Genomic DNA, 144179 nt, shown 5'->3' on the forward strand with positions numbered 1-144179 from the left:
CCTGCTTTTAGCTAGAGCCTGCTATCAAAGTCTCGCAACACTATTATACCTGGTTTTCGGGCGATTCTGGGCGACACTATTATACCCGGTTCTCGCCCAATTCCAGGCGACATCTGGTTCTCTCCCGATTCCGGTTGACACTTTTATACCCGCCTCTCGCCCATTTCGTGGTGACACCCGGTTCTTGCCCTATTTCGGGCAAAACCTTATACCCGGCTCTTAACCGATTCCGGGCAACACCTTTATTATACTAATTATACTCAGTTCTCGCCCGATTCTGGGTGACACTTTTATACCCGCCTCGCGCTCGATTCCGGGCAACACTCGGTTCTTGCCCTATTTCGGGCAACACCTTTATACCCAGCTCTCACCCGATTCTGGGCAACACCGTTATTATACTAATTATACTCGGTTCTCTCACGATTCAGGGCGACACTTTTATGCTCGGTTTTCACCCGTTTCCAGGCGACACCTTTATATCTGGGTCTCGCCCAATTCCAGGCAACAACTTTATACCCGGCTCTCCCGATTCCGGGCGACACCAATTATACCCGGTTCTCGCCCGATTCCGGGCGACAATTTTATACCCGCTTCTTGCCCGATTCCTGGCGACACTTTTATACCCGCTTCTTGCCCGATTCCTGGCGACACTTTTATACCCGCTTCTCGCTCTTTTCCCCACGAGAACTGTATGTCACCGATTCCTGGCGACACCTTCGGCCTCGGCCGAAACAGGGCATTGCATTTATAACCGGCTCTTGCCCGATTCCAGGTGACAGTATTATACCCGGTTTTCGGCTAATTCCGGGCGACACCCGGATCTTGCTATACCCAGCCCTCGCCCGATTCCGGGCGACACTTTTATACCTGGCTCTCGAATTTCTAAAAGATCAAAGTTTTGCTGGTCTTTTTTCTAGTAACAGTGCAAGGGAATGGTAGGTCAGCAACATGGGGGCAGGACATTTGGCCTTGGCCATAAAAATAACACCAGTTTGTTTGCATGTACCACTCGTATTTTGGCTCCTTAGCTCTGCATTCAGTGTGATGAATACGACAGAATTAAGAATGAGACCGAATAAAAGAGAATATAACTTTATGGTGCATTTTGCAGACACTGAGTTACTTCATATTCTGATAAGGGGAGAAAGCAGGCTTATTTTTCCAAACCCATTCATGATATTAACATGCATTAAAAACATGTGCACATTTATTGTATCGTTCACACAGGCTGCTGGGAAGAAGGCAGAGCAGAAAGCACCTTTAAACAGGCACATGGATACTGGCAATCTCATTGGATGTTTGGACACATCTTACTGTTTACATACAATATGACATGGCTTGGTGCAAATATTGGCTTCCAAACCAGGCAAGCCAAACTACTGTTCTGGGGATGCATGAAGCCCTTTCCCCGATGTTGTGGCCCTTAGCTATTTCCCACATTAAATGTGGCCCCTGACCTTTTTCTCTCCTCTCCCCAACTAAAAAGGGATGTTACAGTAATAACATCTGAGTTTTCTAACCTGATGTTTGGCAGCTTCGTTAAATATTGAAGTAAAAATGAATTTCCAATGTATTCAATTAAAAATATATTTAGTGCATAATAGACATGAAAGGCTTGTGAGCCCCATAAGGCATTAGAATTATAGCCATGTTACTTCCATATCTGTGCCATGGCTATTCCATGCCACATTGTGACCCCATGACCTAAAACCACCAAACAGAACTCGTGGCACTTGAACAAATACAATAAAAGAGCTAAGACATGAACCTCACAGCTTATCATTAATTCTGAACAGGGTCCAGAGATGTTTGTCTGCCCTAAATACAAACTTAACATTTCAGTTGCCATTAGAAACATGGCATGTGGTATTTAAATTAAAAGAAAAGCAAAATATAAATATTTTTCACTGTACAATTTCACAGTCCCATCCCAAACCCGTTGTATTCACATTTTTTTCCATTATTTTCTCTTTTATAAAAAAAGATCCAATTTATCTTTAAAATCATTAAAATATATATATATATTTATATATATTTATATATTTGTTCTTATTTAAAATTATTTACACTGGAAGGACACAAGTTCCATTTTTGCTGGGTCATGAAGAGTCTGTGCATGGAGAGGGCGGCGGGGGGTAGAGGTGGAAGTAGCTCCGCTCTGTGGTGGGGGAAGGGGGGCAGCTTTCCTCAGCTGACATATACTGACTACGTGGCGTGGGTGGTGGAGGGTAGGGATCCGAGTCCGAATTTAGATCCATATAGTATTTATTAGCTTTCCATCTGCTTGTGGTGTAATCACTGTCACAGACATCAGTACTGCAGGGTGTCGTTGGAGGAGCAATCCCTCGTATAAGGTAAGGTCTGAAACAGAAGCATAATATTCTTAGTTACCCGGCGAGAAAGTGACCACTAACCACTTTAAGGGCACTGGCACACGGGGATATTAGTCGCCCGCGACAAATCTCCCTGTTCGTGGGCGACTAATCTCCCTGAATTGCCATCCCACCGGCGAAAATGTAAGTCGCCGGGATGGCACACGCTGCGCAGGCGATTTCGGCAAATCGCTGAAGTTGCCTTGCGAGGCATTTTCGGCGATTTGCCAAAATCGCGCCGTGGCGAAAATGTAAGTCGCCGGTGGGATGGCAACTCGGGGAGATTAGTCGCCCACGAACAGGGAGCTTTATCGCGTGCGACTAATCTCCCCGTGTGCCAGAGCCCTAAAGGAGCAGGAAATGTTGAATCACTGGAGGTGCCAAAATTTTCGGCCCCCCAGTAACTGTATTTAATTACCTGATACCCTGGGCCGGTGCCCCTGTTAGCAAAATACCACACCAGCCCGGTGTACATGTGGGACAGTGTTATTTTCTTGTTCCGGCTGTGTATGCGCAGTAGAGTGAAAAGCCGAACTTTAACAATAAAAAGCTGTCTCTTTTACTGTACTGTGCATGTGCGGGCCCCGGGATTGCAGCGAAACAAGAAGAAAGGAGGATTGCTCGCCTACATGTACCCTGGCTTTTTGTGATCAGGTAAGTGATTACAATCACTCGGGGGAGCCAAACATTTGGCAGCCTCCAGTGATTTTTAACTTTGCTTCTCCTTTAAACTGAAAACAGTAACATTCTTAAATTAATGCACTACTGCCCTGCACTGTTAAAAGCCCTACACTGCTATGGCTTATATAAATAAGCTGCTGTGTTGTCATGGGGGCAACCATTCAAGCTGGAAAAAAGCAGAAAAGGCACAGGTTACATAGCAGAGAACAGATAAGTTCTGTAGATACAATAGGAATATACACAGATTATCTGTTATCTGTTATGTAAGTCTGAATGGCTGCCCCCGGGCTACACAGCAGGGCATTTATATAAACTATAGTAGGGTTTCTGAAGAAAACACACAACTTTACCAGTGCAGGGAAATAGTACATAACATATATATTACTATATATATTATATATACACTTAGCATAGATGAATGGAATTGAAGCAACTGCAGTGAATCTCTTATTTACTTGAGTGCATTCTCTATCTTGTCAGGAGAAGCTCAGAGTGGGAAAGCAAAGCCTTACCTGTAGGATCTAGTGGTAGATGGACTGTTTGAGGAGTAAAAAACTTCTGTGTTGTATAAGGAGCGATCTGTCGCTGGTGATGGAGGTGGATTCAATATCTTTAAAGGAGAAAGAAAGGTAAAAACTAAGTAAGCTTTATCAGAAAGGTCTATGTAAATACATCCATAAGCACTCACAGAAACACTGCACTGACTTCTCTGAGAAAAGATTTGTTGTGTCTGTAATTCCTGTGCCAGAGACATGCAGCTCTCTGCTCCCCCCTCCCTCAAGAATGCTAAGAATTCCCCCCCTCCCCTTAGGAATATGGATCTGAGCCAATCAGCAGGAAGCTGACTCATAGTCGTTTGAAACTTAAAAGGCACTATACAAGGGATTGCACTCAGGAGACTGTAAGTACCCAGTGGCAATATGAGTTGCAGTATGATTGCTGGTGTGACTCAGTGTGCATCTTGCCGCATGTATGTGGTCCTGGAGCAGCAGTTCCATGCAGCATTTACTTGTGGAATCTGAGGTGCAGAATCTAAGGGGGGAACTGGCAGCACTGAGGGCAGCTGCAAGCATGGGGGAGAACAGGAGGCTCACTGAGCAACCACTGGCAGGGGCCGGTGTAGTGGGGGGTGGAGAAGGGACAGTGGAGGTTAATTAGGGAGACAAATTTGTAACAGTTAAGAGGGGAAGTAGGGGACACAAGGGTAGGGGGGCTGGTTCACAGCTTGTACAAACCAACAGATTTGCCGCTTTAGGTGAAGATGCTGGGGAAGACAGCGCTGAGCTAGCATGTATGGAGCGGGCTGACTCTCAGAGCACCCTGGGAGCCGGCACCTCTAATACAGGTGGGGGGAGTAGTACTAGGAAGGGAAGGCAGGCTATAGTTGTAGGGGATTCAATTATTAGAAAGGTGGATAGGGTAATTTGTCGCAAAGACCCTACATGCCGAACTGTGTGTTGCTTGCCTGGTGCTAGGGTTCGGCATGTGGTGGAACGAGTGGACAGATTGTTGGGAGGGGCTGGGGAAGACCCGGCGGTCTTGGTACACATAGGTACCAATGACAAAGTTAGAGGAGGGGGGGAAGTCCTCAAGAACGATTTTAAAAAGCTAGGTGCAAAGTTGAGGGCGAGGACTTCCAAGGTAATTTTCTCAGAGATATTACCTGTGCCACGAGCAACATTAAGAAGGCAGCGGGAGCTTAGGGAGATTAATGCGTGGCTGAGAGATTGGTGCAGGGAGGAGGGCTTTGGGTTTCTCCAGAACTGGGCTGATTTCTCAATCGGCTACAAGCTCTTTGCCAGGGATGGGCTGCACCTCAATGATGATGGGGCAGCTGCTTTGGGGGAAAAGATGGCTAGAGGGTTGGAGGAGATTTTAAACTAGGAGTGGGGGGGGGGAGGTTGCAGCGGGAAATTCTGTGGTAGACAGGATAGATGAGGTAGTGGGCATAGTAAGGGAAAATGGGGGAGGAGACTTGCTTCGGGATACTGATAATGGCAGGGAGGCCCATAAGTTGTTTACACGTCATTCTCACGCCGGAACCAGTATTAAATGTATGTTTACCAATGCAAGGAGTCTGACTGGTAAAATGGGAGAGCTGGAGGTACTGGCGTTGGAGCAGAAATATGATGTGATTGGAGTTGCTGAAACTTGGTTGAATGAGTCTCATGACTGGGCTGTTAATATTGGGGGGTATACATTGTTTCGGAGGGACAGGGGCAATAGAAAAGGAGGAGGAGTGTGTCTGTTCATTAAGCAGGAATTAAAAGCAAATATTAAGGAGGAAGTGATGGGGTTAACAGAGGGAGCTGAATCCTTATGGGTTGAGCTTCTCACAGATAGTAAAGAATCTACCAAACTAATTTTAGGGGTATGCTATAGACCCCCTAATGAAAGCGAAGAGGAGGAGGCCCAGCTCCTGTTGCAAATAGAAAAGGTTGCTAGGAAAAATAATTTTAATTACCCTGATATTGACTGGGGCAATAGTACTGCCAGGACAGTAAATGGGAACAAGTTTATAAACTTGCTGCATGACAACTTTATGTCACAAGTTGTTGAGGAGCCAACCAGGAACCATGCTATACTAGATCTAGTGTTCTCTAATGACCCAGAACGTATAGCAAATGTGCAAGTGGTTGAACCCCTGGGTAATAGTGACCATAATGTTATTTCATTTGATGTTTGGTGCAGGAAACAAATTTACACGGGGGCAACAAAGACACTGAATTTTAGGAAGGCAAATTTTAGCTCCTTAAGGGCAGCGCTTCAGGGCATAGATTGGGGCATTATGTTTTCTGATAAAAACACAGAGCAGAAATGGTTGTCATTTAAAATGACATTAAATCATTACTGTTCTCAATTCATTCCATTAATAAGAAAAAGTAGAAGTGTTAAGAAGCACCCTATGTGGCTTAACTCTGAGGTAAAGAAGTTAATAGGGAGAAAAAGGAAAGCTTTTAAGAAATATAAGTCAGAGGGGACAGTAGCTGCGTTTAATGAATATAAACACTATAACAAGTGTTGTAAAACAGCAATCCGGAAGGCAAAGATAGAAAATGAGGAGCGCATCGCGGCCGAGGCCAAGACTAACCCCAAAAAGTTTTTTAAGTATATTAATAGTAAAAAGATGCAGGTTGAGGGTGTGGCCCCATTGAGTTATAATAACAATATGGTTACAGCGGATACAGAAAAGGCAGATGTGCTTAACCAGTTCTTTTCTTCTGTGTATACAGTAGAGGAGCCAGTGGGCCAAGTCCCACCCAATAGCTGCACTGTTGCCTCAGCTCCAACTACACAGTGGTTGGCACAGGATATGGTGCTTAAAGGGTTACACACGAAAAATGTAAACAAGGCACCTGGGCCAGATGGAATACACCCTCGGGTACTGAGAGAGCTAGGGGCAGAATTACAGTGGCCCTTGTTTCTGATATTCTCAGACTCTCTTTCATCAGGTATGGTACCTAGGGATTGGAAGAAGGCGAATGTCATTCCCATATTTAAAAAGGGAGTAAGATCTCAGCCTGGCAATTATAGGCCTGTAAGTTTGACATCCGTGGTGGGCAAGTTATTTGAAGGCTTGTTAAGGGATCACATTCAAAATTATGTAGTGGAGAATGCCATTATGAGCAGTAATCAGCATGGCTTTATGAAGGACAGGTCATGTCAGACCAATTTAATTGCTTTTTATGATGAGGTAAGTAAGAAGCTGGACAGTGGGGATGCAGTAGATATAATCTTTTTGGATTTTGCCAAAGCATTTGATACCGTTCCCCACAAACGACTGCTTTCTAAGCTAAGGTCTATTCTATCTTAGTGAAGTCGTTTGCACATGGATAGAAAACTGGCTACAGGATCGGGTACAGAGGGTGGTTGTTAAAGGAACAGTAACACCAAAAAATGAAAGAGCTTTAAAGTAATAAAAATATAATGCACTGTTGCCCTGCACTGGTAAAACTGGTGTGTTTGCTACAGTAACACTACTATAATTTATATACTAAGCTGCTGTGTAGCCACGGGGGCAGCCATTCAAGCTGGAAAAAAGGAGAAAAGGCACAGGTTACATAGCAGATAACGGATAAGTTCTGTAGAAAACAATAGTGTTTTATCTGTTATCTGCTATGTGCCTGTGCCTTTTCTCCTTTGAATGGCTGCCCCCATGGCTACATAGCAGCTTATCTATAAAAATTATAGTAGACTTTCTGAAGTAAACACACAACTTTTACCAGTGCAGGGCAGCAGCACATTATATTTTAGTTACTTTTATACACTTTCATTTTTTGGTGTTACTTTTCCTTTAATGGTACATTCTCTACTTGGAATAAGGTCCTCAGTGGGGTCCCTCAGGGTTCTGTACTGGGTCCACTTTTGTTTAATTTGTTCATAAATTACCTAGGGGAGGGTATTATGAGTAATGTATCAGTGTTTGCAGATGACACAAAACTCTGCAGACCAGTCAATTCTATCCAGGATGTGACATCCCTGCAGCAAGATCTTGACCAACTGGCAATCTAGGCAGCTAAGTGGCAGATGAGATTTAATGTGGATAAATGTAAGGTCATGCACCTGGGATGTAAAAATATGCAAGCCCCGTATACCCTTAATGGGACTGCACTAGGCAAATCCATAATGGAGAAGGACCTTGGAGTCCTTGTAGATAATAAACTTGGCTGTAGCAAGCAATGCCAGGCAGCAGCTGCAAGGGCAAACAAGGTTTTGAGCTGTATTAAAAGGGGTATAGATTCACGGGAGGAGGGGGTTATTCTTCCCCTTTACAGAGCGCTGGTAAGGCCCCATCTAGAATATGCTGTTCAGTTTTGGGCTCCAGTGCTCAAACGGGACATTACTGAGTTAGAGAGGGTCCAGAGAAGGGCAACTAAGCTGGTAAAGGGTATGGAAAGTCTCAGTTATGGGGAAAGACTGGCCAAGTTGGGTCTGTTTACACTGGAGAAGAGACGCTTAAGAGGTGACATGATAACTATGTATAAATATATAAAGGGATCATATAATAAACTAATGTTTTATTTACCAGTAGGTCCTTCCAACAGACACGAGGGCACCCACTCCGTTTAGAAGAAGGGAGGTTCCATTTAAACATTCGGAAAGGATTTTTTACAGTGAGAGCTGTGAAGTTGTGGAATTCCCTCCCCGAATCAGTCGTGCTGGCTGATACATTATATAACTTTAAGAAGGGGCTGGATGGATTCTTAGCAAGTGAGGGAATACAGGGGTAGGGGAGATAGCTCTTAGTACTAGTTGATCCAGGGACTGGTCCGATTGCCATCTTGGAGTCAGGAAGGAATTTTTTCCCTCTGAGGCAAATTAGAGAGGCTTCAGATGGGGTTTTTTGCCTTCCTCTGGATCAACTAGAAGTTAGGCAGGTTATATATAGGCATTATGGTTGAACTTGATGGACGTATGTCTTTTTTCAACCCAACTTACTATGTTACTATAGTCTAACTAACTGAGCATGTACACTCGGTCTCGGTGCAGGAGTGAGGCATTATGGGAACTTTCTTTACACAGCTCAGCATTTTTTCTTCCTGTTTGGCTTCTGATCTTCTGAACAGGTGAAATATGGGGAGACTTAAGGGCACTATTGAGACAACTGAAGGTATGCCTGCAGCTTGAGATTAACTCTTTATTTTATTTTATTAACCCCGGCGAGGCAAGGACCATATTGGCTCGTTGAAAAAGTCATTACCCAGGGGCTCTGTATCACTGAGGGACAAATTATTGGATCAAAGCCACATCACCCACTTTAAGGTATCTTGTTGGGCAGCCTCACCAATGGTACGATTTTTCAATGTGTGGCCAGCTTTACAATAAAGTGTTAATTTTAAGGTAACCCTATTGGCCATCTACAGTGGTACTTGAAAGTTTGTGAACCCTTTAAAATTTTCTATGTTTTTCTATGAATGTGCCTAAAACATCATCTGATTTTTAAACAAGCCCTAAAAAAAAAAAAAATCTAGTTAAACAAATGAAACAAAAAATATTATATTTAGTCATGTATTTGTTGCAAAAAAATGTCCCAATAACATATCCGCGTGTGGCAAAAGTAAGTGAATCCTTATATTATCATATAATTTGAAGGGGAAATCAGAGTCTGAGTTTTAAGTCAATGGCAGGACAATCGGGTGTGAGACCCTGTTTTATTTAAAGAACCGGGGATCACAGGGTTGTGAACCTGAATGATAATTTAGTATATATTCCCTGGAATTAAAAATTTCCCTTCATAAAGAAATGTAGTAAAATCAACTAATTTCCACATTTAACAAAAGACATGGGTCACATTCAAACTTCTACTTCTAATGCCACCATTGGCTGTTAGTTCTGCTAGCCACTCTTAACTGTTACAGAAATAGCAAATACTTCTTCATGCAGTACTTCTCCGAATTATATTTCCATAAAATAAAGGTTAAGAGAACATCTCAGCCAAAGACCTACCTGAGGGTACAATGTGGCCTTAGTGCTGGAAGAGCTGCTAGAGGAGGCTCCCGTTACATGGTTCCTGTCATAAAGTGGCGCTCCGCTACTGCCTCCCATGATGCTCATTGAGCCAATCATTGGCTTGCCATAGGAAATGCCTGAGCAAATACAAAGTGGAAATATATTTGATATTTGTGCATTTTCTATACAAATGAAAGGTATAAAGTGGTTACAAGATGTGAGCCATAATCCTTGTTGCACTTTGTTGCCAATAAATGTGACTCCTGTGTAATACTGGTATAATTAATTTATTAAACTCATTCAGTCCACTTCACCAGCCCAGAGAGGGAATGATATATAAGGCATGATATTTGATTGCTGTGGGTGCAGAACTAAATTCCACACAGTTGTCAACTGCATGGTAAATGATGGTTACATGAATAAATCGAGTGTGGTTACAGGAAAGCACTAAGAAACCGCCATTTACATGAAAAAGATGGGAAGATTTTTATCTTAGCTAAATCAGCCCTTAATTAGGCCTTAATCCTAGTGAGAATTTAACATGGAATGAATGAAATCTTTGAGTCGCCAGTCTGACTCTTCGCAAGCGCTGCATCTATAATGAGATGCATTAACTCATTATGGAACAATATAATCCAATAGGAAAAGTTATATCAATGTTTCTGTAAAAGGGTTCATGTGAAACAGGACCAAGGATGCATCTAACAAAGTAATCCTGTGACTCAATTCAAATGTTATCGGATAAGGTTTCAGCTGATCCTACATTTCTGCTCTCCAGCTGCCATGACAGATTCTTTAAGAGCTACATAAGCAGTGCCCTTTCAAAACATATGCACAAGCCTTGATTGTTTACCACAAACTATAGAAAACTATAAAATAAAGAGCAGTCTCTACAGCTGTAATTGAAATCCCGACTCTATATCTCTCCCAAGGGAACAGGCCAGATTCCCAGTGCTTAATAGGCAAAGAGCAGCAAGATAAGTATCCCAACAGCCAGCCGAGGGGTCACTTTTCAGCACAACAAGCTTGTCTAGAGAAATACATTAATAGCAACAAAGATAATGATTGGCCATTATAGTCATAATAGGCCCTGGCATTCCAAGTACAGAGGCCCAAACAGCCCTTCACAGGTCCAATTAAGAGTGACTGTCTGTGGCACCTTACAGCAGCCCCTCTGGCATTTGCCAGAACCCACAGATTGCCAGTCCGGGCCTGTTTAAGGCTTAGAAGGACATCTAGCTCCTAGCAGGCCTTTTTGGCACTGTGATGACTGGAAAAAAGGAAATACTGGGGACTTCACTGAAAGTTTCTCCTTCTATCAACACCAGGTTATCAGGCTGGTAACAGTCTTTACAATATCAACCTGAGTGGTTTTTTTTTCAAAGAAAATAACATTTGATTTTTCAGTGATGGAAGAGCATTAATCCCTCAAAGGTTTAATATATAGAGAATATTGTAACCCTATGGCAAAATAGTCTGCCTGAACAATCAGAACCATAGCAAAGAAGTCATGCAGTGTATCAGGTCTGTTTAATAATTGGACAAAAAGGGCATTTGCCTGGGGCCACCATGAAATATTTGATCTGGTATAACTTTTGCAGAAGCAGCTCCCAGTCATGGCAGACCCTTATTTTAATCATCTTGAAGAACTCTACATTATTGCTATTTTCTTTTGCTATGTAGCAATTTTATTTATCCACTCCCATGGCGGCACACCTGGGGGATCATGTTTATTTCACTAAGCACAAACCATTTCTTCACTGTCTGCACTGGAGGCCCACCAATGAAATCTTTTCCCTGGGCCCTTCATATGGAATCCATCCAATTGTCCCAGGGCCAGTCTGTTACCTACGAAGACTGGCCATTGTATAGCAAACATATTTTATTATTATAGAGAAAAAGGAAATTATTTTTAAAAATGTAAAATTATTTGATTAAAATGCATAACTGATTTCATACCCTTATCTGCAATGTCATATATACTGTTTTGCCATCTAGTTTTTGTCCCAGGGACCTGTCATTTATACATGATGTTTGGAATTAGGGGAAAACCAAAGGCAAAGAAACAGCCATTTCTACCCCGTGTTGTGCAGTAACAGACAAAAATGGTAGCTACCATGGCAGGGAAAGGGTTACTGTGATTAAATCAGCCATATAGATTTTTTTCCCCAATAATAAAGATTTTAATTTTTAACTTTCATGACTTTTGGTTCTAGATTGGTCCTGCATTCACACAGTTAAAAGATACTTGTAATGACGTCGCAAACAGGCCTCATAATACAGTATATTTACAAATAAGCTAAACTCTGTGCTTACCAGTATAAGTGTTAGGCTGAGAGCTTCTTGTTGTTATAAAATTGAGAGGGACATGTGGAGTTCCACTTATATACTCGTGAGGAAAGGGTCCATTTGGCCCCGTATACCTGTGACAGACCACTCGCTGGCACACAAAATACAGGCCGCCCATGACAAAGACAGACAGAATAATGCCAATAACTGGTCCAATGGCACTGCTGTGAGATGGGGTCTTCTCCGAAGGGGGCTTGTCTGAAAGTTGACGAGAAAAGACAATTTCTAGTTTAAAAATCCTAACGGTCACAGATGTCTCATTTTCTATTTGGGGATAAACAATATATGCGCTGTCAGGCAACTGCAATGGTGAAGATAATAATCCTCCTGATTCAGATAATCCCCCTACCACTATGAATATATTCCAACCTCTTATATGTGCCCCTATACAGACACTTTGCAGAAATATACTGCTGAATGACCCAGCTAAGGTCCCCCTGTGAAAAGCAATGTTCTGAAAAAGTAAGAAGATCACTAAGGGCAGTGGCATAAGGGGAGATTGGCCTGCATGTCCCCAACATGTCATCCAACCGGCAAGAATGTAAATCGCCGGCGGGATGGCATACACATCGCTTCGGTTTTCTGAATTCGGCCAAAGTTTCCTTGCGAGGCATCTTCGGGCGACCAAAGCAATGCGTATATCAACCCACCGACTATTTACATTCTTGCTGGTTGGATGGCATGTCGGGGAGATTAGTTGCCCGCAATAGTGAAGATTTAATGCGGCCACTGCTGTAAAAGGCCATTTATGACTGCAGTGTGCAAAGTGCATTTTTGGATGCAAATCAATGCTAACTACGGCCATGCAGGGAGTTTCCCAGAAGTAATTAAAAAGACTCACAATACAGGTGTGCAATTAGCTTGCTATTTTGGCAACACTGGATGATTATTTTCACTATCACATCTTTTCCCCCACTAATGCATGTGTGTGTGTGTATATATATATATATATATATATATATATATATATACACACTCACCTAAAGGTTTATTAGGAACACCTGTTCAATTTCTCATTAATGCAATTATCTAATCAACCAATCACATGGCAGTTGCTTCAATGCATTTAGGGGTGTGGTCCTGGTCAAGACAATCTCCTGAACTCCAAACTGAATGTCAGAATGGGAAAGAAAGGTGATTTAAGCAATTTTGAGCGTGGCATGGTTGTTGGTGCCAGACGGGCCGGTCTGAGTATTTCACAATCTGCTCAGTTACTGGGATTTTCACGCACAACCATTTCTAGGGTTTACAAAGAATGGTGTGAAAAGGGAAAAACATCCAGTATGCGGCAGTCCTGTGGGTGAAAATGCCTTGTTGATGCTAGAGGTCAGAGAATAATCCTTTAGGTGAGTGTAGATATATGTATGTATAAAATAAGCAAACTTTAAAAATAACTTTAACAAGCACCTGAAAAACACTACCCACAATAAGTACAACTCTACACTAATGTCCCTACACTGTACTGGTGGTTTATTTAAAAGTTTTATATGGTTTATCTGGTTGATGACACCTGACTGTCAAAAACTAAAATAGTATAGCATAGATAAACAAGCTTCTGTGTAGCAATGGGGGCAGTTGAAATAGGGCTAAATTGCACATGTTAAATAGCAGATAACAGATCAACTCTGTAGAATATAATGGCGTTCTGCATAGCTTATCTGTTATCTGCTATGTAACCTGATCCTTTTTCCAATGAATGGCTGCCCACAAAGCTACACAGCAGCTTAATTATACAGTCTATAGTAGTGTTTCTGAAGCAAACACCTGTTATACCAGTGCAGGTTAACAGTATATTATACTGTTATTACTTATACATACGCTTTCATACACTTTGTACTATTTCATGCCCACGAGTGGCCAGCCGAATTCTTGGAGATAACCTTGTAACAGATAGCTATTATGTGCCAGTATAGTTGTATATTATATATATTTATTTTCCTTTTTTGACGCCATTTTGCCATTCTTTTCATGCATCTTCTTTCATCTGTCATGGCAGTATGTTTACCCAGTAACTTATAAATATGAGTGCTTTCATGCAAATTATTTGGTGTGCATATTGCATTGTGATTTTTTCAAAATTCCTATGAATCCAAAGAAACATTTTTACAACTGATCGTACTTGGGGGGGGTACTTACCACAAATAAGCTCATCGGAGCTATCGCTGCAGTCGGGGAAGGTGTCGCACTGCTGACTCATCATTATACACTGACCATTGGCACAGCGGAACTGATCAGGAAGACAGATAGCTGGAATGATAGTAACAGGAGTTTTTTTTCAATAATAAATCATAACTAGATAACAAATTGCACTTTATACTAAATAACTGGTCATGCATTTAATGGTGAAGTATAGATTCCCATAAATATTTAGTGAGTTTTCCTTTCCATGACATGAAATACAGCAAAATAATCAGTTTAACTGCTTTGAAGTCCACCTCAAGGTTATAAAAGCTGCCAACAAATTTACTACCAGGATACCTAGTTGGAAACAATGTTGGCAGCCTTTACTCAGTTTCCCCAGGTGCATCAATATGCAATGCTGCAGGCTGCTCTGTATAGCACAATATTCATCTGACATGAGCACAGTAACGCAATGAATTGTTTCTTAGCAGTTATAAGAAATATAATATCTCACAGAGATAAGGAACTGACACCCAACTGCAAGAACCAGTTGCTAGTCTGGCAAGTATAACTTGTACACTAACAGGGTAAAGTACTGCTACAAAACAAAATCAATACAGTAGTATGCTCTATAGCTAAATGGGCAAAAAAGAACAAACTTAAAAAGACAACAGCAACACCTGTACAACAAATATAAATTATAAGTCCTACTTACAGTCACAGTCCAATTCATCTGACTTATCCTGGCAATCAATCTCCCCATTGCATTTCTGACGGGCATCAATGCACTGTCCCTTCTCACATTGGAATTGGTTGCTTGAACAAACGGGGCAGTTTTCTTCATCACTATTGTCATCGCACTCTGAAAAGCCATCACAACGCCAGGCCATAGGAATGCAGTCAATGTCCCCTGTTGCACATGTGAACTGCTCTGGGGAGCAAGTGGGCGGCTCTAGAAACGGTGTGATACATTAATTTTAGTGATATGAACTGGAATTTATCATATAAGGCAAATACAGGTATAGGATCTGTTATTTAGAAACCCATTATCCAGACAGCTTTAAAACTACAGGAAGGCCATCTATCATAGAGCCCATTTTAAGTTTTTAAAAATCATTTTCTCTTTCCCTGTCCAGGTATGGGATCCCTTATCTGGAAACCCGATAAACAGAAAGTTTCGAATTATAGAAACTATCACCCATACACTCCATTATAAAAAAAATACATTTTTTTTAATGCTTTTCTTTGTCTCTGTAATAATAAACCAGTATACTTGTACTTGATCCCAACTAAGATTAATTAATCATTACTGGAGGCAAACAATCCTGTTGGGCTTATTCAATATTTAAATGATTTTTAGCAGACTTAAGTTATGGAGATCCAAATTATGGAAAGATCCCTTATCCAGAAAACCCCAGGTCCCCGAGCATTCTGGATAACAGGTCCCATACCTGTAATAATAAAACAGTACCTTGTACTTGATCCCAACTAAGATATAATTAATCCTTATTGGAGGCAAAACAGTCCTATTGGATTACTCAATAGTAAGAAATCCAAGTCCAGCTTGGGACTCCTCCAGTTACATGGGAGTGGGAGAAACAATAGGATACATGAAAGCAGCTCTAATGTGTACCGCTGGCTCCTTCTGAAAGCTCAGACTCAGGCACAATGCACTGAGATGGTGCCTACACACCAATATTACAGCTAAAAATACATTTGTTGGTTCAAGAATAAGATTTTAAATGGTAGAGTGAATTATTTGCTATGTAAACAGTATAATTTAGAAATAAAAAGTACACCATAAAAATAATGACAGTATCCCTTTAACAGCATACACCTAAAATAGGCCCAACAGCATGATATCGCACAAAGATTGCACTTTTATTTTAACCCTTAGGAAGTCAGTGTAGCTGGCGAAATGCGTAGTTTATATCATCTCTCCAATGGACTGGCCAGCTTACTAACATAAGGACCATGCACAGATCTGCAGCTTTTGGGATTCCTTACAAGCAAAACAGAACTAGGGATAGTAGAAATCCAAGAGGCTTTTATTATCTGACACACTTTGTGCAATTTTATCTCGACTTTATGAAAATAATTTTTCAGAAACACATTAAGGGTTTGCACCAATCTATACATTTTGTTTTAGATGTCTGAGAAAGTATCTCTTACCCTAACATAAATATGTCTAAGCACCTGAAATATTCTTTAAATGAAATTACTCCTTCCCCCTGAACAACAATACTAACTCTTAGCAACAAATAAGCATTGGGCACCAGTTCTTCTTTTACCCATTCTATCTACCTCCTCTTCCATTTTCTCCTGTTTGGGCCCCCTTAACTTATATCATTTCGCACAAAGATGACTGCATCTGTCCAGCTGTAGTATATGAAGTATGATATCAAAAAGACTGAATATTATGCTATGCAAGATACAGGTATGGGACCCATTATCCAGAATTCTTGGTCTTTCCGTAATTCGGACCTCCTACCTTAAGTCTGCTAAAAAAAATTATATAAACATCAATTCAGGCCAATAAGATTGATTTTTTCTCTAATAAGGATTAATTATATCTTGATTGGAATCAAGTACAAGGTACTGTTTTATTATAACAGAGAAAAAGGAAACCATTATTAAAAATGTGAATTATTTGATTAAAATGGCCTTTCTGTAATTCAGAACTTTCTGGATAATGGGTTTTCAGGTAAGGGGTTTGATACCTTTAATATGAAACAAATATTCTTTATTCTACACCAGTAGAACTCAACTATTTATCTGCTCCATCTTTAGAACTTTGCAATTTATGTGTTACATCAGCATAATGTTATTATTAATCTGCTACATCTGTATAACCTTGTAACTAATCTGCATCCATAAATATAGATAACCCCTAAAATAGTACTGATTCATTTTCCTCAGGCAGTAAGCTTTAACATAAATGGGAACTGAGTAAAATGTAGATTTTTCTTGAAAAAAATATATAATATAGAGTGAATGTAGAGCAAAACCATAGTGTTGACAAAAAAGTTCCACATTGCTGTGCAATGCAACATTCCTTTGTAAGGCTTAGATGGCCGTCACTTTATCTGCAGATGCCACTCCTACACTTGTGGATTAGATTATAAACTGACCCAGGTGACAGATATCCAGATTCCCCAAGTATGTAGCAAAACTGAATCCAAGGGCCAAATAAACAGATGACTAGGAAGTGCACAAGCGCATAAATGCAGATCTGTACCAACGTAGACCATAAATGAAACATGGACATGGTTTAAACTCATATCCACTGGGGGTAAAAATAACTAACCTACCTCCACATGTTAGAAGGTTCTGAAGTAAGACCAGATGGACAGGACAAGAACATCTAGGGGTACCATCTCCTTTGGTAATGCAGATGTGAGAGCAGCCTCCATTGTTACGAGAACACGGGTGAGCAGCTGCAAATGAAAAATGAATATACATATATATATAATAATACCTACTGTTACTATAGACATTTATGCAATCTCTGCATAAAGGGCAGTATCCCCCCTTGTTTAACATGTACAATGAAAAATTATTTCTTAAACTAAACAGGGAAACTAAAGCTACACCATTTTTGGTATTTGGGAGGTAGATAGGATGTTCAGCAAAAGTTCCATTTATTGAGTGCATGATGAACAATGGGGTGTAATGGCCATTTTGGGTTTTCACATCTCAATGGGGGTAATCAATTACCACGGAAGGTTTCATAAAGGAAGGATGTGACTATGATAGATAAAGCAGCCAGAGGATGGGGAAATGTAAGAAGACAAAGAAGATTGGAAAATGGGCAACAGAATGACCAGGGAAAGGGTTTCTACAGAAGAAGGTATGGACAAGGGTTTAGGAGAAGTGCACAGAGAGCACAGAGAGGGAGTAAATATCTAGACTTATAACAAGTTTTGAGTCCATGCTATAAATATATGCTTATGCCCTTATGGATTGATTAGTCACCTGCGATAAATCTCTATCAGGGGCGACTCTGAAATGCCTTTCCGCCAGTAACAGAGAATTGCAGGTGGAAAGGCACACACCTTGCTTTGTTTTCCGAAGTCGTGCGAAGTTGCCTGCAGGAGGAAACTTTGTGCGACTTCAGAAACACAAAGCGTCGCATATGCCTTTCTACAGATGATTTACTGGTCAAAGGTTTCCCAATTCACCCATTAAAAACAATAAAAATGCCCATATTGCTTTGTACTTTCAGATGGTTGGCCAAACAACACCTCCATCTGTCCTGCCAAGATCCTTTCGGGATGGAGTTGTCCACTTCTTGGTTTAGCAACCATATGATTTATAAATAATAGAGATATAGCATACATATCAGCACATGCACACCCCAACAAATGAGCTTTAGGCTTGCTAGTAAAGACTTAACAGGCTGTGCCTTCAAAGTAGATGTTTACAGGCTAAAAGTGCACATTCCGTGTTAATAAAATAACAATATTCCAAAGACTGTGAGAATATTTTTAGAGATTAATAACCTCTTTGCTTGAAAGTCAAACAGAAAAATATGAAGGATTTTAGCCAGTCCTGTATCCCAGCTATCATAAATCCCAGATTGCCGACAATTATAATGTGCTCAGAAAAGTTAAGTAGATTCTTCATATTTCCAATATGTAGTTGGGAACGACTCTGTGCTTTACACTGTAGTGAGGACCCCACCATTTTCCCAATATGCAGTTGCTACTACCAGGGTGTTCATGTGACATCTGGGTGCAACAATATTTAACACCCCTTGCCGTAAATAATGAAATATTACATGTGTTTAGACACACAATAAGAACCTTTATGATTCAATTATTTCTTAAAAGTAAAAATGTATTGATTTTCCCCTACTAAAAGAAGTAGTAAAACAAATTACATTGTACTTTACAGTCTCTTTGAAAGTCAACACCTCTGTACCAGAGGTACACCTCTAATCACTACCCAAAGTAAACGATTCTTTAATAATACTTGATAATAGTTCTGGATAAAACATAATAGTACAGTGTGCTCTTGAGGATTCAGAAGCGTGAAACGTATAGAACTTACAGAACTCATTCATGTCGACACTCTCCACGGCATGAATACCAGTGGGGTGAGCAATGCGACCTTGAATCTTCGTTCTTCTGATGCCATTTGTTTTCTCCACCCTCTCAATCATCTGCTGCTGCTTATCGATCCAGTACAGGTGATCCCCAAGAATGGTAAGCCCCATCGGCTGAAGGATATTGGAGTCCTCTAACGTTACACGATTGGCTCCTGGAAAGAGAATGGAACATTCCTTACAGTGCTCTGGTGTCTGCTAAACAGAAAGCACACACTGCAAAAGACTACACGTGATACCCACATGAAGTAAACATCAAAAGGATCTTTCAAAAGGCTTCACGTTTTTTGATTGATCAAAAAAACACCTTGATAATTATATTTTTTTACTTAAGTTGTTTTTTTTTTTTGCTGTAGCTTTTATAAGTAAAATCAACATCCCTTCCTTCCCAATGGTGGTTTCTATTTTCTCTGTGGACAGCGCATATCTGCAAAACTAAAACAGCCAGAAGTGAGCCTGTATCTCTCCTTAGTCTCAATGTGAATACACAGCATATGCTCTGAGCTCCTGTCAGATTCCTGACCTTAGGGTTAAGTTCACTATATTTTTAGATAGTAAGCTCTTTTGAACAGGGCCCTCTTCACCTCTTGTATTGAACAGTATTTGTATACATTTTTACGTTTGATGCATAGACTCTTTAATGGTATAGCACTGCAGAATATATTGTTGCTGTATAAACATATACTTCTACTACTAATATAAAGCATATATATCTACTGTATAATAATATATAATACGTACACTCAATCATACATGACTGAAGCATCAGATCCTCTAACCTAACTTTCTGTCAATATTTTGATGGCATTAGTGCAGAGCCACTGGCACTAAAAATAAGGCCTACCAAAATCCAACAATTTTGGGTTGGATTAAAATAACAGGGGCCCAGGGCAAACATCACATTAGCCCGACACTGGTTACAGAGCTGCTGAATCTCTGGGCTTGTACAGCATTTCTAACCATATTTTTCAGGCTATAGGGTAGGGGCACACAAACCAGATCATGTACATTCCTCCGCCTGCGCTTTGTGCCAAATGCATACTGTGCTTCTGCCCTGATATCCCCTCTCTGTAGCTCCTCACAGGCTGACGCCGTGCCTGTCAATGGAGCTACAGGAAAGATGTGCATGATAGGGGATCCGCTTTCCTCCGCTTGGGTAAAAATGCAGGGGAAAGAAACATCCCATGTTCCCTTAACCTTAGGCTTCGGTTCTCTTACAAGAGGCCATTAAAAACTAAAATCAGTGGTACAAGTAACATAGTAACAGCAGGATTCTATTGATAACAATTAATGCACTGTCGGGTACTTGCACAGCCTGTGTTACAAGGCATGTCTATTGCCATATCAAATATTTGTACTGGCAGCACTTAAAGCGAATTTCAGCAGCAACTTAAAAGGTTTATAAATATCGAGCCTTGACAGACTAGTTCATCCGTGCTTAATTTGTGGCCATCTGGTTAAAACCTTTACATTGAGACCAGGTTGGAATTGTTTGCTGTTCTTTACACAGTTAGAGTCTGCTGGCTGCAAAGAATAATAACCGTGATTGTAGTGCATCACAATGAGCAAAGTAATAAAGGTGTCTGTTTTTACAATTCTTTCCAGCAGATGGCATTATAATACACAAACACAAGGCAACATGATTGTTTATACATTTGTAATGAGCTAACAGATGTAGAACAATGATGGTCATTGACTGCAAAACAAGGTAATTCTTCTGCTTTAAGTTAATGCAAAGTGTTGATACCTGCTAAAGATTCTGGCTGCATATTTGTTTTTCCTTCATCGCACTGGCATCCCAGTGGCCTATGCATGGGACTATAATGATCGCCAAGATAATGATTGGGCTCGGCAGTTGTCTGCACTACACTTTGCAAAGTATAGTCTAATTCACAGGCAGCTCTTGTTTTTAATAAGAAAGCACAGAAGGTTGCCTATCCTTGTCCTATGTGAAATATGGTGGCCGGCCAGCATTCCCACTAGAAATACATGATTAAGCTACTTGCCGGTTACTTTTAAAACGGTACGCACATATTTAAAAGCTATTATAGTAAATCATCTGCAAAACCGATCATAAAAACAATTTTAGTGTCCCAACACACAATACATTGAGGCAAGGGTTTAAATGAGGAAACATCAGAAGGTAAAACATTATCCAGAAAAGCTGCTCAGGGTTGGACTGGGTCAGTGGGAGACCAGGAAAAAACCCGGTGGGCTCCGTGGCCTTTACTGGCCCAGCCTGCTCCTCATCTGCAGCCCCCATTGGCCCAGCCTGCTCCCTCTGGATCGCTCCTCACCACCGTGCACCTGCGCTCCCCCGTCTCGTAGTCTGAAATGGTGTGTATGTGGGTGGTGAGAGCAGTATGCAGTGCACAGGGGTAGTGTGCGACTGGGATGGGGGGGCCCCCAGGCAGTAGCCCCGGTGGGCCCCCATCACACCAGTCCGACACTGCAGCTGCTCCAAGGACATGTAGTATATGGCATTCAAGCATCAGCTATGGGGCTGGGAAATCCTTCCTACTGTGTCTCTTGCCATATGGCACTTAATCTCTGTGTATTTATACTTATTTGTTGCATTATCATACTTGTCCTCCCTGCGTGTACTTTTGTACATTGCAACACCGAGGGCTTGTACCTTGTTTACAAATAAATACATATGCGGAATGCTGTTCAACTGGAGGGTCACGGTCTGGATGCTGGGCTTGTATGCTATAATGACTATGTTATTTGCTATAATGATTATGTTATATGCTATAATGATTATGTTATAATCCTGACCCTGAACAGGGTAATTGGCCTAATATGACCCAATATGGCCCAGTGGTATTAGAATATTTCCACAGATTTTTCTTCTCTTAGTTATTATGGTTGATGCAATAAAAGAAGCTGCTTTGTTGCTATTGGTTGGTACTAATTTAAGTAATACAAGTAATTTAAGTAATATAAGGAACTGTACATTTAAAATTGTCACTAAACTTGCTTCCCTTGGCTAGCTATGGTCATCCTAGAACCCTTGCTCCTTCAGTGGTTATAGGGTGCTCACTCCTTATATTCTCTGTGACAGATAAACCAACACTCATCCATATTGCTGCAACAAGGCACTGCCATAGGGAGCATTTGGAGGCTTCTAGTGGCATTTAAATGATGACTTATTCCTGGCCCTAGACTGCTGTGACACATAATTACATTTTTATTATACAATTTGGTCAGTTTCCAATCCCATTTTGTGACTGGCCCAAACAGAAAGCCAGACTGAGATAGAAAATAATTAGTAGATAGAGGGACTGAGGGACTATTCTTATGGGAGGTAAGCTTTTAGGGGGTGGGGGCATTAGTTTACACCAGAGGCAGTCCTGTTATGAGGCAAGGTGAACCATAAATCACTGCTGCAGGTATAGAAATGTCGACAGAAAGCTCCTTATTAAATGTTCCTACCAATTTAAATTGCCATTCGGTGTAGGTTGAATTCAGGGTGCTTAAAGGAACAGTAACACCAAAAAATGAAAGTGTATAAAAGTAACTAAAATATAATGTGCTGCTGCTGCCCTGCACTGGTAAAAGTTGTGTGTTTACTTCAGAAAGTCTACCATAATTAAATAAATAAGCTGCTGTGTAGCCATGGGGGCAGCCATTCAAAGGAGAAAAGGTACAGGCACATAGCAGATAACAGATAAAACACTATTGTATTCTACAGAACTTATCTGTTATCTGCTGTGTAACCTGTGCCTTTTCTCCTTTTTTCCAGCTTGAATGGCTGCCCCCATGGCTACACAGCAGCTTATTATATAAATTATAGTAGGGTTACTGTAGCAAACACACCAGTTTTACCAGTGCAGGGCAACAGTGCATTATATTTTTATTACTTTAAAGCTCTTTTATTTTTTGGTGTTACTGTTCCTTTAAGAAGAACAGTTAGGCAAAGCAGTGGCTATAAAGTGCCCAATGTTAAGAAACACATATATTACCATAGAACCCACAGTTATACATTCAAACCTGCCCCAGTTGCATAACTTGTGGATAATATCCCACTCAGTCACAAGTTATCAAAAGAAGTTGTTTCACTTACCAGATAGATCACTGCTTTCAATTCTTTTCAAGTCGGCATCAACCCAGAAAAGTTTGCCCAGTTTGTTGTCAACAACTAAAGCAACTGGCCGTATGAGACCTGTAGAAAACAGCACTTCTCGCTCCGTCCCATCGAAGGCTGCCCTCTCGATCTTTGGGGACCGCTCTTGCATGTTAGTAAAATACAAGTACCTGTAAATATTCAAAAAATATTAGTCAGCTCAACATGGTGACTCAATGTCATTTCCATTTATTCATCTTTAAGGAGAAAGCAGCCTATGAACGGAGGCTTCTGACTGCAGATGCCTTTATTACAGGGAAGCCTTATGCCATCTTATACATGCCTCTCCAAAAAACAAATTTCAGGGGAGCACTTTGCAATCATTTACACCCCCTTTAGACTAAACTTCCATTCAACTGCCAATTGCAACCACACTGCAATTCTTTTTTATGCTACACTAATTTGATAAAAATATCCCGGCCATTAAATAGGTCATACAGAGACACGTCACACTGTCCCCAAATCAGTCGATTCTGAGCCATGGGTACTGGAACCCTAGGTGGAATGTGCCACCAAGGCAACACATTGTGCTTCACTGTGCACACAAGAACATTTTTTCCATGGATGTTCCCAGTTAACTATAACAATATGTTAATAAAATATAATTATACACAGTGTATGTATTAAAGATTTTACTAAGTAAAATAATTAGCGCAATATTAATATTTGCTTTTTCATGTTTTTGTCAAAGGGCTTAGTCCAGTTAAAATATCAAACCTCATTCATTTGTTTTACATATGGCTAAAAAAAATGCAGCCCATCTCAAGCCCCTAACCAGCTGGCCAACACATGGTTTTCATTTTGTCTGCATGTTTATCTCTGTTCAGGGAATTAATGAAAATTCCATACTTTCCTCCAAACCTTGACAGGCAGAGTGAAAAACCCATATACATGACATTCTATGAAGTGTCACATGAGCAGGCACACTCAGGGTCTGTGTACATATAGGTGGGGAAACGATTTGTATTTTTTGTTTGAAGCTACAGAGCACTAAACGCTTATCTGATGTTCTCTAGTTGAACATATTCATTCAATTATCTATGGCAGATAAACTGTCTGCTTCCAAGAATACAAAAAAAAAATAAATCCAAGAAACATCTTCCCCATATGTTAACCTCCATCGGCCACTCCCTTGTTATCACTGTTAATTTTGAGAGATCTTTTAAGCGTACACACATGGAAGTATATTGCTATTTGGTGAGGCCGACAAGCAGTTTGGCCCCAATGTGGCCACTGAGGCAGATTGAAATATTTGCCCTTCAATTAAAGACTCATTTAAATCAAGAGGCCTATGCAGACCTGCAAGGTGAGGACAACTGAATATTGGTTGGCTGCCATTTTGACTAACTGCAATGGCCAATAAGCTGCAAACTTGGTCTGGTGTCACCAGTTTGGTAGTCTTGTTGATCCCTGTATGACTAGCTTTAAACTGGGTACATGTGGGCAGATATTGCCAGCCAATTTGACAGATATTGAATAATTATCAAACTTTTGGGGTTATGCAGTATATATAGTATATATAGTAAATAGTTTCTTGGGATCTGACTGCTCAGATTGATCCATGTTACAGTATTGGTGCAATATAGACATCCATGGCTCTAGCCAGTTTTTGAAGGATGTCAGAGATTCTTTATTTTGTAAAATACACATAGGCCAATGTCACACAGCAGCACCTGACCTTTCTCAGCCTAAGAAAAGCATGTGTGACTGTGTAAGGTATAACTTACCCTCGCTCTGCATTCACAGCTATGGCTCTAGGCTTGTCATGGTCTCCTCGAAGGACAACTCCAATAGACTCTCCATTAAGCTTATTGGCATTGATGGTGTTTGTGCCTTCACAAGTCCAGTACAAAGTGTGGCTGTATATGTCAATACTCAAGTCATGAGGTTGTTTTTCTGGAGTTTGACTTTGATTTGGAGTAGAGACCACCACAAACGGCTGTTGGAGAAAAGAAAAATAAAGACATTTAAAGACAAAAATGGCTAAGGCAGAAAGGAACTATTCTGGAGGAAAAAAAAAGAAAAGAAGTTGATATGATATAGAGTGAAATGAATCCTGGAACAGACCATGGCATGTTAAATGTTATGGCAAATTAATGGGATAATAAGCATCAAGGCACGCATAATGTATCATAAGTACTTTAACACCAGTGTCTCTGCAAGCTATTCTTTATTGCTTGTATTGGCAGCTGGAGGTTGGTACCAGTATGGGATCCGTTATCTGGAAGCCAGACTCCATTTTAATCAAACAAATCCATTTTTTAAATGTATTTCCTTTATCTCTGTAACAATAAAACAGTACCTTGTATTGCCTAATAAAAGAAAACACAATTCTAAGCAACTTCCCGATACAAATTTATTAAAATTTTTAGTGCTTTAAAAGTTATTTGTAAATGTAATTGCTATAGAAAACAATAAAATTTATCTTGAAGAGTGCCATTATTATTCACCAGTAGGCAACGAGGCCATAATCAAAGCCTACCTTATAACAAATCAACTATTTAATGTTGCTATTCTACACAGACTGGAAAATGTAGTTATTTATGAAGACTGCTGAAGCAGGATTATTTTATCCATCCAGAGGAAATGCATGGTTTTATTTTTCCAAACAAATTATTAGCATTTTGTATCTGCAGAGGTTTGATTTACTCCTTGACAAGTGCATAAGCTTTGCATTCAAAGACTGACTGTATGGCAACTGCCTGGATTCGGTAAGGGCTACATAAACAAAAATAATGATTTGTAGATGCATCTAAGTATTTCTTCTTAAGCTTTGCTGGGAATTCTAACTAGAGGTCTGTATATCTTCCTAAATAAGTTACTGACAGCTGTGAGTCTGTATTATTGCACTCTTTGTATGCGGTTGCCCAGAGAGATGAAAAAGAATGAGGAAGTTCTAGCTGGTGTTACAGAATACAGGTTACCTCCTCTCTCCTCTCAATCCATCTCAAGAGACCCATCTGTTCTCTGGCTTATACACATAAAATCTGGCATCCTTTCAAGCCAGATACATTTCAGTTGCAATACTATTCTAATGATGGCATGTTCGTTTTTAGAGCGTGTGAAACATCAAGCATGCAAAGCTAATAGCTTCAGTACTAGCCAAAATACCTCCACATGGGAGTAGCCTTTGATATTTCGCCAGTGGTATGTATGGCTATACCTCTCAAGGGTGGAAGAGCAAACGCTCTGGCAATATGCTGCACCAAAAGGTTACGATAATAATAAATGGCTACTGTCTCACCTGTAAACCCAAGGACTGAGGAATGCAAACATTTCGGTTGCTACCTACAAAGTTTAAAAACTCTATGCAAAACCATAGGGCTTCAGTTAATGTCGACAAGACAAAACTAATTGGGAGAGTGATGTTGAAATCAGTGTGTAACGACACAGAGAACTAATGACTTTAGTAAGTGAAGATACTGAAAATATCTTTCAAGGAGCATTTTTGGACGCAGACCTTGACTGCCAATCTGTGGATTCTGGCAAATGCCAGAGGGGCTGCTGTAAGATGCCATAGACAGTCACTCTGTTTACTTAAAATGCCAGGGCCTATTTTGAATCCCAGTCCAGACCTGGTTTGAAGATACTGGGATCTAAGGATGTTGCCTTGGTAAAATCTAGCCTGTTCCTTATTGCAAATCAAACGCAGGCCAGCATCTTGCCTTCAGTATGCTCACTTACTAGTCTTTATAACAAATACAACTAGGCCGTTTGGATTTTAGAGCTTCTTGGATTGGAAAAGGAAGAGAAATTTTGACTTTCGCCTCATTTCTTTGAGTAAAATCATTAGCTAGTCAAAATGTTGTAAAGTCACACTTTCAAATATAAAGTGATGAAAGAGTGATCTTTTTATTGGCTGAAAAAAGAGGATAACCATGTTAAGTTTTCAGGACATTACAGTTCTTATTCCGCAATCTTGGAAAAGTACAGAAAAATTCTGAAATGTATAATAGTTATCATTTGTTTAGCCAATAAAAGTTATTTTTCATTCCAATACTGTTACTCTGTATTCAGTTCACTGTTCAAAGTTATCTGTACTAACAACCATAGAAAATGCTGGAGCATTTACTAATTTTCTATATGATTTAGTGCTGTTCATGATTTACTATGCCATGGTGCAATTATCCAACAAAAAAAAGTTGTGGTCACTCCAAAAAATTCTATATAAAATAAAATAGAAAAAGCTGATGCACACCAGGAACTTTATCAAACACAGGTTACTTTATTAGATCGACAGTCCCAGGACAGAAACATCAGTCTAATAAAGTAACCTGATAAAGTTCCTGGTGCGCTTCAGCTTCAGCTTTTTCTATTTGTTTTATATAATAATGCCATACAAACCAATCTATGGAGATTTTGGGCATGCTGCGGGTATACAAATTTCTTGGAGTGCCACATCTGGCTGACAGGCCTTCTGTTTTACTGAAATCCGTAAAAAACACAAAAATTATGATGACACCCTTGCAAACACACTTTCAAATATCTATTTCCCTCTATTAATGTTCCTAACTCTATAAGAATACCTTTTTTCCTATGCTGCATTTCCAAATATGGTGTCACCACAACTTTATTCTATTTGCTTACCCAACTTATTATTATTAATAACAACATGCATTTATAAAGTAGCGAAATATTCCACGGCACTGTAGAACAAATGGGTGTATACTCTGAAGATATAGATCACATACAAAAAAGCAACTGATAACTGATGCAAGAGGTAAGGAGGGCCCTGCCCAAAAGAGCTTGAATTTTAAAAACTACTGCAACTTTTTTCCCTTCCTTTTCTTAGTATGAGATTGCTTTGATTAAAAAAAACAAAAAAAAGCTACTGCCATGTTCATGCAGCTCACCAGGCTCAACTTGCCCATGGGATAACACTACTGTTATTGACAGGCCCCAGTGCAATTGCACCCTCGGTACTAGTTCTTACAAGCTCACCCCTTTTCATGCTTGCCTTAGTCCACATATGTCTGTTGAAAACATCCTCCTTAATTATACATTGATATGAATTGCATTAATAAATATGTGTCAATAGTATTAATGCCATTACACTAACTAGGAATACGGTGAGCAAAATGAATATTATAACCAGCAAAAACACAACACAAACAAAGATGTAAAAAAAAGCTTGCCTGTGTCCCATCATCCTTTGCTCTTTTGATGATGTTCTGCCTTCCGTCCACCCAATAGATAAGTTTATCCAGAGGGTCATAACTAACCGCTTTGACATTTCTCAGCCCATGGATTGGAAGAGTTATATCTGGACTTTGCTGCTCATCTAATAGCATTCGATTAATGGCAGTTTTCTGACTGAATAATAGAAAGTTGGAGGGTGCTGAAATAAAGAATAATGTATAATTTGAGCAACAGCATAAAATCAGATAACACCAAACCGTAGAAAGAATTTGTCAGTGAATATAAAACTAAAAGAAACCTTTAAAGGGGAACTATCATGAAATGAATAATCACTAAAATGAATCAACATAACAAGTGATCCAATTCTCCAAATATAATGTATTACAAATTCTTAATAGTTTTCAAGATTTATCAGTTGCTATACAGTTCCCCCTTGCAACTGCGTCTCTCCTAACTGGCTGCTGGCCAGCTCTGGGGGCAGGTTCATTTGCATGACAAGTCTGCCCTCACCCTCATTGGCTGTTAGGCTGTCAATCTAACCCTCCCTCTTTGCAGGATTCCTTCTCCGTTTATATATTGCTATGTGTATTTAGGTATTAAACATCAGCTATTATTATTAAAGTAGATCTTGTGATGGAGGGCAGGTGGCAAGAGTAGATCTCAGGGTGAAAAACTCTCGGTACCCCTGTACTAGAGAATGTGCTGCAGAGACCAGTGAAGGAAGGCAGAGAGCTACTGATTTTCTGAGTCTTTCCTGGGGTAGGGGGAGAGTAGGCATTAGGTGTGCTTTAAGGGAGCTTATAAACTTCCTTCACTACAGATACTGCTGGCTTTCCACTTGCCTTTCTGGGAGAGGGGGCAAAGAAGAGAGCAGGACATTTGTGTGTGTAGGAACAAGGATAAGATAGGAAAGTAAACTATAGTCTAGTACTTATCTTAATTGTGAAAAAGATAAAATATATAAACTATATTACTATTAAAATGAAAGTATTTTTGGTGCAGAGAATTATAGTTCTACAATAGTTTAAACACTAGGTGCTTCTCCAACAAAACATGTTAACAGCAATAAGTGAGGATATGATGTGGAATACCTAAAATTAGCTTCTTGGCTCTTATAAACTATACCTTATTCATAATAGAGTTTTTATATTTTATTTTTCTGCAGTTATTATCACTACGTTATATAATGTTTTCTTTCCTATCTCCTCCTTGCTCATATTGAGCACTAGTTTTTTTGCAACAAGTCCATCTTGTTGAACTTTAGTCAGGGGTGCCCAGACTTTGTCCCCCTGTGAACTACTCTTGCTACCTGGCCTCCGCCTGGAGATCTCCCACAGTTAAATTAGTGCGATGTCTGTCATTTGGCGCAATAAGCAAGAAAAAGTAACAAATACACATTGCAATATATAACTGCAGTGCCAAAATCACATTTAATGCCGACATAACATTATTTAAGTGCCAACTTCAAGTTTAATGTGAAAGGATTGTAGTAGTTTTTACTTCCCTTCTTCAGGGCCCACTTTGTAGGCTGCACACAGAAACATATATAAAGTGGGAACAAATATATACAGCGGCCCGGTGGGGACAATCTTCTATACTGGGATGACACTACAAAGTGTGCTTCCTGTGGCACCTACCATCGCTTCCTCCAGATCCTGAGCAACAATGCCAACTTCCACCTGCTGCTGCAGCCTGCCTGCCGTGTTTAACATACACACTCACAAACAGACACACTTTTTACACTAACACATACCTTAATTTATACACACTCACATATATTTTTGCAGGTTCAGGTTTCACACATTTACAGCACTTACACAGTTTGAGAAGTGTACGTACAATTTTTTTTCTTTTTACTGTATTGTGCATTAAACTGTGTAAATGCAAATAGTGCATTTGCTAATCACACTGTTCAATTACTTTCTGCATGTTATTATGATGAATATATATATGAATTTTTGGTGATTTTGTTGCATATGTATCCATTTTGTTGTCTTAAATTTTCAGTTCTGTATAAGTAATGTTTGCTTGTCTGCACATGTAAAACTGCAGTACTGACCACTAATTAGATGAGGCATAAATAAATCATTGATTGGAGTGGTTTTATTGGATTTTAACCGTTTCACTGCCAGCAGTTTTGGTCAAAGTGGAACTTGCACTGCCAGACAGTTCTTGAACATTTTGCACTGTTTCACTTTAGGGGCCTTTCTTGGGGGGGATTTTTAGTTTACCCAGGAAAACTATATATCATTTTTTTTCAGGACAACCTCAGCTTTCAATAAATGTTAGAACTTTTTGTAATTCCAATTCTGGAACAAGATATAGGCTTCTAAAGGTCTAAAAAATAAAAATAAAATCAATATGATATATTATAATAATATAAACACATATACCAAAAACAACAATTATTTTATGCACGAAAATACAACTAATTTGGAAAGTCCAAAGTCTCCTGAACGTGCCAATACCAAATATATGTAGTTTTATGGAGATTTCTCACTTGTATAGGTCACAAACTCCCAGCAGTACACTACCATATTTCCAAAGCACTGCTCCAGAAAGCTGCATACCTTAGATTTCAAGGCCAAAAATTCCACTAACAGAAGGTTTATTTTTTTTTTTAAATTACTTCAAAGCTTCCAGTCTATAGTATCTTATCTCCTACAGGTCATAAAGTAACCAAATAAAACACCAAATAAAACACAAATATGAATGCCAGGGGTCCACTTAACAGTCTGATGCCCAATATGTATAGGTTTACCCAAGTATGTGGCATGTAGTGGCTCTCATATGAACATACCCCCATATGATCTATCATTTCTGTTATTTCAGCTCCAAAATCAACACATTTACATCATTATATGTGGAATAAAGCTAGTAAAAAGCACGCTCACCCAAGAAAGTCATATATTTTTGGAAAGTACACAGTCCACTGAATTCAAAATATCTCTCTACTCCAAAGTACCAAGCCCCAAAGCTTCCCTAAATTTGCTAGATTTTTAAGACATTTCCAAAAATTACCTCAGAACTTCCACTATGCAGCATCTTATTATCTACAGGTCATTAGGTAACTATATAAAACACCCTAAATATGAACCCCAGAGGTCTACTGAACAGTTTGATGCCCACTGTACATAGGTTTATCAAAGCACATGGCACTAAGAGACACCAAAATATACCTTGTGCACACTAATTTCATTAAATTTTACCTAATTCATAAACACATGGCAGTTTTATGTGGGGTAAAAGCTGCAGAAATCTAGGGTAACCCCTGAAAACCATATATTTTTGGAAAGTACACGTTCTGACAAATCCAACATGAGCAAAGAAGCCTTTCTACAACAAAGTACCAATCTGCAAAGCTTTCCTAAAGTTTGTGGTTTTTATGACATTTCAGAAAACTGCCTAAAAACGTTGCAATTTGCCACATTTATATCACACAATTTCTTGCATACAAAGGCAAATCACCCCAAATATGAACCAGACCAGAGGTCTACTGAACATTTCGATGCCCAATATGCTATTTACCAAAGTCTGTGGCATGCACTGACCCCAAAATGAAAATAGCACATATGGGTTTCTCGCCTGCCAACTCAGTTTTGCATACAGAGCCCCCTGACAGCGTGCAGAAACCCCCAGAAAACCATAGATTTTTGGAAAAAGTTATTTTCTATATCAAAGTACCACATCGCAAAGCTATGCTAAAAAGCAGATCAGGAATACTACTACTACATAAAAATGCAATAAAACCACAAAAATTGTGCAAATCAATGAAATAACAAAATAAGTCACATGGCAGTGTAACTAGCAGTCAGAATATCTGATTCAATAGTCATACTATCAAAATAAACAGTTTGTAGGGGAAAAAACAAAAGACAAACGGGTAAAATGAATAAGTTATACGTGTGTAAAAAAAAGTGTGTGTTTGTGTATACATGTGTGTCTAAAAGTTGTGTGACAGTGTGTAAGTGTGTATATGACTGTTATGCGATGGCGTCTGCTGCTTGGAGTTCGGTGCTGCGACAATCGCATCGCAGGACCAACATGACAGCCCCTCTGGTTCGTTTCCCAGGGGGCTGTCATTGCTTCGGCACACTCCGCCTCTGCACAGAGAAATGCTTGGCAGCTGAAATGTAAATTTATGTATGTTACACCTCAAACTGTTAAGTAGAACCCTAGCTTTCATATTTATGGTGCTTTATGTTAGTTCATTCTGAAATGTGGGTGATGTGTTGGGGTAACAAGCAAGCTTTGAGACAATTTTTAGAAGTTACCGTTAAAGGAGAATGCAAGTCAAAATTTAAAAAGCATACTGCCCAATAGTCCTCCTATTGTTTAGTAAAAACGCCACACTTTTGGCTCACCTAATCAAATATTTACTCAGTCACACTTACTTCACATTTTCTATCTGTTTTCTTGAACAGGCAGCCATCTTTATAAAGGTATTCTCCCTTCCTTTCCCTCCTTGCTTCATACTGCACATGTGTTTCATTCCCTCCCCCCCCCTCCCCTCTGCCAGATCTGCTGCTGATTGGCTGGTGGGCATGTGTAGCTCAGAACAGGAGACAGGATCAAGTTACACACATGCTCAGAGAATAGGAAGCCTGCCGCTGGCAGCCTACAGGAAAAGAAGAGAGATTTCAGTGATGTCACTGTAGTCTTCACACTGCTGTAGGCTGCCAGCACCATATCTCAGAGAAGCAAGCAGGGATCTGGGAATTTAGATATGCAGTAAGTAAGAATGCCTTTAGACTTACTTTTAATTTATATTAACCTTTCATTGTCCTTTAAGTTTAGTGTAGCTTTGCAGTTTGGCACAATGCTGTACAAAGACAACTTTTATGCATTTTGATTTTGAGAATGTGTAGCAGAATATATGCCATGAACATTAACAGTGTACATTTTGTGGTTTCTAAATTCCAATTGCTTTGGTGATCCTACACACATCAAACTGGACCTCTGACATTCACTATAAGGATGTTTTTAATCCAGTAATTTTAGGAATTACTATATATTAATGGGTATATGTTTCCATGTGTTCATGTATGTTTTTTTAATTCTTCAGACTTCATGTTACTTTCCAATGTGTTACTGCTACAGTTTATAAGATAAATCTGGTATGTAATTATGTAATCCCATCTCTATACCCCACTAATGTGCAGTGTCGGACTGGGACCCCAGGGGCCCACCAGAAAACCTTAGACCATAGACCCACTCTCCAAACTATTTTTCACCTTTCCTCACCCAACCACTTAGTTCTCTAAGTCTATTTTATTTACATGCTAGCATCTATTCTTCCATCTATTTCTCATCTTTGTTCCCATTCAGAAATAGGGAATGACCATGAAGTAGGCCAAATAGGAGCAGGAGGGCCCACTAACCCCATAGCTCATCTGAAGTTTTCCTGGTATCCTGGTGGGCCAGTCCAACACTGCTAATGTGTACCCCCCAGTGAAGTGAAAAAAAGAAGGCAGATAGAAAATGGTATTCTTTTGAGAGAAAGGGCAGAAGGGAGTTGAACATGGACATAGATAAAATCTAATAATCTAATAACTGGAATCTAAAACGCTATAAGGGTATCAGAAAAAATTATGCATAGGACTATGGAACATAATGGATCTGTGCCATATTTGCCCATATAGTTATGTTATACAGGCAGGACGGGTGGAAGCACAATTCTGGGTTTTAGAACATGGTCAGTTTTTTATGTTCTTACTCTAGCCCTGCCGTTTTTTGTACTTGTGAGTATGATTTAATAAAGTTTAAAGGAGAAGGAAAGTCTAAAAACAACATGAGCTCAATAACTTAGCCTTAACACAGTCCTTAACATATTTCCTGAACTCACCGTGCTGTTGCTTAATCTGGCTCTGACATGGAAAAGTCTTGTCAGTAAATACAGTACCTGCTCTAAGCCTGTGCAGCTTCCTGTCTCACTGAACACAGATTGTCCAGGACACAGACATGCTCAGTGCACAGCAGAGAGCTCCGTTTTTTTTTTTTTTTTCCTCACAAGCAGGGGGGAGGGCGGGCTGCTGCTGCTGAGATTGTTTATGGAGGGGGAATTTGTGGAGCTGCAGAAACTTTCTAACAGGAGCAGGGAGCCGGCTTGTACTTTTCAGCCCATTCAGACATGCTGGATAAGATGGCGGCGCCGTTCACTGAAACAAGCATGTAAGTTCTAGCATGTGTATCTTTGTAAATCTTTCATTAGGCAAGCCAGGAATATAGCGATTTTACACAGCAATAGTAGTACTTTTTAATAGTGTGCTTAATAGATTTTGCCTTTCCTTCTCCTTTAAGACTGTGAATAGATTTCCAGGACCCTTTGTTGGGAGATCAGGGGTTTGACTGGGCCAAAAAAAAAAATTACCTTTTTCAGCAGGAACCACTCAATTGTTACCCGAGCATTATGCTTGGGACCAGTGTCCAGCTAAAAAAGGAACTTTTAACCAAGCCTCTTTTTTATCACACTGAAAACATCTTTTTGTACCATCTTTTCCTTCAAAAAGAACACACAAAAGCATTTATTAGCAGTGACTGGGTTTCTAGGTAAATTCTAGGTAAAAGATATGTCACTATTTGAAAAAAAGCCTGGAAAAAAAATCTGGCTAGAAAAATGTCATTAAAAAAAATATTTTTTTTTTTCAAGGCAATAAAAATTAAACAACATTTCAGTATAGGGTTAATCAGTAAAATAATATAAATGTCAAAGTGAAAATACTCTTGAAAGGCACCTTTCATGTATTGAAAGGGTAGGCAAATTGCAGCTCTTATACTAAGCAAACATATAATAATTCTTTAAATCATCATCTGTTTGTGTATAGGCTACAATTTCAGTGCAATGTCAACCAATGCTCTTTTAACCTGTAAGTGAAATGAATATGCATAGTTACATAGTTACATAGGGTTGAAAAAAGACCAGTGTCCATCAAGTTCAACCCATCCAAGTAAACTCAGCACACCTAACCCACACCTACCAATCTATACACTCACATACATAAACTATAAATACAACCACTAGAAAAGAGGAGAGCACCTTCACGCAGATGAACTGCTTCAGCCTTTATTCAAACCACAGCACACAACATGTTTCGGGCTGTATCAAGCCCTTTCTCAAGTGTAACTAGTTAACAACAGAGTGAACATTTGAACCCATAGCCCCACCTCCTAAGCGCCGTCTTTTGCTAATATTTTTGTCAACCATTTAGAAAAAGTATTCTTTTTGGAAAAAGCACCTTTTTGTCACTTTATACACGCATATTTTAGGTATGTGGATGATATTCTTTTGTTTTGGAAAGGTTCGCTAGAGATGCTGCATGAAATGATGAGTGAAGCTAATGGAAGCCATAATACTATTAAATTCACGTATGAGTGGTCTAGGTCAGAATTAAATTTCTTGGATGTAAAGATATCCTTGCACAATGGCATATTGCAGACAGACCTGTATAGAAAAACAGTGGATAGAAACAACTTGTTACATGCTAAAAGTTATCATAATCCAAAAGTAATGCGCGCAATACCTAAAGGGCAGTTTATGCGTGTAAAAAGGATCTCTTCACGTCCAGAGAAATATGAGGAAGTAAAAACTGGGCTTGTAGAGAGATTTGCTGAAAGAGGGTATAAGAGATGCAAAATACAGACTGCAATCAATGAAGTAGATAAATTGGATAGAAATGATTTGTTATGTAGTAAAAATAAGAGGCAAAATAATCAGAGAATAACTTTTGTTTCTACTTTTAACCAACATAGCAGTAAGGTACAGAGTGTGATTCATAAGTACTGGCCTTTGATACAAAATGACAAACACTTTGGTAAATTGTTTCAAGATACTCCACTGTTCTGTTATAAACGGGGTTCTACAATAAAATACATTTTATGTCCTTCTGACACTAGAGCAGAGAGACCAAGATTTCAAAGTATGCCAAAAATAGGTACTTTCTCCTGTCTAAATTGTAACTGCTGCTCCTCAATAATGAGAGGTAAAGTTATACATCATCCAACAAAAGGGTACGAGATCCCTTTAAAAATCTATGCAACGTGTAATTCCTCATATGTGGTCTACCTATTGAAATGCCCGTGTGGTTTGGGCTATGTGGGTCAAACCACAAGAGAGGTAAAATTAAGAATTCAAGAGCATAAAGGGAATATTAGGAACTTTAAAGCTAATACACAAACTGACACACAAGTATCTAGACACTTTATGGAACATAAGCATAATGTAGCACAACTTAGATGGTGTGTTTTAGATGAGGTGACTTTAAAATTGAGGGGTAGCGATCGAAAGAAAGAGCTCTTAAAGTGTGAAGGTAAATGGATAAAGAAACTCAGTACATTGGTGCCAGATGGGCTTAATGATGCTTGGAGTTTAAAACCTTTTCTATGAAATTCTTTAGCTTATCTATACACTGATGGATCTATATATGTGTTATCTTTTTGCAGGCTTTGAAAATCTTATTTACCAGAAATGGTAGCTAAATAAAAATAAGGGTAAGATTGTTTTTATAATAGTTTTTATCGTGCTATTTGTTATACATGGTGCTTATTTGGTAGGCATGGTGATGTGCAGTCCCAAGCACCCTGGTATATGTATGTTTAATTGGTGATTTTCTGATTTTAATATTTTTTCACAGTTTTCTGTGCACAAAGGATGGATCATCTAAGGACTTTCTATACAGTATTTTTCTAATTATGGACTTTTTTAAATTGATGGACTTTTCTATAAATATTTTGTAAAAGGAAATATATGGTGATCTTAAGTAATTTGGCTGGATATTTGCAAGCACTAATTAGTGCTTAGGAGGTGGGGCTATGGGTTCAAATGTTCACTCTGTTGTTAACTAGTTACACTTGAGAAAGGGCTTGATACAGCCCGAAACATGTTGTGTGCTGTGGTTTGAATAAAGGCTGAAGCAGTTCATCTGCGTGAAGGTGCTCTCCTCTTTTCTTGTGATATTCCAAAAAAGCCAAGCGGTGGGCTATTGGGGATTGACGCATCGTGCCGTGTGAGCAGTAAGGCTGAGCGTTTATATATTCAATTTTCTGAAATACAACCACTAGTACTAACTGTAGATATTAGTATCACAATAGCCTTGGATATTCTGATTGATCAAGAACTCATCCAGGCCCCTCTTAAAGGCATTAACAGAGTCTGCCATTACCACATCACTAGGAAGGGCATTCCACAACCTCACTGCCCTCACTGTGAAAAACCCCCTACGCTGCTTCAAATGGAAGCTCCGTTCCTCTAATCTAAAGGGGTGACCTCTGGTGCGCTGATTGTTTTTATGGGAAAAAAGAACATCCCCCAACTGCCTATAATCCCCTCTAATGTACTTGTACAGAGTAATCATGTCCCCTCGCAAGCGCCTCTTTTCCAGAGAAAACAACCTCGACAGTCTCACCTCATAGTTTAACCCTTCCATCCCCTTTACCAGATTAGTTGCACGTCTCTGCACTCTCTCCAGCTCATTAATATCCTTCTTAAGGACTGGAGCCCAAAACTGCACTGCATACTCAAGGTGAGGCCTTACCAGGGACCTATAAAGGGGCAAAATTATGTTCTCATCCCTTGAGTCAATGCCCTTTTTTTATACAAGACAGCACTTTATTTGCTTTAGTAGCCACAGAATGACACTGCCTGGAATTAGACAACTTGTTATCAACAAAAACCCCTAGATCCTTCTCCAGTAAGGATACCCCCAACACACTACCATTCAGTAGATAGTTTGCGTTTATATTATTTCTACCAAAGTGCATAACTTTGCACTTATCAACATTGAACCTCATTTTCCAGTTTGCTGCCCAGTTATCTAATTTTGTCAAATCGCTCTGCAAAGCGGCAGCATCCTGCATGGAACTTATAGTTTTGCACAATTTTGTGTCATCAGCAAAAATAGAAACAGTACTGTCTATGCCCACCTCCAGGTCATTAATAAACAAGTTAAAAAGCAAAGGACCAAGGACTGACCCCTGCGGTACTCCACTAACCACACTGGTCCAATTAGAAAATGTTCCATTTACCACCACTCTTTGTAATCTATCCTTCAGCCAGTTCTCTATCCAATTACAAATATTATGTTCTAGGCCAATATTCCTTAATTTGATCATTAACCTTCTGTGAGGTACTGTATCAAACGCTTTAGCAAAGTCCAAGTAGATGACATCAACTGCCATTCCAGCATCAAGGTTCCTGCTCACCTCCTCATAAAAGGCAACTAAATTAGTCTGGCAAGATCTGTTACGCATAAAACCATGCTGGCACAAACTAATAGTATTGTGAACTGCAATGTATTCAAGTACCCTATCCCTTATTACCCCTTCCAAAAGTTTTCCTACTACTGATGTCAGACTAACAGGCCTATAGTTTTCAGGTTGAGAACGGGATCCCTTTTTAAATAACGGCACCACATTAGCAATCCGCCAGTCTCTCGGCACCATGCCAGACCTCAATGAATCCTGAAAAATTAAGTGAAGAGGTTTGGCAATCACAGCGCTCAGGTCATTTAATACCCTGGGATGAATCCCATCCGGCCCTGGACCTTTGTTTACCTTTACATGTTCAAGTCTCTTTTGAATTTCCTCCCGAGTGACCCACGCGTCAGTAGCTAAATTACTAGAACTGGGCATATTACAAGGGAAGCCTTCATTTTCTGGCTCCTCAGATGTATAGACAGATAAAAAATAAGAGTTCAAAATTTCAGCTTTTTCCCCATTCACATCAACCAACTTACCCCCCCCATGATAATAAAGTTCCCACCCCTTCTTGCTTCATCTTTTTACTATTCACATAATTAAAAAATAATTTAGGATTCTTTTTACTCCTAGCTGCAATATATTCCTTTCCATTTCTATTTTAGCTTGCTTGATAGCTTTTTTGCATGCTTTATTTGCGTCCTTGTACCTGATGAAAGTTTCTGCTGTCCCAGCTAATTTGAATGCCCTAAAAGCACGTTTTTTTCTTACCAACCTCGACAATAACACTTTTATTCAGCCATAAAGGTTTTGCTTTGCGATGCCTCTCCTTGCTTACAAGGGGGATATACTGTTGTGTATACCTACAAAGCAATGTTTTAAAGATGTTCCATTTTCCTTCTGTGTCTAACCCCATGAAAAGCCTTTCCCAGTTGACACATTGCAGAGATGCCCTTATACTGGCAAAGTCTGCACGTCTAAAATTGAGCGTTTTAGTTACTCCCTTATAGAGTTGTCTCTGCAGCATTATCTCAAAGGAGACCATGTTGTGATCACTGTTCCCCAAATGCTCACCCACACAAATGTAAGAGATAAGTTCATTATTATTAGAAATCACCAGGTCCAAAATAGAGTCATTCCTAGTGGGTTCTTGAACCGCCTGAAATAAAAAGTTGTCATTTAGCATATTTACAAATGCAGTTAGAACTTACGGCTGCAATTCCTGTTGTTTGAGTCAAGTGTATAGTGAGAGGAGCAGCTACACTTGTATCCCTTTGGCACAGCCAAGCAGAGCTGACTGCAGTGCCCATTATTCTGCATGCAGTCATTTAAACCATCCTGCCTGGAAGAGTGAAAGACCAAGATATCCATCACAAAATCTAAGTGATCTTGTATCAAAGTGCGGTTGTTGCCATTTAACTTGTCTGCTCTTTCTATGCTGTGGAGATTCCAGTCTGTCCAATAGATATAGTCGCTGTATTGCGTTAGTCCAAAGGGATGAGGAAGGTCATCTGCAATAATCACTCGTTCCGCTCCTGGGAAATAACACAAGCACAGGTAAATGCCAAAAAGCCCTTACAAAACAAATGATGAGCATCAAAGCGGAACAATGAAAAAAAAGGCTTTCCTGCACATATTGTCTCTAAACCAATAATAAATATATTGCTTCTGTGAAGGCCACTAATTATCTGATTCTGAAGCCAAAAATGAAAAACCTTTGTAAAGGTCCCCATACACTATAAGATCCGCTCACTTGGCGATGTCACCAAGCGAGCGGATCTTCACCCAATATCCCCACCTATGGGTGGGCGATATCGGGGGGCATGTAGGCGAATTCGATCGTTTGGCCCTGGGGCCAAACAATCGAATTCTAAACGCTGCAATGGGGCAGTCAGTTCGGGGACCACATCAACGAGCCGATGCGGCCCCTGATCCGACTGGATTTTCTAACCTGGCCGATCGATATCTGGCCAATTTCAGGCCAGATATCGGTCGGCCAGGCCCCTTGGTTCTGCCCCTACACGGGCAGATAAGCTGCCGAATAGGTCCAAGGGACCGATATCGGCAGCTACTATCTGCCCGTGTATGGGGACCTTAAGTTACAGGTCCATACGGTGGTCGTTGTAGCAGTACTAGTTTAAGAGTGCTGAGTATTTTAAAAGACAAGGAAACTCTAAACCCAATAATGGGTCTATGGAAAGGCATACCTTAATACTCAGTTATAGTCTGCCTCTTTCAGTCAAACCGCTTAGTATAGAAAACAATCCCCACAATGCATCAGACCAAACGCATGCGCACATCACAGCTTTCCCAGTAGGCGCGTGAGCAGACAATCATCTTTGTGTGCATGCTTTCTTTATTGCGAGCAGGATCGCTTGTATACATTACCCCAGCTCAGCCCTCCCTCTCTGGGTGCCCTACAATCAAATTCAGCGCTGGCAATCCTGCTCACACGCTGCTGTTATCCAGAACAGCGCACAAGAAACTGCTACACGCAAGGTCAGCAGGTGGGGAGGTCAAACAGGACCATGTTAACAATGATGGCTAAATAAAGATGGAGCAGAGAGTGATAGAAGTGGTATTTCTTAAAATAAACATTGCGATCTAGTAAATGAAGGGGTGACAAGTTATTACCCCCAGTCATATCATCTGAAATAATATTTTAATTAAGCATGCCCCAGAAATAACCAGCCTCATATCCTTTTAATCTTTAAAGGAGAAGGAAAGGCTAATTAAGGGTTAATCTCAAGCTGCAGGCATACATTCAGTTGTCTCAATAGTGCCCTTAAGTCTCCCCATATTTCTCCCGTTCAGATGATCAGAAGCCTCATAGGAAAAAAAATGCTGAGCTGTGTAAAGATAGTTCCCATAATGCCTCACTCCTGCACCAAGACCCAGACCAGTGTACATGCTCAGTGTGTAAGTCTATGAGGAAGAGGGGAGAGAGCTGCATGTCTCTGGCACAGGAAAACAAAGAGACGACAAATCCTGTTTCTTATGATAGAGGGCTCAGTGCAGCGTTTCTGTAAGTGCTTATGGCTGTATTTAAATAGACCTTTCTGAAAAGCTTACTTTTCGGGTGGGCTAATTTGCACACAAAAAACAGAGGGTGCTAGTCTGGAGGGACTCATTGCATCCGACTCGAGTATAAGCCGAGGGTGACTTTTTTAGCACATTTTGGGTGCTGAAAAACTAGGCTTATACTCGAGTATATACAGTAGTAGTCATGTAAAACAAAAAAATGTGAACCAATTTTTACTGATAGGCCGAGAATCATTTAATCCACTGGCCTCTGCTCAGTCCTATGTCTGCACTCACAGGCACTGTACTTTGGATCTATTAAAAAGAATACTGATGCAGAAGTGCATTCATTCGTTTGGGGGGGGGGGGCACAACTTTGGAAACTTTGCTCTGAAACCTACCTGTGGCTTAAAGTAGCCCCGGTATAGAGTGGAAAAGTCAACTGAGGAGCTCACCTACAATTCAAATTCTCGGTTACAGTTGTGGTGGTGTGACTCCCATATGTTTGGCCACGTCACATCATGGTCACTAAGAAAAAAAAGGGGGGGTCCAGCACACACCAACAAAGTTTTGGTGTGTGTTGGGCCCCTTTTTTCTTACAGTGACCCTGTACAGAGATATCATAGGAACTCACCTTAAAGGAGAAAGAAAGTAAAACTAAGCAAGCTTTATCAGAAAGGTCTATGCAAATACAGCCATAAGCACTCACAGAAATGCTGCACTGACTTCTCTATAAAATGATTTCTTGTGTCTGTAATTCCTGTGCCAGAGACACGCAGCTTTCTGTTTTCTGCTCTCTCCTGCTACCCCCTCCCCCAAGAATGCTAAGAACTCACTCCCCGCCCCCCCCTTAGGAATGTGGATCTGAGCTAATCAGCAGGAAGCTGACACATGGTCTAACTAACTGAGCATGTACAGGGGTCTGGGTGTCTGTGCAGGAGTGCGGCATTATGGGAACTTTCTAATACACAGCTCAGCGTTTTTTTGTTCCTGTTTGGCTTCTGATCATCTGAACAAGTGAAATATAGGAGACTTAAGGGCACTATTGAGACAACTGAAGGTATGCCTGCAGCTTGAGATTAACTCTTTACTAGCCTTTCCTTCTCCTTTAAACACCATAGGTCCCAAAGCATAGCAGTAATACTTATTACATTACACAATGCACATTACATGTTGCAGTAATACTGAGTATATCTGACATTTCGACCACAAAGCATGCACTAAACGGTATATGCCATAAACCACATTTGGCTTCTGTTTCAAGTAGGCAGGATTGCTGCTCTTAATAGACATTTGTTCGCCTGTTTTCAAAGGGAACCCAATGCACTGTTTGGATGGGTGGGGTTGGCTTAAGAATGTTTTGGGAGGCAAACCTGTCGATGGTGTTAGGGGAATGTTTCTTACTATAGGCTGCACCACAGTATTGTAATGCCACCTACATCCTCTTGAAACAGATCGGTTTGGCAAACCAGCTGTGCTGACCAAATGGGGGAGGCTTTGAATTCCCAATTGAATTTTTCCCGGTGGCTGCAAGATGACAATGGCAATAGTAATTTAGAGGATCTTAGTAAACAGTATACTGGGCAACAAAGCTGATACTTTATCATTTACGCCACTGATCCTAAATACTAATTACAATTGTAGGTAGAAATTTCACTGCACTGAAAGGGATCGTGGAGACCCTAGTCAAGTCACACAGGGACCCATTCTGTGTTTATGACCAGCAGGCGCAGAGTCCCCTGCCTACCAATTGCCTTTCACAGTCGACCAGGGTTTTGAAGTAGAAGAAAAAAAAAAGTTTTGTTTTTGAATCCAAGTTAATTATTATTACATATGCTGCTTCAACATTCATGTCCAAGGTAAACGAAACTGGCCCAACAAGAAAGAGCTACAATGACCTTTGAATGAAAATCTGACCACATTTAGTTAAGAATGTCATCCATGATGGTAATTTTTTTGAAGGATCTACAATGTAGAGCATGCACTTTGTTCCACTAAAGCAGTGGTCCCCAACCTTTTTCGCTCCAAGGACCGGTGTCAAGTGTGAAAATTTTCCACGGACCGGAGGGGGGGGGGGGGGGGGGGGGTTTATACGCCCGATGCGTTCATTCGCATGTTCATCTGTGTATTCCTACGTTCGCCATTTTCCTACGCGCCTCTACATGCGCCCTGCATTGATCGGCGCGGTGCTTTTATATGCGTACTATTCAGGTGGCGCTTCGTTTACTTTGCATTTTTACCGCGGCCGGTAACAGAGGCGGCACACTAGAAAGAAGCCTGTGGCCCGGTACTGGTCTGCGGACCGGCGGTTGGGGACCCCTACACTAAAGAACATGAATTCTTTACAGCCAATAGGTTTTGCAGGGTCCCTCACCAAATAAAAGAAACTGTAGGTCTTACTGGCAGTGGAAGAGTTACAAGCTCAGCTATTTTTAAAGAATGAATTTAAGATGTATGAAGTCATAATATTCTCAGGCAGCCGCTGAAACCTGGAATTAGAAAACTGTACAAGACAACAGCTGGTATTCTGCTCAGTCCCACCACCCCCAGTCTGCTTTACAACTTTTCAAGATTCTGTTTCCTTCTGTAGGTTCTTTATTGCAACTATTTATTGTATATGTGCTTTACAACTTTTCAAGGTTAAGTTTCTATCCTTCTGTAGTTTTCTTTATTGCAACTATTTATTGTGCATGGGGACGTTAATGCATAAAACACATATATCCCCTCTTCTTAAAAAAATTGTATGGCTACTAGCATGAAGGAGCATATCAAGCCAATGGCAGCTAAACGTTATGCCACCTAGAATTCTATATTTATTCAGCAGAAAGCTTTACTATACCAGTGTAAAGAGCACTAAAAGCTCCCTCTGATAACAGCTGCCATTTTAGCTTGGTCTTGGTAGCTTCCTGCCACAGTTATAGCCGCTGGAAGCTCAGATCACACATTCCTAAGGGTGGGGAAGTGAGTTCTTATGCATTCTTATGGGAGGGGGGGAGCAGGAGAAGGGAAGGGGAGAGAACTGAGCAGACTTGTGCACTAAACCTGAAGGTTTAAAAGGCCCTAAAAGAGAGGAAGTCTGATACTGAAGAACATGTTCCCAAAAAAGGAGACAAGAAATACTGTTTATTTTGATAGAGGACTCAGTGCAGTGATTCTGTGAGTGCTTATGGCTGTATTTACATAGACCTTTCTGATAAAGCTTAGTTTTTACCTTTCCTTCTCCTTTAACTTAAATTTTCACTGAAAGTTGCTAGACAGAATTCTTGAAATACTGTAATTTAAGTGGGAACAAATAAGCATAAAGTGACGTTGTTGCCTGGCATTTTTTCAATCATACACATGAATGGTTTAGAAACAAAACCTTTCATATTGGTCATATTGATACAATAACACACAAGGGTTGGTGAAATAAAGGCTGTAAAGCTTGCTCCAATTCTAGTGACCCATAGAAACCAGGTAGCTCATAGAACAAAAACTGCAAATGATGACAAATGCAGCCTTTAAATTTGTTCTTGGCATCCCTGTTGTAGTTGCCACCTTAATTACCTAGCATGTTTGAAGATTCAATCATGTTTGTATCCAGGTCAGTCCAATACAGTCTTTGATCGGCGTAGTCAATGGTTAAGTCATTGGCTCGACCCACTTTATCAACCAAAATGATGCTGTTGGTCCCATCCATGTAGGCTCTTACTATTCTTGGTTTTCCTCCCCATTCTGTCCAGTACATGTAGCTAGAAAATACCCCAAAACCCACACATGTGAATATATTATTTATAAAGAAAGCAAAGAGTCATATAGAAAACAATCAAACTGTAAATATGCAATGCCTAGAGAATAATGAAACCTAAAACAAGGAACCAAAAGAGTACAGGTATGGGACCAGTTATCCAGAATGCTCAGGACCTGGGGTTTTCCGGATAAGGAGTCTTTCTGTAATTCAGATCTCCTACCTTAAGTCTGTTAATAAAATTATTTAAACAGTAATTAAACCCAACAGGATTGTTTTGCTTTCAATAAGGAGGCAAAACATACACATACAGAGAACTTTTGGACTGCAAGCTCCAGGGAGCATGGCCCTTTTTACCTCTTGTATTGGTTATTGGTTCTATTTTCGGATGTAAATATGTGATGTATACACCCATCTATTGCACAGCTGTGCCGAACATGTTGGCACTTTATCAATATGTGATAATAATAATAGGGTACAATTGCATGAGGATTGACAGACATACAGCAACACAATAATCCATGGTTAATACCTGGGGTGAAGAGTTATGGGTACTTTGGTTCTGTGCCCCTTTCTGCCTCACGCAGGGGCAAAGAAATAAGGTAGTGACATTACTATATTTCTCCAGATAATCAGACAATTCACTTATCCAGGCAAGCAGAATTGCAGAAGTTTAGAATTACAGTTCACTACTGAATAACTTGTTTTTAGGCTCAGTACAAGTCTAACATAGGAAACATGACGCCAACCCAATAGCTCACCTTAACTGACCTGCAGACTGGGCTTTTAAGAGCATTTAATAGAGAAAATAAGCATTCTTCCCATTTTTTGCTATAACTGTACTCCAGGCTGGGCCCCCAGGTTCTCCTCCCAGGGGGGATAATCACACAGATTAGGAACACCTAATGTAGTGCTTGTGCTATGGCTTTATAAACAAAACCCTGTGTGAGATTATGTGGAGTGCTTTAATGTACACATCTATATTTAATATACTCTTGAATACAGTCTTTTGAGGGGAAGGTAGGATTTCACTGCTTACCCTTTTGCTGGATCCAAAGCCAGGGATCTAGGGTTATCTAAATCTTTCCAGACCAAAACCTGACGATACAGACCATCCAGACGTGAAACTTCAATACGATTAGTTCCAGTATCTGACCAATAAAGGTTTTTGCCCATCCAATCAACTGCCATACCTTCTGGGTAATCCAGGCCAAACTCAATAACATGTTCTACGGAGCTTCCATTCATAAATGCCCTACTTATTGTCTGCAAAACAAAAAATAGATATGATTATTAGAAAGTAAAAGAGGAGGAAATATAGCTAAGAAACAGATATTTCGACCAATTGTAGGTTGTATACACCCTTTTACTGTTTTTCACAAAAGGCCACTCAGCAGACTGTGGATTTTGTTTTATTTAATGTTTTTTCCAAAGGAATAAATATTGCAAGATACCATAAATATGAATAAACACACACAACTTTCCCCATTTGTTTTAGTGGAAAATTATTCAAAAATAAAGTGGGGTCCAAAAAGAATTGATTTAGCGCCAGACTATTTTAACTGAGTTTGATGACAGGCTAAATAAAGGGTGGAGTTGTGGATGTAGATTATCTAGATCTTAGGAATGTATTTGGAACTCTCCCAGACCACAAGCGGAGGGCTTTAAGACTTGACACAAAGGAATTAAAACAATATGATTTTAGAAAAAGGGGATATTCACGTCACCTTATTGTAGGACCTATTCTAAGGAAATTTCCAAATGGTCTTCAGAATTTATTATGCATGGTTTAACAATTATTAGCCATCCTCTTCTGCCAAATTCCAGCCTGCACCTAAAATTCTATCTGGTTATCAGGGGCCACTGACCCTAAGTAACCAGCAAAAACAAATGAACTTGCTAGAGAGTCAATGTTATTGTTATTCTTAGTTTTAATTTTTATTTTTGCCTAGACCTTTACTATTCTTTATCCATTCTCATTCCCAGGCCTAAGTCTAAGGTTGAAGACACACAAAGCTTCTAGTAGCAGCTACTTGTCGTGGCTACTAAACCAGATAATGCTGATCATTTACTGATAATTGTCTCTATGTGTGTTTTAGCAGAGGCAATGCTCAGTATTGTCTATGGGAGGGTATTTTTTGGAGTTTAGTAGCCTTGAAAAAGTAGCTGCTACTAGTAGCCCATTGTGTCTTCACCCTAACGGTTGCAGAACAAACCACTGATTGCAATGCAAGTATGCTTGGTGGCTCACCCACAATTATGAGTTTTAACACTGCATCATGTGAAAACTCATCATGTGCAAATTCAGACCCATGCTAATAGATTGATCTGCTCAGAAGTAGAAGACTGACTTCAACACACACAGAGAGAGAATTATTTAAACAAGAAGCAACTGTGCACCAAGATATGGTTGATTAAATGTACCCCTCATTATGTTTAGTAGTTTATTGAGGTTCCAAAATAAAAGTCCGTGATTCATGTGAAATTCTTGATCTTTTGGAAAAGTTGATGAAAGCCAAGGTAAATATCCACAATTCTGAAGCGGATTCCATAACCATTACGTCTTGAATTCTGCATCTTCATTAAGTTCACTGTATGCTAGCTATGCTGAGAAAATCCGAGAAAATACCCGGTGATTCAGTTTCTATTGCCTCCAAGCTTAATGACTGGGTAGATTATTTAAACATTATGAGATTCTATAAGGGTCAGAAAAATGGAATTCAATCCAAATGTAGATTTCCATGGAATGGAAAGCATCTGTAGAAACTCTTCTGCTTCCTTGAGGTCTTTGGACCTTTCACGGTCCTACAGCCATAGGTAATGGGCTGTAAATAAAACACCCTTCTTCTATTTTGACTGATGACTAGTGTTGCTTGAAGGTTTTAAAGATTCCCATGATGGGAAAGAATGAGACACTATGCTCCAGTCTGAATCCTTGGCACCTATCGTTAAGACTAAGCAGATATGAAAAATATGTCAAAGTTATCACAAAATTTTTGGTCTTCGGCAGTGAGACTTATGAAAATAGTTTCATCCAGAAGGTAGTTTGGAAACCAAGGACCTGAAACAATTCCCATATAATTAGCTGAATAAGAATATACAGAATATACAAAGTAGCATTTATATGTTCTGAAGAGAATAACAACAAATCTGTTGTGCTAGAGAAGTTCAACCGTTGTTTTATGGCAGCTGTATTAGCACGAAGGCACATCAGCCCAGGGAAAGTTAAGACGTGCCCCATGTTAGTTCCCAGAGCTTTAGATTTGACTTTTAAGCCTCTGTTAAATAAGACCTGTCTGCCACAACAAGAAGCTTGGCCAAAAGCACAGAAGTAGGGGGAGCTTAAGAAGACCAGCCTGGAAAAGGTTTTCTGCACTACTTCATGGCTACTTCTGTTAGGAAGGATGAAAGTTCTACTTTGAAACAGGCCATAAACAGGAACTATCAGTTGGCTGACAATAGTGAAATAGTTTAAATATACCTAATACATGGATTATTAACCCCATTGGTGCACAATGTATTTTTCCTAAGTTTAGCTGGTAAAGTTGGACATAATATGTTCAACTGTTATCAAGCCGATAAGTAAAACTTGCAGCTAGTTGTACCTTCAAGGTGATATCAGTCCAGTACAATCTGTTATCAGATACGTCAAAATCAAGAGCAGATGCCTCTTTGACTCCTGTGAGAGGAATGGCCACATCATTGTTGTTTGTTTCCAAGGAAATCCTATGGATAGTTGCTCTGCTGGTAAAAACCAAGAAAGCTTCAGGAATAATGCAAGTCCTCATGTCGCTAAGTAACTCCAGTCCTATGGGGCAGGAACATCGTACTCCCCGGGGAGAAAAGAAGCATAAGTGGCTGCAGCCTCCATTATTGTCAGCGCAGGGATTGGTACCTATAAATAAATAAGCAAGCATTTACACAGAGTTTCGGCCCAAAAGACAATCTGATTCAAATGCAACAACATACAATGTCATAGCTGGGGGTTCTGCAATTATGTCTGATACATTAGCCTTTATCTGCAGGTGTCAGAGTATAAGGATTTTAAGAAATATATATAACGCTTTTATTGGAAACTTGTGGTGGGAACAGGATATATACCATCATCTTATGCCACTCCCAGGCAATCTTAGCTACAAATACTACTACTTTTAGTATGTACTGGGCTGTTGCCTTAAATAAGACATTCAAATTCATTTTAAGTATGTTATAAATGAACTTATTGTAAGCAATAGATTTCCTATTGGGCCTCGGCTAGCCTGCAACTGAAAATGCTGGTTGCCAGAGTCACTGACCATCAGGAATTAAAATACAACTGATTGGGTGGCATCAGTATTATTGTTTTTCATATTATATATACTTTCTAAAGCTTTTTCTTTTTGACTTAAAGGAGTGGCTCACCTTTAAGTTAATTTTTAGAATGTTATAGGATGCCCTATTCATAGCAACTTGGTTTTAATTATCTATTATTTTATAGTTATTGGAATCAAATAATTTGCCTTTCTCTTTTACATATTTTCAAATTTAAAGTGGGGGTCACTGACCCCAGCTGCAATTTTATTGTTACTTTTTATTGATTACTAGTTACTTTTTATTATTTATCTTCCTATGCAGGCCTCCTATTCATATTCCCATCTCTTGTTCAAACCATTGCCTGGTTGCTAGGGTAAATAAAACCCTAGCAACCAGATTTTAAAATATCAAACTGTGTAGCTGGTAAAAACCCATAAAAAAATGCAGATTAACTGCAAAGTGTCTCAGAATATCAATGTCTACATCACACTAAAAGTTAATCCAAAGGTGAACAACCCCTTTAAGACTATACACTGTTATATAAAAAGTATATATATACTTTATATACTGTTCAGCTTCTATTATGTTAAATGATCATTGTGTATAGGTAACAATACATACCAAATGTATTTGAGACACTTGCTGCTTTTAGACCCATTAGATCTGGGAGTTGGTCAATAATAATTTCTCTACTTGCTCTGACTTTGTGAACTCTCTCAATGCTTCGTCTCTGCCAGTCTGTCCAATAGATGTAATCTCCCAGCAACGTAAAGCCAAATATATGTGGAAGTTTGTCTTCCAAGAGAGTTTTCCGATTGCTTCCATCAACGTTGATAACCTTCAGTACAGTAAAGAGAAAAATAAATGAGATGCTGAAATGGAAAATATAACTTTTGAGAATAAGAAGTTTGAGCAGGTTAGAAGGTTGGGTACACTTAACAAGCTATTTACTCTTTATTTAATGGAAAACAAATTAATTCATTTTGTAATTGTTACTTTTTATTAATTAATTATCTTTCTATTTAAGGCATCTCTGAAATATGTTAAGTTGTTTCAGACAAAGATACTGAGCTCAATGTGACAACTAGCTCTAATACTAGTTAGACACAAACAATTTAAAGAAGCAGCCTCTATACATTAATTGCATATGTTACATGATTGTAGATATATTCAGCTTTTAATACAAATTGCATTTCAAACTGTTCACAGAAAAACTATTTGTCATTATTTGGGTGAATATCCCATTTAATAATACCTTAGTAAACATCACATATGCTTGAGTGCAGTTCCAGAAAACTCCTTAAAGAGGTTATCTATTAACAGATGCAAAGCTTGGTCCAGGTCTGTAACTCAACCAGATGTTTGCTTTAATTCTTCTATTTGCATTAGCAGACTAAATGCAACCTGATGATTGGTTAATATGCATTACTAGACCTGGGGCATAACTATAGAGGAAGCAGACCCTACAGTTGCAGGGGCCCAGGACTGTAGGTAGCCAAGTAAGGCCCTAATTATAGAGAAATTTCAATATATCTTGGTGGAATAGGTCAAGTTTAGTTAAGCCCCTGCCTGGAGCAAAGTGTGCACCAGTTATTACATTCCTAATACCTCTTGTAAATCATACATGAAATATGTCCTTATACTCCTACTGGGACTGAATATCAAAAATATGCCTATAAAATGAAGGAACTGTTTTACTAAAACAGAGATTTTGCTAGGAACCTGGTATATGCTTGTATTCAAAAAGTCGCATGCCAGCACCATTCCTAAGTGTTGTATTCTGTTTTTTTGTTATTATTATATGAGCCATAATTGAGATTCCAAATTCTTAGCAGCTGACCGAGACTGAAGAAGCTGCCAATCTGCCAAGCTTTGCACCAAATGTTTTGTTTTTCCAGGTCTATTTGAAGCATTGCGTGCCTCTTTTAAACTGTCCTGCTTAAGACTTGACTTGTTTATTAGTCTGGCAACTTTCTGTACAGAATCCATAACTGTCCTAATAAAGAATTTAAAGGGGCCTGTTAACAAAGAAGGTTTTAGCTTGGAAAAACACATGCACTACCTATTAAGTATCTAAATTGCATTTAATGTGTGCTTTAATTTCATAGAAATAACAGAATTGTTTTAATTGCAATTACTTTCAGGGAATTCAGCGCGACTGTGACTGCCTTAGAACCTTGTGAGAAGCTGCAGAGGTAAGTGCTGCTTTAATAAACAAGCAGATGGATGACCCTGCAACACCTTTTAAATTCAACATCTCTCAGAAATGCAGACACCCTCATTTAATCTGCTGGTACCACTCTACAACAAATGATGAAGTAATAAAAGTAAAAAATAGATAGATATACTCCCCTTTATGACATGGGCTCATTCAGTTGTGATTATATAGAAAAGGTGTAAAACACTGTTTGTGCGTTGCACAGAAAAAAATAAATTTATATTTATATCTGGAAGTTCAGATAGTGCTTATGCACCTTTTCTACATTAACCCCAACTGTATAAGTTGTATAAGTTCCTGTAAACCATGGGTGCCCATGGGTAGACCTCAAGGTGGAATACAGTGGGATGACATCCCGCCACTTTTCCCCCCCGAGCATACTGGAGCTTTTGAGTGTGGCTGCTCAAGCCATCCGTCTTTGTAGTTTCATCCCAGTATAGAAGATTGTCCCCACCGGGCCACTGTATACATTTGTTCCCACTTTATATATGTTTCTGTGTGCAGCCTACAAAGTGGGCCATGAAGAAGGGACACTACTACAATCCTTTCACATTAAACTTGAAGTTGGCATTTGAATAATGTTATATGGGCATTAAATGTGAATATGGCACTGCAGTTATATATTGCTATGTGTATTTGTTATTTTTTCTTGCTTATTGCGCTAAATGATAGACATCACACTATTTTAACTGTGATCTACTGTGATCTTTTAACTAGATCTCTTGATGGAGTCCAGGTGGCCAGCAAACCAGCATGTGTGTGACAGTGTAAGAGTCCTTTTTTGGGGACTTGCTGGCAAAAGACAACTCCAAAAGCCTCCAACAGCATACAGTCTAAAGCTGCTGGTAGTTATTCCCAGGATTTGATTACCATGACTTGGTAGTGATAGCTTGTTATTATTCCATAGCACACAGTGGTTAAGGAGGGGTGCTATGCAATTTTTATTCCGTTTTGAAGACCCTCCTTATTGGCCAAATAACTGCTCACCAAGTAATGCTGCCAATCCCATTGGTGTAGCAGTGACTTGGAGACTGCAAAGGTAACTGCTGCTAAGAAACATGAAGGTGAAGCAATCAAATACAGATATCGCCAGGGAAAGGACTGGGGGAGCTAAAGTTAAACATCGAGAGGGTGGTTATGTTTGTGGCTTATTTACATAATTGCAGCAAAACCAGCATTAGAGATTTTTTTCCTGTCGTACAATAACGCTGTGGTTCATGGCAGCCGACACAGCTGCTGAAATATCTGTTATACAATGATTTCCATATGTGAGACATGCAAAGTGGATGGCACACAGCAGTGATACAATAGCTCAGAAATACTCCAAACGCATTTGGACCTATAAAATATGGGTGGAAAAAAAGATACTTTGTAACAGAACTGTATTCAGCCAATTCACATAGGGCACATTAATACTTGATCAGACCTTCCCTCATGCCCTCTCACAAAGCCTGTTCCTCTATATTTTGTGTGCTGTAGCAGCACAGGCCTATTTAAAGGGGTTGTTCAGCTTTGACATAACTTTTTTAATGATGTAGAGAGCAATATTCTGAGATAATTTGCAACTGGTCTTTTTTTTTTTTTGGAATTATTTTACTTTTTGTTTGAACGCGGTCTTGTTGCTAGGGTCCAAATTACCTTAGCAAACAGGGAGTGGTTTGATTGAGACACTGGAATATGAGTAGGAGAGGCCTGAATTAAACATAAGTAATAAAAGGTAAATATAACAATACAATTGTATTGTCATAGAAAAATATTTTTTTGGCTGCTGCTGTCAGTGACCCCCATATGAAAGCTGGAAAGAGTCAGAAGAAAAAGGCAAATAATTAAAACTATGAACAATAATTAATAAAGACCAGCTGAAACACTGCTTAGAACTAGCCATTCTAGGACATACTTAAAGGAAACCACTCCTTCAATATTCACACTCAAGCACTTTAGATTGGCACCATAAGTAAGCGTGCAAATGCTGAAGAATGTAACTGGAATGTTTTCTGTGGGCCCCTTACCCCGACCTAAGGTCAGTGTTGCACATAATGCTAGATATAAGTATGGTGTAGTGCAACACAGCTGTGGTGCAGAAACCTTCTAGAGACGTCAGCCATGATGCTCATCTCCTGATCTACAGATGTTTCACTAGCAATACGCACTTGCTGGGGGGAAATGCTCAACAACCTGTCTGTACCCACCACACACAAGGTCAGCACTGCACATAGTGATAGATAGTGACAGAAGTACCGCAACAATGCGGTAGTGCAAAACCTCCTGGAGATGTCAGTCATGATTCTCTGATCTCCTGATATACAAGCTTTATGCAAAAGTAGTCATGAGCTATGAAACTTATCTAGCTACTTATTAAAAGCTAGCCACATCAGGTTTGATTAAACTATGTTGGCTTAGGCTTATATGCAGAATGTCATGTCATCAGGTGCCACACCAATAAAAGCAAATAGTTAAATATAACTTTATACACACAGAGAGCACCTTAGAAGCCTGCAGCCTTGGCTTCCTTACAAAAACACTTGGTTATACATCTGAACAAGTCTTAAGGCAACATATAATAATAAGATAAGGAGGCCTACACACCATGCATCAAAGCACAATACTTCAGGGCCCTACTTGTATTTATAAGACTCCTTGTATGTCCATTTTTTTTTTAAAGTGATTGTGTGGTTAAACAATATATCAGAAACTACCCATTTAGCCAAAATTAGATCTTGTACATTATGGGGCATATCTATTATAGTGTAAGCAAACATTACTGGTGACCATAGCAACCAATCAGCAATTACATTTTAATGGTCACCTTTGGTTAGAAACAAAAGAAAGATCTGATTGGTTTCTATGGGCAACATCACCAATAATGTTGGTGTAAACACTATAATAAATATGCCCCAAAGAGTTAAAGGTTTTTCTACATTTTTTACTGCAGTTTCTTGCTACTGTATGTCAGAAAAACAAATAAATGGGACAGTACAAATCAGTATGTTACAATCAGTATGTTACAGTATGTTACTAAACAGAGTGGTTAAAATAACGGTTAAAGTTTGGTCGGATGTTGTGGAACTAACTGTGTGTGTTAGACCAAGTGGCTTGTTAAAGATCCAATAAGGGAGTCTGCACCTCCATGATTATGAAAGTGACCTGCCCAAACCATTTTATACCCTCATTTCTGTAATGTTATATTTTAGTTAATTTTAAAAAATTGGCTGCACATTACAAACTGCTAGTATTCAATGGCAGGTTAGGTCTATGACACACAGGGGAACTTTTCAGCTGGCTAATAAACACCCTTTATTGCCCCCTCTGAATAAACACAGGTGCTTTCCAGAAAATTCCCACTATGTCCCATTCAAGTCAAAAGAAGACAGAAGCAGGTAATTTTTAATGGTTTTGAGCTGTCTTAAAAAGGACCTGAGTGCCATAAATCATGAGGGTAAGGTTTAAGCTCTGGCTTTTTAACCCATTCATCACTAACGTGTGGGAACGTGCACTACCTTCAGTCTTTTCACACTGCAACCCCTGCACCTGTTGCTAAAGATCCTCGCATCTGGTCATCACTCCTACTATGGCTCTTGGTGATGCCATGGCTACTCATCACCTATGTTTTAAGGATTTAAGCTATAAATGATGTGGTCAGTGGAGATTCCCAAACCCTCTGCTCTTCATTAAAAGCCATCACAAATAAAAGGAAAAAACTCTCTTAAAAGGAGAAGGAAAGGCTAAGTCACTTGGGGGTGCCAAAATATTAGGCACCCCCAAGTGACTTTAATCACTTACCTTGTACCCCGGGCTGGTACCCATGTTAGGAGAAAACAGCACCAGCTCAGGGTAGCTGTAGCGAGCGCTTCCACGTTCCTGCTTCGTTTTGCTGGCAAATTCCCGGGACCGGCGCATGCGCAGTAGAGTAAGAAGCCGACTTAAAGTTAAAGTTCGGCTTTTTCCGAAGCCGGAAGGAGGAAGCGCTGCAGCTACCCCGGGCTGGTGCTGTTCTCTCCGAACAGGGGCACCAGCCCGGGGTACAAGGTAGACGATTTAAGTCACTTGGGGGTGCCTAACATTTTGGCACCCCCAAGTGACAGCCTTTCCTTGTCCTTTCAATTCCTCCTGTTCTGATACACTATGGTAAAAGGTGATTAAATAACTTTGCTATGAGCAGTTCATTAACCCGCTGTTCCTACTACTGGGAAAGCAAGTAAACTGGCAAGCTTTCTCCAGCTAGCTCACTAGGGGGCATATTATTCTGCCTGGCCATTTAATGAGCATTCTGATCAAATTTTAGAACAGCTGCATTTCATTGCAGTTTTACAAAGGCAACAAGCAGTTATAAAGATTAAAATAAAGCGTGCTAAACTCAAAAAACAAATGTACCAAAAAAAAAGAGCATATAACACAACACAATTTATGCATTTTTACACATTCAGTGTGGGTTCAGAAGAGGCACATTTAAATGCCTGTATGTAAGGGCCCTTAAAGTGATACTGGCACAAAAAAACTACTTTTTAAAATAAACATAAAAAGTTACCTGCTGATCATTTTTTGTTGATAAGGCTGCTTTTGTAAGTAATTGTTACTGGAAGTTCCTAAACCTGACTGTCCCTTCTCAGCCTGTCACTTATAGCTTCAATTCAAACAGCCACCTCATAGAGGAACACAGAGAATCAGATAGGTAATGTAAACTCATCTGACAAAATTATAAATGGCATGCAAAGACAATGGTATGACAAATGTAAAAAAAATGTCATTTCTGGTGTCAGTATCTCTTTAAGAAAGCAAATCACTCCCAGAGTGGGACAAAGTTTATGGCAATTTTATCCCAATCAGTTAACTTTCCTGCATATTTTTGGACTCTTTGCAGATCATGCCCTAAATGGAGTCGAACGTAGGACCTCAGCACAGTAAATTGCCAATGCTTACTACTAAGCCATTGTGTGATTGGTGGAATGTTAGTGGACTCAGAGAGCTGAAACTTAAAGGGGTGGTTTACCGTCAGGTTATCTTTTAATATGAATGTCCTATTCTTAGCAACGTTTCAACTGGTCTTCATTTTTTATAGTTTTTTTTTTTAACTTTATTTTTCCGTTTCCATAACAAACAAATTAAAGGCAAGGTATGAAAGACAGATTGACATTTCTATGCAAGTGCTATACATCTGTCACTCACAGGACATTGAGATCATTAGATTTATAGTAGAAAAGGCGAATATAAAAATAAAGTTTTGTAGCACCTTAGCATGTATGTAAAATGGTCTAAATACTAGTTGTTGTTTTTTTTTTAAACTTTGTTTTTATTGTTTGTTTTACAATAAGGTAGGTTACATATAAAACATGTGGGGGGCAAAGATAGAATGAGTAAAGTTGTTGCCAGGGGGGTTTGGCTAAATACTAGTTTTTACCATAATATGTCTCCTGTATCTAACTGGCCCAAACTAGCAGTTGTCACCCAGATCTGTGGCATGGTAATATTCCCATTTCACCCACACCTCATATTTGGGCAGGGTAACTTTTATAGTTTTTTTTTTTTATTGCTTTACTCTTCTGCCTCTTTTCAGCTTTCAAATGAGAGTCACAGACCCAGGGATCCAAAAAAATACTTTTGCTCTGTGAGGCTGCAGTTTTATCTACTGATGTCCTCTCCTATTCATCTTTCAGTCTCTCATCCACACCACTGCCTGGTTTCTAGGGTAAGCTTGACCCTAGAAACTAGATAGCTACCAAACCAGAGAGTTGCTAAAAAGTTTGCTTAACTACCCTCTTGCATAACACTGCAGGAATGTCCCTGCTAATGTAGGCACTGAATGGGAAAATGCCATTCATTCTGTCCCAAATCCAGTCTTTCAGTTTCTTCTGCAAGCCCACTCTGTGCGGTTGGTTATAATTCATATTTTTATACATAAATACAGATTAGAAGATTTCAGCAAGCTTCCCCTAATACGCTTGCTTCTGAAAGGGTGGCTTCTAAATGTTACAGCTCAGGCAGGAGGTAGCTAAAATATGCAGTCTAACTCCTTTTATGAGAGGTTTTGTTTTCATGTTGAAAACTGGCTTTAGCAAGAGCAAAGTGAGAGCTATTAACAACAGGGCATTTACTGCTTGAAATGTGCTTTGACTAAAGATTGAGTAATACCCTTTGATGCTAATATGGCGCAAGAGGGTTGGAATAATAGCAGCTGGTATTGTTTAGCTTTCCCTCGCCCATCCACCCCTGGAAAGGCTGCTGTCAGAAGGCATGCTTGCGTGTAAGCGCCACAGACTGACAGCCCCAGAGCCGCCAGATTCCACTATGGGATATTTAATATGTGTACACCAGCAGCACAGCGCTGAAACTGATTAAAAACCATGAATGGAAATAGTTAAATGTGCTTTGAACACAAAAGGAAGTAAACAACATTTTGAAAGCACCATTTTTTCTTAATCCTTTCACTGCCAGACAGTTTTCCCCAAAATGTTTTCACAAAATGCAATTCCAAGCTTGTTTTTCCACATTTTGCAGTTCCTTTAATTTACCTAGGAAATCTATACAGTGTTGCACTAGGGTGTCCGGGGCCACCACTTCAAGGGCTCAGCACCCCCAAGATTCGTTGTGAATGCCCCACCCATTCCAGTCCTTAACTATGTTTTAAGTCCTCTGGCCCCCATGGTTCTGACACCTATGATTTCACTATGTGTGTTTTCCATGTCGAGAACCAATTTCGTAGGATGAAACTTTACTGAAACATAGCAGTTTTGGCAGTAGAACAACCTGAACTACCAGGCCAATCTCTCTAATAATCCTAAAAACGTTGAGCAACCAAAATGCATACATTTTCATAAACAGGGTTTTTACTTGCATGCTTTTGATCATAAAATCAAGACTTTCAATCATTTCATTATTTTTTATAGTTTTAGAATTATTATATCTTAGTTGTGATCATGTACAAGGTACTGTTTTATTATTACAGAGAAAATGGAAATCATTTTAAAAATTAGAATTATTTGCTTATAATGGAGTTTATGGGAGATGGCTTTTCAGTAATTTGGAACTTTCTGGATAACGGGTTTCCGGATAAGGGGTCCCATACCTGTATACAAAGGTTTATACAAGCAGGGGCTCTCCTGGTCTTCTTCTAGTCATGGAGTGACAGTAACACTGAGCTATTTGCGTCTGACAATAAATAGGAGCAGTAAGATTTTTTATTTATTCTTTGAGTCTCACAAAGCCAAGCGCTACTAATTCGCTCATTTTTCAGGATAATGAAAGCAGAGATTAAAGAAGCCGACCAGTATAGCACAGCCAAGGTTAAGCATTTATTGTCTGTTCTGTTGCTTTTCTTGAACATCTGCTTGCAGTGCGATTCCAGCTTATAATAAAAATGGTCCCTATTCCCAATACAACAACATGAACATTTAGAGGGTCAAAAACCATTCATATTTTAAAGCAGGAAAATAAGGTTGACAAAGAAGTGGGAAAAATTATGAAAGCTCACATATATTTAATAATTTGGATTAAGCATGGAGTCTCTTATATGGAAATCTCATATCCAGAAAGCTCCAAATTCCAGCAAGACCAGCTTCCAGAAAATCTATTTCAAGTAAAGAATTACATTAAAAAGAAATAAAAAGATTTCCTTTTTCTACATAATAATGAAATAGTACAGGTATGGAAACCATTATCCAGAAATCCAATATCCAGAAAGCACAGAATTAAGGGAAGGCCATCTCCCATAGACTCCGTTTTAATAAAATAATTCTCTCTGTAATAATTGTCTTTGTAATAATAAAACAGTACATTGTACTCGATCCCAACTAAAATATAATTAATTTGTATTGGGTTTAACTAATGGTTAAATCGTTTTATGAAGACTTAAGGTACGGAGATCCAAATTATTATTATTATTAACATTTATTTATAAAGCGCCAACATATTCCGCAGCGCTGAAAATTATGGAAAGACCCCTTATCTGGAAAACCCCAGGTCCCAAGCATTCTGGATAACAGGTTCCATACCTGTACCTTGTATTTGACTGTAACTAAGCTGCATAGTGAAACATTGGCAAATCAATCCTTTTGGGTTTATTTAATATTTTTTTTATTGACTTAAAGTTATTTCTTAGTACCAAATAGTAGTCACCTGTATAAACTACGCAAAAATTAGCTTATAAAAAGCTTAAGTTAAACTTAACTATAACCCTGCTCTTTTTAAGGTATACAGTGAGGACAGTAATGATTTAATATAATTTTGCATTACAACCTTGTTTTCAGTTTTTTTTAGCTAAAACCAAAAATCCGAATCTTATGCACTGAATCTATGCATTTTCTTGAAAATAAGCATCTTTTTTGAGCCACTGTATGTTGCTTTTTAAAATAAACATTAAATGAATTAAATATTTGGTCATTATCACCCATGTATTGTATTACATTTGCAATATGTTCTGAATTGTTCCACATAACTAGATCCAGCATAGTTACTAATATTACCATGTTAAACCAGGGACAAGTCTGACATAGCTTCATGTTTTTTTTTCTGTTTGGCCTTCCTCTGAATCAACAAGAAGCTAGGCTCTGAGACAGTGGGTTAAACTTGATTTGTGCGTCCATTTTCAGTTTAATCTGCTACAAAACTCTATAATTAAATTTTGGAAAACAGAGTTTGATCATTGTGTAGAAACCTATGCAGCCGAATATTATTTCTCTGCCTACATCTTCAATTATATTTGATATACGAGTGGGGGATATTAAGTGATAAAAAAAAGTGTAGCATTACTTGTTCCCTTCTTGTTGCTTCGTCGGAGAAAAATACTAATTCAATTGCTTTTTCCACCAAAAGATGTATAAAGTGCTGCACCGAAAAGGATTAAGTGTGCCACTGCTATTAGTTCAGTGTAGTATGGGGGCGTAGGGAAGGTGGGTGTAATTTTAACGCTGTTTTACCAGAGAACTCTGAAGTAGTAAAACTTTAGAAAAGGGGGAGGAATAACACTGAAAGCCATTTAAGGGATAGGGCTTTGAAGAGCTGTGAATAGAAAAAGAAAGTGCTTGTCAAACCCAAGCTGGATTTTTGCTAGTGAAGTGTACAGATGGCAGCAGAGAGGGGGTGTTAATGAATTCTTGTTGGGTCTCCATTATGCTTTTTTTTTTGTAAAGTAAAAAGCAGGCGCTGATTCAAGACTGCAATAAGCTCGATTTTCCCACAGTAGGGAACTTCATAATGAAATTAGGGAATTATTTACTTTGAATTTGGCACTGTTTGCAGAGGAAGTCCGCGAGACATACATAAGATTCCTGCACTGAAGCAATTTTCTGCCAGCTCGGGAAAGAGTACGAAACACATGGCAGTACTGTTGCCTGCTTATATTGTATGTTGTATATTGTATATTGCATGTTTACAGCAAACAGCAAACTACTAAATTGTTAATTATCCATCAAATCTGATAAGCTGCTATACACAATACAGCTGAGTAACTAAACAACCTTTTCTCAGAAAATCCATCTTTTAGTTGCAATAGGATTCCTTATTGTTCTATGAGCAGAACCTCTACAATGTGCAATAAAATGGTGAAACACATGTAGTGGAGAAATAATATTTCTTGATTCAGGGGCAACTCGGCACTATTGCACTCTCAAAAAGCCAAACTTTGGGCACAAGATTTAACAGAGCCATTTTATTCCATAGAGGGCACATCTGAAGTCCCCTTATTCATCTTTACTACAAAATTATATATACTTTCTGTACCTGCCTATCCTTACTGTTGGCAGATCACCTTCCAGATTTAACATCTTCTAGATAAGTGGGCTCAGTATTAAAGGATAGCTAGGGTGAGATTTGGGGAGAATTCCTAATTGTATTAGATACAGCTAAAAGTCAAACAAGGCAAATTATGAGAAGATGTGGGGTAAAAATATATTTTCTGCCCTGGATATTTTCATAATGAAAGTGTTTGCCTATATATATTTAAACTTAAACTTATTTAAACGTATGAACCCTAACTAACGGTTGAAACTCCAAGAAGAGCTGGAAACACAACCACTGGGGGAAGACTATGTAACATCACACTTTTTCTTCCCCCCTGGATTTGCTATAATTTTACATGGTGTTTGCAAAATAAAGACAGGTAACCATAACTCATGTAATTATGCGTCATTTCCTTAGTTTCTGCTTAAATTGTGATCTATAAATATTTGTATGAATGGTTTATAAACAAACAAAAGGATGCCAGAGAGATGCCAAATGTAAAAAATATTTTAACCATATTCATATTACAAGGGACTAAAGAAAATGCTTTTTACGCACAAGACAAAGTCCATTAAGGGCACTGTGCACGTGGGTATCACTACTTCTTTGCTTCTCTCTCAGCTGGATTCATGTAATCCTCACTAATCTACAGTTTGCCTATGAAAGTGTCTCACAGCGTAAACCCGATCCTATGTCTGATTTTCCTCCGTATTTCTCACACATGGAGCTTGAGTGCATATGAATCTCTGCCAGTTAAGGTATGGGTCTATAAATCTTCCCTCACAAAGTGTAAAACCATATGTTGAAGAAATGGGCTCATTTTTCCAACTGGCTGCCAAAGAGACAAACAAGCATTTAGAAGCAGGGAACAATGTTGCCACAGGGTGCCAAATTTGCAGAAGAAAGCCCTATAGGCTTCTGTCACGCAAACGTTTGACAAGTCTTGCCAAATGGCCCATAGACGGCATATGCAGTGACTGGGCCCTTTGTGTTCCAGTTTAATACTGCAGATGGGAAGGTTTTCTGTCTGGGAGTAAGTATAACCGCTGGCTTCTCCACATGAAATCTTACACATACACACACACACACACACACACATATATATATATATATATATATATATATATATATATATATATACTGACATAGTTTTCCTTTTACTCGAATATATTTCTCTGGTTTAATCACTTGGCTAATAAAGTTTTAATAAACAGCAAGCAGACATATTAATGAAAACATCTAAAAAATAAAATATGGAGTAATGCAATATAAGGCACTAAGAGCAGTAACCCATAGCAACCAGGAAGCATGTGACTTTAAACAGACGAGCAGTAAACATCTTATTGGTTGCTATGGGTTACTGCTCCTGGGCAAACATAGTGCTTTTTATTGCATATGGGGGAAAGACTCAAAATGCAGACTGATTATACATCCCATAATAAACAACATAAAACACACAGGTTGGGTCAGGCATAATAACAGCAACTATAAGAGAGGTTAGATATTCAGAGAGGTGCCTCCATGTATTCTTAGATGTGCATCAATCAAGAGCAAAAGAAATTGACTGGTGAGCAAACAATGCTGAGTCAGTATGCACAAACCAAGGAGAACCCTTTTAGGGTAAGGCAGAAAGGGTATTTGCCCTGGACCCCCAGCATCACAGGGGCACCAGCGAAAAGGTTTGGCAAAGGCATAAAAAAAAAATATCTGTTTTGAAAATGTTATTAAAATAACATTTTATATAATACATACATTATGGATAACACCTAGGGGCACATTTATCAAAGTATGATTGAGTCCGAATACAAAAAAATAGTATATTTTCTAATTTATAGAACTGTGCCTATTTTCTGCAATTTTTTCATTAATTTGCGCAACTTTTTCGTTGCGGGAAAATTTATGCAACAAAATCGTATTTGTCACAACGAGTACGAAAGTGTCGGATTCATTCAAGCTTCGGTATCGTGACTTTCCTTGGGCCAGGTTGGAGCTGCAGAGTGCTATTGAGTCCTATGGGAGGCTTCCAAAATCATGCACTGAAGTCAGAAAGTTTTTCCTGCCGTTTGTGATCGTTCGGATACGGAACTTTTGGATCGCCAATACGATATTATCGTGGCTATTGCGATTTTTTTGTTAGCATTTTTGTGACAAAAAATGGAAAATCAACAGAAATGATGTTATCTAATCCGAATTTTACCCATTTTGAGATTCGAACTCATACTTTGATGAATCTGGCCCCAAGAATACCCAGTCTGTAGCCAATTCTGAGAAATGATGCTTCCCTTTTTTTAAGCACGGATTCAGCTGGGCTAATATAGAACTTCCAGAATTCCACTTACAGACACAGAGTGGGCCACAGGTTGGCAATCTGAAGTACATTAAAATTGGGTATGTAATACAGGGGGAACAAGGACTGTGCCACAGCTTTGAGGGGGGGGCACAGGATCAACAAATTATTAGTTTTATATTAGTAAAAAACAAGGTTAAGATGAGAATTGCCAACTGAAAGGACCCACACACAATCCCACCTGTTGCAGATAACAAATACAGGCTAATACAAGGAGGGGGATTAAGAAACTAGTTGTCACACAGGAGTTTGGGTCCAGCAAAAAAAAAGGTTTTCATGGACCTCCTGTTATGCTATTGATAAATAGTTTTTTTTTTCAGACTGGGGAACTGCAGGACCATGGACCCCTGAACTTAATAACTCTAAGACAAAAATGCATAATAACAGAGGAATATTAATTATAAAAAATTACTAATAGGAACTGACAAAAACTTGATAAAAGGCAAAAGCATAGCATATTAGTTCAGAGAAAAACCTTTCCCTTTTGTGTGCTATCTTGTAGGTGTACATGCAATTACTCTGGAATTGTGGGAAATAACACTGCATTCTGGGTAAAACATTGCAGATTGCATGGAAATTTTGTACATTGCGTTTTAAAAGAGCCCCCCACGGGGCAGTATGCCTCCTTTAGTTCAAGTTCAATGAATGGGGTCTAATGTTTTAATTAATAAATATATCTACAGGGAAAAATCTGAAACTGAAGGAAAGTCCCTTTCTCATTTAAGAATTTTCTAACAGTTTCACGCAGGTAATGTTTTGCTTTTCTCCATTTGACAACTAAAACTTGCACCTTTCATTATCCCAACCACCACCCCTAGAAAATATTATATATTATATATATTATATATAAGCTGCCAGGCTACCCCATCATATCCATTTTTCTGCCAAAACACCAATACACCTACAAAACTCCATTTCATGGATCAATACAGGATCTATATGGTAGCAGATACACTAAGCTGAAATATGCTGCGTATTTACAAAATGGGGGCAAAACTCTTGTGAGGTAGCTTGTGCCCATATATATTAGCAGCAAAGCTTTTGTGGTGTCATTATGTTACGTGATGATGCTGGCCCACCATACCTCGCTACATTTGGCTGAAAAACGCACATCATCAGCTGCGTGTATTTATGCTTGAACCCATGTTTTTAAAAAATGCAACATAAAAATACCCCATGTGCCCTTGCCCTTTATCTGTGCACTGATAATTACCTACCTTGCAGGGACCAAACATGAAGTTGCTCATCATTCATATCTATCTCCCTCCCCCTTCAGTGGTATAGGGGTAAGTATACTAATGGAAGCTATTTAACTTACCTCAATTTTATCCGTCTTAGCATCTCCCCAGTAAAGTTTGCCATCTTGAAGGTCCAGTGCTAATCCATTGGGCCACCCCAATGATGAATTTACAAGAACCATCCTTTCTGACCCATCCAGATAAGCAGACTCAATTTTTGGATTTTCACCCCAGTCTGTCCAATACATGTACCTATAAAAAAAAATACTCTGATTTAGACCAATATGACATAAAAAAAAACTTGAGAAATGCTTAACAGCAGGCTTTCTCCAAAGAGAAATACTTACAACAATAATTTAGAAATGTGTTAGGGATGTGCTGGAATCCCTTTAATACACATTTTAAATGGAAAATTAATTAATACATAAATAAAAAGTAAAAATAAAGCATATCGAACAGTGCACAGCAGTGCCAACACTACAGTACAAGCTAAATTAAAGGGACACTATCATTCAAAAAAAATAAAATAATAATTTTGAATATACTTCAAAAGGTATGAGGGGAAGTAGGTGCAGCACTAGGCACAAAAATGGGTGCAGAAGAGTCTTATTAAACAATATAAACTTCAGGCTTTTACACATTTGTGCTCATCTATAGGAATGCTCAACACAAATATCCTGGTTGTGCTTGCCTTAAAAATATCCCCAACCATCTTGATCCTTGGACAATTCATATGAATGACCTACTACAAAAGCCTTAAAAGTGAAACAGCATGCAGATTTGATAAACATATTGTACTTTCTAGAAGTTATGAAACATCTTTGCAAGTCCGAAGACTCACTAGGAAGGTTCTCAACCTTCTTAATACCGCAACACTTTAATACAGTTCCTCATGTTGTGGTGACCCCCAACCATAAAATTATTCCTAAGATCGGAAATATGTTTACCGATCGACCCCCAAAGGGGTTGCGACCCACAGGTTGAGAACTGCTGCCCTATATGGCCAAGAGTAATCAGATACCTGTACTTTCTACTTGATCTTAACTAAGATGCAATCAATCCTTACTAATGGTAAAACAATCATATTGGGCTTATTTAATGTTTAAATGATTTTTATTAGCATTAAGGTATGAAGATCCCTTAACCGGAAAACCGGACTGCAAGCACAGTTTGTGTAAATTTCCTTAAAGTCAGTTGCGCATAAAGCCCCATTAATTAAAAGCTACTTGCGTCTCTTTGCATTTCCGAATAGTTCTGCTCAACTCTTCCTGCTTCCAATTTCAAATCAAGCACAGTTACACCTATTGATGCAGAGGTACCCTGGAGCTACTGCTACCTGTGGACCAAGTGGTAGCCCTAGGGTTACCATCGTCCATAGAAGCAACACAGAGCTGACAATTTACTGCTCCTTGGTAAAGGGGGATATTGCAGCGTGTGCCAGTGTGTCACTAAAAACTTTATTTGTCACATGCATGCGCAAAAGCCACGCCAATGCCAAAAATTTATTCCCACAGATTTTACATTGGGACTCCGGGGGATTTGCTAAAAATCAGGAAAATGCTGTTGGGCACGGGAGACCAGGGAAGAGCTACCAAAATCGGGTTACTCCCGATGAAATATGGCGGGAGGTTGACAGCTCTGGCAATGCACTTGAATCTAAAGAATCATGCACTAACCAGAATCGAAAAACTTTTAGCGCAACTGTGTCTGATTTACAGCAAAGTGTGAGAGGAAGTGTGTTCATTTTGACCACAGTTGTACCAGGTGCAAGTCCCACTTGTGGCCACAAGAGACTCTGGAATTCTGGGGCAAAAACACTGCCTTATAGGGGAAAAAAACAAATTGACTGTATTTAAAATTGCACTTTTCTTATTGAACTTGCAGATATTTATGAGCCCTACTGTGTTCAGGGCAGAAGGGACCACATAATGTAGACTGGTACAAACAGTTGTGTCCACTTAACAACTTGAATCCTAATATATATTCAATATTCTGATCTGAACCCATTCTAGATGAAACCCATCCTAAAGCTCGGCATATACAAAAAGATCTGCTTGCTTGGCGAGGTCACTAAGCGAGTGGATCTTCTCCTGATATCCCGACCTACAGGTGGGCGATATCAGACTAATTCAATTGGAATGGCGTGTATAGGCGCCCATAGGTTTGGGGACCGCATCAACAAGCCTACGCAGTCCCCATAGGGCTCCTAAATACTTTTTATTTAATGGTGCCACGGCACCACCACCTAATGCATGCAAGTATTCGAGGGGACCATTGAGATCAGGTTCTCTGGCAGGGCCCCAGGTACCCCAGCTAACACTAGTTGCATGATCTGTTACCCAGCATATGCTGTAACTGGCTGAACAAAACTTCCATGCCATTCACACAGAGGTGATTGCAGCCACCTCAGGCAAAAACTAAAATTTAATCAAATGCTGTTGTGCATGGAACATGAACTTTCAATACACACAGTTGCTAGAAATCCAGTAAATCAAGTGGTGCAGCAAAGCATTTAACACTGATGAATCATGCCAGGAAACGTGTTTAAGAACAAATAAACACAGTCACAGAATAACAACCCATTAAAAAATGCTTCCACTGCCACGAAACAGCTCTAATTGGATATAAATTGCAACATCCTGATCTCTCCACTATGAAGGCTATTTGTTACCAAGTCCTATCCAGTTCAGTGGGTGCCAAATTGCTCAGAATGGCCCCCAATTAATTTCAATGGCAAACGTCTGGACCAGCAAAGGATGTGGTAATCCGTATTTTTGAACAGTTAGCTTATCTGCAGGTATGATATTAAATTAAATAGGGGGAAATTTTAAGCATTTTGTTGAATGTCCACCGAGCTGAATATTTCTTGGGCTACAAAACACCTGCAATAAACTTCAGCAAATAATCTGGAGCAATTGTAAATATGTTTTAAGGTATCGGGGAATATACTGCTGTAAATATGACTTAGAACCCACATTATTAGTTTTGGCATCTCAATCAATGAAGGGGGCAGTGGTCCTGTAACTTCCATCTTTGTTGAGGCTTCTCCAAAAGAATCATTGTATGCAATAAGAGCAAAGCAGTTATTTGGAAACTGGCCTGTCCACATGGATGCCTGTATGACCACCCCATCTTTTGTGATATCCTGATAGTTCCAACCCCCACTTTTTTCACTCTACAAAGGGCAAACTGATCTTTGCATTGTAAGTAAGTAGATATGCTTGTTTACAATAAAAAAAATTGTAAAACATAAAAAAGATTATAGTGATATATACTAAAACTATTATACTTACCCGGTCAGGGGGTGTAAAACAATAGCTCTTGGTTCATCCAGGTTTTCAGATATTAAAATTTTCCTTGATGTGCCATTTAGCCGAGTAACTTCTATACGATCTGTTCCTGTGTCAGTCCAGTAAAGATTACGAGCTACCCAGTCAACTGCTATGCCATCAGGGTGCTGTACTTCAGTTGTAACAAGGGTTTGGGCTCCTGATCCATCCAGATATGCACGGCGGATAGCCTTAACTTCATCATCTGTCCAATAAATATATCCTTCGACCGGGTCATAATCGATGGCAATTGCATGCCTGATGTCATCAATTTGCAGGACAATGTCTGTGAAATCTGGCATGTCTAATGAGATCCTCCGAAGGTCAGTCCTTCGTGCGAGCAGTAGGACATCATCAGCTCCTATAACAAAGAAAATTGCAAAAAAAAAGGCTTACTTACAGCAGAGAGCATATTAGCTACTTTTAGCCCTGCTCTGTAATCTAATGCTTTCTCTGGTAACTTATGGTAGGCAATAGGCACTAGCAAATTTAGCTATTTAGTTAACTAATATTTATTCTTTACAGTGACATAACAATAGAGTAAGCAGACCCATGCAGGAAGTGTAGCTGGGCCCCACGCCCCCAAACGCAATTTACACACTGGATTTGCATGGGAACAAGGCTCCAGTGGGCCTCAAGGAGGTACTGGTACAGATGTAATTGCACAACTTGTAGTTTCACCACTGTATGTGTTGTTTAAAATGAACCTCCCTTGGTCTATTGTATTGCTTTAGATCAGGGATCCCCACCTTTTTTACCCGCAAGCCACACTCAAATGTAAAAAGAGTTGGGGAGCAACACAAGCATGAAAAAGTTCCGGGGGTACCAAATAAGAGCTGTAATTGGCTATTTGGTATCCCCTATGTGGACTGGCAGCCAACAGGAGGCTCTGCTTGGCAGTACATCTGGTTTTTATGCAACTAAAACCTGCCTCCAAGCAAGGAATTCAAAAATAAGCACCTGCTTTGAGGCCACTGGGAGCAACATCCTAGGGGTCGGGGAGCAACATGTCGCTCACGAACCACTGGTTGGGTATCACTGCTTTAGATAAGTATTTAGTGATTTCCCCAAAAGCCCTACCAGAAAAATGACATGTTTTTTTTTCTACATAAAACTATTACGTTTTCTGGGGGGGGGAAAAAAAAAAAGTACTTTCATTTCCAGATTTTACTGGTCCTTTAGGTAAGGGTAATGTCTAATGGTAATGTTTATTATGCATTGCTATAAGTTATGTAAATATACACATCTACAGTAGACCCACAAAACTATTAGTGCCAAAAATGAAATATAATAATCTCATACCAAAACATAACATTAATGACATAATAAGAGGCCCTATTTCTTTTCTCATTACTTCAAATAATACCGAGTTTATTCCGTAAAAGCATTACAGGATACAGCCGATTCAGATATGCAATATGTAAAAGAAAAAACAAATGAAAAAAATCCTTCAACAACTTGTCGTATTTAAACAACATTGCTGAAAATAATACTCCCGCTACTTACATATCTCAGGAGAGGGGGAGGTTGTGTCTAGACATTATATCACTGTACAAGGAAAATATGTTTAAACTGTTAGTGGACACAATGGCCCTTTGAAAACTAACGTAACTAAAGTTATAAAGTTGCTTTAGCTATTTTATAAACTAAAGGAAAAAAAATAATGTTACTTTTTCTCCTATGTGAATATCTATCAACAAATGCCCTATCCCAAGTTACATGTTTGAGAGAACTAATGGAATGCACCTGAAGTATAATAGCAATGTTTTAACAAGACCGGTGTTAGTGTGGGCATTTCTATCCTGTGAATTATCTGCTACCCACAGACTGAAGATCAAATATTGGATGAAAGTATGAAGGAGGTGGGGCCCTGTAATTTCCAGCTTTGCATCTGCCAAGGGTCAATACATTCAATGGTAGCAAAGCAGTCATTCCAAAACTGGGAAATCTGTCTGTCCATATAGTTGGTTCTATGAGCGCCAATCTTGGCATTCGGATACTTTTAAGTTCCTCCGTTTCTCTCCTTACAGAATACAAGAAATAGTAAGGGCATAAAGACCCCTCTAGCCCCAATTTAAGACAACTTAAAAAACTAAACCCTAAAAAGTATCTAGTAGAATTAAGTCTAAAACAACTGGACTTTTCCTAGTTTTCTTTAAAACTTTTCACCACTCATTCGAGTGGTTCTGGAACTGAAGAAGCCACTAAAATGAGCAGTGAAACGTTTTCCAGAAAAATAAGAAGTCCAGTTGTTTTAGATTAGTTTAGAGCCAGGCCTTCAAAGTTGCACACAGTGGGTGACCATCTTGTATTTTGATAGAGGTGTTAGTGACCCAGCACATGCTCAGTGTGCTCTGGGCAACTGTTGAGAAGCTAAGCTTTGGGGTCATTGCATCTAGCAGAAAGTGAGGTCTGTCTCATAGATGATGCTGCACGATTGATTATTAAATTCTGGTGCACAATGCATTGGTTCCAGAAAAGAAAAGAAAATGGGGAACTACTAGGAGCATCTTCAGAGGCACAGATTTTTGTTACTAAAGGGCTGTTGCCTTGGGATAGTACAGAACCCAAAAACATAATATACAGCATTCATATCCTACTTCTTTAATAAATTAGTTTTAAGGTCTTTAACCTTAAAGTTGGATGAGAGGCCAGACTTTGTATCATAACACAAAAAGATCAGGGTCCAGGTACAGGCTTAACATGTGCCATGGTAAGAATCAGCCCCCTAATGATATGCCATATAAAGGGGAACTAAACCCTAAAAACAAATATCAGTAGTAATGCTGTATTTTATAAACTGAATTTACTTCACCAAACTAAGGGTTCAGCATCTCTATAACAGTAATGCTTAGTGTGCTCTGGGCAGCTGCTAAGAAGTTTAGCTTAGGGGTCATCGCAAATTATCAAGCAAAAAATTAGGTTTGCATGTCTGAAACTGATGCCACAGGACTGATTATTACATTCAGATGCCAATGACACTGGTTTCTAAACTGCCATGTAGAAATTATCTGCATTAACTGGTAATCAGCTGTATATTTTGACTTCTACATTCTATATGTACAGTATATTGTGAGTCGGTCCCTAAGCTCAGAGCATGTGCAGAAGAGAAGATGGGGAGCTACTTAGGGCATATTCTAAGGCCCAAATCTTCCCTGTTGTGGTTGCTTTGGACTAGTACAGGACGCCCAAACATAATGCTTAGAGTTTCTAGCCTACTTCTTTTATAAGCTTTAGATCTCCTTTAACATTACAGTGGGGTAAGAAGTCAGACTTGGTATCTCAAGGTTCTCATGTGTCAGGGAAGAAAACAAGCTCCCAAATGGTTTGACATTTAAGAGGATTTCATGTTATAGTTTACTTATTCTAAAAGTAAAACATATTAGAAGGCATTTGAGAATTATGAATTTATATAAGCATATTTGCAATGTTTACACATTAAAAAAAAAATTACCATTGCTTTAGTAAGTGAAACATGTTTAGCACTATCTATGCATCACTCAACTGCTTGAGCTACCAACCAATAGCAATAGTTGTGTGTAGATATTCCTTTATTGCATTAATGTTGACAGATTATTGATGTTTGCCCTTTTGCTTTTCTACTGGATGGTGGTCCAAGCGGCTATAAAGCAGTATGTAAAAGGGAAACAACAACCAAAACCAAAAACTTGCTAATTATAAATTACATTCTGAAAGGGAAAGGAAACAGGCCTAAAACTTGTAAGTTTCACTGTACAAATCTGCAAAAAACAATTTGTTTACTACGACATAAGTACTGGAAAATCTCAGGAAAGGACAAAGTTTGGATCAGTATTTATGTCACAAGACATCAAACATAATGGGGGAAGTGCGAGGATTAATTGTTTGTCAAGCAGCAAATGGTCGATCAAAGGCAACATTTACAAAATTGCTTTCCCTGGTTTTAGAAAAAGGGAGTACTGGGAAAATGCACTTTGGTTTTAAATACATCGGCAGATGATTACAATTGCTTTATTTAGCAAAATATCAAAGAAAAGAACAAAAAGGGAAAAAACAAAAGGCACACAAAACACTGAGGGCTAATTTGTAACTCAACACTGAGGGCTTATTTGTAACCAAGGCTGTATGTCACCCTCTCCCCCAGAAAAGGTATATAGGGATCTACCAGTAATAACCACCATGAGGGGGTCATTAGCATTGTCACAAACATTTTCATTAGACCAACTTTTTGGGTTCTTCCCATTATTCAGATTTTTAATTAAATGGTTTAAATAATGTCACTGAAGTATAATACAGCAGTTAGTTCTTTGGATTGTTTCTATGATCTTGATACAAGACATTATTACAGCATTTATTCAACAGAAGCTTATATATTTCCTTCTTATGGAATTAAATATTTTACCTTTAAAATATGCTCCAACAACAATCAGGAAACCTGCAACAGCCCTTAAGTCAACATGTCCTGCAAAATGTCAGGGTATTTACCTCAATGGCCTACTGAAGAACTGCCGTATGGACAGTATAGTGAAAGGTAAAATACCGAAAGGATGTATGTATGTATAATTTATATATAAAGTAATACAAGGATAAGCAGCACTGTACAATCTTACAATATACACAATTACACACAGGGAGAACAAGCATTATAATAAATACAATAAATAAGTATAAATACACAGGGATTAAGTGCCATGTGGTATGAGACACAGTAGGAAGAGGTCTCTGCCCCTTAGAGTTTACAATCTAAGGGGTCAGGAAACATACAGGCACAAGAGTGCACCAGGTATAGGCATTTGCCCTTAAGCGCAGGACTAGACAAAAAAATGTTTTAGTGCTCCAGAAGGTAGCATCTTAAATTTTTTCTTAAAGAGAGTAATTGATCCCTATGGAGGAATTCAGGGATAGAGTTCCAGAGTTAAGGAGCAGTGAGATAGAAAGGTTCAAGACAAGAAAGAACAGTGGGTGTGGATGGTGTAAAAATACGGAGGCTCGGAGAGGAGAGGAGAGGAGAGGAGGAGATGACCAGGAACATACAGGAAGACCAGTGAAGAAATGTAGTGAGGAGTAGAGGATTGAAGGGCTTTGAACGTTAGCAGAAGGATTTTGTATGCTATCCTTTGCTAAACAGGCAGCCATGCTAGAGAGATTACTTGGGGCTGAACAGGTTCCTTCTTAGGAGAAGAAGAGAGCAGGAGGATTCTAGCAGCAGAGTTTAAGACTGATTGCAGGGGAGAGAGGTGGGAATATGAGAGGCCTGTTAATAGGAGATTGTGGTAATCTAAGCAGGAAAGGATAAGGGCATGGATTAGTGTTTTGGCAGTAACTTGTGAAAGAAGGGCTTACCTTGGCGATATTGTGGAGGAAACTGCAGCAGGTTTTCGCAGTGTTATTAATATGGTTAGAGAAAGAGAGACTGGTCAAAGATAACCCCAAGGAAGCGTGCTGAATTAACAAGGTTAATGGTCATGCCATCAATAGTAATGGTGAAAGGAGGAGAAGGGCTAGGATTGGGCATGAGCTCTGTTTTATACTGCATAGGGTCCAGCAAATTATGGGTGCAGAGGAATTTAGTGACATGAGAAAAGACAAGGCTTTCCAGCAGTTTAGCGGCTAGGGGATGGGTGCAGTGTAGCCTTTTTAAAAATGGCCTTGACACAGGCTTGTTTGTATAGAGAGAGGAAAGTACCAGAAGTCAGAGAGGATTTGAATATAGGAGTTAGAGCTGGTGTTAGGGCATGGGCACACTGTTTTGGTAGTGATGAGGGCCTAGGATCCAGTGAGCAAGTAGTAAGTGGAGAGGCTGAGAAAGCTGAGAATCTTCAGACACTGTTACAAGATCAAAAGAGCTGAATAAGGAAAGAGGAGATTTAGATGTACTGCAGGCAAACCGCACAAAAAAACGCCGAGCTGTGTAAATAAAGTTCCCAGGATGCATCGCTACTTTGCAGACTTGAGGACTTGAAGAATGAGGCGGCACATGCGCAATGTGGTACAGCAGTGGGCGCGCTCCCCCTCGTCACCCTCCGGCCGTGCCTGCGCTGCTGGGATCTGTTACGCGGTGCGCCTACACGGACGCGTGCCTAGGCTGGGGGGGGGAAGTAAGCGCATGCGCAGAGAAGGACGCGCGCCTAGGCTGGGGGAGGGAGGAAGCGGGCATACAACTTCAAAGATGGCCGCGCCATTCTTTACATAACGCTGAAACTTTACAGTAAGATTTTATAAGTTTCTCTTACTATAATTGAGCCCAAAGTGTAGCGTTTTTCTTTACCTATACAGGTATAGGACCCATTATCCAGAATGCTCGGGACCAAGGGTATTCCGTATAAGGGGTCTTTCCATAATTTGGATCTCCATACCTTAAGTCTACTGAAAAACCAATAAAACATGTATTAAATCCAATAGGATTGTTTTGCATCCAATAAGGATTAAGTATATATTAGTTAGGATCAAATACAAGGTACTGTTTTATTTTTACAGAGAAAAAGGAAATTAATTTTAAAAATCTGAATTACTTGATTAAAATGGAGTCTATGGGAGACAGGCTTTCCGTAATTCGGAGCTTTCTGGATAATGGGTTTCTGGATAAGGGGTCCGATACCTGTACTAGCACTATGCAATGGTAACATTTATAAAATGCCTTGCCTTCTCCTTTAAAAGAAGCCATGAAAAGCACAGTCTTGTGTCTGCAGCATACAAATATGAGGACCAATTGGAGCACTATTTTCATTTTGGGATTAGCACATGCCACATAGTTTTATAATACTAAGCATACTGGGCACCAAATTGATCAGAAGACCCCTCGCATTTATATTTATGCTACTTTTCATCTTTGTACCTAAAGACATGTCAGAGAAAAGATGATATGAAGTGCAGCTTTTACTTAATTTTTAGGACTTCTATAAAAACTGCTAGCAAAGCTTTAGGTGGTTTGGAGAAGTATGACAAACTTCACTCATTATTATCATGCTTTTTGATGTATGCAAGCCAGGAATTTCCATAAAACAATACAGATTTGGTATTGGAATGCTTGAGAAACTAGGGGATTTCCCACCCATATAACAAAACGAGTTTTTGATATATTTTCTATGCTTGCTTCTATGAAAAAATTTAATTTTATTTCTTTTAAGCAGAATCATACATTGTGATCATGCAGAATTACAAGAAAAAAAGCTCTCTTTCTACAATAGATAAGAATGATAGATAGCCCTTGGTCTTGGACCGTTATATTCAAATATCAACATTCTGGTCCGGGTATCTTTTTTGAAAATAGGTCCCACAACACAAGTATCTGCTAAGGTTTGAGGTCTGATTAATCTCATCTGTCATTAAAGTGTGAAGTGGCATTAGCCTTATAATATCCTTATATTTTACAATAGGGGGCACATTGTTAACTATATATAAAATATACAATTATATACAACCACAGTAATTGAATGTTCCCTTCAGGCAATGCCCCTAAAATAAAAAAATGTTGAAAAATTTCCTGGTAGTTCATCCAAATGAGGTACTGCAGTGAAATTAAATCCCCTCAGTTCATGACTTCAAGAAAAAAATAACACACACAATGCACCACTGTGTGCAGACAGCAGGTGTAAGGATTCAGCTTGCCCACCCCAATGTCCAGTGTGAAGGGCAGCACCGCCAACTTTTTAAATGACCTTCATTTTTTTATGTCTTTTGATTTATCAGACTTCCTATTTTGCTGCTTTCCAGAACAAACTGAAAATGCAATCTGGTTGTCTGGAACTCTGTCCCTCACTGACCTTCTCTCAGCCTGAAAAAACACAGGCTTAGAGCAGTGGAGCCAATGCTCTGCGTGCCCTCAGCCTTACTAAAAACTTCGGTCACCCCTTCATGTTGTGACAGTACAGCTGCACTTGTTTGTGGTCACACGGAAATTAGATAGCATGTCTCCTTTTTCTTGTTTTATGAATAAATTATTAAACTAGTGGTAAACATAAAGAGCAGGGGAAGCCAGAGAAAGTGTTTGCACGGTGTAACCTGTTTCTGTACAGGTATGAGATCCATTATCCCCAAAAATCTCCAAATTATGGGAATGCCATCTTTCATAGATTCCATTTTAAATAAATAATTCAATTTTTTTTAAAATCATTTCCCTTTTCTCTGTTATAATAAAACAGTACCTTGTACTTGATCCCAACTAAGATATAATTAATCCTCACTGGAGGCAAAACAATCCTATTGGGTTTAATTGATGTTTAAATTATTTTTTAGCAGTCTTGAAGTTATGGAGATGCAAATTATGGAAAGACCCATTATCCTGAAAACCCAAGGTCCCATTATACAAGTGATGGGGTTCTTCCAAGCAAGGGAGTATTTCACAATTATCATTCCCCTCACACACAGTACAAACACCTGCGGTACAGATTTGCCATATTTTTCCAAGTGCAGTACATTAAACGAGTATATTATTCCAACTTAAGGAACCAGCACTCCCTGCATTCTTTGTCTGAAACATTTTCAGTATCTGATGAGATGAAAACCACATTCTTAAAACAGAATAATAATACAATGAAAGCTAAAGGAATACTAAAATATAGCATTCACAGCCATGTACGGCAGCATAAACATACCTCAAAAAGAATTATATAGAAAACCATAAAAAAACCCAAAACAAAATCAGGAATTTTTCAGCCAAAGTAATTCCAAGAACTGATACCCCCATATGTAATAAACAGCACAGTTTGCCTAGACACAGTAACCCATAACAACAAATAACGTGTTTGCTATTAAACAGATGACTAGACCAGTAAGTGCTACAGGTTATTAGGACTGTTATTAGGACTTTTTATTACATAATGCTATTATCACTGGTGTAACTACAAATAACTACAATACAACAGAGCTTGCAACCATGGGGGAGCCCAGATAGTAATTGGGTCTGCCATATGATAACCTACCCTGCTTCTTGCATCCATTGCAAGCGGGTGGGCAGGAAAACAGGCAGTGGTAGGGTGTGGACAGGGGAGGTTGAAAACAAGTGTGTGGGGACCCATACATTCTTGTGGAGTGGCCTTGTCCAGTAACATTACACCACTACATCAATACTTTTTTTTTTTTTTTTTTACCAAAAGGTAGGCACAGGATCCTGGTTAAGGTACATAAGACTGCACCATGTACTTACTTGTGTGTATATTTGCCATATGCGGTGTAAAGAGTGTAGTGCTTGTGCTCAGTGTAAGGGAGCCATATCGCATGGATATTTTCCTATAGTAAGAGCAAGTCTTTACAATAGAATGGAATAAGCACCCCACCTTTAGAGATTTGGCACATGGGGAGATTAGACAAGGGAGATTTGTCACGGGCGACTAATCTCCCCGAAATGCCATCCCGCCGACGCAAATGTTAATCGACGGTGGGATGGCATACGCAGCGCCGTGATTTCCCCGAAATCGTGGAAGTTGCCTTGAGAGGAACCTTCTGCAATTTTGGCGCCGCGTATGCCATCCCACCGGCGACTAACATTTGCGTCGGTGGGGTGGCATTTCGGGGAGATTAGTCGCCCGTGACAAGGGAGATTTGTCGCGGGCGACTAATCTCCCCGTGTGCCAGAGCCCTTAAACAGATACTGACACCAAAAATGAAACTTTTTACATCTATCATAAAATTGTCTTTGCATGCAGTTTAGAATTTTGCCCAATGCTTTTTCATTACCTATCTGATCCCCCATATTCAGCTCTTCTAGTGCAGAAAGTGCAATAGCATTTGCAACAAAACTACTAGTAAGAATGTAATATGAAGTTATTATTATCTTTGTCCACCACTAAATATTGCCAGGCTTCTGCTGGACTGAGCAAGTACCTGCTGTTGTGTCCATGTGAGCTCATCTTTCCCATATGTTTCCCATAGGGAACAATTAAGGAATGCACATTTGGATCTACACATTCACATTCTGGAATGCTATTTTAAAAGATCAAGGAAAGAGGCCTGGAAAAGTAAAGAAAAAGTATGGAATGAAGTATCATCGACTTTTCTTTGGTCCGGGGGTAACTTTTTTAGATGTTAGGGGCTGTATAAAAAGGAGAGCCTGGTAGTAGGAAGACCACTGAGAAAGAAATTGCAACTGTTAAGAAGTGTGAAATAATGAGAGACTATCTGTATTTGTGTGGTTGAATGGGTTATGGAAAGCTTGATTTTAAATGTTAGTGTTGGAAATGGACCTGTTTGGCGAGATTCTGCATGTCTGGAAAAGAAATTAAACAATATAGTATAAAGCCAAACTGCCAATATTTACAGGAGAAGTTGTATTTGCATTTATTTCAAGCTTTTTTCTCCTTATTATTGAATTAGGCATTTTTCAGGAAATATTTGTAAAAGTCCACATACATGACATGCTGAGCAGTGATTAGAAAAATTGGATTCGCTAGCTACATGGAATTGCAGGCTGTGCAGTTAGGATATACAGGTATCGGATCAATTTTACAGAAACCTTCAAAATATGGCAGCCATTTCCCATACAGTTCTATTTATAAAAAAAACAACAAAAAAAAAAACCTAGACCTAGATCTTTTATCATAGCCTTAAGGCAGTGATCCCGAACCAGTGGCTCGGAGGCAACATGCTGCTCATCAACCCCTTGGATGTTGCTCTGAGTGCCCCCAAACCAGGTAGTTATTTTTGAATTCCTGACTTGGTGGTAAGTTTTGGTTAAATAAAAACAAGATTTACTACCAAATAAATCCTCCTGTAAGCTGATGAGCATATAGGCTGCCTAACAGCCAATCACAGCCCTTATTTGGCACCTCCATGAACTCTTATGATGCTTGTGTTCCTCTCCAAGACTTTTTACATTTGACTGTGGCTCACGAGTAAGATCCCGATCACAAGTGGGGATCCCTGCCTTAAGGTATGGTGATCCAAATTACAGAAGAACCCGTACCTGGAAAACCCCAAGTCCCAAGCTTTTCATATAATAAATCCCCTACCTATTTTACAGAGGCAGTGAACTAAGTCTACAGTGGCCTGTTGTGAGGTGAGCCCCAAACAGTTAAGGTGGACATACGCAGGCTGATATTTCGCTCCTCCAGACCAAGTCAGCAGTTTATTGGCCCATGCATGGGGCCCTCAGAAAGGTCTGTCAGATATCTATCAGACAAGTTTCAAAATCATGTTGGAAAAGGACTCCACCAGTCCTCACCTCATGGGTCTCCACAGACCTGTGCCAGTGATCAAATCAGCCATATTTGGCCCAGTGCATAGGAGGCCAAAACAGAAAGGGATCCACTAATATTATTTATACAGCACCATCTGTTTCCGCAATGATTTACAAAGTAAAGGGATACAGATACAAGACCAATAGTATGTGTGGATAGCTTTCAAGACATTTCATTTTAAAGAACTAATTTGTGAACTTTCTCTTCAAGGTGTGTACTAAGTACAGTACATATAAAAAGTAGTCCAGCACAGGTTCAGATTCTAAAACCTGGACCCAATATCTGCACCCTTAACCTACAACTTGACCTGCTGACTAGTTTCCTGAAGCCACTGGCTGAAGACTTGGTAAAATAAAAAAAAATCTTAATTGCGTGCTCAAAACCAGCTCCAAGCCTGACCCCACAGGTGCACCTGCCTACCTGTCTGTCTCTTTTCCTTGATACTGCCAGTGCCTTGTTATTTTCTGCCTAGACTGCTCTCTACCTGCTCCAGCGACTTGTAATCCATTATAATAAAGGCTCTCCTATCCCCCAATATAAGTTAATTTATACAAGAATCTGTCTGAATATATTTATAAAAAGTGAGACCTAAAATGTTCTGTGGGCAAATCTTCATAACAAAAAATATCAGGCTACAAGAAAAATGTTGAACGCAAGGCTTATTTCAAAATGTCATTCCCTTTTCCATTTTAGAAGTTGGAAACAAAGAAGGCAAACCCACTTGGTCCCACAAAGGTATGCATAAATTGTACAAGGCACAAAAAACCCTTGCCACTTTGACATGCTCTTCTGTGCCCATAAATTCTAAGAGGGCAGCCACAGACAAGGGAGAAAGTTAAAAGCACTGCTTTGGAGCAATTATACAGACTGACAAATGGTTGGAAACCTTTTCCATCCCACAATAGACTTGTTCATTTGTAAATGAGTTGCCCATGCCCTTAATGAAAGAGTCCTGATGGGGCAGGCATGGAAATTAGCAGGATGGTTTCTAAAGCAAATGTTTACAACTCGCAGACAGCGTATTAATAGGGTTTTCGCCTTCCTATGACCTTAATGCTTTCTGCAGAAAGGCAGGTTCTTTTGGGTTCTTTATCGCTGCCTGCTTTTTGTAAAAGATCATTAACTCCTTTGTTAAAAAAGTAAAAAGAACTGTGTTTTCAAAGTAAATGCAGCAAGTAGGCAATTCTAACACAATATACAAATCTCTGGGAGACACTTAAAGAATCTATATCATGAGAAATTGAAAAATTCTTGTAAAGCTACCATATTACATGGTAACATCAGTGACTGAACAAAATTAGATGAAATAAAAAAGGTAAAGATATAAAATAACCCCAAAATCATATTATAGTTTTGTTGTACTTTAGTGGAAGTTTTCTTATATTTGTTTAGTGGAAACAAATACGCAAAAGTATATAGAGTGTTACAGGTTTTGCTTAGAGTTTTTCTTCCACATAATGAGGCTGTTCACTTCATTTTGACCACGACTTACTGAAATCATCCCATAACCCTCCTGTTGTGTAATAATCTGCCCACAATTTACTGAAATCATCCCATAACCCTCCTGTTGTGTAATAATCTGCCCATGACTAACTCAAATCATCTTATAATCCTCCTGTTGTGTAACAATCTTCTTAATATAAACGTTTTAGGAATTTGGGGTCAAGATTCTTTTGCAACTGACTGTTTGTCCAGTCTCCTTAGCTTGCAAAAAGGAAACATGTGGAAAAACAATTACCTTGCTATAGATTTGGAACTCTCCAATACCCCAAGTAATTATTCACACAAAAATGCAGAAGTGGTTGATCAGAAAATATGTTATGTAGGTGGACCCACACACCCTCTGAAGTTCATATACAGTACATTTAGACACTGATGAAACCCAATGAAAAATGTTAAAGTGTGGGGCCAGAAGAACATACAGCTTTGAATAGTGGAAGGAATAGTAGATGATGTGCTTTATGTCTGTAAAGTGCAAGGCCTAATTGACTCCTGAGGTGGGTGCCAAAGGGTAAAACAAGCCGTCCACTAGCATTGGAGCAAAAAGATAAATATAAAAAAAATCTATTAGTACCTGTTTTGCAAGTTTTGCCATCCTGTGTCAGTTGAACTCCTGTAGGACATGTACAGCTATAAAAGGGCTCTCTTGGGGACAAAAGACAAAGGTGAGAACAGCCACCATTTGATTCATCACATGGGGTGGGGACTAAAAAAAAAAGGGAAACAAAATGTGAATTACTCTTAGCTGTATATTTATACATGAATTTATACATGGGATTATAGGGTTTCTATAGGGTTATAGGGCTGATGGAACTCAAGAATGACCTCCAGGTCCAATAGTGTAAAAAACAAAGGTAATGTAGACTGAACAGTAGTGTTGTACAGGGACAGATTTTTGGGTAGGTTGGGGTAGCAGAGGGAGGGGCTTAGGGTTGCCACCAGTATTTTACCAGCCTGGTCAGTAAAAATGAATAGGGAAAAATAACAAACTTATAGAAAGGCTGGTATTTATTTTTCCAGAAAAGGTGGCAACCGTAGAGGGGTACAATTGTAAAAAACAACAAGAAAATACCATTCAACTTAAGAACACTGGACTTGTCAGAACCCTGCTGGTACACCCAAAATTTCTCACTGCTGCTATTACATGTGGGCAACAAAATGCCCCTATATTCCATTAACCTTATTCTAGCAATGAGACAATATTTTATAATACCAATTGGAAAGCTCAAGAAATAAACAGTTAAAGGGTTAAATAAAGTAATATATAAAAAATGAAGACAAATTTGTCAAGTGAACCATCCCCTTTTTTTTTATTAACCTTCCTATTCTTCTCTTTGCACAATATGCTGTTAAAAAAAAAGTGATCTGATTTATGGGAGATGCTTTATAAAATATTATTGTAGCTGAGTGGAATTTAATATTTATTTATTCAACCAATTTAAAAGCCTCAAACAAAGACAGTCTTTTTTGCATAAGTCATTTAATATGCAATATATATTTAAAATTTTTTTGTTTTCATAGTTGAACTATAGGTAAAAAAAAACCTATCGTTTGTTCCCTGGTTGCAACCAACACACCCATGCTGTGAGTCGCTGACCATTTAATCTGCTCTTGCAGTAAAGCATGCTATTAGCCCTTTATTTAAGGAAAATAACTAAGAATCCACTGCAGTTTAGTGCATTTTTTTTAAGTAGTGACAGATGTCCTTAATTAATTTTCATTAAAATTATGTTCTCATACACCGAGATCCCTTGGTAGATTTTAAAGGGGTTATGTAATAAAAGGCACTAAGTTTGCCCAGGAGCAGTAACTCATAGCAACCAATCAGCAGGTAGATTTACTGGTCACCTGTTTAAATGCAAAAATCCTATTGGTTGTTGCTATGAATCACTGCTGCTGGGCAAACTTAATGCCTTTTATTACATATGGGGGTATAAAGGAAAAGTCCCTTAAAAGGATTTCGGTTGGACAGTTCTGCTCAAGAAAGTCATTTAGTTTAACTGCTATATTTACTTTCTAAAGGTTTCACAATTAACAGATGGGGTCTGCTGCTAATTTATATATTCCTACATCATTACAGTGTACTCATCTGGTAATTGCTAACAGTTATAACTGAAAGGAGTGACAGTACTTACAGTACGGCTGCCTTTCTTTACTAAACACTTGAATGTCCATAGGAGAGTAGAGGGAACTGAGAATTTCTCGCCTTTTCTCCCCTGTGCGTTTGTTGCAGGCATGAATTGATCTTGTCTGCCAGTCAGTCCAATACAAGGTGTCTCCGGCCAGCGTCAGAGCAAATGGATGTGTGAGGCTTCCTTCAACTACCTTTTGTCTGCAAATTGCAAATTAAGGAGAAAATTTTAAGAGCTCATAAATACAAAAATAGTAAATTAGAACTCTGCAGATATTCAAAACAATGCAAATGTCAGGTCATCAACCCAAAAAAAATCTCAGCGTTCACACTTCAATTTAAAATTCTGATATGCTCCAATCATACAACACGGAAAAAGATCCATTTATTTTTGCTAACTGTGGCTTCCACGCTTTGAATTGCCTCTCCCATCTGTTCTCAAGCAATGATATGTGGCTGTGGTACAAGAAGGTGAGCTAGCAGTCACTGTATATGAAGATTCAAAACAATAACAGAGCTGGGTATAAGCACTGCAGCAATGAATAAAGTGTATAGGGATGCTACTTTTCCTGGGGCTTACCTTAGCAGCAAATATATAGGGTCATTTCCTTCCCCAGGGGCACAATTGCAACAGCACAAAGAGGTACAAGAGAGTTGCCCCTAGTGCTCACTCACAGTATGTGCTTAATTATCATATGGATTTGGCCAAGAAATGGCTAATTGAAGCCATCTTTACATTTTGCACAATGTTTCGCAAATAAGGCCTTTACACAGATGTGCTTTTAATCAGATTTACTAATGTGTTTAGCGGTTCTAATGTCAGCAAACATCTTGATTTGCATAAATAAAACACCATTCATTCATTTTAAAATAAAGGTTTAAGTTTAAAGGGGACCTGTCACCCAGGCATAAAAAGCTGCATAATAAAAGTTGTTTTCAACTTAAACATAAAACCCAAACACATCCATATCTATTATAAAGGGATTTAAAAATCCTAGCTGTCAATCATATATTGCCTTCCCACTGTCACAATGGGACATACTATAAAACAACCTTAGCGTCTGATTTTCACCTGGTACTGATTGTGCAACCCATGGTGTCTGAGATGAGGGTAGGAGTAGAAAGACTCAAATGACACAGGCTTTCACTCTGAATTCTTTGATTATAACAGTTTATTTTCAGCATCTGCCTGATACCAGCAATCATATAATCACTTTGTATTTTTAAAATAAGACATTTAGAATTTGAACAGTAAAACAAAAACATCAAATCTTAAACAGAAGTTTACAGCTTCTAGCATATTTTATATAATGAACATACTGGACCAGCCTAAAGGTTCAGCATCTCTATAACAGTAATTGTTAGGCCTACAAAGTTGTGAAAGGAGCTCCCCCATCTTGGATTTAGTTGAGAATGCCAGTGACATGCACTTGCACAGTCTGCTCTAGGCACCTGCTGAGAAGCAACTAAACCTAGGGGTTGTCCCCAGTCAAGTACAAAATGAGGTTCCCTCTCATAGAAACTGATGCTACTGGGCTGTCTTTTAATAACAAGGCAATATTGTAGGCTCACTGCTATGACATGACAAAAAAATGACTGAAAAATCTTGAAAGTTGATATTAATACTGACTGGAAATTTTTCAGCTCCAAGAGAAGATGCTATTACTTTAACAGGAAAAGCGTGTTTTGGCTGTGATTACTGATAGCTAAGCAGTGCTTTCAAAAATTACCAGAAAAAAAGGATTCTGTGAAATTCCACACATTAGCAATCTAAACATTCCTTTGAGGGACCCTGGGAAAAAGTCAGAACTTGGCTGATACAGAACAGTTTGCTTTTTTAACCATAAGAGCAATGGCGTAATAGGCTACATAAACAAGCACACACACATATGTATATTATATATATATATATATATATATATATATATATATATATATATATATATATATATTATATATATATATATATACATCTATAACACAAGCCTTAAATCTGCCATGAAATATAGTCTTACAATTACGGACTTATGCATAATCCGTAAAATATATTATATTACGGTATGTATAAACTCTGCTTAGTGTTATCAATCATAATTGGTGCTTAGAGATATAATATTAATCACATGGAATATAGGCATTTACATATTTTAATAAATATTGTAAAAGCTGACAATGCTTAGAAGTCATCTTGGAGTTGTGTAACCTGTCTATCTGGTTTATATAAAGCAAATTACTGAGCTAGGGGAGTTCAGAGGAGCAATGCATCTTCTGCAGAGCACTGCTTTTTGTTGGAATCAATACAGCAGCCCTATGTAGTACAGGTATCGGACCCCTTATCCGGAAACCCGTTATCCAGAAAGCTCCGAATTACGGAAAGCCTGTCTCCCACAGACTCCATTTTAATCAAATAATTCAGAATTTTAAAACTGATTTCCTTTTTCTATGTGGAAATAAAACAGTACCTTGTAATTGATCCCAACTAAGATATATATAATCCTTATTGGATGCAAAACAATCCTATTGGGTTTAATTAATGTTTTATTGATTTTTTAGTAGACTTAAGGTATTGAGATCCAAATTAAGGAAAGATCCCTTATCCGGAATACCCTTGGTCCCGAGCATTCTGGATAATGGGTCCTATACCTGTACTAACATAATAAAGCAATATCATCAAATGAGTAAAGTCTTAAGGCTAACTGTTACTGCTGCCATTACGTTAAACCAGTGCCAGGTATTTCTGGCTAGGAATAGCCCCAAGTGCCATGTGATCATCCCTACTAAGCATGTTTACTACTGGCTTCCTGTAAGAGAACAGAGACATACTAGGAGGGTTATGGAAAGTGGCAGGTTAGGTTAAGGCAACACAGGAACCAATAACAAAAAGAAAAACGAAAAAAAAAGAAAAGACAGATTGTGAAAAGTTTTCATAAAACAAACAGCAAAAGTAATAAATACATTACCTAAATGACCCATCCAAATTAGCTCTATGAATAAAACTCAGTTTTGCATCTGCCCAGTAAAGCTTTTGCTCATCTAAATCAATTGTTAGTCCATTGGGCCAATAAATATCTGTGTCTACTATGACTTTGCGCATGCTGCCATCCATACCAGCTCTTTCTATCCGTGGGGTGTCGCCCCAATCTGTCCAGTACATATATCTGTAAAAAATAAAGCAGAAAAGGGGTGAATTACAAGTCACCAACAAAATCACTTAGTATACAAAACTGGCATTACATAGCAGAGTATTCCTATAGCAAAACAAGAGAAACACAATGGCATATTATATATATATATATATATACACACACACACACAGGTATCGGACCCCTTATCCGGAAACCCATTATCCAGAAAGTTCCGAATTATGGAAAGGCCATCTCCCATAGACTCCAATTTAATCAAATAATTCACATTTTTAAAAATGGTTTTATTTTTCTCTGTAATAATAAAACAGTACCTTGTACCTTGGAGCGAACAGAGTTTATAGCACTCCCTTCATAGCAGTTTGTGCTAAAAACTCTATTCGCTCCATGCTATTTTCAGTTTACTTTTTTGTTTTCTTATGTTTTTTTGTGTTCTTATGTGTTTTTGTGATTCGGTGGTTGCCTAGCAACGCGTTTTTGGCGCCACCCTGGGTCTTTAAATGTGTGTGTACATACACAGCGCTATTTTCCCTGATGAAAGTTCCTGTTAGGAAATGAAACGTCGGATAAATAAAAAACCATTTAGTAATACTTTTTGTATATCATTTATTTTTGCTGACAATGCTATTTCAAAAAGTCCCGTGAGTGCTGGCTTTTATTGCACTTGTATATATATACACATATATACATACAAAAGTTTAATGCAGCTCTAATGGGTCTGCATGGTAAATGCACCACCTTATGTCATCTATTGATAACATTTCATATACACAATTGAACTGTTACTTTTGAGCCAAGAGAAGACTATTGCATGATTCTACCACTGGAAACCATCTGCCACAAGGTATCAGATTCCATTAAAATGAGCCAGAGATAATTAAGCTGATCACTGAGATTGGGATCTATCCCTGAGAGATGAAATTTCAAACGCCCTCATCCTCCTATTCAAATCATTGGAAGATACACTGCTGTCTAAAGGCAGACACTGGTGATGACAGACAGGGACCATTCAGAAAAAAAACAAAGCAAGAAAGGAAGTTTTGGCAAAGACATTTCTCCCTTTCTAGTAGCATACCATCCACCAAATCTTCCTCTTATAAATTTAACAGGCTGCAGGGTTAGCAATCTGCAATGTTTCATCTGTCAAATATTGAGTTGTAGCAGTGAAAAATTGTTAACTGAAGAAGTGCATTAGTAAATAATAAAATCCTATTTGCAAAAAATGAATCTGAGAAACAATTAGAAACACTGGGCAGTGCTTAACAATTTGCCACCCCATTGACTTCACCTTTCCTTCCACTACAACATGGGTGCATGTTTAGAGCTGTTTATAGATAGTGTTCACACAGCAGTCACATTTTTGTTTGATCCTGTATCTTGTACTTGTTCCTCAGTCTTGAACTTTTCTCTACTTGGTTTGCCTGTGTTGTTCTTATGTGCCCCGGTCCAAAATTTATTCCAAGCTAGCTTGGATCTGTTCAGCCATGTATAAACTCCAGTCTATCTCTATCAACCAGCTTCTCCAACACACTGAGCTTCTTGCTTCTCAATGTATAGAACCCTGCTTGAGCCATTTTGCTCTAGTATTCAGCCTGTTGCTGCCTCTAAAGGTGGCTGTACACGATACGATTCGCTTGTTTGGCAAGGTCGCCATACAAGCAAATCTTTCCCCCAATTTGCCAATTTTCAGTGGGCGTTATTTTGCTAATGCGATTGTTTGGCCCTAGGACAGGGGTAGGGAACCTATGGCTCGCGAGCCAGATGTGGCTCTTTTGATGGCTGCATCTGGCTCACTGACAAATCTTTAATAAAAAAAATAACGGGGGACATGGCCTGCGCTCGGCGGATAGAAGACACGTTCTAAGCCTTAGAACACGTCTTCTATCCGTCAAGCGCAGGCCATGCTCTCCTCCGCATCGCATCCGGCATCCTTGTGACCCACCCTACCTTGCCTCTGCACTCGGCGGAAAGAAGATGTGTTCTAAGCCTTAGAATACGTCTTCTATCCACCAAGTGCAGGCCACGCTCTCCTTCGCATCGCATCCGGCATCCTTGGGACCCACCCTACCTTGCCCCTGCGCTCAGCGGATAGAAGACGTGTTCTAAGCCTTAGAACACGTCTTCTATCTGCCGAGCGCAGGCCACGGCCTCCTCTGCATCGCATCCGGCATCCTTGGGACCCACCCTACCTTGCCCCGCAGCATCCGCGGCCAAACATATTGTATGGCTCTCACGGAACTACATTTTAAAATATGTGGTGCTTATGGCTCTCTCAGCCAAAAAGGTTCCCGACCCCTGCCCTAGGAGATACAAAAAGTCAAAGCGAGCAATGAGCCAAGTGGACCTTGAACCAACAAAGAAATTAAGCCTGCCGATCAACATCTGTGGAATCAGTCTGAAGTACCTAGATCGGCAGTTTAAATCTGTCTGTGTATGGCTACCTTAAGTCTATTTTCACAGTTTTTACATCCTCTTTTATTCCATATGGCAAATCTGGCACAAGTTAAAATGCAATTTTATGTGCAGCTTTACACAGGGATGCTACAGTTGGCATAAATGGCATAGCTGAGAGCTCTTATGACAAAAACAAAGAACAAAAGCAATTTAGTGAACAAGTCGCTTTTTTGATAAATTTAAAATGAAATATACAAACAAAACCAAAGTTTACCCATGAGCAGGATCAAGAGCAATTGCCCTTGGCTGATCCAGATCTTGCCAGAAGAGGACTTTTCTGTATGTTCCATTGAGGTTTCCAACTTCTATCCGGTTGGTTTCAGAGTCTGTCCAATAAAGCTTCTTGCCAATCCAGTCACAAGCAAGGCCATCAGGGGACACCAAGCCAGAGATAACTACAGTTTGTAAGTTAGAACTCTGGTTATACAATGTTTGTTTAATAGACTCTTCGCTTACATCCGTCCAGTAAATGACACCTTGTGAATAGAGAAAGTCAACAGCAGCTGCATCTTCCAAGCCGCTCACCACAACAACAGACTCCAGTTTTGTTCCACCAGCATCGACCAATCGGACATCCCTTCGGTTGGCAAAAAGCAATAAAGGAGAACCTGCAGAAAATGAACCCTTTTATCAGTTTTCAATATAAAACACAAAAGGGTGGGTTGTAGAGATGTTTGAGTCAGGAATGCACTCAACTTTTACAGAAGCTGCTAACCCTAACTGAGGAAAAACAGGGAAGTGTCTACAATCCTGTAGTGTTTGTAAAAGTTTCAAATAAAAACAAGTAATTTGGCAATTTTAATATTAAACTGAAGTAAACTGCAAATGCTTTTAGAAAAGCAGATTTCAGGTTTCCTTTTTTTTATGATTGTTTCCTACCTATTCATGATCCTTTGGCTATTAAAAAAATATCATTCAAAGCTAGCACTGTAGCTGTTGTTGGCATCTGAGGAAAACGAGCAAGCATACCTGTATTAATTTAATCCATATAGAAGGAAAAACAAATAGAAGAAATTGATACTTATTGATAGGGTAGTATACAGACATAAAAATCAAAAGAGAACATAAATATTTGATTCATATCCTCCATGTGTTATTATGTAATACACATTAACTCACCCCAGTCATTTGACATATATGTTATTTCAACTGCAAAAGAAGTTGGAAGTTGATTAATAAGCATATGCTCTATATTGGAGGATTAAAAGAATCAATAGACACCTGTGTTCAACATGAGCAAAATAAAATGCATTAGGTTCAATTCTTTAAAGGAATACGGTCATGGGAATACGTGTTTTTTTCAAAACAGATCAGTTAATAGCGCTTCTCCTGCAGAATCCTGCATTGAAATCTGTTTTTCAAAAACACAGATTTTTTTTATATTTAATTTTGAAATTACACATGGAGCTAGCCATATTCTCCATTTCCCAGGGTGCTCTGATAAACTTCAGTCACACTTTACTGCTGCGCTGCAAGTTGCAGTGATATCACCCCCTCCCAGCAGCCAATCAGCAGAATATTGGGAAGGGAGCATGGTAGCAGCTCCCAGTAGATATCAGAATAGCACTCAACAGTAAGAAATCCAAGTCCGACTTCGGACTCCTCCATTTACATGGGAGTAGGAGAAACAATAGGTTACCTGAAAGCAGCTCTAATGTGAAGCGCTGGCTCCTTCTGAAAGCTCAGACTTGAGCACAATGCACTGAAATTGCGCCTACACACCAGTATTACAACTAAAAAAAATATTTGTTTTTGTTGGTTTAAGAATAAGATTTGAAATGGTAGAATGAATTATTTGCTATGTAAACAGTGTATTTTACAAATATAAAGTATCCCATAAAATCATGACAGTACTCCATTTAAAAAAGTGTGTGTTTTGTTTTTTTTAATTTGTAACAGAATCTTCACCCTTACTTCCCTGCTTTGAATCACAAGTTTTTTCATTTTTAAACAGTCAATGTATTTTAGGTAAGCCGAAAACCGTTTGCGAGAATACACCCCTATGCTTGAAAATCCTCCTACCTGTGCCTGCATCTGAAAGCACTGAATATGCTCAGGTGCAGGCAAATGTAGCCAATATCAGCCGAAAATGCAAAATCTTGCGATTTTTGGCGGATATTGGCTACATGCGCCTGCACCTGAGCGTATTTGGTTTCAAGTGCAGGCACAGGTAGGAGGGTTTTTCAAGCATAGGGGCGTATTCTTGGCAAGCAGTTTTCAGGAATGGCTACAAGAAACCAAAAAGAAAGAAAAAAACAACCAAAAAGGCACAGGGGAAATTTTCAACATAAATTTTGCGCAGAATGTTCTTGTCCCTCTATCACTTTATGACAGATAGGCTGCTGTGCAGATATGCTAAAGTCTGTTTTCAAGTAATCTGGTTTGCAGAGCTCAGTTTACAGCCAGGAATGTGCTATTTGATTAAGAGAGTCTGAATCAAAGAATGAAAAGTACAGATCCTCATCATCATTTTCCCATAGGCCACTTTAGAAACATCTGTAATATAAGACAAGGTGCCTGAAGCATTCACACAAGTCAGGGGTGTTGTAAGCTTTATTTAGTGTCAGGAAATATCATGTTAATTGCTGTTTTAGAATAAGACTACCTGAACACAGAACGGAAGCATGGCCTTCCCTGCCTTAATTTACAGAGTAGCGGTTCCTTTTTGGCAGGTCATAAAAAAAAACATAGAAGGTTCTGTAAAATTATAATCATGTACACTTATTAATAACATTAAAATAATTAAATGCACAACAGTAGTTAGAGGACACACTGCTCAACAAAACTTTTCTGGTATCCTTTACATCAGTATAAATAGCCAGTAATCAATAAATTATAATTGATTATATATATAATAAGGAACAGGTTGAAGCAGGCACTCGCGTATAATGAAGTAATAATTTGCCTGGGTGCAGTATAAAGTGAGCATACAAAACTAGAAAGAATATGCCGCACACTCAGGTCTTAGATGCAAAAAACAAAAAAAATCAAAATTTGATCCAAATAAACATTTTTTTTTGTTTTTTGCATCTAAGACCTGAGTGTGCGGCATATTCTTTCTAGTTTTATATATATAATAAAATATATAATAAATAAATACATATAACCTTAAATTGTTGTTGAGTCTTTCAGTAACTAGTTTCATATAGTTTTGGTTTGAATTATAGTTTTTAGATATGAGTTTGTATGTTCTCCAAAAACCTACAGGCAAGTTAAATAAATAAAAACACAGTACCGTATATACTTGAGTATAAGCAGAGTTTTTCAAAACTAAAAATGTGCTGAAAAAGTAACCATCGGCTTATACTCGAGTATATGGATATCCACGGCTGACGCTGGCTGGCGCAGATGGATGTGCACGCACCCAACCCCCCCCCCCGTGAACGGACACGATTGCGCGCGCACAGGTACGCACAGACACACGTCCATTCCATCTGCACAACGAGCCAGAGCACAACGAGGTAGGGTGTTGGTGCGCACACATCCATCTGCACAACGAGGTGGGTGGGGGGGGTTGTGAGCACACATCCATCTGCACAACCCCCAAGTGACTTTGCCTTTCCTTCTCCTTTAAGCTCTGTTATGTTCCTGTATGAAGCTATGGTTATCTTGGGGCGTTTTGTGGGCATTTATGGACACAGCACTCATAGTGGTTGCTAGTCAGCTTGGGGAATGTACACAGCAGGATGGCAAGTACTTGATAATTAGTATGGCAGCCTTCCCAAACTTGCTTTTGTCTGCTGCTGTAGCATTTTTCTTTCCCTAAAGTTATCTATTATTTATTTATGTGTTATTTATTTGATTATTGAAACTTAGCAGTAGCGGCTGCATTTCCCACCCTAGGCTTATACTCGAGTCAATAAGTTTTTCCAGTTGTCTTAGGTAAAATTAGGTACCTCGGCTTATATTCGGATCGGCTAATACTTGAGTATATACGGTACTGCGGAATATGTTGGTGCTTTATAAATACATTTTAATAATAATGATCATAATAATAAAATTCCACTCAAAACCTGTTGCCATAATTAAAGAAAATTGTCTTTTAAAGCAACTTTTTTGGGATAAGTGAATTTTTTGGCCTGATACAGATTCACCGCAAAATACATGTTTTTGTAAGTGGCAAAAATGTTCCCAAATCTGTGCTAGAATTTTGACAAGAAAAAAAGTGTTTGATGTGAAAAAAACCACAGTGAAAAAACATCCACACCTATTGACTCCAGGGCTTTGGTGAAATTTTGGCAAAATAAAGGGTTGGTTTCACTGTACTGCACCAGGCCAGACAAAGATTATATGTTTCAGGTTTTTCCTTTGGTATATGGTGGAGTGCATATTGTTTGGCAATATATGACATCGCAAGATCACAGAGGCTTGTGTTGCAAGGGTTAAATGTAAGATAATCCCAGTTTATCACAGGTTTCTTTCAATAAAAATCTGTTGGGCAAACTTTTCAATAGAGAAGTCTGATAGTAATTTATATTATCTCCTTCCACAGGCAGATCAAACTGTAGATACTTGGCTCAGATGCCCCACCATATCACTCCAAATAAGCCAATCCTTCTCATACTTTTCTCCATTGGAATGAATGTTGTGATGATGTTGGGTGGTACACCATACAACCTAATTACAGTACAAAATATCAGTTTGCCCAGGAGAACATAGAAGATACAAAAGCTAAACAAGTGTGGGAAAATAAAGAAATTACATGGTTTGTCCGAAGCAGCAGTTGCCCAGCAGAACATGTTTCGCCAGCAAAATCCCTTACAATATGTAGTGACATTAACACAACATTACAAACAACAGCCTAAGCCCAACTAGTGAGAATACAGATTGAAAAGCCAATAACCATCCTTTGATCAGAAGCCACTGGCAGAGCCTTCTTGATCCACAATGCCAAGAAAACAAAGGCTGATCAAAGCTAACAGTCACACACCAGGAAGGTAGTTGCAAAATGTTTCTTACTACACAGCCCAAACATCTGGATCCATCATGCATGAGAGCATGCCACAGTTTCTTTACATTCCCTGTAGCAACAATCTGCTCTTGTATATGTCTACCTTAGCAAACATACCGCATCATTAATCTATACTTACATGAGAGAATTCCTAACGCTTTTTCAAAACAATGATCTCTGTTACTCGAAGATTAAATGGGATCAGAAGGAACATTTTCAAGCAGTCGAAGGGATACAGGGAATGTTTAGCATACTTAATTTATTGTTCGGCAGCTTCCTGTGAGATCAGGTGGCTTTCTGTATTGCCATTAACCTTGCCATGAACATTGCACAAAGACGTAACAGCACATTACACCTGAATGCCTGCCTGTTATTCTGCTCAGGTCTATGATATTCTTCAAAGGCACAAAACCGGGTATTCCCAGCAAACACCACTCCTTCCAAAGCAGTCACTTGAGAGCGTCACCTTTCAAGATCAGCATTGCTCCTTCTTATATGGGCACCAGCCTAATGAGACTAGTGCGAACAAAAAATTGCGGTGTGCGCGGAGGAAAATTATGTTTTAAAACACAATTTATGACTTTGATCCATCCACATGGTTAAAAAGAAAGTAGAAGGAATGGATATAGCTCAGTTATTTGGCAGAACTTAAACAAAAATACAAAATTGTTCAGTGATTAAATTGACATTCACATTGGATAGTCTGGATTTAAATGACCAGCTACAAATTAGAAGGAAAAGCAATGTGTGCAATGTACTTCAAATGTAGCAAGCCATGCGGTACTCTTAAGTGCCAAGTACAAGGGAGCTAGACCACTGACCATGCAAAAATATTGCATTTTTACCTTCTAACATGGAGATATATAAATATATATATATATATATATATATATATATGAGGGTATTTTCTCTAAATGATTCTAATAAAGCCCCTACATTTTGTGGGAGGCCTTCACTTCCCCTTTAGTGGACAGGGGAGGAAAGGCAAGTGGGACAACTGACTAACCGGCTAATATAACATATATATTTCCATATCCTGCTAAAATACGAATACCAGAAATCATATAACATTCTCTGACTGCTGTCAATTTTCAGCAGTGGTGTAAACAATTGACAAGTGATTTTTCATCCTGCCCTGAACTGTTTTGCCACCTGACTCACATTTAGATCCCCCCCGTCCCCACTCTTCTTAAAGAAGACATATAGGATAAGTGAAACTCTCCCCATTCTTGCAGGCAATATTAAATACTATAGTGCTGGGTTCACTTTGAACTAAAAATGATCTTTTTAAATACCCTTTTATTGGATCTTCCCATATATCCTCTATGGTCCTGCTATCCCTGTTTTAAAGGAGGGGTGGGTGTGTTTTAATGGTCCCTGACAGATGCACAGCAAAAGGGGGATGGCCAATCACAGCCCTGCAGTCACACAAGCTAAGACAGGCTTCAGTTCCCTATCAGGTCAGCCTAGCTGCTGATTGGTTCCTATCCAACATTGCAGTGTGCCGAGTGCCACCGGCTCCCCTGCACAAACTGGGAAAGGAGGCAGCAGGAAGTGCAAATATTGAATGGGCTAGAAGAGCTTTTGTAGAGATTTTTAATTTATCAGTCCAAAACATAAATTTTATTAAACAAATTGATATATATATATATCAATCCAAATGGTGTCTGCACTCCAAGGCTCAATATTCTGCGGGGTGCATAGCCAAAATTATGTATATACAGAAAATAATAATCATCCGTGTCCAGCACACCCTTCAATGCTTTATCAAAAATTTATTGAAAATATATTGTTAAAACAGACGTTTCGGTCCTCATCCTTGAGAAAGGTCCTAATGAGGACCGAAACGTCGGTTTTAACAATATATTTTCAATAAATTTTTGATAAAGCATTGAAGGGTGTGCTGGACACGGATGATTATTATTTTCTATATATATATTATATATATATATATATATATATATATATATATATATATATATATATATATATATATATATATAATTTTGGCTATGCACCCCACAGAATATTGAGCCTTGGAGTGCAGATACCATTTGGATTGATGGATATATATATATATATATATATATATATATATATAATCTCTCAATAATATATATATATATATATATATATCAATGTGTTTAATAAAAGTTATGTTTTGGACTGATAAATTAAAAATCTCTACAAAAGCTCTTCTAGCCCATTCAATATTTGCACTTCCTGCTGCCTCCTTTCCCAGGTTGTGCAGCTAGGCTGACCTGATAGGGAACTGAAGCCTGTCTTAGCTTGTGTGACTGCAGGGCTGTGATTGGCCATCCCCCTTTTGCTGTGCATCTGTCTATAATATTTATATATATATATATATATATATATATAAATAAAAGTGTATAACGCACTGGCCTGCCCTAATCTGCCCAGTTCCAGCCCCCATGATGTTACCGCCTGCCCCCCTTAACAGCAGGCAGTTAAGGTTTTTTTTCTTTATTTATTTTTGGTAAATATGGTTTTCTTGGCAGAATTAGCAATCCTTTTGTTGTTATTCTGAAAGTACACCTTACGGTAATAGAGTAGAATACATTTTTAAAAAGCTTTCAAGATCAGGATTTTCAGCTCGATTTTGGCACTGCCTCACCCTAACTTCTCTAGTTCTACCACATAGCTGGGAGCTGTGCTATGCACTTAACATTCTGTTTTGACAGCCAGAGTGGTCAAAGAAGCGCTCAGCGTCAGAGACAAATTAGTACATGCCCCTCTTTATATAAGAAAATTTCCATAACAGTCAGTCTATGCTTGTGTATTGAAATTATTAATAAACATTACTGGGGATAAAATTAAATACTCGAACAACTAAGAAGTGATTTTCCAGTCCATATACAAGGGACTGTGTATATAAAAAGGGCCCATAGTTTCAGAGACTGCAGTCAGTGATGTGAGCGGCTGGCTAAGAGGGTACAGTCTAGTTTCCCATTTATGGCTTTTATATGCAGTACAGGGGTAATGGTATATCTGCCTAAAAAGATGCTTGACATTAAGCCCTAGCATATTTTAATGCAATGTATGAATTCACGCATGAGTTAAATATGGCAGTGATATATGGTTCCCTTTCAAGCAAACCACCTTATTGTATGTAACGTATACGAGAGAAATGTTTTACAGTGAAGCAAAAGGAAGGAGAAATAGGAGAGCAGTGCACTACCTAAACCTAAAACCTTTAGATCACGTAGGTTCAGATAAAAACAGAACTATACCCTCATTTCCTGTAGAACTGAGTTTAGTACAGTAAACTACGATTGCATAATGTTATCATATACCTTATCATACACAGTAACAATATAGTTTTGCCATTCTTTGGAGAGGACCATTTTTAGCCTTTTTTTGAGAAGTTTGGTTGAATTCCAGGGAAATCGCCACAACTAGATACCCTGGTAATTCCCAATTAGAGAGGGAAGTTGTTTGATTCAGTGCAGCAGGCTCAGAATAACAGCACAGCCTAATGCTTTAAAATTTAGAGGTGAGCACAACTTTCCCTTTCCCTATGTAAAATGTATAATGAAGCAGTAGAATTCTTAATGAATCAGATGAAACTGAGAGTCGGACTGGCCAGACCCAGGATGAATCTGAGTAGTTGGCCAGTTTGAATATATTGCAATATATAGACAATCCTTTTTTGTTTAATGAGGGCGGCATTTTACATCTTAATGGCCTAAGTATATTGATTATGGGTGAGAGAACCTCTTCATATTTTTATATAAGCTATGAATTTTTTTTTAACATTTATAAATAATAATACATTAACCCATTAATCAGACCAATGATCCCCAACCAGTGGTTCGGAAGCAACATGTTGCTCACCAGCTACTTGGATGTTGATCCCAGTGTCCTCAGAGCAGGTGCTTATTTTTTGAATTCCTGGCTTGAAGGCAAGTTTTGGTTGCATAAAAACCATGAGCATTGCCAAAGAGAGCCTCCTGTAGGCTGCCAGTCCACATAGGGGCTACCAAATAGCCAATCCCAGCACTTATTTGGTGCCCCATTAACTTTTTTTCATGCTTGTGTTGCTCATCAACTCTTTTCACATATGAGTGGGTTGTGGGTAAAAAAGGTTGGGGACCCCTGCATTAGAACAATACAAGGTCATTAACAGAAATAATTCCCAGCATTTATTCTACAAGTTGAAGCTTAATACAGAAAACTGAATTATGTTCAGCTGCTGATTTGTTTTATTACTGATGATCAAAATGTTACCTATGTCTGAAGGTAAATACATCCTTAAAATAGTAATTATATACACTTTTTTTTTTAACATGAGCAAAATGAATAGAACTTGCATTTTCTAACATACAGCAGAATATATTTTTGGATATATCTTAATTATTCTAATTATAAAGCATAATTGTGCCTTCATGCTATCTTACCATTGATTACGTTTAACTTACTAAGCTCAGTATAGCATACAGCTAAGAAAGACCTATTAAGAATGCACTGGTAATCTAATTTTATACCTGGTAAGGACCAAACATGGAGTAGCTTCAATTTCCGTTTGTCCTGCTAAGCTTAAGGAATGACAAAAACTATATATTGTTTGAGATTTAAACAAGAGAAAAAATTCTGTTCAACACAAGCCCTATTGATTGAACCTATGTTGAACAAGAGGGGTATACTGCCCCTGCCACAATGCTAGAGTAAATAACGCAACACATACACATGTAGTAACGGCAAAATCCTACATTACAAGTCCTATATTCAGAATAAGACTGAAAATAAGACTTTATTTCAAGAATGATTTTTGTTTAATTGCCGATAACTATATTTCTCCTTCGTGAGCAAGATCAAGTGGCTTCAGAAACAGTATACACAATAAAGCATATAACCATATGTAGCTGAAAAATGCGACGACCCTTTCAAAGCATATTATTTACATATTAAGCTATCTGTACACTTTTATGTTAATTCTGCAAGTCAAAAGGCATGAGTTCATAAAGCAAAGCAAGAAAAAGAAATCAGTCTTTCCGCAGCAGTCTTTCCTTACAGCTTTCTCTCAGCTGCCTATCTGAGCGCAGCAACCTTCGCCTTCTTGGATTACGGGGAAAGATTATAAGAGACTGAATTACCATTAAGATACAAAATTGGGGCCCAGCTGTTATTTCTTTAAGTGTTTTAAATGAAAGACTTACTTAAGTAAATATTTTAGAGTCAATGGTAGGTCCCAGGCCTATAACTGCTGAATGCTTAATATCTCATAACTCAGGGGCCACTCAGCAGATTAGTTTCAATGCTGTACAAATAGTAGCTCTTTATGTGGTTCATCCAGACTTAAGGCAGGTTATAAAAGAAAAAGGTTAAGAAAACTTTATACAATAATGTATTATAAACAATTTATAATAAAACTCTACAGAAATTACAGTATATTTCAATGTTATTGAATACTTTATTTGGCCTTTAGAGGCCATATGTGGCCCTCACATTTTTTACTGACCCCAGCCTGTGTAAGGACTCCATTGACTTCCTTGCATGACATCATCATTTCATTATATTCTGGCCCCTAAACACCTTCCCCCCATATGTAATAAAAGACACAAAGTTTGCCCAGGAGCAGTAACCCATTGAACCAATAAGATTTGGACTTTTAAAAAGGTTACCAGTAAATGCTACCTGCTGATTGGTTGCTATTGGTTGCTATTCCTTAATGGATTTAATTACGTAAACCCCCTTTGTATGGTGGATAATTGGACAAACAAATCAAAAGAGCTAGATGGTACTGCTCAAAAATGTTGGCAATTAGGTTCAAATGGAATTACCACCTTTACTCAGAGTCATTAGAAAGTATTTCATTGATTAATATAGCAAGCAAGGAATCAAGCCAACAGAGCTCTCTCTTGCCTGACCATTACACAGGTTTTCATAGCACTAATAAAGATCCTTATCATAATATAATCCTTAGTAATTGATTCATTACCCATTATACAGTATAATGTCATCATTATCATCATTATTATTAACTGGCTATATTAATATTTTATATATTTCATATTTTTTCATATTCCTGCATGCCCATTCCTGAGAGTACACTAGCATAATAAGCACAGCCGTGTGTATAATAATTTCAAATGACACCTTTATCAATTATTTCTAAAAAGGTATAAAGGGGTCTTTTAAAAAGCCCCTTAGCACAAGTGCAAGAACTCTAAGGGGGTGCAATAGTGTGCCCCTTAGTGTTCATCTATGGAGCACTTGTGCTCAGGGGTATGCTGCTCTTTGGCTGGGAGTGCCAGATCAAAAAACACCTATGTGCCTCCCCTGCCCACCACTTTTGGATCGAATGTGTAATAACGCAGGTCACACTAGATTCAAAGAGCAGTTGCATGTCCCTAAACACATCATTTTGGCCTATATGCACAATGCAGTGGGCAGAATGCAAAAAAAAAAAAATGGGAAATTGCTCCCTTTATTTGCACTTTGCACACTGGGCCATGTGAATGTACCCTATAGTGTTCATTTTATGCCTGAATACAGGAATTTATTTCCCCTAATTCACTGTGTGTTTTCCTTACTTTCTTTAAAAACGCAACATCCCTGACACATTGTATGGCTTAGAGTCCTTTTATAGAGGTAGATAAACATGTACCAATAGTATACTGTTTTGTTCCTTTAACCTAGAAATATTGTTAAAATTTGAATATTTTTCCTTCAGTGTCCCATCAGCTACTCAGAAAAGCAAAGCAGCAACCAGCAAGTCAATCTCAACAAAGCCCAAACCTTTATAATCACAACAGAATAACAGGTTCATCTGTCAAATAAATGAAATTGAAATGATAGGCCTACATATACAGGGTTGGGAGAGCAGTACACTAAAGCAGTTAAAAAGTCACATTTTAGAAATATTGAAGAATCATAAGGACACCTGCATTTTACTTGCACCTGTAGATGAAGCGAGCACTTATATAGAGCATCTGAACGGTCTGCACAAACCTGCCAGGAGAAACCACATCCATTCACTTCCACCAAAGCCGAAGTGTGTGTGACTGCAACTGGTTCAGCAGCATCCCAAAACTCTGGTGCCACTATGCAAATGTAACCCATTCTGTGCCAATGGCTGCAGCCACTGAGGAATACCCATTCATTTCGCGGCAACCCAAAAATATAGAAATGGTACTGTAAGTTTCATGCCAGAAACATAGATTATAAATCCTAGGCAGGGAAAAGCAATAAACAAAACTTAAAAATAAAGGTTTTATTTACTAAGCAACATTTTCACCAAAAGGGCTACTTTTCATAAGAAAAGTCATATGCAAGGATTAAAGAAACAGTAACACCAAACAATGAAAATGTTTTAAAGTACATAAAATATAATGCACTGTTGCACTGCACTGGTAAAAGTTCTGTTTGCTTCAGAAAAGCTACTATAGTTTATATAAATAAGCTGTTGTGTAGCCATGGGGGCAGCAATTCAAGCTAGAAAAAAAGGAGAAAAGGCACAGGTTACATAGCAGATAACAGATAAGCTCTAAAGAATACAATTAGAATCTATACAGCTTATCTGCTATGTAACCTGTGCCTTTTTTTCCTTTTTTCAGTTTTAATGGCTGCCCCCATGGCTATACAGCAGCTTGTTTATATAAACTGTTGTAGAGTTTTTAAAGCAAACACACAACTTTTGCCAATGCAGGGCAATAGTGCATAATATATTAAATCGTTTGATACACTTTAATTTTTTTGGCGTTACTGTTCTTTCAACATTCTTCCTCACATTTTATTCCAACTGCAACAGGGAACCAACATCAAAATATGTTTGCTTGTTTATGAATGCAAGCACAAAACAGTACTTTAGAAGCAGAGCTGGGCACACATGGATGCTATTCATAAAGTTAGTTGCACCCATACATGCTCCTAGCCAATGGTGGTGAGTGTCAAAGGGCCCAATTAGCGTGCTCTGATAAAAGCACACAAGGACACTAGGTAACTCTGAAGTGACTATCACCCTCAGCATGTCAGCAGTACCAGGGTTCCCATAGCAGTTTGCACCAATAGTTACAACATGCACCAAATGAATTGGAAGTTTATGCCATATTTGCACCAGATGTAACGCTGTTCCCTTTTACAAAAATATTAACCTGACGTTACTCTGGGGATACCACTGCATTGTGGGTAGAAAAACAGCAATTTGCTTCTGATTAGTAAACAGTAAAATTCTGAACTTCTATTGAAATCAAGCACTTTAGTACCAAAATAAGCGTTTTTGCAATGTGGATTGGTTTTAATAATAAATTGCATGCTTCCATTATATCTGCATCTTCCTTGCTCATCTGTGAAACAGATTTGGCAGCTAATAGAATCAGTGCTATACAAACCAGCACTTTTTTTTTTATATATATATAATCCACACTGAAGAAATAAAAATATTTTTCTGGAAGAACTACAGTGACTGAAGGTGAACTGTCCCACTGCTGCTGTGGCAGATTTCCTTCTACTCAGACAGAACAGTATCCCGCGCAGTGGGGTGTGGGGCAATTGCGCTGCTTGCAGTACCAGACTGCCCAAATGCCAAACCACTACCAACAGTTTATTCCTGCCCCATTTTTGAGGCTAATATACAGCTAAGAATTTTTTTGTTTTTTTTTTTAGAAATATTAAATCCAAAAATGCTTATGTACTACAGGGAGGTTTGGCCTGAAGGCTTGCCATCCTACCCTATATTGCTTGATGGCTTATTTAGAACAGATTTTTTATTTTTCTATTTTTTTTTAACAGTATTTTAATTTTATTTTCCCCATGCACCACCCATGTGCCCATCAGCTTGCTGAATACAGGGTAATGACTGTCTCCCCACAGTTCAGGGAACCACTGTGTGTTTTTAGCACCACTTCACAAACCGCATGTTACACAATGAAAGGTTTATTCTTGCAACTGACACAGCATGCAACTTTATCATAGTCTCTAAAGATAACACCTGCTTGTGAATAAAAGGGTTTGCTTTACCTTAAGAAATATGCACATATAGAGCTTAATTTGGACCATGGTTGCACATAACTGTCCCTAGTGAAAGATTAGAATATTTAGCATACTTCATCACTATTTACATATTCATGCCTTTTAAAAATCACAGCTATTTCCAGGCATTGTTGCATAGCATTCAGCATTCTTATATTTAACCATAATCCCAATGGAATGTTAACTGCGTTATAATTTCATGAATCACATATGTTATTGCACCAGAATTTACCATGTTTTATATCCCTCACTTGCCTAAGCGTCTCTTATTCTGGAAGTAACCTGTTTAATAACTCTAAATCAGCACGAACACTCATTTTTACATCCCAAATCATGAGATAACAAATTAGTGCACACTCATTTGTTATCTTGTGATTTGGGATGTAAAAATGAGTGTTCGTACTGTTTTAGAGTTATTAAACAGGTTACTACAGACACCATCATAGAGAGGCAACAAGAAGGTTCCAGGAAAAGTGAAGTTCAGTTCTGGTGTAACTCTAGGGAAGTATAGCTAGTTACAGCTAGGGCAAGGGACACAGCACACAAAGAAAGCCTTTATTTCATAGCTCAGCACAAATAACATCTTGTAAATAATAACACATAAAATCTGTATGTTTAGAAATACAGATGACTTCTACACATAACAAAAATACACACAACTGCTACACAGTACACCGTTAGAGGGGCAGAAGATTAAACAAAATAAAATTAGCCAGTCCTAGCCACATAAAGGTCACATATTAACTTTCCAACTTATGCTACACACTAACGTTTGCAAGAAAATGTGCCTGTAGGGGCCTAACTACAATATCTGCGCTCCATTAACAAGAGATCTATTAAAAGAAAACATCTGTGCTGAGTCTGTATGCCAGAGAGTAAAACAGGATACCACATTGTCTAAAAATACAGCAGGAATCAGTGGTGCCACTATGTTTATTAGTTTGTTGCATTAAATGGAGACAGGCACTGTGTGGCAATAAACTGGCCATCACAAAAATGATACAAAAACCTGCCCTGAGCTATTTTTGTTTTTTATTAAAACATGCGTCATAAGAATTTTTTCCCATCTTTATTTTTTAACCAATGCAATGTGCAAGCCTGGAGCAAAAAGGATTTTAAAAGGACTAAGATTTTAGGGCCCATTTCTGTCTGCAGGTGCAATTGTGGCCCCCACAATCACACCGTAGTCACTTGCCAAATATGCTCCTTTTGCTTCTGTATAGTTGCGCTCAGTGTTGCTCAGCCCTTCCTGACTTCCGTTCATAACTATGCTATGCTACACCTATTGACGCAGGGGAACCCTGGAGCTACCACCACCTCCTGATTAGGCGATAGCTCCAGGTCTTCCATTGCACCCAGCGTCATTAGGCGCAGTACACTTGCACCTAGAGAATTGGGCACAAAGAAATTGCAAACTTCCAAAGCAGGTAACACCAAGCGCACCGGACTGGGATATATTCTTAAAAGTTGATCATTATTTGTCCATTAAAAGACACAACGCCTGACGTGTTTCGTGCGTGCGCGCACTTTCAATTGCAGACTTCGTCCGTGTTACAAGAATCGCCCATTTGCAACAGCAATGACACCGGAATCTTGAAAAAACTCTGCACTGTGGGAAAAAAACATGGCCATTGCGCTCAAAATTTCACTTTAACACTGCACTTGTGAATGTACATGTGATCTAATATGTTTCATCACCACACACTATTCATGAGACTGCCCTCAAATGAGTGCCTTTTGCTCTGTATTGAGGCAGAGTCAGTTGCCACTTGGACAATCCTACTTTGCTTTCTGCTGGCATGGGAGGCCTGCAGGGTACAACCAGATGGCAGCTTATTAACAATTCTGCAGGCCACATTGACCCTACTTTATTTCCGCAGCAAATGGCACTGTTACTGGGATTATTATTCACATTAGGCTCTAAAGTCTTGTAAAAATAAACACAGACGATTTTAGGCCTTGTTGAAATCAATACACAAGACAAGACAAAATACCATAAATATACCAGTTCTCCATGAAGACCTCAGTTTTTTTTTTTTGTGCAGAACAGCCAAGTGCAGAGTTTGGCACAGCCCACTATACATGTAATAAGTTGGACAGTACTGGTCCAGGCAATTTTCCAACTTCCACTTTCAGGGGAATTAAAACTGCACAAAACCCCCACAGCCAGTTAAGATGGCCATACACATAAAGATCTACTTGTTGTCAGACCTTTTGCCCACTTTGGCCCCCAGGGCCTATTCAGACTAATTTGATAATTTGGTCTGACTGCATCGGGAGAGGACTACTTTAGTGCTCTGATGTGGTCCTCGCTTAATAAAATTTTCATTCTCACCCAATAGATATTTGCTCGATTTGTAGCCAGGTATCTGTCAGAGAGGCCCCATAGATAGGCAAGGAAGCAGCTCATTTGGTCTGAAGATATATGGCCAGATTTATTTTTTTAACTATGCAAGTGGCTGCTGTTTCATCAAAGTTAACTGTCCACTATGCAGGGTAAGCTGACCCATCAAATTCCCTGCACCTTAAAATCTGTTTTTTAGTGTACCAACTTTGATGAGAATCATCATCCTTCATTCTTAAAGGAACAGTAACACCAAAAAAAAGTGTATAAAAGGAACTACAGTATAATGTACTGTTGCCCTGCACTGGTGCAACAGGTGTATTTGCTTTAGAAACATTACTATAGTTTATATAAATAAGCTGCTGTGTAGCCATGGGGGCAGCCATTTAAAAGAGAAAAGGCACAGGTTACATAGCAGATAACAGATAAGTTCTGTACAATACAATGGTGTTTTATCTGTTATCTGCTACGTAACCTGTGCCTTTTCTCCTTTTTCCAGCTTGAATGGCTGCCCCCATGGCTACACAGCAGCTTTTTATATAAACTATAGAAGTGTTTCTGAAGCAAATGTGCAAATTTTACCAGTGCAGGGCAACATTGCATTGTATTATGATTACTTAAAAACATTTTTATTTTTTGGTGTTACTGTTCCTTTAAGAAAAACCAAATGCAGTTGATTAAATTTCTTCACATTAGGTGGAAGTAGTCATGCACTCATGGCTGCAGACAGGGGATCACCTAAAAGCCCGGTATCAGCAGTTTAAAACAGCTAAAATCTCAGAAAAACACTAAAATTCATGTATATTGTAAAAGTGTTCACAGGATCACCCTGAGGTGGTCTAGGCCTTTTTAAAGGCAAACAGCAAGCTGACCAAAGGGTTAAAGCAAAAAAATCTTTAAAAAAAAAAAAACCCACAACATCATCTAAATAAAATACCCAACTTTTTCCATTAGGTCATTGGGTATACATATGTTATATGTTTGTATGGCAATGTGTTTATGTGTACGTTTTAGCTATTGAGTCCTCATGAGGTTTCTGAAAACTTCTCGAATATCTACAAGTTCTTGTTATTAAAGGTTTTGATTTACGCAGTTGCAATCTTCATTAGTGTTAGATTAAAGCGTTTGGTTACTACTAAACTGCCAGGAGGTTTAGCAATCATAACACAGGAAATCTGGATTAGGTTACCACTGTTTAGTTGGTCTCTTCATCATTGGGCATTAAGACTGAGAGTTTTAAAATACATGGCACAGACCTAAGCAGCGTCAGAGTTTGGCAATTAAACAAATCCGAGTTACTGAAGTCACAATGCAGATTTTGTTCTGCTTTGCCCTCCATAGTGTTTGACATTTTGGCTATTCAGGTGCAGCCAACCATAGGACATTCACCTCCAGTCAATGTATATTGGGTGCAATCACCTAGTTCCATGAACATCTGTAGCTACGTTCTAGTTAACTAGTTAACAAGGACTTAGATTGCAGCTAATATTAATGGAGTTGCGGGGAATACAAGCTGAAATTGATTTAAATGTTTGTTTTTTCCTTTGTTCCTGGCACCCATTGAACTATTTCCAGAAACAATCATTTCATTAGGGCTGTCTCTTTTGGGCAGAACTCTTTACTGGGCCTTGTTAACACCAGGGTGCTCAGACACTTCTACCTGGATCAAGGATGGAAGGCCAAAGAGCAAGAAGCACACCTTTCCAATCACTGTATTAAAGTATGACAGGAAGTGGCCCAATAATAGTAAATAAGATTACTTAGATACTGCTTCTGCCTAGCAACTAGGGGAGTAGGGAATAGTTTACATCCATAGGATCTGTTAACCCTACACTAGAATAACTAGCCTTTCATTTTTATTACCCATACTCCTTCCTGTCCATGCAGTCATGTTTTTTTTTTTTTTGGACAGCCATTTGTATTCTATCAGAAGTTCCCCAGGTTTTTAGATTTTCTTTTAAGTGAATACTTTGCATGTCCTTATAAAGCCTAAAGTAATATTACACTGGCAGTTATTGTTTGGCTGAAGTGACATCTTACTGTGGCATTTGCCGTTCCAGTGAGGAGTGCCTTTACTAAATCAGAGTAAATGAGAAGACAATAATCACAGAAAACTGTCACCTTTATGTTCTTGGGTAATCTTGTTGGGTGAAATAATAATAATTATAGACATGGCTTCATGTAATTGCCATGCAATATAATAGAAATGACAGGTAAAATATATTATATTTGTCATTGTGTCATATTGTGACAACTAACTGCATGTCAACCTAAAGTGTTCTGTATATGAACTTATTTTTAAATGGTAACAGAACTGTAATTTCTCATATTCATTTATATCACTTTTGGATACAGCTTCTAGGGACCCCATCCATGCACACAAGCGCATAGTACCAAAATGTTTTTTTACTCACTGCTACTATGATACAAATTTGCAAATCATTTCACTGAAATGTAGGGTTGTAACTAGAGGAAATAGACCTTGCAACTGGTGGAGGGCCCAGTGAGACTTTATAAGCTGCACTACATGTTTATGGAAAATGTCTTGTTCCCAAAGTTTAGAAGCTCAATGATTTTACTGTGGGGCTCAATAACTAGTTAATTCACTTCCAAAAAGTTCAAGTAGGAGATAGCTCATATCATTCAGTACAGAGATGCCAATATAAACAGTTGATGTTATTTTATAATAAGTAGTTCATTTATAGTACTGTACTATTAATTAATGTGCTAGTAAATCAGTCAGTTCATTGGTGGTCAATGACCATTGCCCATTTATCCAGCCTACCTGCCTGCCCCGTCAAGCTGCGCTGAGTAGCTTGATACATAAGTTACATAAGTTTTAAGATGGCTGAGCTGAGCTTGGTTATGAGGTCCATATGCCTGAAAACCTAATAGGAATCATGGGTATTGTTATGTACTAGCCCACCTACCTACCTACCTACCTAACCAAGCAACTTCTCTGCAGCGCAAATGTTTTCCTGGCCATGGTACCTCAGTTATAATATATAAACTTTTTTTTTGTTTCTTTGTTGTACCCCTTTTTGCCTTAATAGCATATTAAGTAATTTAACAGGATGTTGGTCTTCTCTGAAACAAGTATTTCTCATTAACCAATGACTTAAGAGTTTGTATCCCATTGATCACCCAACAGACTGTAGGGTTTTTTCATATTTCCTTATGTCTGCTTTGAATTTCTGAAGAAGGCTACCTTTTAAATTGTGTGGTTTACTTTATAGTACAGGTTCGGGCAGAAATAGCTTTCCAGAGGAAGCTGATTGCATGTCTTATACAATTACACTGAAGCATGTCAAGGGCTGATTTCAATGAAAGACCTTTTTGTCTTACAGTTTTATACACTGATTTCATATGCAGTGATGTGTACCATTTGCAGTGTATGGCTAGCTGATGGCATAGTAATTGATTTATCTCCTGTACATCATGTGAACCTTAAGTAAACCTTGAGAATTTGCTAACCGTGTATTGCTTTATATGGTAAAATACCGCTGATATTTTTTTTATTTTAAAAAAAAAAAAAAATATATATAACATGAAAACCCTTTTAGGATTACCCAATAGCACATACTACTAAAAAAATATATTTTTATGAAAATGGTCTATTTAGATGAAGCAGTGTTTTACATATGTGCTTGTTTATGAAATATATATTTTTATAGAGACCTAAATTGTTTGGGGGTATAGTTTTCCTTGAAATAAGGCCAAAAGGCAACAACATTGTGGAAAGTATATTTTGCTATGCGGTCACCTCTACTCACCATGATATGTTGCAAGACAATGACAGTAAGAAGCTTAGCAGGAAATTCACAAGCACCGCTACCACCTGCTACAGACTCAAGCAAAAATTGCAAGTAAGGAACCAAGGGTGTTAGGAGACAGTTTCCTATTCAAGGTACAAGCAGAAAGATGCAGTATTGTAAGCCAAATAGAAAAAAAAGTTGCTTCCATTCCAAAACAATAAAAATGTAACTTTTCTAACCCAAACTAAGGAAAAAGTGCATCAATTCCAAAAAGATAAAACCATATTCCAATGATTTGTCTTTATTCATAGCTCATAGTTAATGTGTTCTTCTCTGTTTTATATACACTCCCTTCAAAAGGAATTAAGAAATTGACTTCCCTCCCCCACCAAGTCTGCTCCACGGTTTATTTTGGCCTGCTGTTCTCACATGGCTATAGAGCTGATGTAGACAGCTATTGTTTGTCATCTAAACTGAACTTAATTTTTAGGAAAGGGGATCTCCTTGTCTTTCTGACAGCAAATTCCCATGGGTAGTGCCAAGCCATCCTCACTTAACCCTTCAGCAAAGACAGTAGCAACAGTATTTTAAAGGGAAGTACAACCTTATGCATTATAAATAATGAATTTAAAAATAAACAAAGATATAATTCACAAGCCTTCCATAATGTGTGGCTGTAAGGTAGTTTTGAGGTAACTTCCCTAAAACATATACACTATTCCCTCTACCAAGGAAAAGCCAAATGTAACAAAAACAAAAAATCACTGCATTTGTATAAAAAGGATTACAAATGATAAATACAAAAGATAAATGATCAGGATAATGGATCAGCAAGTTGGACTGTTATCTGAAGGTTTCTTACAAAGGGAACATTCCTTTCTTCCAAAAGGTAAATGCAATACAGATGTAATACATTTATGGCCAACACATTAAGCCCTTTTTAAAAGAATTAATTAATAGTTAATCAAGTTAATTGACACCTAATGGTCAGTGTTGGAATGGTAACTAGTTAAAAGGAAGAGTAACAACAAAAAATGAAAGTGTTTTACAGTAATTAAAATATAATGTACTGTTGCCCTGCACTGGTAAAACTGGTGTGTTTGCTTCAGAAACTCTACTATAGTTCATATAAATACCCTGCTGTGTAGCCATGGGGGCAGCCATTCAAGCTGGGAAGAAGGAGAAAAGGCACAGGTTACATAGCAGATAATAGATAAGTCCTGTGGAATACATTGGTGTATCTGTTATCTGCTATGTCACCTGTGCCTTTTCTCCTTTTTTCCAGTTTAAATGGATGCGCCCATGGCTACACAGCGGAGGATTTATTAAGTTTCTAAGGCAAGCACATAATTTTTACCAGTAGTAGCAATAGTACATTATATTTTAATTACTTTAATACATTTTCATTTCTTTGTGTTACTGTTACTTTAAAGGGGTTGTTCACCTTTGAGTTAACTTTTAGTATGATGTAAAGAGTAATATTTCGAGTTGGTCTACATTATTATTTGTAGTTTTTTTTTTAAATTATTTCAATAACTGTTCTGCAACTGTCGAGTTTGGTGTTAAAACAGCTATCTGGTTGCTAAGATCCAAATTACCTTAGCAACCAGTGAGTGTCTTGAATGAGAGACTGATATATGACTAGGAGAGGGACTGAATAGAAAAAACAAAAAAGGTACTTATAGTTAAATTAAAGGTGAACCACCCCTTTAATCAATGTCCGCTTTCTCATTTTTTGAGTTGATCTCCATTCCAGTTACATGGAGCTGAAGATGAGGCCGAATGACTACAAAACACAGAGGAGAGAAGTGGACCGAACACAAGGCGTGACTTTGGCCTAAGCACAAATTGTCAATAGTTTTTAACATTTGTAAATGTAATGGTTATTGAAACGAGTGCTTTATGTTTTTTGCAATCCTAGGTCTGACGCCTGAAACAATGTAGCAACGGCAGGTAATCACATTAATTTGCAACTATGTTACAAATGACTTAAAAACCACTGGAAATAATTCATGTATATTGGAAAGTTGCCATTTTCATTTGGCATTTATAGTTCTTTAGGTTGCAAGGTGTAGCTTATATGTCCGTAGGATGTTGATAAAGGTGGTATACTGGCTCTATATTACAGCCTTACTAAAATAATGCCTCTATTCCACATTTGCTTTAAATGAAGCGTGACAGTAGGCAAGGTTCTTGAACGTTCACAATACATGGCAGCTCATAAACTGATACATTCTGCATTAGCTCTGTAGCATCAACTTTTATGACAGATGTAACCTCACTCTGCCAAAGTATACATTAGGGCTGTGGAGTCCTAGTCAGAAGCAATTTCGGGTACCTGGAGTCAGAGTCAGCGATACCATAAACGGAGGAGCTGGAGTCGAAAGGATTTATGTAAGGACTCCATACCCTTTCCGTAAGCAAATTTTGGTACCTGGAGTCGGAGTGGTACCATAAACTGAGGAATCGGAGTTGAAGGGTTTATGTATGAATTCCACAGCCATATTTCCAATGATGAAAAACAATCCCAGACAATACAAAGCATGCATGGTGTCAATGACAAAATATGGCCCAACAAGATTAGAAAATAGGACACAGCTTTTGCGGCATGGATAATTACTATTTGCTGCTTACAATTTTGGCCCCACCTAATTCTTCCAACAAGGAGGAGCTCTATTTAATCTCATATTCACATATATTATATATCGTTTATTTGTCAGGAAAGTTTTGTTGCTATACAAGGGCCAATACCTTGTGTATGGCCATCTTATGAATCCACTAAACACAAGTGAGCTGGGGCTTTGCTTAGACAAAGCTGCGCAAAATTGCACATCATTGAGTACAAGAAGCATGTGTTCATCACACAAAACAAGGTTGCCAAACCCCTTTACCACATTCTGTCACACCTGAAAGGTCACTACATCGAAGTGCTGGTTTCATCATAGGGCATGTTTTGTCCTTGCTGATTAATTTCTCCTCCCTGTCATCTGATATGTTGGATGTCAGCTATATAGTTATTTCACTGTTTGCCGTTTAGTATTGTCCCAAATACCTTGTTGGACCTGCGATGAACTTCCCTTCTTTCTGTCAGTTTCTCTGTTTGTATTTTCCCCAACTCCCCCAATTATGTGGTTTATCAATTTGCCACTCTCCTTTCCTATCTCTCCCCTACCAGCATCGGGCAGGGGTCCCTGACTGCCATGAAAGTGGAAGGATTTTGGCTGAGTTTTCCTTGAGTTGGCAGGGTTTCAGGAGACTGGGGGCCATATCGCAGAGTGCACTTTATCATTGCTGACTAAAGTATAGTAGTGCTGTTCTGTATAAATAATTCACTTATTACCAATAAGAACACAGTAGTCTTAGCTAATAAGAAATGCTATGGACAATAATGCCTTGCTCAGGTTATAAGCTGTCTTAATTTGCAGCAATCACCTCTGTGTAAAAAGCCAGTGTACACAGAAGCAGCCGTTTGAAAATGCTATGGGAAAATAAGGCATTCATTCAACACATTTTTTGTTCGTGTTTTTATTTCCGTGGAACTTGCTTGCTACTTGATTTTTTCTTATTGACTTGGATTACGCAAAGTCTGAATTGGTGTAAAATAATGGCATCAAATCCGGTGTTCAAGCAGCATAAAATAAAACAAACACCTTGATAAATTTGCAAATTAACAGCTTTGTTCAGTTTTCCTGGTGTTCATTGTTTTACGCAGTATGATAAATAGGTTCCCTAATGTAATGAAGCTCCATCCTCACTTGATTTTGTTTGGACTAACAATGCTGGTATGCCTTGAATACATCATTTTGTAAGCCTATAAACTTATTTTCAGTATATTCTGACTGTGGGGAGTGTATAGCGGAAGTCCACGCACAGTCCAAAAAAGTGCAGAAAACAAGGTTTTGTCCGGTTTTATCGGTACGTGTATGACCATTCCCTTTCAAAGAGAAGGAAAGGCAAAAAACTAAGTAAGCTTTATCAGAAAGGTCTATGTAAATACAGCCATAAGAACTCACACAGTCCTCTATCAAAAAAATAGAGGATTTATTTTCTTCTTTTCTATGTATAGGGTTGGACTGGGCCGCGGGGACACCGGGAAAAATGCCGGTGGGCTCCGGCAGCCCAGACCCGTCCCTTACATGTGTTTCCCCACCCGACCTCTCCTCCACTGACGCGTTAAATGTATGTGTTCGGGGGAGGAATTCAGGTGGGGGGCCCTGCAAGGGGGGTTAGGGGAGCCCTAGTGGGCCCTTCACCCCCCAGTCCGACCCTGTCTATATACATGTTCTTTTACTCAGGTATGCTATAGCTTTCTACAGAACAAATATAGCTTTCTAGTTTGCACTATTATGACTAATCTGTTGGCAATAAAATGCCTTTCCTTTTCTTTTAACTGAGCAGAGCAGCAAATAGTTGGGCATCCAAAACAGGACGAACCATATCTATACATTTATTCATAAAATTAGCTTATGGTTTTTTTTTTTTAAATATTTATGTATAGGGATTTTACATATACCAGTTTACTAATGCAAATCTCAGTTTTGGCAGTGTACTATACTTCATATTGGAAATGTACCCTCTTATAAACTGTACATGCTCCTGGAATATGTCAAACGGAGTCTGCATAAACACACACATACACAAAGCAACTACAGCGACAGATATGGATTATAGAACATAAGCCTTTAGTCCAGGAATGAATTTTTAAAGATTTTATCATGTTTTAAGGATTTTTAATCCTAAACAGGATGCAAGGATTTTTAATCAATCTGTCAATCAATTTCTAAAAATAACCCTGTTGGCGCTTTATAAATAAATGTTAATAATAATAATAACCCAGTTTCTCAGAACTTTGCATGCTTCTTCATGGTCTGTTATTGGAGCCACAGGCCTGCAGTACTGATTTCTAGCAGCAAGTAGTTGAAAACATTTAACTGCGGCCTCTTGCCACTGAACGTATGAATGGTTTGCCAATCTTTATACATTTTATTACATATAGTTTTCCAAATTAGTGCATCATTTTCAATATGTATCATTTTCTAACAGTAAATCAAACATTATGCCTTTTTTAATATTGGTTTCAATTATCTACCCTTTACCATTTTCCTAAAAAAAGGTTTAATTTTGCTTCATTTTCTCATATAAAGTCAGCAAGCCAAGTCTCAGACCTTCTAAACTGTTAAAATTTACTACAACATTGATACATTTTTTAGTAGCATCAGAGAATATCCCAGAAACAAATGATTCCAACAAGTTACATTGTGACAGTACAGCTCTGGGTGTATGCCCAGTAGGGGCTAATGATACAGCTGAGAAATATATCAGCTATGGTATCAAATTATAACATTTAGAAACATCAATGATTTGGCTACCCTAATTACTACAGGATAATGGCTACACTGAAATTTTAAATTTTTAAACTTCATTTTGGGGAAAAAAATGAAAAATAGAAATCAATGCATATATAATAATGACTTGGGGTATACTTTTGATAAAGATAATGTTTATAAGGATAAACAGCCCCTAGACACATTTTAAAATCAAAATGTTATGTATTATATTTCAGTCTGCTTATTACACATACCATAGGTTAATTACTGTAGTACTCATTCCATTAGAGCAAACAATGGCTTTCCTGTCGATATTTAGTAATATTAAAGACTATATCAGGATATACTGAATGAAAATATTTTTGCTGGAAGCCCTTGTAGTCCATCAACTTGAGAGACCTCAAAAAAGTATAACTGTGAGACATAACTTTAAATGTATTACAGGTATAGGACACGTTACCCAGAATGCTCGGGACCTGGGGTTTTCCCAATAAGGGGTCTTTCCATAATTTGGATCTCCTACCTTAAGTCTACTAAAAAAATTAAACAGTAATTAACCCAATAGGATTGTTTTGTCTCCAATAAGAATTAATTATATCTTAGTTGGGATCAAGTGCAAAGCACTGTTTTATTATTACAGAGAAAAGGGAAGCCATTTTTAAAATGTGAATTATTTGATTAAAATTGAGTCTATGGGAGATGGCCTTTCTGTAATTCAGAACTTTCTGGATAATGGGTTTCTGGATAAGGGGTCCGATACATGTATCTCAGGGTACTCTTAAATTCACAAACACACACAAAGGGCATATACTATTTTGTAAAATGTATAAAATATTTTTATTTAATACATAAAGGATGTTCAACCTGCAGCTCTCCAGATGTTAATCTGTGAAACTCTCACCATCCCTTCAAAACCCAAAAAGCTGTTGGGGATGCTGAGAGTTGCAGACGGACAACAGCTGAAGAGCCACAGGCTGGACATTCCTGGCTTATGTTATTTTCCCACCCTTCGGGGGCCTCAGTTTCCCTGCATTGCCAGGGACCCCCATGTTTTCTAACACCATCCCTTAATAGCTAACATGCTTGGATTGCACAGTACATCCAGCTGTACAGTACAATACAATATTAGCTTTTTAAATCAGCTCTTCTTACTGGCATGGAGGGGATCTCTATAATATGTGTAAGTAAAGAGGCACAAACCTTTACCCTAGTATACAATATTATTTGCATATTCACAACATCAATGACTGAAGTGTAGAACTTCTGTAATGATTTTTTAGCATTTACCTTTTCATCAGTCCCAGAACGCTTAAATAGTAAATACATGAGTGTGTTTTTGCATTTCACATTTACTTTCTTTATTATACAAAGATAATTGGATGGTTCATTTATTTTCAGAGCCCACAGTACAATTTGTATTTTAGAATCCTAGGCAAAGAAATACCTATGCAGCTTGAATGTTAAGTTAGATGAACATAATATGCACATATTAAAAGTTAACTCAAGACCACTTTTTAAAGTACATGAAGCAACATATATACAGTCCTGAGAATATATCATCCCAGTTTTTAAAAACACAGTACTGTAATCAGGATTCAGAGATACCTATAACCTGTCCCATAAACTGGCATGGACCATGAGTGCCAGTCCTCCAGCTTAGGCACCTGAGACACCTTTATAGTCACAAGAAAAGGGGGAGATTTTTGTTTGAGAAGGCTACCAGTCAAAGGCTTTTTATTTGTAAATCTCTAGCACATTTTCTGTATTCTCCAGCTATCTAAAACATCTAGAATAAACAATGTTCCGAACCAGGATTTCTGTGCGGGACGCTCCATTCACTGCATCAAGATGTAAGGGACAACAATGCAAAGGCATCTGGAGACCAAAACATAATAAACCTCTAACAGCCGGACCTGCATAAATTCCCTAAACAAAAACAGAAATCCCTCTCAACTGAAGCAATAACGAAGGCAACAATAATTCTGCATATGCATCAAATGTATCATCCCAAGAGGATCTGACCAAGTGATGTCCCTTTATCATCAGATCATAGATCCTGCATATAACAAGCAGCTGCTTTTATGACAGCTTTGTACAACATGCAACAGTGGCTTTCTGGACTTTTTAAATCCAAGCTCCCTTTTTGAGGTTCAGACCCCCTAAAATGTATTACAAGCATAACATTGTTGTATCAGACATTCAATCACAGATCCAAGGACATCAAATATATGTTCATCCAATATAAAGACTGGGCTCCATAACTATACTTTCTATATATATCTTGTGATTGCAGGACAGACAAAGTGACAGCTCTGCAGGCAGGAGTGCGAGCAAATCATTGCAAAGAGCCAGTATTGTTGTTCAGTCAGTGCCTCTCTCAGTCCCTAGCCCACTGCATGGGGTTACATAGGAAGCCTGTCTGTTCCATAAGTTGGGGGGACGCTGGATCTGCAGAAGGGCCCACTAATGCTGTAGGGGAGTGCGTGCTTTGCAGTCATGGGCTCTGCACAGAAATAGTTTACTTTTTATGGCCCTGTAGTGCTGACCTCCCCCTCCGCTCATGCAGTGCAGCTGCCGAACTCCCCCTGCCCCGGACACATGCAAAGTAGCGGACACTTACCCCAAGAAGACGCCAAGCAGTAGCAAAACAACAGCGAGACTCCCGGGAGAATCCCCATCTTATTTCAGGCGGCTCTTTCCCCTACCGACCCCTCCGTCCGCAACCAGGACTCTTTCAGGCAGCTCCCATGGCTTCGTACCCCTCTCCCCCTTCGTCCCGCCTTCTCCCTCTCCTCCTACTGCAACAACTCCACCGACACATAAATGTCACGCCCCTCCCTTCGCACACCTTACCCCTTACCCACCAACATCACGCCCGCCTCAGCCTTCTAGCCACGCCTCTCATTGCCTTAAAAATCGTAAAGTTGTCTGTCATTCCGCCAAGTCACGCCCCCTGCTGGCGGCTGCCTTTTTTCCTTTCTTATTCCTCCCACATTCCACGGCTCAGCCCGAGACAGACACTTCGGACCCGCCCCGTCCCGTCGTAGCCCCTCCCCCTACACAAACTCTTTGGAGAAGTAGAGCCCGGGATGGCAAAGTGCGTGACGTCACGCCCCTCCCTGCCCAACCCTGTGCGGGTACTGATTCGTGAATGAGAGGCAGTGATTGTAAATATTCGCCTTGTTGCTATTGGCTGGGACGCTTTGTTAGCGATAGAGTGGCACAGATAGAATTAGCAGTATTCGGGTAGGGGTAACAGTCCAATAAAATAAGAGCTGTGTGATGCCATGAAGTGCAGCCCCAAAGTAATGTTAGTGACGCCTAGACTTTGGTATTCATATTGGCCAATCGGTATTTTTATGAATAAAAATGCAATATTTCATATACTAAACTGACTACACTAGCCAAATGTCCCTCTACAGTAGTAATGATATGGGTATTTACTGTTGTCCCAGGAGCTCCCCATCTTGGATTCTGTTAGAACTGTCTGGGACACTCACATGCTCAGTGGGCTCTGGGGCAGCTCTTGAGAAGCTAAGCTTAGGGGTCATCACAAATTATCATCAGAAAATGAGGCTGGTCTGTCATATAAATGTATGCTACAGGGCTGATATTAAATTCTTATGCTAATTGCACTGGATTCAAAGCTGCCATGTTATGTGAATCTGAATGAATTACTAATCAGCCTTATACTGTTACATTTATATTCAATATATACAGTATATTGTGCATTGGTCCCTGAGCTCAGGTAAGTGACCGCAGCACAGAGCATGTGCAGTGAATGAGAAAAGAAAATGGGAAGTAACTGGGGGCATCTTTGGGGGGCAGATCTTCCCTGCTAAAGGGCTGTGGTTGCCTTGAGCTGGTACAGAAGCACAAAACATAATGTACAACATTTCTAGCCTATTTCTTTAGTTCTCTTTCAACTGTTTTTATGCAGCTCTTTTGTCACTGTGTCAAACTGTGTGCCATAATAACAGAGACACAGGGCGCAAGGTTGCCACCTGGCCAGCCCAGAGGTAAAAATGCTTATAGAAGCCCCTTGGCTGTTTTATATTTCCAGAAAAGTTGGCAACCACATGAGAGAGTAATTTCAATATAACACCAGAAAAATGAATGGGCACACAGTGCCGGATTTGTAATAAGAGCGCACCGAGGCCACCCCCTGTCCATCGCCCCCACTCCCCCACGCGCATGCGTGAACTCATGATCGCACATGTGTGGGGCTTTACACACGCATACGGAGCAGTGGGGAGAGGTCCCTATTGCTCCGTATGGGAGAAAAAGTTGAACATTTTCCGCCCCCAAATTTGTGCCGCCCTAGGCCCGGGCCTTTGTTGCCTTTCCACAAATCCGGGCCTGCACACAGATTTCCAACATATCCTTAAACACTAAGGCTGGCTATACATAGACCCATACTGGTGCAGGTATAGATTGAGGGCTTGGGGACAATAAGAGGGATTGGCTGCTGCTGGCTCAGGTACAGATTGGGGGCTTGGGGGCAATAAGAGGGATTGGCTGCTGCTGGCTCAGGTACAGATTGGGGGCTTGGGGGCAATAAGAGGGATTGGCTGCTGCTGGCTCAGGTACAGATTGGGGGCTTGGGGGCAATAAGAGGGATTGGCTGCTGCTGGCGCAGGTACAGATTGGGGGCAATAAGAGGGATTGGCTGCTGCTGGCGCAGGTACAGATTGGGGGCAATAGGAGGGATTGGCTGCTGCTGGTGCAGGTACAGATTGGGGGCTTGGTGGCAATAGGAGGGATTGGCTGCTGCTGGCACAGGTACATATGGGGGGCAATATGAGGGATTGGCTGCTGCTGGCACAGGTACATATGGAGGGGCAATATGAGGGATTGGCTGCTGCTGGCGCAGGTACATATGGGGGGGCAATATGAGGGACTGGCTGCTGCTGGCACAGGTACATATGGGGGGGCAATATGAGGGATTGGCTGCTGGCACAGGTACATATGGGGGGCAATATGAGGGATTGGCTGCTGCTGGCACAGGTACATATGGGGGGCAATATGAGGGATTGGCTGCTGCTGGTACAGGTACAGGTACAGATTGGGGGCAATATGAGGGATTGGCTGCTGCTGGTACAGGTACAGGTACAGATTGGGGGCAATATGAGGGATAGGCTGCTGCTGGTACAGGTACAGATTGGGGGCAATATGAGGGATTGGCTGCTGCTGGTACAGTACAGATTGGGGGCAATAAGAGGGATTGGCTGCTGCTGGTGAAGGTACAGATTGGGGGCTTGGGGGCAATAAGAGGGATTGGCTGCTGCTGGCGCAGGTACAGATTGGGGGCTTGGGGACAATAAGAGGGATTGGCAGTTGCTGGTGCAGGTACAGATTGGGGGCTTGGGGACAATAAGAGGGATTGGCAGTTGCTGGTGCAGGTACAGATTGGGGGCTTGGGGGCAATAAGAGGGATTGGCTGCTGCTAGCGCAGGTACAGATTGGGGGCTTGGGGGCAATAAGAGGGATTGGCTGCTGCTGGCGCAGGTACTGATTGGGGGCTTGGTGGCAATAGGAGGGATTGAAATTACAAAAACATTTAGTGTCTTCAACATAAAACTTAACTTTTAATTCATGAATCTTTAAAAATATTAAAAAATCAGGACCTGAGCTCATGAAGTCAAATTCATTAATGTTTAAAAACAAATTCATTTAATTAATGCAGTTGTTGCTCTATTTGCAGTGACCATCAAGTTCATCACATCATTCAAATTCATTAAACTGGGAGCATACATCCGCTTTCAGGTGCGCAAGTGCCAAGTTAGTAAGTATATATACACTATATTACAGAAGCGGAGAGTTAAATCTATTGGTAAACAGCTACTAGGGTGAGATACATTGAAAATGTCACAACATGTTATGCGCAGCCAATACCTAACCCAAATTCGCTGCCCTACAGCTTGCTAACCCACCCTCCAGGCTGTGTAGCTATAGTATAAGTGAAGAGACGTATGAACCAAGTCGCTCTTCTACACAGAACCACTCCACACACATTCAAATACAATATTGCTGCAGCAGTCTCAAACTGCATCAATGAAGTAGGAAAAACACGGACTGCGCCGCTTTACTGAACCATTGCAGCTATCATGAGCCTCGTTGGTAAAGTAGAAAGGGTTGTGGACTACGTTGCTTTAGAACTAGGGGAGCCAAATGTGAATCTAGAAACTTGCTCACATTCTTTGTAAGTGAGTTATTGCCTAAGACTATGGGTCATCCTCACATTCTCTCCATCTGTTTGTGAACTTTAGGGAGACAGTAAAAAGTGGGTATTGTAGGATGTTGATTAAACATATATACATACTCATGATTGGAAATAATTCTCTCATATCTGCCCTCCTCCAATAAGGATCTGAGTGTATCCACGTAGTCATTAGTAGGATCTGACTTCAGAGTTTCATAACTGTCTCTGTTAGAAGGTCAAGCGCCATTTCCTTGTAATCTGATTTATTCATTATGACTACATTTCCGCCTTTATCAGCTGGTTTTATCTCTATGTGGTCACATTTTCTAAGATCATCTAGGGCCTTTATTAAATTGGGAGTCATATTTCTCAGTTCATTCTTGGTATTTAGTTTCTCAATCACCGATGTCACCAGGTTCACAAAAGCATCAATATGTGAATAAGCAGTTATATTTGGAGTAAAAAGGCTCTGTTTTTTATGGGACCATTACCCTGGGGTTCTCATCCACCCCACCCTGCAATTCTTCCAGAATTTGTAAAGTAGGTAGATCATCCCCAGTAAGACCCATCTTTCTCAGATCGCGATCCTTTTTATTTTTAAATGCACCTAATTTCTGATGGTTGATGGCAGTACTTTTGCGAGTGGTTCACGGCCCGCAATGAGGGCCCTTTGGTGTGCTCTTTTAAGGCACCTTCTCGGATACCCTCATTGAAGAAATCTGTTGCACAAATCAAGCGCCTTGTTTTTAAAGTCATTTATATCAGAGCAATTTCTTCTTAGTCTCAAATACTCACTTACCGGGATGCCTTTCTTCATCCAGGTGTGGGATGAAAACTTGTATAGTGTAATAAGCTGTTAGTTGCAGTTTGTTTGTGATACACAGTTGTCTCTGTTGACCCTGTTTCTTCACTCTGCAGCAGCAGATCTAGGAAGGGCAATTTATCTGAACCAAACTCACTTGTAAAACGTAGCCCCAAATCATTATTAATAAAGAGGGTAATAATATTGCACAGTCGGTTCTGTATAGAAGAGTGACTTGGTTCATACGCCTCTTCACTTATACTATAGTTAATCACTAACGTATGTACACAGCCTGAAGGGTGGGTTAGCAAGCTGTAGAGCAGCGCATTGGGGTTAGGGGTTGGCTGCGCTTAACATAATAAACGTTTTTGTTAACATATAATAGATGGGATTGGCTGCTGCTAGCGCCGGTACTGATTGGGGGCTAGAGGGCAATAGGAGGGATTGGCTGCTGCCAACACAGGTACAGATTGGGGGCTCTCTGGCAATAGGAGGGATTGGCTGCTGTTGGCACAGGTACAGATTGGGGGCTTGGTGGCAATAGGAGGGATTGGCTGCTGCCAACACAGGTCCAGATTGGGGGCTCTCTGGCAATAGGAGGGAATGGCTGCTGCCAACACAGGTACAGATTGGGGGCTCTCTGGCAATAGGAGGGATTGGCTGCTGCTGGCACATGTACTGATTGGGGGCTTGGTGGCAATAGGAGGGATTGGCTGCTGCTGGCACAGGTACAGATTGGAGGCTTGAGGGCAATAGGAGGGATTGGCTGCTGGCACAGGTACAGATTGGGGGCTTGGTGGCAATAGGAGGGATTGGCTGCTGCTGGCACAGGTACAGATGGGGGGCAATATGGTGGCCACTGGTACAGGTAAATGGTGGCAATGGCCGTTGGCACAAATACATGGGGCAATATGATGGCTGTTGGCACAAATACATGAGGCAATGTAATGGCTGCTGGAACAGGTACATTGGAGCTTTATGATGGCCACTGGAACCAGTACATGGGGGCAATATGATGGCTGCTGGCACAGGTACATGGGGGCAATCAGGAAGGATGGGGCGCTGATTGAAGGCCTTGCCTACCATTCCAAAATACCTTGATTGCACACTTGGTAAAATGTCATTTTACTGGCCATCTCACTTGGGACGGAATGTGCTGTTAGCAGGTAACAGATGAAATTTCAAAACCGTGGGATTTTCAACTGCACTGTAACTTCCTACATCCAACAGAGGTCATGTTTTTGGGAAGCTCAGAGCTGTAGAGTAGCAACCATTAAAGAGTCACAAGTGCGAGATCACTGGGTTCATATGGTTTAAGATTATAATGAGTAATGACTAATAAACATAACTTATCAATGCAGTCTGTGTATCAGTAACCACAACAAACAGGCTATGATTATATTACTGGGAATCGTCCACTTGCTGCAATCAGTTTATATAAAAAAAATCCACTACAGCCTCCGTGCAACCTCATTGCAGTGGTGGGACTACATGACCATGGGTCTATATGTAAAATCTGCTCATGGGACATGCACCGCACACACAGTCATACCTGCCAAATTTCAGCATTGTGTATGTAGTTTCCTTCGCAGGCCCAGGTGCAGTCACACCCCCTGCCCCCCAGTATCAAGGCTAGTGCATCAATGATTTTTGTAATATACTGCCCCTGCTAGATATAAAAGGTTTAAATATTACAAAATAGTCCTGAATAAGATAATATTCTAGGGCTAAGTGGCAAAACACTGAGCTCTAATAAAGGGGGTACACAAAACAGTGGATATCACTGTTTTTTGAAAAGCCGACACTCACTGAGCAAATCTTCAGGCAGAATTCTGGATTGGAGTACCGCCTTACTCATTTTGTGTTCACAGACACTTAATCAGAAGTAAAGACTGCAATATGTCTTAATACCACTTTATAAATATTATAATGAATAACAAGTGACACTAATGAGCATAGATTATAGCTAATAACATCACCAAGCACTCTTTATAAAGACAAAAGGGCTCATTTACTATTGCCCAAGATAAAATGCCTGTTTGGCCTTTTACATTTAGCCATCATAATTTAGACAAATTATACTTTATCTCCTGACACACACTCATGCACCAAAATCTATAACAGAATGATTATTGTGACTTCCCCAAGGATTCACTTACCCTATATATACTCAGTAAATATAGGACCAACCAGGAAACCACACAGCCTACAAAAGTGCTGCATGTTCCAAATATTCCAATGTGATCTACTTTTTTTTTAAGTAGCTGGAGGCCAATTTCTTCTTCTGCACTATAATTTCATATGCAGTGGCATTTGCTGATATCCTTTGTCATAATCAGTGGTAGACAGGGTTGGACTGGGGCATCCAGGGCCCACCAAGGCTACTGCTTCAGGGGCCCCTGCACCCCCCCCCCAATGGGCCACTGCAGCGGCCTTCACACAGCTCCCGCAGGGAGCTACTGGGGTCATCTTTGGAGGCATCAATCTTTCCTGCTAAAGGGCTGTGTTTGCTTTGGGCTAGTACAGAACCCACAAAAAAAGTTTGGCATTTTTTGCTTATTTTTATTGATTTAGTTCACCTTTAAAAAGAAAGAGAAAACAAAATAAAAAATACCATATATATTTTACACATAGAAGAAGAACACCAACACACTTTCTTCACGCAACCTGCTCTGTTCCAGTCCTCTGTAATAGCAGTTCCAAGAGACTACCTTAAGTACATGTAATAAATGTTTGCCTACTGAGTACAATAACTTGCCATTCCAAATGTCCTCACATGTTTCTTTGTCATAATCAGATCACAAAACAACATGTTCTCTTGTTAGCATTATATCTGGACATGCCAGATCTAAGCAGGCAGAAACTGTATTTCATTTGCAGTTTAATGGGCACCAAAATGTTTTGGACACACTGTTCGAACAGTGGTATCACTGGTATCACAGAGGGTTTTTGTTACTTTGCAATATTTAGGAAGCTCAAAAAGTTACACTGCTCAGAAGTTGCACTGGGCTGGGAGAGTAGCACCTTCCCTCCAGCTGTCAGTATGGCTATAAATTCCCAAAGCACAGAGCAAGCAATATGCAGAGCAAAATAACTTTGGTGGCATTATCTGTCTACTGAATTAATCAGTGACCTGCTAAACTATAAAACCAAGCTTTTAATATAAAAATGATATTGTGTTCTATCCAAACATTAAGGAGTATACATTTTAAGTAAACTGCAATTGTTCTTAGAAGAGCAATCTTAGCTCCCGGGAATAACGTTCTTGTTGGAGTAAGCAATGGCTTTTAATGCGTGATACTTTGACAAACATACATATTGAGCCCACACACAGTCCAAAAATTGTATGAAATCAAGCTTTGTATAATTATACTGGTATATGTACGGCCAGCTTTAGGCTCTGGTGATCCATATTACAGAAATATTACTTATCTGGAATCTTTATAATAGATCCTATACCTGTATATAGATTAGTCTTATCTCTATACTATTAGCAAAAAGCAAAAATCTGTCTAATATCCTGTGTTGTGTCATTGGAGAGAAAATATAATATACCCAGTGATATAAAACTGTTCTTTTTATCAATTCCAATTATTTATTGTGCCTAAACAAGTAAATATCGTAGGGATATAATATATGCTCTGTTTTTGTTTGCCCATGTGTGCTTATTGTGATATCAAATTCTTTTTATTATTTTGTTTGCTTAGGAAATCCCAGTAACAGCCCGGGAAATAACTGAATAATCTGGGCAACACATAATAGTGAATAATGAAAAAAAATAAGCATAGTTATCATATGATAAACAACAGTTAAGTTTATTCATTATTAATAAAACTTGCAATACGCAGACTGATGCGTTACAGAGGTTGTACCTTCCTTTTGCTTTACTGCATGACATTAATGCATTTGAAGCATTAAGTCTTGTCTGTGCACAGTAAATAAGGGAGGGCCTGTCTAAATCACAGTGGTGAGATACACTTTTGCCAAGTATGCCCAATGGTTCTTAAATTTTCCCCTGATTTTTCTTTTGGGGTGGGAATGGGTCTAAAATAGACCAAGCACTAACCCCCTACCTAAACCAAGAGAGACTTTAGAATCTAAAGAAGGAGAAACACCTCGACTGCAGGAAGGCAGTACATTTTAACATCATTCTGTCAGCATCCCACCTTCAGGCTTTTTTGAATTCCTTCTTCTTATATCACTTGCTTAGAGTCATATTCTGTCTCCGAGGTAAAACACTTCACCCAGAGCAGCCAATCCTAGATAGTCCTGACAAAAGATGGTGTTCAGGGAGAGAATTCTAAAACATTATGGGGCTGATTCACTAAAGGGTGATAAAACGAGAGCTATTTATAGCATGCGTTATAAATGTTATTGCTTCTTATTTTTTGTGACTTAAAGGAACAGTAACACTTAAAAATGAAAGAGCTCTAAAGTAATAAAAATATAATGCACTGTTGCCCTGCACTGGTAAAACTGGTGTGTTTGCTACAGTAACACTACTATAATTTATATAATAAGCTGCTGTGTAGCCCCGGGGGCAGCCATTCAAGCTGGAAAAAAGGAGAAAAGGCACAGGTTACATAGCAGATAACAGATAAGTTCTGTAGAATACAATAGTGTTTTATCTGTTATCTGCTATGTGCCTGTGCCTTTTCTCCTTTGAATGGCTGCCTCCATGGCTACATAGCAGCTTATTTATATAAATTATAGTAGACTTTCTGAAGTAAACACACAACTTTTACCACTGCAGGGCAGCAGCACATTATATTTTAGTTACTTTTATACACTTTCATTTTTTGGTGTTACTGTTCCTTTAACGCTCGATTTACTAAAAGGACAGGCGTCATAATTAAGACGCAATGTTCTTTGCATTATTTAACTCGTGATGAGCGTTTTTCTTGCGTGACTTCCCGCCGCATGTGTTATTTCCCACTGCGTGCGATATATTTTGCTGCTTCCTATATTATTGCACGATTTTACACACGTAACCATTACTTTAATAAAACTACTGTTCTGAAAATTACCATTTCCCTGAAAACTGGAGGCTGCATCACTCTAGGGCCAACACAGACTGCAAAGTCCATGTTGTGTTGCCAAAAGCTCATGAACCACAATTTTCTTTAAGTACCACCTGCCCCAAGTAGGTGTTAATATTCGCACAGACTAATGCGATATTTAGCGCGTTTAACGCTTCATATGTGTTTGTGAATCATGCGTTAGTATTATTTCTATGCGAGAATTAATGCAATGCGAGATAAATAACCCATTGCATTTTTTTGCACATGTGATATGCGTCTTAACGCATGCAAAATGACTTTGATGAATCGGGACTTTATTATTGCATGCTTTTTAATGCAAAAAGCATGCAATAAGCGTTATCAACCTTTAGTGAATCGGCCCCTATATCTCTCACTGTAAAATACATACCTTTTGTACCATAAAATAAAATTTCCTTTCTTCTACTATCAAGAAATGCCCTTGTATCATCTGAAAGGATCTACTGGTAAATAAAGCATAAAAGTTCATCTTTTCCCTTCTTGGAAAAAGAGTATTGTTTCCCCCACCAAACTGCTGGCTCTATGAGTCTGCGCCTCTGGTACGGGAAACAATTGTGCTATAATAGATGCCTTTTAACTAATCACTAACAATTTTAATTTCACAGGCATATAATTGCCAGTTTGAGACTGTAATCCCTTTTAAAATATTGGAATTACATAAGTTTACATCAGCTTTAACAATGCTAGATAAAAGGGAGTCTTTGAAAATTAGAAAAAGCAGTTTGGTTAAAACTGAACTAAGTACTGAAATGACATACCGTATATACTCGAGTATAAGCCGAGCCGAATATAAGCCGAGGTACCTAATTTTACCTAAGAAAACTAGAAAAACTTATTGACTCGAGTATAAGCCTAGGGTGGGAAATGCAGCCGCTACTGCTAAGTTTCAGTAATCAAATTATTTAATAAAAGGACACTCACAAGTGCTTACATGACTACCATATTAATAAACACAAGGTATGGGCTGGAAAATGAGGCGCATCCAACATAAGATAACCACATGCAAGGTTGTACAGGTTAATATCTCAATTTAATTGCTACATTTTTTTAATCCTATAATTTTTTCTTTTTAGGAAAAAAATGCATGAGCCAGAGGAAAAAACTAACACTGCTCTATGTTGCCATCTTACATTTCCCTGTCCCAAATTTAAGCTTGCATATTTACAGTAGCGTAAAATCCTAGTTCTGCAAGTTATGTCTGGTGAGAGGTAAGCGGTATGGTGCTTTGTTAGTTTTTCCCCAGGCCAATGCGGAAAAGGATGGCCTGCACTCTGCACCATGTCCCAGATAATATATATCCCGGCCAGTGCAGTGCCAGTGCAGTCTTTTTCACCGGCCGGTTGTTTCAGGCAAGCAGTTTAGCCTTTCCTTCTCCTTTAAAGAAAGGTCTACAGAAAGATAAGGGGTAATTTACACAAAAGCCCATGTGCCCCTCCGACCCAAATTAATATAGCACTGCTGAATGCAGGCAACACTGTATTCTTTGGCAGAACTCAGATTAATTTACTGTGTAGACCTTCTGTGCAAAAGAGTACTGCAACCCCGAAATCTTTACAAACTCTGCCCAATTTTTTTTTAACAAGTACATTTATAAATGTGGTATCATTTGTGTGTTTTATTAAGATTTATGTATGATGAAATATATATACAGCTTAGCTATCGATGAAAGCTGGAATAGCGTTAAAAATATGCACCTGACAAAAACTGCCATCCAAGAATTACGATTCACCAAGTAGGTGCAGACCAGGAAGCACACAGCGGTGGATCCAGCGCCCGAGCGCCCCAACCCGTGCATCTCCCAAGGATTCACACACGGCGCGACTCGTTGGGGGGGAGGGTGCGAGCGGCGCGCATGTGTGACGAGTAGTCCTGGCGGCGCGCCTTGTGCCGTTTGAATGCTTGGGCGACGCAGGGGTCGGGGGCGGACCCGCCGCTGTGTGCTTCCTGGTCTGTAGCACCTACTTGGTGAATCAGAATTCTTTATGGATGGCAGTTTTTATAAGTGCATATTTTTAACACTATTCCAGCTTTCATTGCACGGGCGCCGGATCCGCCGGCGTGACAAGCAGTCCTGGCGGCGCTATGTGTGACGTGCGGCGGTGCGACATTCGTGCATGCTCGAAATGTGTGTACCTGACTGGTACATGGTATAATCATTTTTATTTAACAAAATTAGTTGCCTCAAGTATAAGCCGAGGATTCCTTTTTTAGCACATTTTGAGTGCTGGAAAACTCGGCTTATACTCGAGTATATACGGTAATAGAGCTGGGTCTGGTGCAGTGCCTAGGGTAGAATGATTTGGCTACATTTTAATGCTTCTATTACACATATATATTGCCTGCATTATCCAAGAAACACCAAAGGTAGAATAAGCCTTAAGGTGCCCATACACGTTAAGATTCGATCACTTGGCGAGATGGGCAAGCGAGCGGATCTTCACCCGATATCCCCACCTACGGGTGGGTGATATCGCGGAGCGTGTAGGCTAATTCGATTGTTTGGCCCTGGGGTGGTCCCCAATCCGGCTAGATTTTCTAACCTGCCAGATCGAGATCTGGACGATTTCAGGCCAGATATCGGTAGGGCAGGCCCGTCGGTAGTGCCCATACACGTGCCGATTAGCTGCCGAATCGGTCTAAGCGACCAATATCGGCAGCTAGAATCGCCCGTGTATGGGGACCTTTACATTGATTTACCATCAGATGCCTAGACTTGGCTATATTGCTCATGATTTACAGCCAGGAAGCTTGTCCATGCAGAAATTAAAAGCGTGTAACTTACCTGTAAAGGAACAAAACTCTTTTCTTTAAGGCAACATTTCTCTATTTCACTAATGCTGCATGTCAGTCAAATTACAGGTTTTAAGGCTCAAAGACACCTTTTCATATATGAGATCTGTTGGCTACATAGTACAGACACCGGTTCTACCAGTTTGATATCCCAGACACGCATTTCTAAATAAACTGAATGCATTTCCTTGTGCCAGGTTTAACTGAATGCCTCAGGAAAGCTTCTTCTTGCCAAGCATTGTGTATAGAGAAAGAGACAATTTAAGCAAGTGCGTTTCTGTGTAGTTGTAATTCTCACAGACCTGTTTTTTGGGATCAGTGAAAGTTGATGCAAATATTACAGCTTGGGGCAGCCTTAATTATTTTTTACAATCTAAAGTGATTTCCTAAGAAAATAACATAGCCAACAGTCTCAAAGCAACATATATTCCCACAGTGCATCTAAAGCTATTAAGCATGATGCTAGTACCTACCAAAATAAAGGAAACACTTCAGTAAATGAGAAAGATATTTAAAGCATGTAGTTCTAAACAGGTAGATTTAATATAAAAGAAAAAAACATATTTATATGCAACCCATAATAAGACTTATTCATGTAGTGGCATAACTACTATGGGAGGGGGCTGCAGTTACACCTGGGCCAAGACACCCTGATGATGTTGGCGAACTGTAGGGCAGACAGCAAGTAGTTCCAGAGGGGATGGCTAGGGGAAGGGGGGCCTGATCAGAAATTATAGCCCCACCCAGTCATGCTGAATGCACTTGTCTCTTGACATAGGATATATATGGATATATTCTATAAATTTATATATAAAGAACTTTTGGGCAGGAGATTACAGTATCTCAGCAGTTTAAATGCACTGTTGAAAGCAATATCTGTCCATCCCATGCTGGTTATACAGCTGGTTTTGACCACTGAAACAAAGTAGAAGATCTGTGAGAATTTTTTGCTGCGGAAGTGCTGGCTTCTACATTGTTTTAATATCTAGAACCTGCAGTGCAGAGAACAGCAAGGGACATGAACTGCTTCTTATACCGCTACAATAACAAATACATTTTCAAATAAAAAGATAACTAAAAATCTGTACTTAATGTATATTGGAAGGTTTTTGATTTTGTATTTTTTGTTTATTTGGCAAAGCTTTTTTTTAACCCCTTTAGTATATTTGCAAAAATATTTGCACCATACCTATAAAGCAGCAACACAAAGAAAAGAATGCAGTGGGCACCAGCACTGTGGGTGGAGATTTAGAATATGGCAGAAATCTCATGTGCAATTGAGATTCTACCTTAGTTCCCAGGGTTCCCTTGCGTTGGCTTGTCCGTGTTCAGTATACTTAAATTGAGAAATACTACTTTACTGTGACATCTAGTATAAATAAATCTAAAGCAACTGGACTTGTTAAGTAATCATTGAAGACGTTTCACTACTCATCCGAGCAGCTTCAATGACTGGTAACTTCACAGCTTTCACACCTCTGTACGTTTCAGATGTCACCTTTCTGAAGAGTTACGAAGTGCCATTGTGATTAGTGGAAGAGTACATATGCTGAGGACTACCCATACCAGTCAGTTGAACTGAAGAAGCTGCTCGGATGAGTAGTGAAACGTCTTCAATGATTACTTAACAAGTCCAGTTGCTTTAGCTTTATTTATACTAGATATACCATGACTGGGATGAATGAAAATCTTCATAGTCATACTTTACTGTGAATGTGCAAGCTTAAGTCTATGCAAGGGAACCATGGGAAAATAAATGGGCAGCATGGTCAGTGCTGTGTTCATTGGGCGGCCGCAGGTCTCTGTGTTCCATTTTGGTGTGCAGGCACCTGTGGCAATTCATTTAGTATGCAGGGCTAAACATGGCATTATTTTGTACGTTGTACCCTGCATTGCACATAAATTACCCCTTTCAAAAGCAAGTATCTGACTAAACTAGAACATTCCGATGGCAGCCCTTTAGTATTAGGGTGCAGTTTTTATTTTATTTGGGCTTTTTCCTAATTTGTAATTATTATATTTGTATGACTAAAGGTTAAACTAGTGCACACCATACTATTTCACAAATAACCTTGCAATATAAACAAAAAAAGGAAGAGCGCATACAAGTTATTTATTGCTATTGCTGAACCTTTTTGTCAGGAAGCCCCAGGAACCACCAGTCTGTATAGGGCAGAAATAGCCATAACAATGCGGCCCTTGGAAACACTGCTCATCGTGCACAATGCATGACATGGTGCTATAAGAATAAACTTGGCAGATGACTTCTGGGCCAATGCACAGCGTGTAATGCATCTGAAAACACTCACTTCCTATGTCTCCTTTCCTGGCCCACACCTACCTGTCTGCTGGGTATCCTTAAATTCATTGCTTGAAAATGCTATTTATAAGGCAGAACAATATACTGGTACAAAAACATTTATTATAGTTATAGACTTTATGAATTCATGGGCAACCATTTATTGGCTGTATGTATTTCCCACTTGGAGGCATGTTTTGGGGCTGTATATTGATCTGGCTCTGCCCTAGAAATGGGACCGCCCCCCTTCCCTAATGAATATGCAGGACAGTGAACTACTCTTTTTTTATATAGGCATCCGAGGGCCACCCCTCCTAATAGGGCCACACCTGCCATGAGGCAACGTGAGACTTTGCCCCAGGGGGCAGAGAACGACCAATTACCAGGGGTGGCAAAAAAAAACAAGTAAATTTGCCTCCTCTAGTGGAGAGAGAGCTTTTGTGCTTTTGCACTACTATGTTTGTTATGTTTTTGCACTTTATACAAAGAAATAATAACCCCAAAACTGAAAGCTACCATACATTTTATATAGTTGAAACCAACCCTTCTTATAAATAGGTATGTTCTCCTTTAAGTAATCCTGCACTTATTCTCATGGCCTTTACTAATTCCCAGAAGGAAAGCAAAATGCCAGTTTACTGAGAGCATTTGCCTTTCGGGCCACTTCCAAAGAGTGACTTTATTGCCTCTGGCAGTAAAACCAACAAAGCAACATGTACTGCCAGATTAAATAGGTCTTGATGTTTGTGTACTTATAGAATGGCTTTTTTGTGTGGCAAATCTTTGGTGACTTTGAAAATCTTATAAATTAATTTATTTTGCTTTGATCTTTTATTTTATTTGGATTGGCAACAGTATTTATAGCATAATATTTGTAAGTAGCACAACATGGACAGGGAACATAGCATGGGAAGTGCTTACTACTTGCTCTTAACTCCATTATAGAGTAGGAATCCATCATTTAGCCATGTAGTTACAGTTGTGATAGATAAAGGTAACATAACTAATCTCATGCACCATTTACATTTTGTAGTCGATTGTGTAAGTTAAATAAATATTAATGCCAATTTCCCATGTGGGAAAAGTAAATACACCCCTACATTTATAACTAGCTCAGACACCTACAAATAGAATCAGGTGCATTATATTCAGAGTTGAGCATCATAAGAGAGGATCTTGAAGTAACCTGTCTTATATAAACCTAAGAAATGAGTTTGTTCCTTGTTGTTGAAGTATGTGGTATCAACATGCCCAGACAGCCTAGGTCTAAGCCTTTTAAAAAAAGGCTATAGATGCTTATAATTCTGGGAAAGAGATTGGACAACAATATAAGGCCAGAGGTCCCAGCAAGGTAAGCAAAGGGCAAAATGCAAGATGCTGAAAAAAGTCTCAAAAAAATCTTTTTTAACAGGACAACAGGTAGCTCTCTCCACAACTGATGTCAAAGTGCCTGAATCGTCCATTACAAAGAGACTGCACAAAATTGATGTACATGGGAGGTGAGATAGGAGGAAGCCTTTGCTATCTATAAAGAGTATTAGGGCAAATCTAAACATCTAGTTTTCCCATAACCACATTGGCAAAGAACCAGACCTCTGTAACAATATGCTCTAAACATATGAGGCAAATATTGAGTTTTATGGCCACAGTACCAGACGACATGTTGGTGAAAACCAAAGACAACATAACATTTCACCAGAGGAACCTAATACCAACGGTAAAGCATGGTGGCGTAACTGATATGGTTTGTGGGCTATTGTGCTGTATCAGGCCCTAGGTAGCTTGCCATTTTGAATCCCCTAACAACTCTTTATTATACTAGAGAGTATGGTAGTGGATTATAAGAATTGCCTTTATGAGGTTGTTGCGGTCAAAGGGGCAATATTAAGGGGCCCATTAACTAAAGTCTGAATTTTTGGGGCTTAAAATCATGATATGGAAAAAATTTTGGAGTAACCACGATAATTTCTGATGTTCTAAAATGTCACAAAAATGTTTTATCGCTCGAACGAAAATATCGTAATTGCTTTCCAAAAGGCACAAAATTTTCAGATCCGAACGTTCGTAAATGGCACGAAAGCTTTTTTTGGCTTTGAAAGCTTCAATGTATGATTTTGGAAGCCCTCCATAGGACTCAACGGCACTCGACAGATCCAACCTGGTGAAAAGATAGTCACGATCCCAAAGCTTGAATGAATTCCGAAATGTTCGTAGTCTTTGCGAAAAGTACGACTTTTCCTTGGAACTTAAAGGAACAGTAACACCAAAAAATGAAAGAGCTTTAAAGAAATAAAAATATAATGCACTGTTGCCCTGCACTGGTAAAACTGGTGTGTTTGCTACAGTAACACTACTATAATTTATATAATAAGCTGCTGTGTAGCCATGGGGGCAGCCATTCAAGCTGGAAAAAAGGAGAAAAGGCACAGGTTACATAGCAGATAACAGATAAGTTCTGTAGAATACAATAGTGTTTTATCTGTTATCTGCTATGTGCCTGTGCCTTTTCTCCTTTGAATGGCTGCCCCCATGGCAACATAGCAGCTTATTTATATAAATTATAGTAGACTTTCTGAAGTAAACACACAACTTTTACCAGTGCAGGGCAGCAGCACATTATATTTTAGTTACTTTTATACACTTTCATTTTTTGGTGTTACTGTTCCTTTAACTAAAACCACGAAAAAGTTGTGGAATTTTAAAGAAATTATTTTGGACATTCCAAATGTTTGATAAGTTAAAAAAATATGATTTTATCTCATAAATACTTAATCAAGGTTTTGTAAATGGACCCCTAGGTGTAAGTCAGGGGTGCGCTTCCACATATGGGATTAATAAATAAATTATTACACATGTTTTTTGTCCAACTACCATTATCTTGATATAGTGTTTGAATGAAAATCAGATATTGGTATGTCCACATTTGTTAAGTAGATAGGCAAGCCACCATGATGCAATTGTGTATGGCTGGCCCATTGAGTATAATGATGGAGTTTAGTTTTTTTACTGTGTAATGTAGCTGGTACATCTTATCTATGCAATAGCGCTCTCTGCACTAGAAATGCGGCCTCTCGTGGACCCGCTCCGATCATAGATGGAGGGTAAAATTTTTGTTTGGGGAGGCTAAAGATGGGCCATACATAGACTGATTTAAAGCTAATGTGAGATTTTGTGGATTCCCTGCTGGCGTAAAAAGAAACCTCCCAACTGCCCCTCGCAGTTCCCACTAACTATCAGGGGTACTGTGAAAAAGTGTGGGTGAGAGGGATTTTTTACCCTAAAATGCTTAGGATGTAAAAGTATTCATATGTGCACTTCTGTGAGGTGTTTTCCACCCATTTGTGTTTGTGATCAGTTAACTTAAATGTGTTTTAGTTAGTTTTATAGTGAGAAAGGCGGTGGGTACTGACATCCCAGGCACATTATATACAGTAAAATGCCTATATTTACAAAACCAGTGCATTACATGCAATGAGATGCAGTGGGTACAGATGGCAGATATTCAGGCCCTCAAACTATAACACTGGCACTGATACACAACATTGGTTTATTTCCCAGCTATGCAGTCTCATGAGTGCTCCACTGTAACTAACTAGAAATTAACAAAACAGTGATAAAATAAAAAAAAAAAACCAAGAGTTTATTTAGGACTAGAGAAAAGGCGATAGGAACATTATAGATGCCAGGATACAAAAAAAATATTTCATTTTAGCTAGTGATTGAGCCTCTAGAACATATACAGTATAGTATATATTGTACAGACATAGTGGGGATCTTAGGTAAAGTTTACAGCCTGCAGAACCTTCTATAATATTGATGAAATAGTGGCTGCTAATACTGTTGATCATCTGATATGTTCCAAAGAAAAAGGGTGCTTTGCCTGCAAACTGATGGAGTGAATTGCTGGAGATATGCAGTACTGCAGATTCAGCTTATGATAAGTATCATCATGTGCACATAATTGCTGACTTTATAACAAGTTCATTGGAAGTAACATTGTTGGAGAACTCCTTTACTCCATTAGAGGGGAGCAGAACAACTGCAACACACAGAATTTTAACATAAGCGCAGCAAGATATTCATCTAAACACTATGAAAATAGGATATTTCTATTACAGGAGAAGTCCTTTATTTCATTAGAGTAGAGTAGTATAATGCACTCTATCAATATTGGCACAGCAAGATTTTTTTTAACCCTATGGCAAGGGGAGGCAGGGAATGAGGGTGGCCTTCATTACAAATCCAGCGCTGTTGATATAACAATGTATAGCCTTTATAACATGTCTATCTAACAATCACACATGCTGAGTGCCTGTGCATTGTGCTATTTTGAATAGTATGGTGATTTGTATAATTGCAGACTGAAAGATCTCAAGGTGGGGCCCCTTCCTGCGAATTGGTGCTGCTTTTGGGTTTTAAATGATTTAAATGTTCTTAGTGTTGGCATGGTGACAAATAAATATTGCCTTTTATTATACTAATTATATAACTATTGTGGTTTTCATCCTGCGTTAGTACCCTTTAACACCAATTTTGTGTGCTTTCTCAATATGAAAAAAGGGACACCTTGGATCAATGTATATCTAATAATCTAGTACAGACTGAATAGGATTTAGAGGTTACACCTGTGTTAATGACAATATCTAAATTTTCCATAACTTTTCAAGCAAGTTTATATTTGTGACTAGTGTAAAACTGAAAAAAAACTTTGTTTGAATATACATGACCCAGTGATTTTTGTGGCATTAGGCTAATGCCAGACGAGGCGTAGGGTGGATATTTTCGGCAAGCAGAAAAGAGCTTGCTGAAAATTCTGCCCTACGCCTCCTACCTGTGCCTGCACCCAAATGAATGAATCGGCACATGTAGCCGATATACGCATAAAAACGCAAGACTTTGCATTATCTCGCATTTTCATGCGTATATCGGCTACATGTGCCTGCCTGCCCTACGCCTCGTCTGGCATTAGCCTAGCAGCAGGTTTTAGGTGGCATCATTTTGATTTGTTTTCATATAGTTTGTCACTTTTCATGGTGTCACAATACAGTTCAATATGCACAACTTGTCCTATCTCCTCAACCATGAATTTTAGTCAAATACTCTAAATTACCAGCTCACAGAAGGGTCATCTTCCTTTCTATAGTTGACCACAACTCTGGCTGGAAATGGGGGGGAGCACTTGGAGGGGTACTTCATGTCATTGGGATTGAGTACCGACATAACCTGAGTTGGAGGAACCAGTAATGGCAGAAAATGTGTATAGGATACTATAGAATATGTTTTGACTTCTGAGTCCTGTCATCTAATGCCCCTCCACAAAAGACACATTTAAATGTTGTCAAAGGCCTCTACACATGGAGGAATCCTAATGGAACATAACTAGATAACAGTGAAACCTTCTAAGTATGAACCTCCTGAGGTTATTGTCCCACTTAATCCATCTTGCATTGTGCAGTCTGGTCCAGTAATTAAAAGTGATCTTCATGTTCAGAAGGCATCACACGGTTAAGTCACTTAGCTAACTGCCAGGTATATCATGAGGATTGTGTATTATCTTCTCAAATTATGAAGAGACTTTGCATTAACTCCTTTAGCAAACATTTGCAGAGGATCATAGTTAATGCCGACAGCTATGTTAATAATAAAATAATTGCTCCTGGGGGGAAAAATACAAAGGCGGGTATTTGGAGATGATGATCATACTACGCAAATGTTAATTTAACAAACATTTAACCTAAATTTGTGTGTTTCTTTATACATATAATGCATTAATTTAAAAAAATATATATTTTTACATAGAGAGATCAAATTAAAACCATAAAAATCCCAGAAAATGTGATTTTATACAATGCAAACAGATTTTATACAAGGCAAACAGAGATAAGGGCTAAGATTGTTTTCACCTTTTTGCTCTTTTGCTTCATTTCCTTGTTTGTGGTGTTCTATAAGGGGCAGATTCACTAAACTCAAACTCAAAAATCCTGAACTGTGTCAACTAGTTTAAATTTTAGCATAGTTAGTAAGCCAGAAAGTGTTTATTGGGTCAGACTGGGCCACGGGGATATCAGAAAAAATTTAGGTGGGCCCTGGATCTGCTAGGCCCTCCTTCTTTTGCACCAAGGCCCTTGCCAAAGTGATCTGTGCCAAAGGCTGGTAGCCACAAACAGCGGTGTGGGAAGTGAGCTTCATAAGACATGTGTCCAGAGGGGAGGTCTGCAGTGGTCGGCAGGAGGGGGTGGTGCAGTGTGTGCCAATAGGAGGGTGATTTTTGGTGGAGGGGGGGCACAGAACACTATTGGACACATTTGAATAGTTTAATGCCATTTTGTTCACTGAATTTGGCTGAACTCTAGCAGTCCTCTAAATCCTTATTTCCTGGTGCAAATTGCAGGCAAGGATTAAAGATTAAATAACAATTTGTTTATTTGTTGGAATTCAGAAAAGAAAACTGAAAGTGGCAGTAAACCTTCTTGTTAAACATGAGTTCAGTGAATAGAAGATCATTTTTCTCTATTGTTTCCTCCTGCCCCATGCATTTCTGCTTGTCTCTGCACTGGTAATCTAATTATCTACCTCACAAGCACCAAACATGGAATACCTACAATCTCCCAGTTGTCCTGATAGCTCTAAAAATAACAAAAAAAAACAACAGATTATTCATGATTAAAGAGTCATCTGCCCTTCTATGGAAGATGTTTAGTTCATACGTTCTTGCAATGAAAGAACTAAATGATGGCACTTCTTGGTGAACTCCGAACAAATGGCCATTTATTATTGCAGCAAAAGCATTCTACCATGTTGCTTTCTATGGCCTTTAAATATGGGTGTTTTCATGTTTTTGAGTGATGTGGTTTGAGACATGGGTTTGTGCATATTTACATTTGATTCCATTATATACTGCCTAGTTGTACCCAAAAGTCCTTAGACCTTAGACAAGCTTTTTGCAGCTTTTTACTCTACTGCACAGAACAGAACATAGAGAAGATTGTGAAAGAAGAAGATGATGGTGGTGTGGTGCTTCTTCAAATGTACCCTGGGCCGGTGCAGTTTTCAGCTGGATGAGTGGCCTGACTACTTTAGTAGAAGGACAATGAGGTGGAGAACTGATTATAATCACAAAAAGTGTCTGACGATTTGATCAGTGATTATACCTTCCCCTTTAATAAAGACATTCCCATTTAATTACTTTGAGAAAGGCTGTGGAGACAGCCGAAACGTCAGTTGTATGCTGTGAAAATAAATCATCGTTTTCCTCTACTAAGACCTGTGAGTGCGGTATCTTTCCTGTGACATGTTTCCTGAATTGTTAATACTGCACCCAGGCGTTCAGTGTTTTCTTAAACGTGAGTGCCGGCTCCCAACAGACTATTTCCCATTTAATTACAGACGTAGTAGCCGTTGAGCACCAACAGTGACCTTTCCTCCTGTCATTCCCTTCACTTAAAACTGTGCATATGACACAGATGTTGCACTGAATAAGCATACAGCTTTTTGGGCTGAAAATACCCTGTGAAATTCACTATGATCATCATATGATCATCATGCAGGGATATCAGTTGGGATTGGCAGCCCCCCTCAGATAATTCTGCTAAATGAAGCTATGTTTGCTTGTGGGGCCAGTTTTAGAGAGGCTTGTTTGTATGGCTAGCCGCTATGGGTTGTGATTCATTTATTATTTTTCAGATAACTGCCAAATGTGACAGAAAAAGAAATAAAATGTATGTTGGAAACCTTCCTGTCTAAGTGTTAACCTCTTCCTCTTTTGTTTTGAAGGATATGATTCTTTGGGTCAATTGGGCCTACTGAATTTCAAGTGCCTAACAGCAGCCATTTACATAAATCCTGAAAGGGTGGTGCTTTACCCAATAAAAAAGCGTGTAGCATCTTCAAGCTGGCCTACTGGCATTTGTCATAATATCCAGATTGCCAGTCTGGGCTGATTTAGCACTGCTTTGGCTATAACATCTAGGAAATGTGCTGTATGGTTCTTGTGTGCTTGCACTATTGCTACGAGAGAAAAGTGATGGCTGTCATTGGTTCTGTATTTGCTAAAATGTTAACTTAAGAAGAAATAAAACTATGAAGACGTCAGTGTGTCTGTAATTTGGATCTCCATGCCTTAATTCTACTAAAAAATGAAGTAAACATTAAATAAATCCACTAGGACTGCTTTGCCTTCAATAAGGATTAATTATATCTTAGTTGGGATCAAGTTCAGATTTAAAATAACTTGCATAATCGAGTCTTTGGGACAGAGCCTTCCCGTAATTTGGAACTTTCTAAATAACGGGTTTCGGGATAACAGATCCCATACTTGTGCATTGGGGCTCATTTATAAACACTAGACAAATTTGCATCTGGGCAGTAACATATAGCAACCAATCAGTAATGACCCCCATTATGTATTGAGCTTCTGTACCAGCCCAAGGTGATCACAGCCCTGTAGCAGGGAAGATCTGTGCCCCCAAAGTAGCCCCCATCTTCTATTCTGCTGATTTACTGCACATGCTCTGTGCTGCTGTCACTTACTGAGCTTAGAGGCCAACTATCAATACACTGTGCATAAAATATAAATGTCACTATATAAGGCTGATTAGTAATTAATACAAATAATTAAAACATGGCAGTGCAATTTGCATCACTTAATTATCAGACCTGTAGCATCAGCTAATATGTCAGGCCAACCTCATTTTCTGCTATGACCCCTAAGCTCAGCTTCTCAACAACTTCCCAGAGCCCACTGAGCATGTGCGTGTCACTGACACTTCTAACAAAATCCAAGATGGGGAGCTCCTGTGACAACGGTAAAAACCTGGATCATTACAACTGTAGAGATGCTGAAACTTTAGGCTGGTGCAGTAAATTCAGTATACTGTATAAACTGAACAGAGACTGATTTACAAAGGTTGCTCCTGGCATAGTGCCTTGTCTCATGATTATCTCACATAGTAGTGCTGATCATCAGTTAATTTCTACAAATAATCAGCCCTAATATGGGCACTTTAAGGAACAATATAAAATTCAGTGTTCCATCTGAGAGCTATCACTCCACAGGACTGGCATTCGGACTGTATATGAGCCCCACATAACAGTAGAGTTTAGCACAGCTGATTCTGCCACTGCTGGGCTTTATAGAATGCTAATCATAACAGTTGAAATGCAAAGATATAATAAAAATAGACTTATTAGTCCCTGTGGGCTCTACCGAAACTTGGAGTAGTGCATTCTCAAACTGTTCATATCCGGTGGCGCCTGGCAGCACCATTGCATACACGTCCCTTGATCTTTACATTTCAGTGTGTTATTTCAGGTGCACATATGACTATCCCAGAAAGAGAACACATAATATTGTGTATTCAGTGCTCTTTAAAGTAGCGCTGGTGTAAGGAATGCCATTTCTCTCTTCCTTCATTAAACTTGCTCATTTAACCCTTACCTTAACAAGTAGTGCTTATTACTAGTGCATTTGATGCAGTATGATTTAATTTATGAAAAATCTAGTTTGACTTTAATAATTCAGTAAAAAGCATTAAATGCTTTTCAAGTACTCTTGTCTTTTTCATTCTGGTGGCTATTACATGTATTGTACAACTTTGGATGGCTTAGCAGGTTAATAAAGCCATAGGTATGGGGTCCGTTATCCAGAAACCCATTTTATAGAAAGCACCGAACTACAGAAAGGCTATCTCCAATACACTCCATTGAAAGCAAGTAATTTACATTTTTAAAAATCATATGCTTTTTCTCTGTAATATAAAACAGTACCTTGTACTTGATCCCAGCTAAGGTATAATTAATCCTTACTGGAGGCAAAACAATCCTATTGGGTTTAATTAATGTTTAGTTTATTTTTCAGTAGATTTAAGGTATGGAGATCCAAATTACAGAATGACTTTTATCCAGAAAACCCCAGGTCCATTCTCGATAAGAGGTCTAATCAGTGATGTAACTGTATAGAGGAAGCAGGGGGGCCCAGGGGATGGGTCTGCTTCCTCTATAGCTTCTCTCATTGCTGAAGTTATGTGCTCTCACTGATTAATATTTGCAGAGGGCACCCATATCTTCAGCACATAACTAAGAGCGCACTTTCTGCCCTCAATCCAGCTCAAAGTGATCATCCTTCCTGACTGACACTGAGCAGTTTTCATCATTTTCAACCCAGCATGATTTTGTCCCTTCTGATTGGTTCTTCTGGTTTGACCTCAGCTACGTTTACCCACCCAAAATTTTTCTCCACTGATCCAGAAGTTGGTGGTGGTAGTGGGTGGGTGGTCAACTAGGGGCAAGAAAAGTTTTGCAAAGTGTTGAAACTTCCCCCCGTGCGCCTACCCAAAATGTTCTTTGACTTGTCTTTCTTCAACCCACATTCACTATGTAACTATGTATGTAGCAGACATTTAACAGCATTAGTTTAATGTTACTAGTTAAATTCTTCCATTCTTCCATTCTTCCCCATAACTAGGAATATAACTCTCCTTAGCAGCACTGGGGTCCTAGGTTTACTTCCAGCCAAGGCACTATCTGCAAGGAATTTGTGTGGGTTTGTTCCCACACTCAAAAACATACACTGGGGTTAGTCGGCACCTGATAAAATTGTGTGTGTAAATGCAAATAGAAAATTGCCTTTTTAAGAATTAAGGGCCGCCTCCTAGGACCATTGGATTCACAGTGCACACAAACAAGCCAAGGCACACATACATATATATATATATGTTCTAGTTTAGTAAGACTCTTTAATAGGCTATTTCATTCCATTCTGGGAGTATAGTTTTCCATTAAACATGATTTTAAGCCCAGTATAATGCGCTAAGCATATAAATAATATAGCGAAGGCCTTATGGATAGAATTTTTTACAAAAAGGTAGATATCAATCAAGTTTAATATAAGGTTGAGTTACAGACCATTTTAATGTAGATAGAAAATCTCAGCTCCTTCATCATGTGGCTTTTGAAAGACCAGTCACACCAACAATGAGAGGGTTTTCTATGCATTTAAATATAATGTAATGTTACCCTCCTCTGTTACAAACTGTGTGTTTGCTGTAAAGGCCTGGATAGTGTTTATATAAATAGCTGCTTCCACTCACCATTCAAGTTGAAATCGGGCAATAGGCTATTGTCACAGATTTTACTGCTCTCTGTTCATGATTTTGCAGAAAATTCAATAAAACAGATTTTATCCCAAGGTAAGCTTCACCTCCCAAAGACGTTTTCAGCAAATTTTTCACTCAATACTTTTACAAAATACCAGAAAATATGCTAAAGTTGGTTACAATAATTGAAAGCAGGTGAACACAGGTCAAAAAAAGTGGAAAGTTAAAAAAAATGTTTTAATGAATTGTATAAAAACTGGCATTCATGAAAACAACTCAACTTTGATATTTACACTTGCTGGAATCTAGACCCAAGTGAGCGCTGAAACATCTGTTTTTGAATAAATATCCTGTTTTTTAATATCCTGTTTGTGGAACAAATGTTCTATTTCTATTAATTTTTATCTATTGGCATGTTTTCCCAATAAAGTGAATGCATAAGATAACTGAAGAAATCTATATATATATTTCTTAAAATATACAACTGTGTGCTTGCTCAGAGATCACTAGACAGGAATGAACCAATGAGCAGGTACTAACTTTCACTAGAATAACCATTGTGCTGCTCTAGTCATTGGCTGATGTACCCTAACATGCCAGTGTACCCCTGGTTTGTGTGGAACACTGCAGTTCTTATTAGTCAGAGGTGTTACATTTTGGTATAATCCACTGGCACATATCGCTGAAAAATATCTTATTCATAAATTTATATTATTATTTATTAGTACAGGTATAGGACATGTTATCCAGAATGCTCGGGTTCCTGGGGTTTTCCGGATAAGGCATCTTTCTGTAATTTTGATCTCCATATTTCTCCATTGTTTTGCCTCCAGAAAGGATTAATTATATATTTGGGATCAAGTACAAGGTACTGTTTTACAATTACAGACAACAAGGAAATAAGTAATAAAACTTAGAATTATTTGCATTAAATGGAGTCTATGAGAGAAATAGCCTTCCCTTAATTCTGAACTTTCTGGATAATGGGTTTCTGGATAACAGATGTATTCGTTTATATGAATCGTACTGTCAAGGCATTTATGTCTGCAAGTGCAGTGAGTAAAGTTCAATTTCAAGGACAATCATCATGGTCTTTTTTTTTCACTAATGCAGTGTATTTTCCAGAATTCCAGCATTGTTGCAGTTGCAGGGGGAAGTTGCATTTGACGCAAATGTGGCTGATGCATCAATGATTGCATTGCAAATTGTACACAATTGTGATGAATAACTGAAAATCCGGTTGGAGTCATTTCTGATGTTTGTCATGTGTCAGGGTGCTGAGGAAACCATGGAGTTACCGCCTTGTCCGGAGGTGGTGTAAGTTCCATGGTTCCTGTATGTCAATTGGCACAGCAGTGGTTAATAGTAATGACTGAATCTGTCCTGTTTTGCTTCGCCTAAAAATTCACGAAACAACAGCAAATGTTGCAAAATGGCAAAAAATTTGCGAAACGCTTTTGCCGCGCAATTTGTCGCCCACGCCCATTTTGACACGCCAGCAATTTTTTTTGCAGCACAACTAATTTTTTGGCCGTGAATCTTCCCTGATGTTTCCCCAAACATTTCGCCAATGGCAAAATGCGGAAATTCGTTGCGAATCTATGCCTGGCGACAAAAATTCGCTCATCACTAGTGGTTAAATAGAAGAGGAAGACAACAGCTGCAAGGGGTGCATTTTGACTCAAGTGACTTTAATTAATAGGGTTGTACATGCAACTGACTGTGGGGAAATGTGTGCAAATGCAACTGTACTTGCAGACATAA

At 39.1% G+C, this 144179-nt stretch overlaps 1 protein-coding gene across 2 annotated transcripts; it reads right to left on the reverse strand.

Moving 5' to 3' along the window:
• Positions 1 to 1076: 1076 nt before the first annotated feature.
• Positions 1077 to 116980, reverse strand: lrp5 (LDL receptor related protein 5). Of its 2 annotated transcripts, XM_002941643.5 has the most exons (23): positions 116790 to 116980; positions 89016 to 89409; positions 86165 to 86362; positions 83209 to 83405; positions 81648 to 81779; positions 68385 to 68781; positions 65172 to 65343; positions 50199 to 50415; positions 48890 to 49179; positions 46324 to 46550; positions 45104 to 45288; positions 39748 to 40071; positions 28342 to 28544; positions 24934 to 25145; positions 23147 to 23337; positions 19026 to 19235; positions 17285 to 17410; positions 14689 to 14925; positions 13989 to 14099; positions 11820 to 12050; positions 9501 to 9640; positions 3566 to 3663; positions 1077 to 2361 (listed from the first exon to the last, which is right to left on the reverse strand). In XM_002941643.5, exons 1-23 carry the CDS (start codon positions 116845 to 116847, stop codon positions 2100 to 2102), a joined length of 4812 nt encoding a protein of 1603 aa, XP_002941689.1. In that variant the 5' UTR covers positions 116848 to 116980; the 3' UTR covers positions 1077 to 2099. The 2 variants fall into 2 exon arrangements, with proteins under 2 accessions (XP_002941689.1, XP_017948939.1); XM_018093450.2 differs by lacking the exon at positions 89016 to 89409.
• Positions 116981 to 144179: the final 27199 nt, after the last annotated feature.

This window comes from Xenopus tropicalis, chromosome 4, assembly GCF_000004195.4.
Source record: "Xenopus tropicalis strain Nigerian chromosome 4, UCB_Xtro_10.0, whole genome shotgun sequence".
Classification (NCBI taxonomy): Eukaryota; Metazoa; Chordata; class Amphibia; order Anura; family Pipidae; genus Xenopus; species Xenopus tropicalis.

Excerpts from the sequence above, each read along its gene's own strand:
- lrp5 (XM_002941643.5), bottom strand. The coding sequence starts at position 116,847 with ATGGGGATTCTCCCGGGAGTCTCGCTGTTGTTTTGCTACTGCTTGGCG. Across the intron at positions 81,780-83,208 it reads TAAAGAAAGGCAGCCGTACT|TCCCCACCCCATGTGATGAA; the intron begins GTAAGTACTGTC and ends TTTTTTTTTTAG. Across the intron at positions 9,641-11,819 it reads TCAGCCTAACACTTATACTG|GCATTTCCTATGGCAAGCCA; the intron begins GTAAGCACAGAG and ends GTATTTGCTCAG.